The sequence below is a fragment of the Anguilla rostrata genome, chromosome 6 (assembly GCF_018555375.3).
Source record: "Anguilla rostrata isolate EN2019 chromosome 6, ASM1855537v3, whole genome shotgun sequence".
NCBI classification, from domain to species: Eukaryota; Metazoa; Chordata; class Actinopteri; order Anguilliformes; family Anguillidae; genus Anguilla; species Anguilla rostrata.
The window spans coordinates 36,248,082-36,351,836 of record NC_057938.1 but is presented as its reverse complement, the minus strand read 5'-3'; the positions used below and the strand labels follow the sequence as shown (position 1 = coordinate 36,351,836).

General features: G+C 43.8%; 3 protein-coding genes across 9 annotated transcripts; 2 read left to right on the top strand and 1 right to left on the bottom strand.

Annotated features, from left to right (window-relative positions):
* Positions 1–33,733: 33,733 nt before the first annotated feature.
* LOC135257040 (transcription factor IIIB 90 kDa subunit-like) lies at positions 33,734–90,652 on the bottom strand. Of its 5 annotated transcripts, none has more exons than XM_064339424.1 (19): positions 90,175–90,652; positions 89,376–89,587; positions 72,772–72,852; positions 69,189–69,362; positions 66,905–66,936; positions 64,608–64,680; positions 55,944–56,093; positions 54,394–54,487; positions 52,801–52,927; positions 52,537–52,573; positions 50,982–51,074; positions 47,798–48,034; positions 45,340–45,401; positions 44,292–44,373; positions 44,104–44,159; positions 42,784–43,055; positions 36,793–36,844; positions 35,515–35,764; positions 33,734–35,371 (listed from the first exon to the last, which is right to left on the bottom strand). In XM_064339424.1, the coding sequence occupies exons 2-19, from the start codon at positions 89,557–89,559 to the stop codon at positions 35,331–35,333; spliced, it is 2,097 nt and encodes a 698-aa protein (XP_064195494.1). In that variant the 5' UTR covers positions 89,560–89,587; positions 90,175–90,652; the 3' UTR covers positions 33,734–35,330. The 5 variants fall into 5 exon arrangements, with proteins under 5 accessions (XP_064195494.1, XP_064195496.1, XP_064195495.1 ...); XM_064339426.1 differs by having other exon boundaries at positions 35,515–35,704; positions 90,175–90,650; XM_064339425.1 differs by having other exon boundaries at positions 90,179–90,191.
* On the top strand, positions 59,408–63,231 carry LOC135257042 (BTB/POZ domain-containing protein 6-B-like). Of its 3 annotated transcripts, none has more exons than XM_064339430.1 (5): positions 59,408–59,590; positions 61,111–61,405; positions 61,548–61,638; positions 61,739–61,857; positions 62,143–63,231. In XM_064339430.1, the coding sequence occupies exons 2-5, from the start codon at positions 61,200–61,202 to the stop codon at positions 63,173–63,175; spliced, it is 1,449 nt and encodes a 482-aa protein (XP_064195500.1). In that variant the 5' UTR covers positions 59,408–59,590; positions 61,111–61,199; the 3' UTR covers positions 63,176–63,231. The 3 variants fall into 3 exon arrangements, with proteins under 3 accessions (XP_064195500.1, XP_064195501.1, XP_064195499.1); XM_064339431.1 differs by lacking the exon at positions 59,408–59,590 and adding an exon at positions 60,407–60,651; XM_064339429.1 differs by lacking the exon at positions 59,408–59,590 and having other exon boundaries at positions 60,658–61,405.
* LOC135257039 (uncharacterized) lies at positions 75,548–87,363 on the top strand. Its single transcript, XM_064339423.1, has 20 exons — positions 75,548–75,702; positions 75,983–76,041; positions 76,409–76,498; positions 77,557–77,684; positions 77,764–77,907; positions 78,531–78,605; positions 79,533–79,700; positions 80,223–80,319; positions 81,032–81,261; positions 81,656–81,806; positions 82,118–82,326; positions 82,430–82,547; positions 82,643–82,848; positions 83,408–83,525; positions 84,518–84,687; positions 85,170–85,267; positions 85,488–85,609; positions 85,705–87,075; positions 87,146–87,190; positions 87,261–87,363. Exons 1-19 carry the CDS (start codon positions 75,674–75,676, stop codon positions 87,160–87,162), a joined length of 3,600 nt encoding a protein of 1,199 aa, XP_064195493.1. The 5' UTR covers positions 75,548–75,673; the 3' UTR covers positions 87,163–87,190; positions 87,261–87,363.
* Positions 90,653–103,755: the final 13,103 nt, after the last annotated feature.

Here is a 103,755-nt window from a genome sequence, read left to right as displayed (position 1 = left end):
GACAGCCTGATATGAATGGTCATGTCGTTATAGCAATAACAGAATGGCCCCGCCCCCTGCTTCTCCCTCAGCCAGTCCAGGTCAATAATAGTTTCTCTAAATGAAACCCTGCTGGCAGCTGACTACCAGGTCTGGAGCCATTTTTCCTGTCTCTGAGACGGCCACCTACCGCTGCCCCCCATCGGCATCCGCACTCTGGGAGGAAATGGCGGGGGCCATTTTCTTGTTGCCCTCTTCCAGGACGAAAACATACAGGACAGACATGCAGCCAGCCTCCGTCTCACAAATCATCACCGGATGACCGGAAAGACAGGGCATAACGTGGTATGGGAGCCAAGTATCTAATAGCGTTGCAACTCATTTGGATCTCGTGAACTAGCTGACCTGCCATACCAGGTGGAAAAGATGGCCCTCTGTCCCTGGGCCGGTACCCACAATCCATCAGTAACCACAAAGCCACTGAACCGGCGCATAGCATAAACTGTAGAAGGAGTCAGTGAAGGTTTTTTATACAACTTCTACTCATTTCATCTGTCTCTGTGACCTGGGGAATAAAAGGAGTGCCACGTGCGCCAGAGACAACAGGTCCCCCATTCTGACCGATAAGCGACAGCGAGCCGGGGAGGACAGATCTCCGAACGGCGCTCGCGCGGACGGTAATGGAAGCGGCGAGCGGCTAATGAGAGCGGCCCCGCGGAGCGACGGAGTTCAGAGATACCGGCGAGCCTCTCGGAGATAAGCGGCGCCCCGCGAGGCGCTGGGAAACGACGCGCCTCGGATCGGGACGAACGGCGGGACGGGGAGATCAAAGGCACGGGGAACAGCGGGAGAGTAATTACCGTCCGATTCCCCGTTAATCCTGCTCCTGTGTTAAAAAAAGACGTCAGCAGCAACTGCCGATGATTAACTTTGGATTGCGAGTTGAGGGTATTATGGAGATGTCGCGCAGTTACAGCGTTCTGGAGATTAGCTCTGCCCTTGACAAATTAGGTGAGATATCAGCCTGGACAGTATAATTGCGGTCTAGTGGTTAGGGCAATTGGCTGTGGATCTATGGGCAATGTGCCTGTTGTTGTATCCTTGACTTTAACAAAATTATAGGGCTGTTTAAACGTGCTAATGAGCAGCATGTGATTCTATCAGCAAGCACTGATATATAAACAGAAATGTGCGTGTTGGTGTGTGTGTGTGTTAGTGTAAGCATGCAAGAGAATATGTTTGTGTTTGTGTGTGTGTTAGTTCAAGTGTGCAAGAGAATATGTTTGTGTGTTGTGTGTGTGTGTGTGTGTGTTGGTGTAAGTGTGCAAGAGAATGTGTGTGTGTGTGTGTGCAGTGTAAGTATGCAAGAAAATATGTGTGTGTGTGTTAGTGTGAGTGTTGCAAGAGAATAAGGATGTGGTGTATGTGCTTAATCTCTGTGATTGTATTTTATGAGTATGCGGGTGTGTGTGTGAGAGAGTACATATGTGCTTAGTTATTAATATTCCGTTCAGTTCCCCATTGCAGCAGCGCTACAGTAAATGTCAGCGTGCACATACTGCACTGCATAGAGGACAGAGAGGACATAGGGGATGCGTCTCTGTGTGATGCATGATGGGACACAATGTTCAGGCTCAATAACAGGACCCTGGGCTGTGTACTGCCACCTCCTGGGGGGGTGGGGCTTATTATAAATGGCTTTAATTACAAAGCTTGGCAAAGCATCAGAGTGTGAGGAGAAAGATCTGTCCACTTGCAGTGCGGTGGGGAACAGAGGATCGGGCTTTGGGTGGGGTCTCCAAAGCAGCATCTGCAGCAAGCAGCCGGTTGGTGGCCCTGTGTACGATATGACTCCTGCATATCCCTTATTAAGAGGCTGCAGCCTGGAGATAAACCTGCCACTGAAACACTAACGCTCCACAGAGGAAAGATAGACCAGCATTGTCAGAACTGCAGTGATAAAACCTGCGTGCTGCATACCACCTATTGAGAGTACAAACATACAAACACACACACGCATGTACAGTACAGTATGTACACACACACACACAAACACACAAAATATGTATACCAATTCTACAGTACATTATAAACACACACGCATGCTTGCACACATACACCCACTCATGAACTCACACATGTATGGATACACTCTTCAAGAAACCAACACAAACGCACATATGCAAACACACACATACATGTACCCCCCTAATACACACAACCACACGTGCACACACACACACACACACACACGTACATGGTCACGCACCCACACACGTACATGCACACACACACACACATACACACAGATCTCAAAGTGGTCTTAAGTGGACAACAGTTGTTATTATTTATTACCATCTACTGCATGCATTACCATTATGTTCTCTTCTTTTGTTGATGAATACATTGTGCTTTAATACCACATTTTCATTCTGGTGCTGAAGGGAACATTTCCAGCTCATAGCTGTTCTTCATCACTACCCACTCTGCTGAGGTTTGCCAATGCTAAACAATAATCAACTTCTTTTCACATGTAAGCAATGGCCAAAAGAAAGAGCTCTATATTCGAGCTACATACTACCTTTGTTAGGTATATTTGTGTAAAACCAGGCAGGGTAAATATGGTTTGCTGGATTTATGACAGAAAAATATGAAAGAAAATTTTATCTCAAAGGTCTATGCCATGTATGATGACCAAATTTTTTCTTCTCCTTCATCTGCAAGCAGGTCAAGAGGCCATGATAAGGGTTGGAATTAGGGTTATGATTACAGTTATGCCTGTGCGATGAGCTCCACCCTGCAGCCATACCTCGCTCAACACAAATCTTGGGCTCTCCACCGGTTTATGCCCTCCATGAGTGTGGCAGTAATGCAGAATTTCTAGCTCACCTGCTGTCAAAACTCGACAATGTGCCAGAGAGTGGAACTATCCGCATCGTGGGTGTTAACGTTCACGAATGTATCCACTGATGTCCTATGTATATGCACAGTAAAATGTCCAGTGTTAAATCAACTCTTACAGAGTCAGACTTGTGTAAGCTCTGTTAGAGTTGAATTAGCAGTGGGTATTTTACTATTGATCAAACCAAAACTATGTTTTATGTGAAATATTTGCATTTGCCAAAAGCACATTTTGACAACTGCTAGTCCTGTATATGTATATGTCCCTGTATGTCTACTGTACTTCAAACATACATGTACTCACCACTGGGCAGACTGCTTAAGATTCAAACCTTCTCTCAAAGAGCCTCAGTGTGAGGGGAGTAGGTCTTTAAAGCAGGAAGGAAGGAGGGGTAAGATAAGAGAAACAGTGGGAAAGAAGGATGCAGTCCATTTTGAAAGTACATAAAACACTTCAGCAACTCGCTGTAAAATGTTGCACTGAGGGTGACTCACCATCACTCTGACATCATCCCCTGCATCAGCTACAGCTGCCTTCCAGCAAGCCAAACCTCTGGTCTGCATTGGAGTTTAGGTGGAGGAACAGATTCATCTTCAGGCAGATTTACTTTGGGTCCTTTCCTTCATATAAAACTATAAGGTGTGTTGCCATGGAGACATCACTCCTGCGTCAATCAATCCCATCCGCTCAGCTGAGCCTGATCGGGGTTCACAGGCTTTTTCGTGCACAATTCTCTGCAGGTTATGCAACCTGGTGGAGACTCTGTCTGGAACAGAGTGACACAGTTCTCTTTCTCTCTTCCTGTAACTGCAGCTGACCCTTTTGCCTGTGCTTGACAATGGAGTGGTCCCTCCGAAGGTTGGGCCAAAGACCTTTCATGGCCAAAATGTAACTCTGAACTGATTGTCTCATTGAGACGACTCAGAACGGATTCAGCCCCTGCATCAGCTTCAGAAAGGGGATTCAGCTTTTGCCTGTGGTGCATGGGTGAGCTTCACAGTCCCGAATCTGACTGTGGCAGGGCGGACAACGGCCGATAAATACTCAGGGCAACACGCAGTTGGTAATGCACCTCCCAGGGTATGGAAGGGTTCGGTAGGCTTGTGGTCCCCTTTCATTGCTCTCTATCTACCCCGCTAATCTATCAGGCGCCTACATGCTAAAGCCACATATGAAAGGTCTTCCTCTGACTCCACTCTATGCAATCTTAGTTGTAGTCTGCGGTGTGAAAACCACCGCTTGTTTTTGGAGGAGAACCATGGATGTCTACGGCATCCCGAGTGGGGTTTGCACATGTACGTGGCTGCAGTTGCAGGTACTTGGCCATTCTAAATTAGGGTGGAAATTGAACATGCTCACCCCCATGTTGGGTGTTTTTTATAAAAAATATAAAATAAAGAATGTCAAATTGCTTCAAAATGTCAATTTTAAATGCGCAACCTGTTCTATTATGCAACAAGTGAAAGAATAAATAAATAAATAAATAAAGCAAGTTGTTTGCAACAGGTGCGAACTGTGAGAAGCAGGGACAGAAGTTTAAGTAAAAGAAGAAGTTCAGTCCCCTACATTTTGTTGTTAAATTTAATCACCATCACCATCTGTGCCTTCTTCCTTCATGGATAGACATTGATATTTGAAAATCTGCCCATAAGAAGGTACATTAATCTTGGGATCAACAGAATTTGTAATGATTTACAAATAGCGTCTGGCCTTCTGTGTTAAACCAGTAAACATTGTTTCAGCTATAACTCATTGATCCAAAGACATTTGGATATTTTGCTCCTATACCATTGTGCCATTTTGAATGAGTGACAGTGCTCATCATTGCCTGGAATAGAATCAAGTGGGAGGCTTTCTGCTTCCAGACTGCAAATTCACTTTGGGTCACAAATTCTCACTGCTTCAGAAATGAAATCAGGAAAATGAGCTGTCTTGGCTGTATCTTTTTCAATTGATCAGGGTTGCAATATCCTGTGAACCTTTCTGTACCTTCTTTGAATCAATTAATATACTGGTTAACATGCTGAGAATGTATTGTTCTGTCTGCACTGTGAACCGTGCCAGTACTCAGTGTGAATTTGTCAGCGGCATGAGTTCATTGTCGGTTTCATGAATTTTGTCTTCCCAACTCTCAAACCGGAGCCTTGAATATAATCAGCCTGAAAATCGGCTTCGAATGCATTCGAACATTTCACAATGCCTTCTGCCACAAAGGAGGAATTCATGGTGCGTGGATAAAATGTTTTTATCAAGACTCTGACCCCCTTGTGTAGCTTGGCAGTATAGCTCTTCAAAACAAAAACTGAGTGGAGATTAGGCAATGATGACAGTGATGGAAGCACAGTTGTTAACCAAGACAGTAAAATAGCTTTATTTGAAGCTATCGAACAGCTAACAAGAATTTGTGATCTGGAACAGAAAAGCACAGTTTTGTAGCATCATTCAAAAGTAACATTGATAAAGGCAGAATTTCAGTTAGTATGATTCAAAAATTGTTCTTGCAAAAAATCCTAAATATAATTAAATATGGGTATTCTTAATACATATAAAGTGTTGGTATATTGGCGACCGGGGGGCTGGGGAGGGGGGGTGAGGGTCGGCGGGAAGGGGGGGGGGGTGCGGGGGGGCGGTGGAGAGGGTGCTGGCTGGTGTGGGCTCAAGGAATTTCGTGTTATGCATTCAAACGACAAAGCGCTTCTCATCACATTAATACCGTTAATTAAATCAACCGGCAGTAAACTACTTTGGAGAAATTCAACTCGTCGCTACACAAAACACTGCACAAAAAAATTATTCACTGCAGTCATTTTGGTGTCACCCCCTCTGATGGTGTCACCCGGTGCGGTCCACCCCCAGCCCCTAGTGATGCCTCTGTTGAGAGCCCAGATGGTCACATGCTCTGGATCCGCAGTGCAAACCATGACTGGCCCATGAGTGGGCACCAAAAGTCTGGGCTACCAGGTCATTGTCCAAACAAGCACAAAACCGTCCAGACCCACGGCGCACCTGTACAAAGTGTGATGAGTAAAACTTGGCTAACTATATAGCTAGCTAGCTATGGCATGTCCTCACCTCTGTAACATTATTTTTTTGTGTCCATACATCTGTATCGGTGTTACGCGCTAACTAGGTTAACTAAAGTAAGCGAAACGCTAACATGTTAGTGTTAGCTAAAGTAACGTTAGGCGACCACAATTTGCCACGCATATCATTTGATCAAAAATGATTTAAAATTAAACAAAAAGGAAAAAAAATAACATAACACTATATTTGCACACGACCAGGTGCTTAGGGTGGTGTCATATTCCTTGGTCATTATGTGAACATGAAGTGCAATCATCAGATGCAATGACTCCCCTGAGATTGCTGCCATTACAGATCCACCAACATGTTAAGCAGCGGGCAACAGACAATGTTGGTTGAAGGCTTCCTTTGGCTGTCTCCATACGTTGGAAAAAGATCTTTGATTTTATGGAGTTGTTTTGCATCTCCACACACATACACACACACACACACACACACACACACACACATGCACACACACCCATACAAACACTGTATATAAATGCAGAAATATTACATCAACATGCAGCTATTGAAACAAATGCTGCCTAAAAGACAGATAGAGTTTTACACACAGTAACAGGCAACAATCTGTCATGAAGATTTTGTTTACGGAGGAGCAGATCATCTTTCCTAGCCCGTATTTTTCCATCAGGCAGTTGCGTATGAGTGAATGTGTGGGAAAAATAAACATCAAACCTTTCAGTTTTTTATTTTTTTCACACACCAATGCTTAGAGTTATTCCTAAGCACCAGCTGTGATGTGCTTGTTTGCTTGAATGTTCTTTTCTTTTCTGCATCCTCCTGGATGGGAAATGTAGAAAAAAAACACAGTGATAGAAATCAATTCAGTACAGTAATTATCCAGGAAAAAACATTCCCTCAAGAAAAAAATGTCATACATTTGTTTCTAATTTACGGAAGACAAAGCAGTTTACAGATCTGGGGTCTTCCTTTGGTCATCCAGTCTAGGGGTCTAGGGCTAGGAGTATCACCTGATTATATTATCAGGCCTTCCTGGGGTTGCTCGGGATAGGTAAGAGAATAATACATCCACCTGTACTGACACTGACACTAATATCTGGTTCCCCCACTGATTTGTACTGCTTTCCTCACTCTCCGCATACACAAGAACAGATAATAAGTAGCGGATGATGGGAAATATCTGTTGTAGGGTGTTGTAAGGTCTCTCCTACTGAACTATAACATGGAAATGATGAAAGCTGTCATAACAGTTACACTTTTCGACATGCAGGTAAATCTCTCTTGATCAAAAGTAATGAATGCATTATTTTTTCATAAGTTTCAGCCGAGTTAAATAAATGAATTCTTTGGCAGATTAAAGGAGATAGAGACATGCAAATGTATTAGTTCATCATGATCATTCTGTGTCTGTTCATGAAAATCTTTATATATTTATCTCATTTCATATTCTTAGGTATAAATACATGAGAGAGAGACAGAGAGAGAGTGTGTGTGTGTGTGTGTGTGTCTTTATGTGATTGCGTATGTATTTTTGTGTTAATGTTCATGTGCTTGTCCAGAGAGATGAGGCAACCAAACAATTTTACAGTACAGTTTTCCATAGTGTGATCTCCCCTTGACTAACATTCAATCTGAATATTTCTCTTAATAGGGCTATCCATTCTGGAATGTGCCTCCTGTTCATATGTCACAGACCCATCCATCTCCTTGATTTCCATGGAATGCCCGGGAGCTGGGAGCACTGCCAACAGGATGGCGTGATAAGGCAGAGGAAGCAAAGACTTGATGGAGATTTTTTCTGGAACAATTCCTCTCCAGGAATTCTTGGAGAATATCATGGAAGTAACAGCATTTATAAGAGTGTGAAAAAAGGGTGTGAAATACTTATGCGTTGATGTTATTTTAAATGGCAGAATGGCCGATGGATACTGTCAATATGTGCTATGTTTTGATAAACAGAAAGTGGGGAAATGGCTTATCAATGCACAAAGTGTAAAACTCTCACCATTTCATTAATGAGGAGATCATTTTGAAGTTGTAACTGTAATGGTTTGGAGAGGAAGGATATGACCGCACGCAAACAAATATTCAGAATATAAGAGGGGCTCTTTAAGTTGAACGGGGGGAGTGTTCAACCACTAGGTCTCGCGAGAGACAGGGAAAGGAAATAAACAAACAAAAAAGAAGTAAGATAAATGAACAGAAAATTCAACCTCACTCTGAGGTAAGGTAAGAAAGAAGCAAAACAAAGGAGGCTGACTGATAGTGGTGTGAATCAAGTCACCAGAAACAGTATAACAGCTAACTCAAACTTTGCTGTAAACTATACCAACTTACCAACTTACCTTCCCCTCCCTTCCCTTCCCTTCCCTTCCCTTCCCTTCCCTTCCCTTCCCTTCCCTTCCCTTCCCTTCCCTTCCCTTCCCTTCCCTTCCCTTCCCTTTCATGCTAAGCACCTTACCGGCTCTTTGCGCAATGAGAATTAGACGCAAAAGCAACAAGCTGTTCTTAGAGGGGAGTTATATAGAATGAAACCAGATGGAACTAATTGACCGTAATTAGGACTCCACCAATAAGCTCAGTAGTAGGTACAATGCTGCACAGGTATCAACTGATTGATTGTAATTAGGACTCCACCAACAAGCACCGTAGCAGGAAGAATGCTGCACATGCATCAACTGACTACTCGTGCACGTTTGCTGAATAGCTCTCGAAATGAGTAGCCGAGTAGCCTGGATAGCACAAAGGAATACGAAACCATGACAATAACCATTTATAATATGAGTGATGGCTGCCTGAGTCAACCAGAAGTGGATGTATCTTGATTAGCAAACTGATTTACAGATTTTGTGAACACACACAGTTGAGGGACAACCCACCAGAGTAGTTAGCTATATCTTGACCATGTAATTAGGGTAAATACCAAAAACAACTAAATTAATTCCCCAATTAAAGATAAGTTAAGTGGCTTTTACAATAAGAATTATCCTTGGGACAATCCACACATGCGTCTATGATACCTTTCCTGTGTCTGACTTTGAATGTTCCTAAGCAACTAGGCAGAGTTGAAGGTGTGACTCAGCACTTCCTCTTTGAGATGAGTGGTGCTGGCCTTTTCCATGCCACAGAGTTCCCAGGAGGTGGTACTGTATTACCTCCGACTACTATTCAGCCACACGCTCTGTAGTGAAGTTTTAAAGCATTGGGTACATTCACCACAGCCTTGGCTGTAGGACAAGAGAGTGGGACCTGCACATTGACAGCAGAGTGCCTCTATTTGCAGTGACCTCCAGAATTATTCACATCCTTAATAAAGATGAATAAAAAAGGCTGTATAAAATAAAGAGAAATACGCAAATACATAATGAAATATATTGAATGCTCAACATTTGGGAAAATATACTTATATAAGTATATATATATATTCTTATATATATTTGATTGTATAGTACAATTTGTCAGAGAGAAAGATTTAATTCAACAAGCAAAATTTTTTCCATAAAGACCTGTGTTTTCAGTACTTTTCACCCCCGCCCATTGCAAGAATAATAATGCTTTGGTGAATGGTGAATAGTATAGTCTACAATGAAAAGAGAGTTTTTGACACTGGTAAACATATTGAGTGGATCTTTGACCATTCTGCCACACAGAATCATGCAAGATTCAGCAGATCCTTCAATCTGTCCTAGTGGACTACACTCTTCAATTCAAACCACAAGTTGTTGATGGTTGAAGTCTGGAAACTGAGTTGACCACAGCAAAACAGTAATTCTGTGGTGAGGTTGCCATGTTTTGAGTAGTTTGCCTGTACCTCCCAATATTGTTCTAGGAATGTTGATTAATCATCAAAACCAAAAAAGTTCTCTGAAGGTTGAGTTTATCTCAATCTCAATATGAGTACAGAACACCAACTGCAGTTACCAAGACAGTCAGTTGAATATGCCTACCGTACATAATTTCAAATAAACAACCCACACAACCCAAACCCAATTTATCCAAGAACAAACCAACCTTAAATTCATCATTCCACTGTGTTTGTAAACAAATGCCTCCAGTTTATCAACTTAGTTTTTAAAAAGTAAGCATTTCTGTCTTGGGAACCAAATGAGAGGTGTTCTCAATTTACCATTCTCTGCATGTTCCGTTCATAGTTTTTCCCAGTGGAGGTTCTCCTTAAATTTCATTGTATGCTGATCTAGTTTTCAGGCAGTGGAACCAGGTGTTTGAGGAAGTTTAATTTACATCTCTCCAGGACATTCAGGTTACAAGTCAGTAAATTCCATTTCGGCAGCACTGAGATTGATGTTTTTGATGTTTCTGAATAGTGATTACGACACTACAGTGGGATAAGATTTATATTTTTGTGAAAAGCCATGTACACTGAAAGTTCATTCGCTCATCATTCGACCATTTTTCAAAAACATAAGAAAAGTAATACCTGAACGGGGGTAGATCCATAGATGCACCCATGCCACATTTTGTATGAACTGTTAGATTTTTATTTGTGAAGAAGCATTCATTGAAAAAAAATTAAACAGCAGAATATTTACCCACATGTTGTGAGTCATGTTGTGAGGCAAATTTATTCCTCATGAGAGGGATCTGTGTGCTATATTTTGTGCCTCTGGGGCAAAGGAAGCACAGGGACTAGCCTTGTGATATATTCTTGTCACCTAGCACAGGTGGCTGAGATTCTATTCCCATCATTCTCATGCAATAACTGACAAACACTGCAGATTATAGGTTATGTATTATGTTCACAAACATTTCCTGATTCAGAATAGAATGCAAAACTTACTGTAATGAAACCAATATGAAAACAAACACATTAGATCGAAGTCAGAGAAAATCTTATTCCAGATGTGTGAAATGGATTAGTGTAAACATGTATGATGATGCTGTTGCATATCCACACAACTTGTCAAATTGTGTTCCTTATAATGTGTGATCGAAATAAACTATATTCATTCATTAATTAATTAATTCATTCAAACAATTACACTCCATCACAACATCAGCGGATGAATGTGTTCTGGGAAACATTTAAATAAAGAAACTGTCATGGCATGTAAATCAAGACTGTAAAAGCTAAAACATTGGGATCTGTGGGAAATAGATCTATTCTACTGATTCAAATGAACTATTCTATGACTGTATATTTCAGGGTGGCTTCACATGACTTCTGAAAATATGCAGTGTATGAATATAAGTTGTCAGGCCGTGCTGTGAGAATTCTCTTTCACCAACCAATCAAATTCAGTCAATCAAAGCTGTAGCCACTTACAGCGCTCGATTCTCAACTACATATTTTTAGCTACTTGGGTGTTACTTGTATCAAGTGTGACGTTTTAAATGAATTCTCACATTTTTCATTAATACAGCCGGATATTTACTGAACAGATCTTGCTTACAACAGGCAGCCAGGGAAAGTGCAATTACGTGTAATCATATTCTGTTGTGACCAGTTATAAATAAATTATAGGGATTCAATAAACTACACGTGCAATGTTTACATTTTTAGTTAAAGGCAGAAAAACAAGGAAAATTATGTATTATAAGCTCATATATCAACTGGAGATGTTTCTTACGGTGTTGGGTATTGAGGGTGCTGTGTCTTCACTCAGAGGGAATTACAAATAGGGTGGTGAAGTTTGATGGATAATAAATCAAATTAGAGACGGGTTGTTTCTTGTGTGTTTTTTACTCTTTTGTGTTTGTATCTGAAGTACTGTTCATTGGACATCTCACTCTAGATAGATAGATAGACAGACAGACAGACAGGTAGACCTTTGCTTTATTAATCCCCTTAGAGGAAATCTTTTATTGTTTGCTGCATTGATAAACAGAGGGAATTTTGGCAGATGTAACCTGTTACTGTATTATTTTGCTTATCATTGTAAAAAGTATGATTTGGTGAAACTGGAGTACCTCCCAGCCAGTACTTTCACTACAACCTTGAGTGAGTCTTTGAGTGGCCCTGTGATGTCACAGCAGGAGGGTCTGCATGTTTACTCCCTCTGTGGAAATATCCTGATGCTCCCCTGCCCTGTACAAATGTGCTGATACAGACAACAACTGCATTAATATTTCATATCATCATCCCCACAAACACTCCTGCCTCCTCAGGGTTCTCCCTCTCTGTCTCTCTCTCGCTCTTGCGTGAACTCAATTCTCGCAATTATAATATTATTATTATTATTATTATTACTACTATCCATGTTTCCAGAAATGCATCAGCCACTACAATCCATAAAGAGAGAGAGAGAGAGAGAGAGAGAGAGAGAGAGAGAGAGAGAGATGACTCATTTTTCCACATAAGTCTTCCATTCTGAAATGACAATGTGATGAAATTAGAATTTGAAAACAGCATCCCATGTTTTGATATCTGCTTGAAAGAGAACTGGGTAATTGGGGGCAAGGGGGCTTATCAAAAGAAGACTTATGATGATAACTGAGTGCGCAACTAATGCAGTAGCAGTGGAAGGTGGAGGAATGTCAAACATGAGCTCATGAGAGAGGGGCATAATTAGGCAGTAAGAATACAGCACTAGCGACAGAGGGGAGTGTGGATGGAGTCCTGATTTGGCAGAGTCTGTCCTTATACACACACACCACTAATTTAACAGAAATAACTGGATTATTATTCAGAAATCAAAATCAAAATGCTAATCTAGTTTTAAAATGATTCTACATTGGATTCTGAGGGCTAGCCAGACCAACATGCCTCAGATTTTTGGATTTTTCAGCAAGCACAAGAACTGGAAATCAGAATCTGTGAACAATGGATGGGAAAATGAGTCTTTGTTAGCCTCATAATGGGTTGAACTAGCGTGCGTGATGACAATCACTGACTTGTATAGACCAATCAAAAGACTTCCTCAGCACAGCAAGCACAATGAAAGTTTCATGTTACACACTGATAACATGGTGGCCACCCTCTTTGAGAACCTCAGCAGTGGCGGATCAAACAGGAAATTGTTACACAATAGAAAGAGGAAGACATGGGTGTGGAGCTTCCTTGGCTTATCAAAAACTAGCTCACATAAACAACTCAAAGGATAGCTCCCAAACTGTACTTGCATACCGTGGACCTGATGGAGAATGTCAGGATCTTCAGCTCTTAGGCTTAAGTAGGCAGTATACTTCGTACGAAGTAAAACTTTTTGAGCAAAATGAAGTAATCAGAACAACTGACGAACAAAAAGACGCGGTGTTGTGTGTTTGAACGGTGCAGTGTGCGACGGCCTCCAGGGAGAACTTTTCGAAATGTTCTTTCTTGATCTCCAACCTCCCCCTCTCAGCTATTGGTCCAAATATCACAGTTGGTTACGTCACGGTTGAGAGTTCAGAGGGCTGAATTCACATGCTAACCTACGGAGAGTCAACGCCAATCTCTCTTCTGTAGAGATGGGAAGTCTGTGAGTTCCCGCATGTTTCATGAATGGTGCTACTCATTTCAGCAAGTCATCAAAACGCCTAGCACACATTCGGAAATAAGAGAAAGTGGACCCCCTCGTCTAAACTTGCATTTGCCAAATGTACAGGCAAAACTCTCCATTCTCCGTCCTACTCTGATTTGGAGTGCAAACGTACCATCTTCTTCGCCTTTTTTCTTCTTTTGCATAGCTAGATAAACTAAAGCCATTTAAAAAATTTTGTTTTGTGTTGTGATCTCGCGTAGCCCTTCTCTTTATACATTGATGGCATAGCCACGAGACGGAGGTCTGGTTGAGATTCTAGCCCCGGTTAATAGCTGCCTCGTAATTATTCGTAATTATTCACGCCCCAGCGGCGTGGAGTGACTTTAAACGGTACAGTGTTCTCACTGACTATACCGACAACAGTGTTCGTGGACATGTTCGCCGGTGGTTCTCAATCCTGAAGTTCTTTCTTCTTACTGAGTATACTGCCAGCTTTACAGACTGGCTGCGAGAAATGGATAAGGTTCTTCTGAACTAAAAATGAGCAACCGCACTGCAATATGGCCCATGTCCCCTAAACCCAGTTCCCTCTCATGCCTGAACCACTTTGAGGGAGATGAACCCTGTTAAATTCATTGCTACAGACACCCACAGGGTACACACAGAAGCACATGCAGACATTCTCTCATAAATACACATGCACACGCACACACTTACTCCCGCACACACACACACTCACACCAACACGTACAGGCATACACACACACACACACACACACACACACACACACAGATGCTGCCGCTTAGCCCCTTGTGTGTTAATGCACCAGGGGGCAGCAGCACCTTTGACTCCCTGTCATTTTCACTCATCACTCCTTCAAGCCCTGGTGTATGTTACAGCCAGGAGATTCCCCTTCAGTGGCTGTGCAAAGAACACTGGATTAACTGTGTCTCTCTTCCATTCTCTCTCTCTATTCAACTGCAGTTTGTTTCACTGGCATGACATTCAATATGTATATGCTTCTGGTGCCAAAGCACATGGTGAAAGAATGAAATACTGAAATTATAAATAACATGAGCTAATAAATGACAAATCACACTATAATAATTGTAGAATTACAGTATAATGAAATGAAGAAAGTGAACACATATATTAGATTGGTTTTAATTTTGTTTTTGCATCACTAGCTCACTGCATGAAAAGATCAATTTTCGGATCATTGAATGACTGCAGACTTCACTAATTCTCAGCCATTTCTGGGGATATACAGCCTGTGAAGTTCCCATTCGTATGTGTCAAAGATTGACGGGAATGGACAAAAGGCAGCCGGGGGCAGAGGGGGGGTGGCGGAAGGGTGGGGGGGGGGGGCTGAGAACAAAGGACTGAGACTGCAGACCCATGCCATTGAACAAGGTGAAACCACGTCCTGTCTGGAATTTACTCACGGAAGCTGTCACAGCATTGGATGAAACAACAAACTTTAAAAAGAAAAATCGCTTGTGATTGGCAGATAGATGGAGCATTAGGTTGTTTGATTGGTTATGCAGGCTTATGATAAATCCCTCCCCAGGGGTTTTATGGTAAACCCCTCCCTTGCTATTAATTTCTCTATTGTATATAGATATATAATATCAGTTATGATTTGGTATTTATATAATATGAAATATGATTTTTATATTTATATATACATCCTTGTCATAAAGAAATACCAAAATGATTAAAATAAAAGCAATTCTATTGAAAAAATGAAAAATCAGTCAGTCAAACAAACATTAAACAATGAGGTAAATGCAACAACAACACAACATACACTTAAGGCTGTTTTACACTTTTTTTATACTTCTGCGTAGTCTGCATAGTTCACGTAGTTTGCGTTGTGTGCGGCACTCGCGACTGGCTACGTAATTAGATTTTGTTACTGACCGGCGTATGTGGGCACTGGTTGCCAACTACGCGCTATTAATTTAATTTTAATAGCTAACTACGCGCTTTTTACATGTACTACGCAGAAGTATAAAACAGCCTTTAGGCAGTAGGCATATGCACAGTGGACTGAGGCATAAACTCCAGTTTAAAATGTCTTGTGGCTCCCTCTGGGTCGTAACAAATAGGTGGCTTCCTGTCTGAAAATGTATCAGTGTGCACATGCTGATGATGTGTGGCGTTGTACTTTGGCTGAGCATCCAGTCTACTCTGGAGCTCAGCACACAAATCAGTCCATTCCTGGCTCCGAAATGCTGGAGGCTTCACTTTCCACAGACAGCCCCTCAAAGAAGCCGTCCTCTTCATCAGACATCATGTCCACTGTAATACCCCTCCCGAAGTCCAACTCCTGGGCCGTCAGTGCTGCCCGTCTTGCATCCAACAACTGCAAACATATATATGCACAATCAGAACTGTGCACAATACACACTTTAGTGTAACTGAAAAGTCAATTAATATTGCCAAACCAAAAATCTTACCCTCGCACGCCGTTTCCTCTTGGCCTCCTCCACATTCGCCCCATGTTTTCCCCTAGCAATCTGTTCCAATGCCAGCAATCGACTCTCGATTCCATCAAGTCTCTGGTCCACCCGCTCACCTTGCTCTGTCACCAACTGTGCAGTCTGTGCTGCTTGCCTGGAGAGCCCACTGATAGCAGTCAAAATCTGTTTACTAATGTTAAAACTGCTATCTGAGGGACTTGCTGGTATCCCGCGGGGTGTTTCATGAGCCACTCCACTACTTTGCTTCGCCTCCAGGGATCCGAATCGCAGGCCTCGTCCACATCCGTACATCATGTTAAAAATTCAAGCAGCAAAAATGTTCGAGAAATACATTTTGTGCCTCTGCTCCTTTGTTTATATAGTCGTATTTTGCGGGATTTTGCCTGTACCGTCATCTTGCATGTCATTGGCCGAGCGCCTGAACGTGATGACACAAATATCTTCATCGGTGACATTGCTGGAGGAGCAAAGGAGGAGCAAAGCATACATCTTTTCCTTGAGTCCAGTGAGTCTGATGCAATGGAAGGTGAACAAACCAATATTTTTTGGTAAGCAAAAAATGGAAATGAGTTGTTTCCAGTTCGTACACTTTGGTATAAATGCAAAGTTGTGACAGTTTTCTTCCCTCATGACCATTTAACATAACAAAAATAAGTTACATAAATATATGTTTTACCAGTGTGAAAATGTAATGAACTATGCTTGCATGTTACATAGAATGAATATGCGAATGAGGAAAATGAAAAGAGGGAAAGCCTGGCAGAGGAGCAGAGTGAAGGCCATTACAGGCCATCTGGATGATGAAGAGGGACAACCTCCGTGAAGTCGGCACCCCATGTGATCAGAACATGAATACAAATATTGTCATTCGTTTGTGCCGATTTGTGCCGTAAAAACCATAATTTGTGCCGGTATGGTTTTTGATATAATTCACATTATATTTTATGAGCTGTGATGTCACTTTCCACCCCAGGTAACTCCAAATCGCTCCAAAGTAGTCTCGGTCGTTTGTTCTACGTTTGTACTCATTTGTGCCGTTGAAAGAAACAAATGTGTTATTTTTATTCTTTAGATATTAAACATTACTTTTTTCACCATCATTGTCCAAAACACTCCAAAGTAGTCTCGTTCATTTTTGCTGTATTGTTATGTTTACATTACATTACATTACGTTACATTACAGGCATTTGGCAGACGCTCTTATCCAGTGTGACGTACATCAAAGTGTATAACCATAACCAGGAACAAGTGTGTCGAAAACCCTAGAGAGAAGTATCGTTCCAATTGCAGGGAACAACCGCATAGTTTGACCTAGACACTGTAGGTTACACTGATTAACACTAACACAAACAAGAACAGCAACAACGCAGTCTATGCAAAAATACAAGGAGTAGTTAAGACATTAACCATTAACTAAGTCAACTACGAAACAGCTACCTGGTTACAACCCTAAGCTTACAGCCAATTTAGAGATTACAGGGAGGTAAGGAGGGATGGGGAGAGGTGCAGCCTGAAGAGGTGAGTCTTCAGTTGTCGCTTGAAGTGGGTCAGGGTCTCAGCTGTTCTGATCTCCACGGGGAGGTCATTCCACCATCGTGGAGCCAGAACAGACAGGAAACGTGATCGGGAAGCGCAAGTGCGAAGAGGGGGAGGTGCCAGGCGTCCTGAGGTAGCGGAACGGTGGGGACTGGCTGGCAAGTAGGATTTGAAGATCTTGTGGAGGTATGCTGGGGCTGATCCCTTGACTGCTTGGTATGCTAGGACCAATGTTTTAAATTTGATGCAAGCCATAACAGGCAGCCATCGGAGGGTAGTGAGGAGGGGAGTGACGTGGGAGTGTCTGGGGAGGTTGAAGGCCAGACGAGCTGCAGCATTCTGAATGAGTTGCAGGGGTCTGATGGCAGATGCCTGTAGTCCAGCTAGAAGAGAGTTGTAGTAGTCCAGGCGGAATAGTACCATTGCTTGGACCAGGAGCTGGGTTGAGTAGGTGGTGAGAAAGGGGCGGATCCTCCGGATGTTGTACAGGAAAAATCTGAATGCCCGGCTTACCGCTGCAATGTTCTTGGAGAGGGACAACCTGTTGTCCATCACTACTCCGAGATTCTTGGCACAGGGTGATGATGTAACTAAGGTGTCCCCTAGGGAAATGGAAACATCAAGGAGGGGAGAGGTTAGAACAGGAATGAAGATTAGCTCTATCTTTCCCGAGTTGAGCTTCAGGTGGTGATTGTCCATCCAGCTCTGGATGTCCCTCAGGCAAGCGGAGATGCGGGCCGGGACCTGTGTGTCCGATGGGGAGAAGGAGAGAAAGAGTTGTGTGTCGTCGGCATAACAGTGATAGGACAAGCCACGGGCAGAGATTACAGGGCCAAGGGATCTGATGTATAAGGAGAAAAGAAGGGGACTGAGGACTGAGCCCTGGGGAACTCCCATGGCGAGGGGACGAGGCGGCGATACTTTACCAGCCCAGGCAGGAACGATTGAAGAGGTAGGACTCAATCCAGTCAAGGACTGTGCCACAGATCCCTGTTGCTGCCAAGGAGGACAGGAGAATGGAGTGCTCCACAGTATCGAAAGCAGCGGAGAGGTCTAGCAGAATCAGGACAGAGGAGAGGGAGGCTGCTCGTGCGGCATGAAGTGACTCACTGACCGAGAGGAGTGCAGTCTCTGTCGAGTGGCCAGGCCTGAAGCGGGACTGGTGGCGGTCGAGCAGGTTATTCTGAGAGAAGAAAGCAGAGAGTTGGTTAGATGCCGCTCGTTCAAGCGTTTTGGATAGAAAAGGAAGGAGAGATATTGGGCGGTAGTTCTGGATGACTGAGGGGTCTAGTGTGGGCTTCTTCAGCAGTGTATTTAGATATGAAGCCTTTTATTATTAGCCATGACGTCATCTTCCACCCTAACAAGCTCCGAATTATATATATATATATATATATATATATATACTCACCGGCCACTTCATTAGGTGACAGGAGTGGCACCCGGTGTGGTCTTCTGCTGCTGTAGCCCATCTGCTTCAAGGTTTGACGTGGTGTGCCTTCAGAGATGCTCTTCTGCATACCTCGGTTTTAACGACTGGTTATTTGAGTTACTGTTGCCTTTCTGTCAGCTTGAACCAGTCTGGCCATTCTCCTCTGACCTTTGCCATCAACAAGGCATTTTCGCCCAGCGAACTGCCGCTCACTGGATATTTTCTCTTTTTCGGACCATTTTCTGTAAACCCTAGAGATGGTTGTGCATGAAAATCCCAGTAGATCAGCAGTTTCTGAAATACTCAAACCAGCCGGTCTGGCACCAACAACCATGCCACGTTATATAAATATGGTGTTAACTACTAGCTCTACCATTCAGATAGGCTTTGCCAGCTATAGCTAACTTGATGACATGCAAAGTTTGAGGTAAAAAAAAAAACATTTAAAGGAGACAAAAGACATTTCTAGAAATAGACGAGAATTTACTTGTATGAATAGAATGATTTTATACAACTTGGATAAGTAATGTATCATCATTTGGAGCAATATGCTTTTGTGTGTGTTTATCTATGTATACCCACTATTCAAATATGTATCCCTCCAGAAAAATAACAATTTCCTTAAGGGGGGCTTTTAGCTATTCTATTTGGCATTTTTTGAATTGATTAAATGTAGAGGCAGCAAAGAGGAAAACTTGTCTGGAGGAAATAAAAGGAATTACCCTTTAGTTAGATCAGCTACCCCAGCTCTCCTCTAATGCAAACATTGTCCTTCACACCCAGTCTCTGCCTTGTTTGAATTTGTATAGCCAACAGTGTGGTCATTTACATATGAAAGGCTTCCCTACAGAACTGAATTGGTGGGGGTGGCAATTGAAGTTTTCGACCATGGATAACTGCCAGGCATTCCAAGTCAACAGCAATCAACAACAATTCACGGAAGTTTTCAGATTTAAGGGAAAATTTCTGTGAACCCGTCGTTAACCTCAACTGCCACAGGAATACACAGTGCTGATTACTGTCGATTATCTCTCTTTTCATGCAGTAGAGATCTGTAATTGGGGGTCTCTATTTCTTGGGGGGGTGGTGCAGGGTGTATCCTATCATATATGAGCAGACTGTGTGCTGCATTGGAGGGCCATCTACCAGTACGTTTTTCTGCGCAATATCCCTGTTGATGAGGGGACCTTAAATCACACACTCAAACAGGTTTTCTCAATCACTGATTCACTAAAACTGGTTCTCTGAGCAAAAAATCCCAAACCATTAAATCTGCTACCAAAAGAAAGACTATTTTCTCAAAACTATAACTGTTATTCACCTGTTGTCATACATGTTTCAGATATGTTGAACCCTTTGTACAAAACACTACACACAAATATGTTTATGAAGCAAAGTACCATATGCTCATTTGGGAAGAACTGGCATTCATTACAAGTCATCAAAACCTGAACTCAATTTGCACACAATTCTCTAGAAGCAAAATTGTTACCACACCAATCAGAACCTCAGGATGAATAAAAAGAGCCAGAGGTGAGTTAATATGGTTTGGAACAATGGACCCAAATGATGCTGAAAGACCTGAATTAAGAGGAAAAGTACAACTGAGAGGAGGCAGAAGAGGAAGAGGAAGGGCAAGGAGAACATTTGTATCTGATGAGACCCGTGCTACTGTAGTTGACCATGTCCTTGGACTGACAAATTGCACAGCTGGCTCACTGACAATCCTAGAGTCCACGATCTGTTTCTTATGCCCTTTTCCCTGTTCCTAAACCCCATCAAGGAGTGTTTCACAGCATGGCAGTGGAAGGTATATGAAAAAAATCCATATGAGCGGGCAGACGTTCTCCAGGCAATGGATGAGGTTTGTGGGGACATTGCCTTGGAGTCTTGCCAGAGGTGGATAAGGCAAACCAAGGGGCACTACCCCTACCACCAGGACAGGGCTAACATTGCATGTGATTTAGGTTAAAACCTCTGGCCTGACCCAGCCCTGAGGCAGAATGCTGTAAATGTGAATTTGTCTTTCATTAACAATGTGTATTAGCCTTTATTTTAGTTCAATAGTTTGGAATTATTTTTTCTTTAATTAAATTTTTGCTTGTTTCCAAGACTTTTCTTGTCTGTTGGAAAATTTGAATACATTTTTGAACTTCGACATTGCATGCTGTTTTACTGTAACATTTGCACATTTACATAATATATGTAGATTATAATAACATGTTGTTGCAAAAGATGGTTACTGATTCATTAACAGCTTTTGCAGTACTGTTTTCGATTTATCTCAACAGTGTGTAATGTATATTCAGTAATGTCTTTCAGTAATGAGTTATCTGAAGGCTTTGAAGAAAGATGTATTTAGATAGAAGAAGATTAGATGTTTTTGAGTAAAGTGTTTAATTTTGTCTTAGAAGTCTTAAAGGTTTGGTCAAAACAGTGTGAATTGTGTGTATGTGTGTGTGTGTGTGTGTTTATAATTTTTGGAATATGGAGTATCATCTCAGGAAAGGTGTGTAAGCAGTTGTGAAAAACTGTGTGTACTGTAATACATCTATTTGTGTGCCTTTCATTTTCTGTTCAGGCTTTGCTAAGGTAAAGACAAAAAACCCCTGAGGCTGGGTAAAAGGGGACACTTAGGAACCTCTGTGGAAGGATGAGACTTTTCTTCTCCAGCACCAAGAATGTCAGAGTCTCATGGGCATGAAATAACATTTCTGGTCAGAATGAGATAACGTTTTCAGTGTTATCTTGCTATCACAAAATGCCTGGTGTACACACGAGAGAGAGTTTCTGGTGCTCTCTTGTGTGCACAAGATAACATTTTCAATTCTTTTGTAAAAAAAAAGTAATCGTGTCACTTCAGGGGCTGTAACAGATCTTTGCTTTTTTGGCATATGTATGCTACTCGCTTATGGGTTAAAGTTTTATTCCTCTTGGGAGAGAGTGCCCCAATCCACAACGAACAACAGTGGAGAATCTAGAACAGGCCAGAGTGAAGGGAGAACATGCTTTAATGAGCCTCTAAAGTGATTGTACAGAACAAGGCTTGACGGACCTGATCAAGCCAACCACCAACCCTCAGTAAAATAATCCATTCTAATATCTTAACCCAATAGACACAAGTAAAATTCCTGCAGACTTCAGACAATTTCAAAAGAAACACCTATTTTCGTCAATATTTACAACTAAATATTTTTTTATTTGGTTGCATGTTTTTGGCTAGTACCATGTTTCAATGAAAATGCAGTTAAGTATTTCAAATGTGTATTTGACCCAGACTTGCCAGTCATTGAGTTCACATTTCATCCCGTTATGGGGTTTGTGAAGCCTCACTCTGATCAGCATTGGCACTCTGAGGCAGGGTAGCACATGGAGAGAGCCACCCTGTGGGAGTAGGAGTGGGAGTCATGCGTGTTGCTTTTGTAGAAGGAATATGGCTTTTGTCTTGGAGTTTATGCTCAGTGGGAGGCCCAGTCGCTGCCGTTGTCCCTTGGAGCAAACAGACATTAAGCAGTACCGATTTTATAGTTTTGGGGGAGGGGGAGGGGGGAGCACCATATTTTTTTAGCTCTTGCTTATTCATCTCTGCCCATGGCTTCACCGTTATCAAAATGAAGACGGGCACTAATTAAGACAGCTGGGTCGTTCGTCTCTCCGTTTCTTCCCAAGGGGGCCTTTTCAATGATATATCACGGCATATTAAAAAGCGCAGGAGCGGCAATGGGAATTCACAAGAGAGACCGTCTCTTCTAATGCCAGTAATAATGATAATGAGGCCTGTCTGGGATAGACTCAAGGTATTTCTGGGTGACATCATCAATCAGACTGCTGTCTAGTGATGAGGGCCCAAGGAGGTCCTGGGACAGGTGGAAGGGTCAAGCAGTTCCCATCTCACCCCCTTTATTTGGGTCCATGTGTGTCAGGGCTACTTTCAAAAATAGATCACAAATCCACACCGTACTTCCTAATTTGACATTGTTCCCTCTCTCTCCCTCGCTCTTTCTCTTCCCTTTTTTCTTCTTCTGTCTCATGTTCTTCCTCCTCTCTTTTCCTGTTTTTTCCCCTGTCTTCACCCACTTCTCTTTCTTGCTACAGACAGTCTTCATCTGGGCTCAGCTATGTACTAATTGCCTCAAAGTTACCTGAATTGTCCCTGTAGATGCAAATTAATATTTAAAGGCCTGTTTGGTTGTTGACTTTTGGTCAATGCTCAGGCTATTCAGTTGGCTTGTGGGTAGCCTCTTCAGTTTTATATGTATGCATATTACTATCGTAGTAATATGATATAGTTTTTTATGCACAAGATGAAAAATCCCAGAATAAGACCTAGCAAAAACAGACAATTCTTCTTCTTCTCTTAAAACTGTGCATGTGCCCCCACATTCTGAGAGGAGAGGAAGAAAGATCAAAACAAGCTGTGGGTCTTTAACTATGTTTCATTCAGAGGGCATTATGTGTGAGTGATTTTCCTGCTGGTTATGTAGGGGTATTGCAGTTTGGGACGCATATGCGTCCAAGCCTGTGGTGAACTTTGCATTAGCTTTATGAACAATTTGATAGGAATTATCAATTAAAGGTGTGAAGAATTAATTGCCAGACGCAAGGTGTTTTGAATAAAAAACAGGATGCGATGTTCTATGTCAAATTAGTAAAAAGTAACCATGGCTGTTCTTACATTATTGGAAGACATTGAAAACCGTGAAGGGAGAGAGTTTTCAGAGACCGGAATGACTTTTTTGCGCAAAAACTTTTCTCTTTTGGTCCGTGGTTAGTCCTGACTAAACCCTCATTTGTGCTAGCATTATATAAGGGGAAATCGCTGATTGTAAGCCACGTTCAAGTGCCGTCAATTTTAAGTTAATTTGAGATTTATAGATCACAGGTGCGTAAGTTACAAATGGGCTTCTTAGAACCTGCATAAGCAAGGCTTTTTATGCTCAGTATCTTTCATGAATCGAACGTAAGCACACCGTCGGAAATGATCTTAAGACTAAGTTCAAGTATAGACCTAAGAACATTTTTATAAATGAGGCCCCAGGGCTGTGACATCCACCACTGACTGTACTGATGGTTGCATGGTCACAGGGCCACCTGACAAGGTGTGTGTTTGCACGTGTGTGTGTGTGTGTGTAGTGCAGGAAGTACAAATTGTCTGAGGTCAATCCCTCAGTATGGTGTGTGTTCAGTTCTCAGGCTAATTTCAGTAGTTCTTAGCACTGGCCCAAGATCAGGCAATGGACTTGGTTTGACCTCTAGCGATGCTGTATCACCCTGTATTGTCATTCCTCTTTAACCATGGGGGGGGAGTGGACAAGAAGTCTACCCACAAACTGATAATTATGCTTGTAAGACATTCACCCACATAATCGTGACCCGGCATCTAAAGGAACTGAGAACACCCTCTGTCAGAGAGACTTCTTACGATTTACTGAGGAATTAAACATAGCCTGTGACAGGCTAACAAGCATTTCAACTAATATCCGTGAGGAGGTGTGACATTACAGCGGAATCTGCCAGTGCATCGTGGGAGAACAAGAACAGCCGTCTCGTGTTTAAATAAGAGATTGAGGAGTAGTGTTTCAATCCAGCACAGTGACTCAACTGGCAGGGCTTTTGTTGAGAATCCCTTTGAATTTCAGGAAATCAGGGGACTGTGAGGATTTATAAAATGTCCTTTTTTTCATGGTTTCAGCACGTCACTGCAGAGGCTTCCAAATTTGTCTATTAGAGTCATGCAGGGCGGGGACATATGTTTGTGTGTGGGTGTGCATAATGTGCATAATTTTGAGACCATTCTGTTTTGTTTTGTTCTGCCACCTACATTGGTCAAATCTCAAATATATCTCTGAGACACTGAAGCAACCTACATCAAAAAAGTCACTGGCTTTCTCCTCCATGGTGTCACCTGACCAGATGGGAAAAAAAGGTGATTTAATTGGAGTTGGAGAAGAAAGCTCTTCAATCCACCTGTCCCCTCAAAATAATGCTGCTCACAGTGTTAAAGTTTGTGCCCATGGCACAAAACTATAGCGAACACTGGAGCTAAGCCTTATTTTTATCTGTATCCCTGACTGTTCTCACTGTTCAATTATTTCACTTAACTTATTCACTGGGTATAAGCATGTTTGTGCATGTCTGTGTGTGCGTGCATGCATGCATTTGTGTGTGTGTGTGTGTGTGTATGCGGGACCAATGTAGGAGTTGGGTAGGAAGGGGGATCTTTTAGGTCACTGACATCATACATCCATCTTCCAGTTCTACTTAATTTACTCGCAACAACCTTAACAACAGAGTAATCTCTTCGGCAAGATTCTTCATGAAAAGGAGGTATGAACCCCACAAACCCTCAGAGCACCTGCCTGTTGTGGCAGTTGAGGAGGTAATGGACGCCTTGCAAAGATGAGAAGGCTAAACTTAGTAATTTGAGTTCAGAAAGTTTTTTTTCTTACTATTCCAATTCTGCAATAAAATAGAGTGAAAACAGCTGTTTTGTTAAAGCAAACCATTCCCAGGAGGTTTATATAATATGTGGACTTCTGGAGACACGGGCTGTTTGGTTTTGTAACAATAGGTGCAGACCCTTCAGATAAACCATGTGTGCACGCTGTGGCAGAGCCATAGCCATATCCCCCCATACCACACCCCCCCCCCCCCATAAGGATCCTGAGCCATAAAATATGGGCACATGCAAGCTATGTCTACGCGTACACTACGTCTGACAAAAGGGACTAATGACTACCAGGCCCCGTTTCGGAACTGACAATGAATTTTAAGATAATCTTTATGAGGGGACGAAGGGCAGGGACTGCAGTTTTGTTTAATCTCCCTCCCCATAAGGTCTATGCCAAGAACTTGCACTGGGCCAGTGCTTACAATATCCTGCTCAGTCACAGCAATGTCCCACACTGCCGTGTACAGAAGTCTCAGGTTCCCTAGTCTTTCTTGGCCATAGTTGCATGGAAATTTCATGGTTCATAAAACACTCATCACCTATCAGGGAGAAGATTTCAAGAAATAAGTTGGGATGCCAATTGAGTTTCTGCCACTTAGCTTCAGTAATGTGTCATGCTGATTGACAGGCTTGTCACTGACCCATAGAATCCAAGAATCTCAGTCTTATATGTAGTCATCATCAGCTGTAGAGGTCATTGACTTCAGATGTCTTATTTAGCCTATCAGGCCTTTGAGATTACTGAGCTCACCAGGGCTCTCTTTGTTCTTAATGATGTTCCAAGCAGTTGATTTTGGTAAGCGTAAGGATTAGCCTATGTCTCATAATGGGTTCCTTGACATTCATTGGCAGAACTCTGGTCCTCATGTTGACAAGGCAATAAAAAGTCTTGATACTAAAAAAAGTCTAGATACTACAAACCGTGAAACCAAGGTGCATATTAATACCCTTCTATAAAAGCTGCACGTGAAGCACATGAAAGTCTTTGTCCCCAACATTATTGAGCTCACTGAATGGGGAAGACATGGTGAAGCGGTTTAGTTATTGAACAACCAAAATGTTACTGGGGGATCTAAGCATGATTGAAGTGTGACTTTGACCGTGGCATGATTGTTGGTGCCAGGCGTGGTGGTTCCAGCATCTCAGGAACAGCTGCCCTCCTGTGTTTTTCATGCGCAACAATCCAGTGACCGGTAGTTTTGTGGTCTAAAACACCTTGTTAATGAGAGAGGTCAGAGGACAACGGGCAGACTCGTTCAAGCTAACAGAAAGGCCACAAATTCTCAAATGACAGCTGTTAAACAATCATGCAATGACTACTGTGGACTAAACAAGATCATCATAAAGAATCAGTACTCACTCCCTGTGATGTCATGAGCTTTCGAGCAGCTCACAGTGCCATCGTCTTTACCAAGCTGGACCTTCGCAATGCCTACAACCTGGTCTATTTACAATAGGGGCCGACTGAAAGACAGCAATCAGCAACTCAACCAGCTACTATGAGTACCATGTGATCAAATCTGGCCTCACCAATTTTCCATACACTGGTAAATGATGTACTCAGTGACATGATTGACTGTTTTGTTTTCGTCTACCTCGATGACATCTTTAACTTTTTGAGTTCCCCAAACAACACGTTCAGCATGTCAGTTGCAAAGACTGCTACAAAATCACCTTTATGTCAAGCTGGAGAGTTGTGAGTTTCACATCTCTAAAGCAGACATACAGGCACCGTTGACTCCTGTTGCCACATTGACCTGCAGAGCATTTCAGCACATTGGACAGCACCAGTGGGACCAGAAGCCACTTCAGCACCCCAGCTCCACACTCAAATCTGGACAGCTCTGCAAGGGCTAATTATTGAATCAGGCAGCCAATTATCTGAGGGTCAGAAAGACAGCTGAAGCCCGTTCAGATAATTAGCTGCCTCACTACAGAAAGCCTTCAGTTTCTCAGACTAGCAGTTCTTTTCACCAAAACAAATTCACTCTTTCTCCACTGCAGACAGTGAAGCCAACTTATCCCCTACCAGCCCCATCCCACCTCCCCTGCCCGCCTCACCCAATTACAACTGCTGGTTGCCTCTTCTGTGCCATGTCTCCATGGTCTTGTGTTACACATGAAACAACTTTTTGAGGAGCAATTAATGGAGATGGTCCTTCCCACAAATCCCCCAAATCCTTCCCACATATCCCCTGAATCCTACCCTTTCATCCCCTGAATCCTTCACTCGCATCCTCTGAATCACTTATTGGAGATCTTGCCATCAGGAAGAAGACTGAGGTCTCTATCCTTTAAAACAAAAAGCACAACAGCTAATATCTGTTTGCCTCATCAGTGACACAAATTTACTAATGTTTAATAGAATTTTCAGATTTAGTGGGCTCTAAAATGTATATATATTCCCTAATTTTAAGTAATTTATGCAAGTACTATGAAATTTATGTATGGGCATTCTTACTACAATTTTCTTAATAGAATTTCTCATTTCTAATTTTTAATAACCATAATGTAATTTGGGAATCTAAATTAAATTTCTGTCATTTTATTACTTAATGTAATTTATGTAAATTGTTTTTTAATTTCTGTCGGCTAAGTTCCCCCTGGGAAAAATAAAGTTATTCTATCCTATATCTTTTTGGAATAAAATATTACTTCCTAAAGAAAATCTTTTTGTTTAACAAGTAATATTTTAGCATAAAAAATTTCAAAAGAAAAATAGCATTTTCCCAGTTTTTTGGCATAGACTATAACTTGTTACCTGCATTATTTAACAGCCTTTTTTTGCTCATTTGAATAAAGATGGGTTCAGTAACTTGTGACACAGCTGTTTTGCTGAAGGTATCTGTTCCCATCCTAAAATGTATCATAGAGGCAATGATACAAATTCACCTCCCTCACACTGGAACGATTGCTTTTGGACGTACCGCCCGACAGCAAGTGCGTGTGTTAAATGTTGAGCAGGTCCGAGGCTTTTCCTCCAGCCTCAGCCTTAATTAGGCAAGAAGACACTGACGGGTGGAGAGGAGGAACCCGAGACTGCTGTCTGACAGTGTATTCCACGGTGACCGTCAGGAAGTCACATGCTTCACGGGTAAGCAACTCCCTCAGGTATAAGTGGCAAAGCACACGTTCAGTGGGATAATTAACAGGGCTTCGCCATTTAACTGAAACTGAAGTGGAGTATACAAGAGAATCTGGGAAGACTATCTCAAACTTAATGGTTACAGGGCCACTTTATTTAGTCTTTCTGTGTCATTCTGAGGGCGTGTTTCAGCGTGGGAGCACCTTTTGTCAACACACTTGCAGAATACTGTCTTTATCTTGAGTGGGAGTACAAAAAAAAACAGTTCAAAATACAAGCATTACACAGCGCTGCCAACTAACTTTTTTGGTTGGACTTTGGATTTTCATTTTGGGTTTACCCTTGGAATCAAGTTTATGTGCTGTATGTTGCTCAGAGGTGTTGGAACTCTATCACACCAGAAATTTGAACCTAAGACTTCCAGGTACAATGTACTGACCACACAGTAATGGTAGACTTAAGGTAAAATATGTAGTCCATTTACCCCATGCTATCTGACCCCTGCTTGCCCACTTCAATTCCACTGGTATCACTGTAGTCTATGTACTGTATCAATGATCCAAGAAGCAGTACTTTAGTTGGGGACAACTAAATAGTTGGGGGGATCTCATTGAAACAATTTTTTTGAAAGTGAAACTTCTCACAGAATGCTAATAAAATGCCACAAAATGATGTCAGTGTGACACGGCAGAGGTAAAGACCCAGATTACTGGCTGACTTCTCCAGGCAGGGTGCTGCTGTTGTAGCCTTGAGTAAAGTACCCTATTTGTGCCTGAAATCAAAGAACCCGAAGCTGTTTCAGTGGATGATGTGAACAATATACAATATGTCCTGTATGACTACCTCCAAGCTTATTTCCAGTAAGAGAAACAACAGTACTGATCACATTGCCAAAATGCCAACAAATATATTATTTACCAGGCTTTTGGAGTCAAACAGGGTGCTTCCCTGAAACTGTGATTAAACACTACAACGCTGGTGTTTAATCACAGGCGAACCTTGGAACCTTCTAACTGCTAATTGTCCCTTTCGGGAGCTTGAAGGGTAATATGTGCACAATCTACGTACCAGTCAAATACTGCTGAATAGTCACAACAGTAACAGAAACCAGACCTGATCCGGGAGGAGCCCTCAGCTCGCTTTTTATTAAGATTCAAAATGAGCTTAAAAATGAGGCTGAATTGATTTCTCAGAAAAAGCCATTTCCATTTGGACTGTAAAGAAAGAAAGGTCCATGATTACTAACCATGGGCCTGATTTACTAAGACCTTTAGCATGTGACAAAACCTTTTAGCGCATGCAAAATGAATAACCAATCATTGGTTATGATGCTTGTTTTGCACCAATCAATGGATGCTTTGTTAGTTTTGCATGTGCTGAAAGGTTTTGCACATGATAAAGGGCTTAGCAAATCTGGCCCCAAATGTGGATGTGGATTAATGTACAGTCATGGAGAAAATAACACAACAACAATGTCATATATAATGCTGTTTTTGGCACTGGATAGTAGTAGCAATGCAGTTCAATCCTTTGCACTATGGAGCACAGTATGGTTGAGATGTTAAGGCTGGGGTTCACTTCTATTTTTTTCATCCCCCTAAAGTGTCCCAACACTGATCGAGGACCACCAGCTCGAAGAACTGTCTGAACAACTTTACCTAACAGGCTGGACAGCACTGGCTATTTAACAAACTAGTACATGGAAGCATATCTAAAATGGGACACTGTATAGCCTACAGTGGATTTATTTCAGTGCAATGTACAATAAAATATATACTGTACATTATATATACATTATGGTGATTACCAATGACATAATAACAGTATTACTGCTATTGCTGACGCAGCCTTGAAGAAATACCTGAATTACTTCAATAATAGCTGTATAAACACACAATGGGAACTGAGAACAAGACATCAGGGAGTGCATTAGGCATAAGAGCAGGGGGGCTCTGCCAAGCGCTTTTGTTGAAAAATGGGCGGCTACTGCACATCCCACGCCTTAATAGTCAATAAGCGATGGCAGTAAGGGGGCGTTAAGCTGCATTAAAAAAAACTCACACGATCTGCCCACACAAGTTAAAAGAGTCTCTGCAGAATTTCCGAATGCAAACCCATAATAAAAAAAAAACAGAAAAGGATTCAAGATTAATGGTTGCCTTGACAGCAAGCGGCAGAGCGAGATCCACGAACAGCGGCCGGCCCTCGTTTCCGTGACGAGCGCGGCTCTGTTTCGACACGTGCGATTCGCATCCGCTTGCGAGGCGCTCCGCGGCGTTCTTCCTGCGCGAGTCGCGCCCTCCAAAAGAGACTCCGCCCAGAACAAATACACGGCGTGGATGCGACAGACCGGTCCAGGTCGCTGGAACGAGACAGGAGGAAAGTACATTTCCATACCCGTCGTCTAAAGCAGGAGTCTAATTAGCATGCGGGCGCGCGACGCGGCGCTGGGTCTCAGCCGCCTCCGCGCGCTCCGCCTCCCTCCGAGCGATTTGCCGATGACCGATAGCGAGCGCTGAAGGTTGGCGCCCGGCCTTCAGGAGCCGCTTCTGAGGCGCTCGATCATCGCGCCGCGTTTGTCGCTCTTTATAAAGCCCGCCTCCGCGCCACGGTGCCCGGCAGCGCCGGCGGCAGTGAATAACCGCTACCCCACCCCCCCCCGTCCCCCCTCCCCTCCCCTCCCCTCCCCTCCTCCCCCCACGGCCACCCCCCCTCCGCCGTCCTCCCGGGCAGAGCAGAGCAAAGAGCTTAACGAGCTGCAGAGTGCCCAGATCATAAGCGCGCCGAGAGCCGTCCGTTCGCCTTTTAGCGTCGAGCGCTCGCGGCGGCGGCTCGCAGAGGCGGTTTGTCATTAACGCGACGCCCCTCCCGCGCTGGCCTCCGGGCGCCGCGGCAACCTCGCAGGGCTTGGAGGGCGTACTCGCGAGCGGCGAGCGGCTTCTGTAATTCTGTCGAGGTCAGCCCCGCGCTGTAATCTCTGAGACGAGCGCTCTCCTTACGTGAGAGCTACGCCGTGCGCTCCACGGATCGCCGCCCGTCATTTAGCAGAGGCGCTACGAGTCGCCGCTGCGGTGAAACGAGAGCTGAGGAGTCCGAGGCACCTGTGGCACTGGGGCTGCTGTGTGACCTCTGACCTCTGGCCTGCAGCGTGATCCATGACCTTTGACCATGGAGCACTGGAGCTGGGTCTGCTGTACGACCCCTGACACTGTAACCTGTCTAAATACGCCTCTGTGCCCCATCCACGAGGCTGAGGCAGGGAACATGGATTTGGGGGTGCGAATTGGGGGGGGGGGGGGGCATGCTAGCAGACCACAGCCTTCGCATCTCCTATAAATCTGGCCTCAGGGGATTTTTCGAGTTTCTTTAGCCACTTGCCCTTATGGCTTTGCATTGACTTCAGTTTTGAACCACAAGTGCTTCAAACCCTATATTGCTCTAGAGATGATAATCCCCCTCCTGCCACCTGACCCCCCCTTCCCCGCATCCAGACAAGTTTGCATAATTCCTTCACTAATATAAATAATGACTGAAGCTGGTTCCTGGTATTTAGAATTTTCAAAATTTGGCCAATGTTCAGGGTTCGGCAGATTGTACATACCCCAAAGATGGCCCTTTCGAAGCCTCAAAGTTCAGGAGCAATGATTGAGTCAAAATGTCTGGCATCACCCTTTAAACTGAATTTTATTGTCAGGAACCAGCTGAATGAGTGCAGCGAGTTCTAACGCAGCTCCCTCACAACCCAGGACACAGAGGAACAATAATGGATTGCATTTATATAATGTCTTTTCTGTCACTCTCTAAAAGTGCATTACAGCAAAGGGGTGAAGCTCATCTCAACCACCACCTACGTGTAACACCCACCTGGGTGAGACATGGCAGCCATTTTGTGCCAGAACACTAATCACGTATCAGCTGATCATGATCTACTACACAGTCTCATCGAATGAAAAACAACATGCTGGGGGTGGCTCGGGGCTTTACACAATGTGTGCATTGTGAAGTCGGGATCAACTTTTCTGTTGCACTGCACTACTTTTTTGAACAGGTGTGGTGTCAGTGTTCTATTTCCCACGAGGGACACCAGAGAATCACTCAATTTGTCACGCAAGACCAGAAAGACCAGTCATACCAGCCAACTGTATCTCAGCGCACACGTTAACCGTGTACTCACTGGCGAGTCTTAAAAGCTATTCGTGCAACTTTCACAGATACAAATATTACAGAAAGCACAAGTATGATGCACAATATTACACACGTGAAAGGCAACAGCTGATATGTTTGGAAATATTACAGCAGGTCCTCCAGCTTATGTGAGAAATAGATTTCTGGCGTTTGGGATTGCGGATATTATGAAGCGTACCCTCGATTGACAAGACTGTGCTCTCATAAGACTGCGGCAGAGGAGTCCTCCCCCCGCCCCCGCCCTTGCAGAGGACCCGCTGCTGCAGCATGCCGGGGGTTTGGGACAAGGCAGCGACCGGTGGACACTGCACTCGGGACCAGAGCCCCCAGCAACGGGCGGCCGCGTCACTGAAACGCCTCCGGCCGTACGTCCCCCCCGGGTACCCGCCCCGCCCCCTCCGGATGACGGACGCCTCTCTCTCCCCGTCTCCCGCGGCGGCGATTATGTCATCATTTTTGTGACGGGCTGTTTGCGGTGTCACGCCGCTCCTTGAACGGGGAGATCCGCGAGTGCTCAGAAACGGGTTTTCTTCCGACGTTGTGAAAGAATAACGAGAGATGTTGTTTTACCGCTTTCTCCTGCGATGTTTTATTTTCTTTTAAGGGGAGGTTAGCCCTACCCGGGGAACTTTATCACGTAAGAATCTGCAGGATAATCTTCGGAGGGTGACAGCAGTTGTCCATCATGCGCCTCTCTCTCTCTCTCTCTCTTTATTTCTGGGAGCCGCCCTCACAGTTCACTTCCACAGTGCTCCCATTTTATCCCTAATGTTTGCACTTCATCAAAACGAATCACTCCAATGAAGCAGCAAAACAAACGACCAGAAACCGGCTGTGTTTGTGTGTGTATGAAAACGAGTGTGACCCTGTATGTGTGAGAGAGAGAGAGATAAAGATACAGACATACATGCAGTATCCCATAACCCCCACAAAAAAGCTCAACAATATTCATTTCAAAGGTGCAATAAAAAAACCCGCAACAAAATTGCATTGTGGGGCTAAAATCACTCCCTTATTTCCCATCAAACCCAGGAAAGCAGTGAGAGAGCGTAAAGAATACAATTCCCAAAAACGTGCAATGGAGGGCCCTCGCTAATAAACAGGAAGCGGACGAAATGCAGGGGATACCCAGGCCAGTGGGCGGAGCGGCCTACTCCCATCGAGATATACAAGAACACACGCAAAGAAAGACACACCCCAACGAGACTGCTTGGAATGGAACTTTACTAAAAATGCCATTGGCGGACGTCGCCGACAGCAGGCTGGCCGCCCAATCGGAACGGAAGGAATGGGCTGGTGTGCGGCCAATCCCGCTGCACAGTCAAAGCGCGGGGTCATTAAAATATGTACAATCATGCATTCGTTCATCGTCTTAAAAACCAGATTGTTTAAAACAGAGGAGAATGCTCCTGCTGAGATAAGGAAACGGATAAAATGCCCATTGAAATTTTGGAATGTTCCAGAAGAAACTAAACACACAAATACAAAAAACATACAATCCTAAAACAGTACAGCCAAAGATATTAACATGTACATTAGTATATACAGGATACTTGTTTTGCTAAACAAACCTTTTTTTGTAGTCCTTCAGTCTGTACACATTGAAATACATACCCGATGCCAAAAGATTTACATACAGGATGTCTCACTTCTGTAGTTAAATAGGAAATAGAAGAATATGGGGAAAAAAACCACACAAATCCATTAAAGCTAAGAGAGCTAGCTATGTTCTGGAGCTTAAAGGCATATGAATCGTGCAGAAACCAGGATTAAACAGATGCCCTGTTATTGGTCAGACTTCATGATTTAAAGCTCTGTTTCGAGCAGCTACACTACTTTGGGAATTAATTTGCTGGATGCCTTTGGAGCTGCCGTTGATATTGTGTGCGTTCGGGGGTTTACAGCAATGGATCTTAAACTGTAGTCCTGGACGGCTGCAGTGTCTGCAGGTTGACATCATTTAATTCCAATCAGCAGCTAATTGATGCTGTGGATGCAAGGTGTGTTGAGAGAGAGACAGAGAGAGAGAGAGAGAGAGCGAGAGAATCCTACTGTAATTATCTACAGAAAAGCCACAGAAAAGCACTTAAGTTGTTGCACACAATGAAAACCACCAGTCACTCCAAAGTCCTCCAGGATTTGAGTTTCAGATCCCTGGTCTAGAGTCTTACCCGTAAGGCGTGCCAATTGCACTTCACATACAGAACTAATGAGTTAGCAGTCTAGTGATGCAATAGGGCTGTACACCTTGTCTTGAAAGGTGGGAGGGTGGCCAAAGGCCTACTTCCAGCTAAAGCCATACCTATCCTAGAAAAGTAGATGTGGTGAACAAAGAACAATCTAGTGACAAGTCAAAAATACAATCTCAGCCTCACCATAGGGTGAGCAAATCAGCTTATAATTCCCCCTTCCCCTTCCTGTTCACAGGCACCTTGAACAGCCCTGGAGAAGAGCTCACTAATGTCCGTCTGGGCTGTGAATGAGACCACCAGGGCGTGGTCAGCGCTGACACTTTCACACAGCGGCTGTAGGGAGTGTTCACAGTGACTGCTCAGAGAACTCTAATGAGCCGGCTAGCGGCACGGCTGTTATAACTGGTCTCTTTGAAGCCCGTGTCATCCAGAAGCTGGTGTTGATTGGTATGGTTAGACCCCTCCCCCGAGCTGCTCCGCCCCTTCACAGGCCTCTTCCCTGGGCTCACTGAGCCTCCCGTCTCCTCCAGCAGTGACTCCCGCTCCCTGAGGACCAGGGGGGAAGCCAGGTCAGTGCGTCGCAGAGGGCCGGTACAGGGACACGGCCGACCGCTACAGCCCCTCCTCTTCCTCGTCCACTTCATGCCCGTAATCTGAGAGCGGGAGGGAGACAGAGATGTCAATGTCACTGTACCGTGTGTGCATGCGCATGCGTTTGTGTGCGTATGCATGTGCGCGCATGCGCGTGTGTATGTGTGCGCGTGTGTATTGCGTGTGTGTGATTTTCCCCACTTACCGTTGTTCCCCAGTAGCTCCATGGCGCTGACACAGGGCTCCTCAGCCTCCTCTTCCTCCTCCTCTGCCTCCTCCTCGTACACCACCGGCCCGGTCTCCACCACCACTGTTACCGAGGGGCCAGCGGGCACAGGCACAGGCACGGGTGCGGGCTCGGGAGCGGGCGTGGGCGGGGGGCTGGCGAGGGCGGCCTGGCGGAGCAGATGGCGGCGGGGCGTGAGATGGCGGTTTTGTATGCCCCCCGTACGCCCCTGCGAGCACAGACACAGGCCGGCTTCCTTCCAACCCCTCTGCTGGCTGACCTCTGACCTCTGCACTGGCTGCTTGGTAACCTCAACCCCTGCTCAAAGGGGCTGCGTCCGAGTCAGCCTCCTAACTACTGTGTCCTCAAAATATGTAATGTCTACTAAGCATACTGCGTACTGTCTAGCGATTACTTTCTACTATGTGATGGGAAGTACATGAAAAATATCCTCCATTCCACGTACTGTGGAAGTGTCGTAAGACATTCTGCCCAAGCACCACCACGCACACGTGTCACTGGTGTTGTTGAAGGAAAACGTCAGCAAAGCTGTGCCTCAATTATACAGCAAAGCTGCTTGTCATATTTATGGGACCAAAATGGTTGTTTACTTCCTGAATAGTCAGCGAAACCCCGGAAATAAGTACCCCAGGTATTTTAAGTACACTACATTTAGAGAAAATTTCACCTACTTAACAACTTTTTCATCCAGAGTACACAAGTATACTCAATAGTAGGCAAGTGCGCTGATTTGGACACGGCCCAGGACACTGGTTCAGTGCATTATTCATTTACCATTTGTATGCTGTGAATGAACTGAGCAGCACAACACAAGCAGGGCACAAATTCAGTAATTATCACTAAGTACTTAGTACAGATAATGCTCACAGCCACCGTTTATGGGCATTACACTGATAGAACAAGCTGCAGAGGTAGAATACACCTAACTCATGACTCCCACTCAAAATTCTGTTGCATAACCTGTGTTTCCAGACACCATTAGCACTATCAGGAAATTGCTCTCTGGTTATAAAAAGCAGAACATCCATCAAGCTTTCCAGACTTTAATTGCTGCTGGTAATTTCACGTTTCTCTAGGACCCCCTCTCTCATTAATTGTTTTTGTAATGCCTGGTGACTTTTATGATTGCTGTTATTATTTTATGTTTCTCAGTACAGTATGCCATGCATTAAATACCTAATATTTACAGCTCTAATCATACATGTTGGACATTAAGGTATTGTGACTGGGTCTCACCTGTTCCACAGCGAGCTTCTTATTGGCTTGGGCGGATATCAATGGGCGGAGTCTGAAAGAGAATGGGCGGAGCACTAATCATCTGAGGTGTCAGGGAGAGAGAACATCACTTCATGGGTCTTGCAGCTCACAGCCAGTTCTGTCTTTTGAATGAAGAGTGTGATCCCAATGTCAAAACAACTTATGCACCCCAGTCTAAATATCAGAAATACATTTAGTTCAAGACCATGTTTTGCAGGCAAAAAAAGGCCCTGCAACTCCTGAAGCACTCGGCCGACATTTCCAACAGGTCGCCAGTTGACGAGTAACATGACTTTCCATTTTAACCATTTGAAGAGCAGGGTGTTTGGAATGTTTTTTCAAAATTCAAAAGTCAGTGTTCTAGAACTCCATGACTTTCAGTTACTGGTAGTGATAGCTACTTCAGCACAGAATGTCCAGGTAAGAACATTCTAATCACATATTTGTGATCTCACACCTCAAAGTGTTAAACGTTAATTAGTTCTAAAAATATACACTGAAGCGTTCAGAAAATGAACTGAGCGACACTCGTGATCTGGTGGTCGTATGGTAAAGCTGCCCGACCGCTTGGGCCTCCAGTGGTGATGAAGATGAGGGGATTCATGAGTGCTCTGAAGGACAGACCAGCTGTGTACTGTAAATCAACTACGTGAATCTTCCTCACCAGCCAAGCACCCTCACTGCATAAAATGAGAGTCACTGACAACATGAAAACATCCAGACGCTGGTGAAGGTCAGTGGCTGAAACATCCGTTGTTTGGTCGTTTGCAGTTTTGAGCCTTATGGACAAGAAATACATTAATAAATTAAATCTCTGCTGAAGCCTCCTATATTTTTTCTATTTGTCTTTCACATTTTTCCACTTGTTTGATCACATTACATCGACGCACCTGGTTTCTGCTTCAGATCTAAGTGGGTAAAGACAATGGCGCAGACTTTCTCTACAGGGTAACATGAAAGCTGACAACACGAATAAACTGTTTCAAGTTTCAAGGTCTCGCCTCCTGTCGCTGGTGTATGGCACATTAACACACGCATCATGCACACACACACACACACACACACGCGCGCTCACACGCATAAATGCACGGACGCATGCGCTCACGCGGGCTCACAGACGCGGTCGCAATACTCAGGGAGCGTCTAACCATCGGCCATCACAGAGGACTCTCTTTCAGTGCCTTTCAGAAAAAAAAGTCTTTTAATTACTCTACTAGGGAGGGCTTCGCATGCACAACTCCCTCCACAGAAATTTGCCAGAGCTCATTAGACAACGCATCCACCATCCGCCAATCGCCATCTGCCGCCGCCAAAGTCCTTCGCGCCGGGATACGAACGGCTTCCCGCGCCGCGCCAATTACCGCCGCCGACGCCGCCGCGGGCCCCGCCGAAGATGGAATCATCTCGGAGGCGTGTCTCCGTGAAACCGGCGGCCCAGCGCCGGACCGGCGGGGCGTGACTAATGCGCTCGCTGGCTAATGGGGCGGGAAAGATGGAGACCAGCGCTCCACGTACCCTTTCTGAAGGACGCTAGCGCCACTGCCGCTAACGCAGATACGGACCGCGGTGAGAAAGAAAACCTGTGAGATCCACATTTTGAGCTGGGTTTGAATGGTGCTGCGTTTGGGTGTCGAGGCCCCCAGGGCCGACGCCCAAGTCCAACGGCCTTTTTCTTCAGAGGCTTCCCTCTCTCCCCCCTACATTACCCCTACACCATAGAACAAGGGCTGTAAAGCTTTAAAGAATTTAATTGCAAACAAACTCACATTGCCTAAAAAATCAGCTACACAAATGGGTTGTAGATGGCAGGCATTTATACATGCATTAAGGCATGTATACTCTTTGAAGGTCTTCCAAATTTGGTCAGAAAAGGTGGCATTTAGACATGAGTGCAATGCAGTACAGTGACAGATACAAATACATCTTACAACCCCCCCCCCCCACACACACAGACCGTATACACATGCACTCACACACACTCTTCTCACCCCATACCAGACCTTGGCACCAGTACTCACAGAAGCCCATTCAGAGTGTCCTGGACACTGGTGCTTGCCCTGGATACACACTGACCAACCAAAGCCAGGCACAAACAGTAACACAAACAAACGGGCACAAAATTACACAACACTGACACAAAATTACCAAACCCTGTCACAATCACACCAAACACCGGCGCAAACAGAATCAAATACAGACACCACTAAATACTGACATAAAATCGCCTGAAACTGGTAAATATCTACCAGATGCTGACAGAAGCGTACAAAACGTAAACCGTTACTTTTGTTATTTCTTTACCAGTCCTCTTGAAAAACTTAAATTTAATAGGGGGAAACACTGGTTTCCTATGCTTCGCTATGGTGCTCCAGGAAACTAATGGCCCATCACTCATTTCTGAGGTGATGCGTATGAAGCATGGAGGTATATGCATACGCAGGGGAAAGCTACGGCGAAGGTCCCCTACAGTGACAGGCTAGAGCAGGAGACCATCCTATGAGGCGTAACCGCGACCGTCTTACTCAAACGGGCAGCTCGGCCGCGGCTGAGGGGAGATAGCTGCCGCGCGGCGTGAAAACGGCTCCGTCTCCCAGAAGCCCCCGGGGCTACGATGTCACACACCGGAGCCCTGATGTGAAGTGACGTGCAGCCTATCACACAGACATTTACTGCAAGGAAGGAAGGGGGTTGGGGCGTTGTGCCCCTGTGATTCAGAGGGGAGGGAACTGACGGCTGGATACATATCGACCCTGGAGCGAGAAACGACACGCAGCCGCGGGGGGGGGGGGGGGACGGTTACCGCGACGCGCCGAGGATGGTAAATGGACTGCATTTATATAGCGCTTTTATCCAAAGAGCTTTACAATTGATGCCTCTCATTCGCCCATTCATTCACACACACGCATTCACACACCAACGGTGAAAGGCTGCCATGCAAGGTACCAATCAGCTCGTTGGGAGCAATTATGGGTTAGGCGTCTTGCTCAGGGACACTTCGACACGGCCAGGGCGGGCGATCGAACCAGCAACCCTCCGACTGCCAGACAACCACACCCGTGCTGCAGGGTCCAGGCGGCTGAAGGGGCCCAGCCTGAGTTAGCATGGAGCGGCGGGGAGGTGGGAGGTGACCAAGTGGGCCACACGCTCGAAATAAGTCAATGAAAAAGCTAGCGGAACTAGCGTAAGCCAGCTTGTCATCTATCACATACTACAAGCAGGAGAGATCCAGGGTGTGAGCTCCTCCCAAGACACACATTCCCTGCAACCAGGGCTTAGTCTTCCTGCACTAAAACACAGAATGTAACCGGGGAAAACCCGAAGGATAATAGATGAAAGATTAGCAAAAGCGTCACTGAATAATTTGTACCGCATCCTCTTATCACAGCAAATTTTCCTATGGTTAACTGCTCCTTCCAAAAGACATAATGAAAATACTTAACTACAAACTGCTATGCTTGTTTACTGATATGAATAATCAGAATGGTAATATGAAAATGAGATAATACTCAGTATATTGAGAGCGTAATTAATCAGGATGAAGGCAGGGTAAAACAAAGGAAGCTATGGCATGGTATTTATGTGAGCCCACGGCAAGCAGGTGGTGCAGGAGCTGGGGGCTCGTAACACTAATGGAGCTGTTACACAGCAGCAGAAGAGAGAGGCACACAGCCCGAACCTGAACAAGGCAACACACACTATACCACACGTACGCACTTTATGTATCACACACACAGACACACAAACACACACATTATGTATCACACAAACACACGCGCACACACACACACACGTATCACACACACACTACACCACACACGCACGAGCGCACACACACACACACACACTCACACACACATGCACATACGCACACAGGTTTGACAGCTTGTTCCAGACCAGCTGAGTATTAAAAACCTGCTCTTTTCTGGAAACTGGGATGTACACTGGAATTCCTTAGAACACTCTCTTTGTTAGAATGTACAGAGTCCAGAAAGGCAGAACAGTCCAGAAGGGAGAAAGAGGAACACAAAGAAGGGTGGAGGAGGGGCATTTTTTGCTTTTGGAGGGCTGCTTTACCACCTGTACTGATAGGAGGGAACACAGCGTGTTGACCGTGTGGGGGTTTCAGACAGCTGCAGGCCAGTGATCATACAACCTTGCAAAGCTCAGGAGAAGTAACCACGTGACCCTATAAGGGCCAAGAGTGATTCTTTTCACCGAAAACCAGCTTGTTCGCTTTTTTGGTACCAAATTACATGCAATAAAGCTACTATGCAAATGAGACCTGCTAACGATGCTGAAATTGGCTGCAATTAGCAGGTTCGCTAATTACGCAAAACTATTCAAAAACTATTCCTAATGAACGGGCATGGCAAGCCTTTAGCTGGCTAGCACCTGTTTTTCCATTGAGAACGTAATCGTCCTAATTCCCGCCGGTCCGTTAGCGAAAGCGCGAACCCTTTGAATGCGGATGGCGTCCTGGCGGCGCGCGGTACTGCTTTGGTCGCCAGCCGCGCGGCGGTAAATCGATGGCGCCGCACGGCTCTGGCTCTCTACGGGGAGATAAGGGCAGCGAGGAGCTCTAATGGGGAGTTAAATGGAGAGGAAGGCAACTCGCAGCGTGCGCTTCCCCACATCACAGGGACAGAGCCCCCGCTGCACACACCCCGCCCCCCCTCCCTCCACGCACCTCTGATGATGCAGCAGCCTGTCCCGCAGATTGGGAATGGGGAGGGACTCCCCTGGGACAGGCGGGCGGGCGGGCGCTGAGTGTCGGTTAGCCGCGGTAAAAAGTGCCGATCGTCTCCGAAGGAGCGGGGGTGGAAACGCCGCATCCATGAGACCCCCCCCTCCCTCTCCCCCCCGGCCCCAAAGCTGCAAGGAACACTTAATCCCGATAAAGCCCTTTCCCAGAAGCCTCTGCTCAGCGGGAGCCAGAGCCTGATAGCACTGCGGAGCGGCTAGCTGCCGCACACCCTCGGCTGTGGGAAACAGGTTTTTCCTATAGCAGCAGTCTCCCAATATTATCCCTTCTTTCCTTGCCTGGGGTTGTTCCACAGCCTGTCTGGCCTACTCTTGAGCCCCCCAAGATTCATAAAACACTCTCCAATATCACCGCCCTTCTCTAAAAACAGCATCCTCCAAGCCCCGCCTGGTTTCTTTGACCTCCCACCAGTGAACAGTCGTGCTCAGTGGACACAGTGTAGTATAATGGACAAGGAGCTGTCTTTATAACCTAAAGCCTGCAGGTTCGAATTCCAGACACTGCGGTTGCACCCTTGAGCAAGGTACTTAACCTGCGTTGCTTTGGTATGTACCCCGCTGTGTAAGTCAGTGGTTCCCAAACGCAGTCCTGGTGCACCACTGCGTGTGCTGGTTTTTGTTTCAACCACAACCACAAAAGCTGCTCGTTTTCTTTAATTAGGCGCTTTTCATGTTCAGAGGGATTACTTACCCTCTTAAGCCACATTGTGTCAGAAATAGCTATGCATGCCATGAAGAATTTCATTTCCGTGTTCAAATTTTGTGCTATGTTCAAATTATGGGATTGCAACTGTGGTTGGAAGAAAAAGCCAGCATACACAGGGGTGCCCCAGGACCCAGGACCAAAAAAACATTTGCTAAATGCCTGTAATGTAATACAATGTGTATACATTATGATTCTTATTCAAGTCAAGTGGATACTATGATTCTTAACCAAGTCTCCATATTAATCAGTATTGTACAGAGTATTTACATCAAGTGTGTCCAGTCTTACCAGAAAAGAGCCGGCGTGGGTGAAGTGTGGGTTTTTGTTGCAGCCCAGCACTATGACACCTGACTAATTAACTAATCATGGTCTTCAATCAAGACCTCAATAAGTAGAATCAGGTGCGTTAGGGCTGGGCTAAAACAAGAACCCGCACCCTCGCCGGCCTTTTTGGATAACACTGGAAACCCCCCTGATTTACGTCGTCCGGGCCCCGCGCCCACCTCTTGGCCATGCTGCTGACGTGGGCGGCCAGGCTGCGGTTGGTGCTGGTCCGTTTCCTGCGGCCGGGGAGCCGCTTGCCCCCCGCGGCCCTGGGGGCGGGGCTGGCGCCGCTGACCCCGCCCCCGCCGCCGCCGCTGCCCTTGCTGTTGAGGTCGCGGAGCACGTCGTAGTTGATCTTGCTGGAGATCTTCTTCTGCTCCAGCATCTTCTCGATGGCCTCGCCCGCCGTGCTGGCGTGGATCGGCTCCCTCCTCCGACCCGACTTCTTGGGCTGGGCGGGGTGGGGGGAGACGGGGGTCAGCTCGGCCACAAAGTTTCAGTCGATCATGCCTCCCCCAAACCCACTTACGCTGTAGGATTCCTGACAATATCCCAGGCATACTGTACACATAGCAGATCTTCATCATGAATTATACTAGTATGAACATTCTTGGATGTTATTCCTCTTAAATTAAACATTGTTATTCAAGGTGTTTTTTGTTCTCCATCCATTTTGATAAGGTGACCAAATCTAAGCATATGAACCATGAACTTTATCACTTCATGAGAGCCATGGGGGTCAAAGTGACCATGAGTTTAGACTGAACCCTGCGTGTAAAGGTAACCGTGTCAGCAGAGTGGACTGTGTGGTCTCTGTTTTGTCAATGCAGCTCATTTGACCAATGGCAGGAGAGCCAGCTGCGTCAGTACCGAATGTGTAATTAGTCAGACAACTGACAGAATATAAGAGTCACACCCCTAAACACCTACACAAATGTCACCAAATGCAATCACTTTCCAAGACCTTGTACTGTTACTCAAGACAAAGAGAAACACATTATCCATCACAACGGGATTGTTTTCTGAATGACATGGCCCACTGTATCCGTATCTGGCCTCGAACCCTCCTCGTCACCACTGAATATTCGGCTGCCTAATCCATCCAGTAAAAAAGCAGCATGTAGAAGAGATTCGGCCAATGACACGGGCCCAGAGGGGGGCAACCCGGCTTCAAAGAGTAAAAAGACTGACCATGTATTTGCTCCAACAACATGCACTAAACCAGCTGATTACAATAATTAGTTCTCCTATCATGCTGAAGAGTTATGCTAATTAGAATCAGCTGGTTTAGTGCATGGTGGTGGAGCAAATACATGGTCAGGCTTTTTACTCCTTGAAGCTGGGTTACCCACCTCTGCACGGGCCCAAAGAATTACAGAGAGGATGGGTGAGTGTGAAGCCTTATGCCTACGAGATATGCTTAGGCTAAGAGAGAGGAGCTGTGTGTCTGTAGTCGAGGAGCGACTGAGAGCCTTCACAGACCCTGAGCGGGATTGTACCTTCTGTTCCTTGTAGATTCCCAGCTCCTTTTCTTTTGCTATCCTTTCTTCCTTCTCTGCAGAGAACGGGGGCAGACAGGTTCAAACGCTCTGTGACTTTTAAAAAATGAACAGAAAGCCAGGGGGGGGGAACCAAAGGCATAAATATGCAACGTGTTCGCTGTGGGAAACGGCCGGACGCTCTTTACCTCTCTGTTCTTTCAGATATTCCTCGTTCTGCTTCATCCACAGCTCGGTCTTAATCTTCACCTCTTTGTCGTTCAGAATATACTGCGGCGAGAGAACACACGAGGCGTCGCCTCATTACCGTCTCAATGCCTGGGCGTACATCACTCGAGCTCGGGGACACCGGAACGCTCGGTGATGAGGACAGCTATTTTGCCCGCTGTATAGAGCAGTGGTTCTCAAGCTCGGTCCTCGGGGACCCCTGTGTGTGCTGGTATTCCCTCTAACCACGACCGCAATCTCAGAATTTTAGCAAGCCGTTAATCGCGCTATTCATGTTTTAAGGGATTATTTACCCTCTTAAGCCACATTACGTCAGAAACAGCTATGCATGCCATGAAGAATAAAAGTCCCATGTTCACGTTGCGCTATACTGCAAACATAAAGAGAATTAAAAATTTAACTCTCTCCAGGGCCGGCCCCAGGCATAAACACTCTATGCGGTTGTTTAGGGCCACAGCCGCCAGGGGGGGCCACACGAACAGTAGAGGGGGCCACATGATATGGAGCTGTGGCCGGCCCTAACTCTCTCCATATTAAAGACTCACATGAATAAAAAAACTAGCTCCTAATGATAGTGAGCCAAACCTGCATTGTTCCAACACAGCTATTTCTGAAATACTGTAATGTGGTTAAAGAGGGCAAATAATTCCACAAAATGAGAAAAGCGTAATTAAGAAATATTAACGGCTCGTTGAAAACTCCATAATGCTGGCTGAAGTGATGAGAAACAAGCCACAGGAACTCAATTAGGATTGGGATTAGGGTCATTCATATTCCCCACACGTACACCTCCTCTATTTGACTGTTTTTATTCATTTTGGGAGGCAGGCTCTTCCCAGAAAGAGGAAATTAAATGATGTAGGATTGTGGTCAATTTGGATTTAGTTGTATTTTTGATATATTGACAAACTATTAAGAGCTTGTGTAGATGACTATAATGTTTTTTGTAACTGTATTACTATTGTATTAGCATGACACAGTTGTTTCCCACTGAAAGTGTAGACTCACCCTCTCGATCTCCTCTTCATCGATGCCATCCAGGTTCAGCTCTCCATTTTCAGGATTTTCTTCTATGAAATAAAATGGGAAGAGATTACTGTGTCAGTGAACCCTGACTCTTTTTTCCCCCAGAAACACTGGGTGTGGCACAGGCATTTCTTCCAGGCAGGCAGGCGGTTTACCTGTGGAACACAATCTTTCAAACTTGTCTGGCATGTAGGCTATTTAAGGACATAAAATGTGAATGAAGCTTACTTCACATGTATCTTTACATAAAAGCTAGACCTGTAAATCCCAGCAGTGCACCATCGTCATTATCGTCACCATAATGGGCAGCTGGGCAAGTGCACAGATTCCTCAGAGGGAGGACCTCTTTTTGAGCAGCGCCCATCTCTTTAAAGGAGCAACCACTCATGGCGTGTGGACCCCAAAGGGCTGGTGGAGCAGCTGTCTGATTACATCATCGCAAGGTCAGGTGACCCCAGACTCCCCACCCCCAGCTCCTGGTACCGATCGGGCAAGATTTACCCGCCTTAGTTTAATTCATAATTCATGCCATATTCATGATTTATTCCCATCCATTGTGAATGAATCGCACCCAGAGGGCCAATTCAACTCTTCTGTGACCTGCGTCAGATCCAGGTGGTCTCTGCTCTCCGAGGCAGGCCCCAATCCAAGCGAGACGCGTTCCCTGGGAGCACTCTCAGTTCGGAGTGAGCCTAGGAATCAGTGGAAAGTCAAAGCAGGCTAATGGCTAGCTAGTCCTACTAAAGGCGGATCTGAGACGGATGCCACGGCGATGAGACAGGCCTGCCATTACGACTGGGCATTCCAAATTGAGATTAAATCTGGGAAAAAACAAGGATAGGTTGAACAAGGATAAATTCTTTGGTCCCAAAACCATATCTCACGTGAAAACAACCATGAAACTCTGTCTAAGCATGCGCAATTTGCGATAAGGGTTCTGGCCAACGTTTCAGGCAAGCTTAGACCCTGGGGCTGCAATGGGGCAAAGATATTTTTGTTTCTTAGTTTTTTTTTTGCCATATGATGACAGTTTCCCGTCCTGGATTGAACCACCTCAAAGCCTCAAGGTGCTATCAGGGCAGCTGAAAAAAGCAGTGTGATGAAAGATAACACCTTCCGATTTAATTATGATTAGACCTTGTCACATGCTATTTAAGGAATCAGCTTTTGAAAGAAAAATAAACAAAGACTGTTAGATTTCAAAGTTTTCCTTAGGGTATTGACACATAGGGATCATATAAGTGTGAGCTGTTTCAAACAGAGAAACAGATCTTTTTTTTAAACAAGCGTCAGGTGAAGACGGGTCACTGGAAAAGACACTCCCGAATCACTCTCAGTCTCCAGGGAAACACGTCTAGAACTGATGCTGGGACAACAAGTAGGATAAGCCTAGGCGCCAGAAACCCCTAAAATATGCTGCTCTGAAACACGTCAGATCGTCTGGGAGAGCCCCACCCACTTTGGTCTGTGCTGACTGCATATCCCTGTCACACGCACCCTGTCACAGTGCAAACATACAATACACATGTGTATTCACACACGAGCACGCACATACACACACACACACGCGCGCACACACACACCAGAGAGGAGGCAGTGCTGATACCCGCACTGTTTATAAGGAGAGGGAAGGCCAGTGATAGTTTGTACAATAACCCGACCCCTATCCATGGTGCAAAATGTCTGACATGCCCATAAGCTACATGTCCTTTAGACTTCTATGGGAATGCCCAGAACAGTGGTTTTCCAGCAAGAAGAGCAAATGTTAAAGGTCACCATGAGTGTGTGCATGAGTGTGTCCCAGCTGTATGATCAGAAACTCACAGATGCTTAAACAAAAACCTTTCCCACGCATGAATAAATCCTTCAAAAATAGGGGCTTTCTTTCAGTGGACATGGCAATTAATATGCGATTACTCAGACCACACGCATCCTTAGGGAGCCTAAAATTATCCTTCAAGTTCTATGGAGTGGGTGGGAAGTACAAAGCACAAGGCTGACTTTAGAATGCTTGGAACAATCAATCAAACCATACGGATTCGTTTCCATACAGAAACAGCATTATTTATCTGCTCAGCATATGCCCCGTTCTGGCCAGAATCACATTTAGCGCACAGTAGCATGATGTCTGTTCAATAATTAAACCTGTAAAAAAAAGTCAACCAAAACACAGACTGTAAAGAAATTGACGTTTAATTATTGCGTTAGGTGGCGCAAATCTAATTTTTCCCCCCATGTCATGCCAATCTCCACTTCCTCTGTAAAGACACATTAGCTTAAGACAGGACAGAACGTTCTACGGTCTGTACATAAGTCTGTATTCAGTATCTGTAACTGCCACCCTGTATAATCCATAGCCAATGTGCACTGTAGACGTTTGTTCTGTACTGTATGCTCTGTGCCCTTTTGCCATGTCTGGATGAGCTGCGCAACATCTCACCGTCCTCCTTCTCCCGATCGATGCACTCCCGGAGAGTCTCCGTGAGACCCAGGCTGGCGGCAGTTGGCAGGGGGCCCAGCAGGGGGAGCTCTTTGGGCAGCGGTGGTTCCGAGGTCGCCTCCTCTGCTTTCCCCGGGAGCACCGTGCTGAGGAACTCCCGGTTGAGGTGTTTTGCCGCAGCCTCCAGCTCCTCGTCCTCCTGCTCCTCGTCGGCGAGGTCGTCGTGGCAGTCTGGGGCTGAGGCGAGAAGGACAACGCGGGTCAGAGCCTCCCGGGAGGCGCTTCCATAGCAACGGCTACCAAGGGAAGCACAACTGGACTCAACTGGACAAGGACCTCAACTGAGGAAAAGGGGCACTTATTTTTAAAAACCGAAGCCTTTAATAGAAATTTTGGCCAATGGAGATTGGCCAATGGCCATTATTTCAGACACGCAAAGCACTTTGGGTAGATGACGTAAAATGGTTGCACTGGAAGTTAACTCAGTTGCGGTTATTAGTAGTGAAAAATATCAATACAATGCCACAGAATTTGTGTGTGATGTGATACACAGCATATCTGTGAATACGTTGGATTCAATAGCTAAACCTCTTAGTATATCAGCATGTATTATCATCCAGATGTAAACATCAATAAGATCTCAAGCAATTAAATGAGGTGTGCTTTGTTAGGCTTGGAATGAAAAGCTACAGAATGGTAGATCTCCAGGAACAGACCTGGATACCACTGATATAGATAATGGTTGTTCAGGCCTGATAGTTGATATGTACATTTTAAGAAGCAGCTCCAGTTTCAGTTGGAAACCAACATGGCGCAATTTGATTTTGTTACATGGAAAATATTATGCCTGAAGGTGATTACGGGGGCGACATAGGGACTATGGGGCGACATAGCTCAGGAGGTAAGACCGATTGTCTGGCAGTCGGAGGGTTACCGGTTCAAACCCCGCCCTGGAAGTGTCGAAGTGTCCTTGAGCAAGACACCTAACCCCTAACTGCTCTGGCGAATGAGAGGCATCAATTGTAAAGCGCTTTGGATAAAAGCGCTATATAAATGCAGTCCATTTACCATTTACCATTACAATTATTTGTATACAAATATTACCTGTTGTTAGAAGCAGAAGTAAACTACCATGTTTTTAGAGGTATTCAGTAGCAAAGCTAGATTACCCCCTGACATTATTTGGTTTGGTTTCTTGATAAAGAGGCTAAAACCATGAATATTTTTCTAAGAGTGTAACAATGTAACTGTACACAGGAACGTTTCTGCCTTCCTGACCACGGGACTGACCCCCACAGTCACATTCTCCATTAACTTTTTAGACATAAAAACTCACCAAAACCCTAACAACTTTGGGCTCTGGGGGCTCTAAGGGTTACACTAGGGTGTTAGTTGTTAAAATCTCTGGATTCAGAACACATTTTACTCCTGAGAGCATTCAACAAAAATATTACAGGGTATAAAAACTGGTGATAAAAAGAAAGAGAATGAAATCCCCCCTCATATTTCCTAAGATAACACGTTCAATTTTAAGACTCCACTATTTTCCCCACTGGTTTGCTCAACCTTTATTTTAAGATGGGGGATCAGTATTAACATCAGTCAATACACTTCCAGTTTTTCTCCATATTGGCAAATTTTTAAAAAAAGTTTTTTTTTTTTTAACATTAATATTCTGTCCAGAACCCCCTCGCTGTGCTGATGTGATTGTAAATGGCACCAAGCTGGACACAATTTGACGGACTGATTGCTTGAATGATTTGCGCGCGCGGAACCCAAAGGAGACATTTACGGTCGAAAGGACAACGCGAAAAGCGAGCGGTTCTCCAGGTGACATTTGACAGCGGCTTAATTTCGCCCGTTACCGCGAGTGATTAAACGCCTCGTCAAAACTGACCCGCAATCAGCCGGGCCTTCGCGAGAAACCTTTCGGCGTGCGGCAGCCGAAGCCTGCACAACTTCCGCAGTCGAGAGAAATCAGAATGATCGTTCAACAGAGACGATCCGGAAGCACGCGATATCGCTCTTTCTACCAAGCCGTTTCCAGTGGTTATCTCAGAAACCAGCCAACTGAAGTTAGAGATAAGTGCAAGTGCTCTGAACTAAACTTCTCTGGCAAAAGTTCCTATGTTTAATTTTCTGTTTATTTAAAAGTACCAAAGAACTAAAAGCAAAACTAAAATATGGTCCACTAAAGATAATAGTTCTGATCCTGTTTTTCAGGATGGACAAGCTTGATGATTTTATTCCATGACCAGTGGAACCTGATTCCTATTACTTGGTTTTACTTTAGTTATGTTGAATGTGATTGGTAGCATTTCCTTTGTGTACTTCACATTAAAGAAACATAACATTGTTTTAATTGTGACAAAGCGACTGAAGATTGGCGTAAAATCAATCCCATTTGTACTGCCATTGCTAAAACAATTTCACATGAATTGCACAAAGGCTGAATTATTGGACATAGTAAGACCTGCAATTTTGATGCTAATTGGAGATCGTTACTTAAAATGGCAGGCTTATTTATTGTGCAAAACTAGAAAACATGTTCAGGTGATCAAACAAAGGCAATTACTCTGTAATTCGCTGCTGCCGTCTGTCTGTTATTACAAAAAAAAGTTAATCTCAAGGTCCAAAATTCACACTGTATTTTCATACCCCAATACAGTGGTACTAGGTATTTTCATACTCTCGTACAGTGGTAACCAACACTGCTCCTGGAGATCTAACATCCTGTAGGTTTTCATTCCAACCCTAATTTGGCACACCCGATTCTACTAATTAGCAGCTGAGTGAGATCTCTAGCTGTTGAATGAAACGTGCTTTGTTAGGGTTGGAGTGAACACCTACAGGAGGGTAGATCTCCAAGAACAGGGTTGGTTACCACTGCTCTAGTATGATCTGAGTAAACAACAGTAAATTAATACTCCATAGGTGGTGAATCTACATCCAGCCTATCATCAATCTCAAGCTCTTGACAGAGATGTATGGCTATGTATAGAGGTACGGTCCTAACCCTAACCCTAACTACAACCAACCAATGTAACAATGACCTTAGCATCTGCGTGATAAAAAGGTAGCTATTTTGCGCAATACCAATCATAATAAGGAATACTCCGTTTCACCACTGTTATAAAATACAAGTCACCGTCACATCCATGAAAGACACACATGCAGGCTGTACCTTCTCTGGCATACGCCGCGTAGATCCCCCTCAGTTTGGGCCGGCTGTTCTCCAGCTCCGTCTCAATCTCATCCTGGTAACAGCTGATCTCACCTGCGGCCAAAGCAAAACACAACATATGTGTGCTTCAAAAATATACAAAACAGTGAGCTCCATAATGCTTGGGGCATTTTTTTTTTCTTGATTTGAGTCTGCACTCCACAAATCTTGATTTCTAATCAAACAATGACCACGTGGTTAAGGTGCAGATTCTCAAACTTTGTTAAAGGGCACTTTCATACATTTTGGTTTCACCATGTAGAAATTATAGCATGTTTTATACAGTATGTAGCCCCTCCCCATTTCTGTACACTTCAGAGTTCATTCTGCTGCTACTGTCACCTGTGACAGTCATACCGTACATGCCCAAACCATAACCATAACCATGTTTCACAAATGAGGGGGGGGGGGTGCTTTGGATGTTGGACAGTTCCTTTTGGCTTCCACAATTTTCTCTTGCCATCACTCTGATACAAGTGAATCTTGGTCTCATGTCCACAAGACCTTTTTTCCAGAACTCTGCAGGCTCTTTTAGGTACTTAAACTGTAACCTGGTCATCCTGTTTTTGCAGCTAACTAGTGGTTTCCATCTTGCACTGTAGCCTCTGCAGTCCTGTTTGCGATGTATTCTATGGACAGCACAGACTGACACATCCCTGCCTGCCTCCTGAAGAGTGTTTCTGATCTGTTGGACAGATCCCAAGCATTATAGTGCCCAGAAATGGGGGGACTGTGTATAAAAAGCGGTGAAATATAAAACCGTGGAGTACAGAGACAAATCAAGACAAAATATGTCTTTGTACCAAACATTATGGAGCTCACTGTATATCTATCATGACATTTACAATAAATGTTGAAAATGTTCACAAAAAAGAAAATAACAAACATATTGTCTGATTCATACGTTCTGTATTCAGATATAAAAAATGTACTTCATTTTATGTGATTTTAGATTTTTTGAAAACACCAATTTTTTCACTATATGCCGGTGCGCTGCAATAAAATGCTGTTCTTCAGGATAATTGTTGAGAGCCTTGTTAGCACCGTGATTGCTCTTAATGTAAATTGTTAAGAACTGTATACACTACAATTACTGACTAAAGCAAGTGTTTTATTTTTGTTAATTTATTGTATAGCAGGATGTTGAGATTCCTACTCTCTTCTGTTCATGCCATATGAATTCCATATATATGCCATTACAGTTTGTACATTGTTTAGGTTTTCCATATTAACTAACATTTAAAAAATAAACAATGAAAGTCTAACAGCTAAAGACTCAGCAGTAATAATTGAGAATGTAAACGTGAATTTGAAATCCAGTAGTTCTTACAGAAAACCTTTTCTCATACAGATACTTATTTAAAAATTACCCGTATTTATTCAGAATGTGATTTTTTAAACATAGCCTTCGTGTATAAGTGCTTTAAGGTGAAAACTTCACTCAAGTATTTGAGTGTGATTTCATGAGTAGTCTTGACTAGTATGTACAGCCCCCGAAGATTTATAAAAAGATTACCTTGAACTTCATCAAGCTTGGCCAATTCTTGCTCAAGCTAAAGAGAAAGGAAAAAAGTCAATATAAAATTACAGAGGAAGGGACACAAGCATTGTTTCATCACCCATGAAATTGCCGACACCCACTGTGATGTTTGCTGTTTTGCTTATTGAGAGCCAACATGAAAATATTCAGTTAGAGTTGGACTGATTAGACGAGCGCGGTTCTCCCGACCTCCTGTTGTGGTCAGATAGCGGTGTGAGACGCCTGAACCCAGTGGCCCACCTGCTGCAGCTTCTGCTTCTTCTGCCCAGCGGTAAACGCTGGCGGGTCACATTCCTGCTCAAGGTCTACTTTCATGAACTCATCGATGGTCAGCTGACTGGTGGGCGTGTCTTCAAACTCTGTCAACCTGCCCAATGATAGTGAATGGGGAAGGAGTCAGGTGTGTACGGTGGGATGTCTTGCACCATAATACATTTTGCCTTCTGCCTCTTGGGGTCTAGAGCTCTTAAAATGAAAATGGGTTTGTCATCCATTTTGCGGTTTCCTCAATTATCAACCTGACAATTCTTTTCGAAATGGAAGCACTTCTTTCTATATAAAAACACTGTGCACTTCAAATAAACACTGCACTTCATATTAAAACAGTGTTTTCTGTAAAAATACATTGTGCAGTTCACACAACTACACTGTGCACTTCATTTAAAAAACACTGCTTGATCTCAGTTAAATCATTGCCCTGTGAATAAATATTCTGTGCACACACAAAAGCACCGTGCACCCTACACAGAAACACTGTGTGCTCTAATTAAAGCGCCAGCGCTAACTTCCAGAATTGAGCCCCTCATTTGTACGCTGCCGCTTGTGCTATACGCCCCTTTGAAACTGCATGGATCGTTTTGGTCGCGGTCTGACTGTAACACCCCCGCTACCGATGCGGAGACACTTGGCGAAATCTGACGCCGCTGCCGAGGGCGGACTCTTCAGCCACCAGAGAGATGGAAGCCCGCTGCGTTGGCGGCCGTGGCGGGATGGCCTGAGTCTTGACCGGGAGCCGCGAAAAAGGGAGATTTTAGGGGGGGTAGATCTGACTGGTTCTGTCCCTCGCTAGAGACCATGCAGCCCGGACACTGGAATAACCCGCTGCTTTAATATCAGGCTGCATTTCAGGGTATTGCAAGTCACTGACCTTTACATCGAGTGAATCAGTGGAAGAGGGCACACAGAATGGGACAGAATAACCAGATTCTTTTAATATTACTGAATCTTCAAATATAGGACAACCTAAAACATAACCAAAATTTGATGTGTGCTAACTGGAAAATGTTATTTAGGAGCACATCTGCTAATTGGGATAAATGAGCGTGCTCCTACGTACAATGTGTGCTCATTGGAAAATAATTTTAGTGCAAAGCCTGGATAAGCACTTGATAAAGTGACTGAATGCAGTGGCCAAGCTTTACTCCAGGAGAGCACAGGGTCTGCTGGTTTCCATATGTATCCAGCTCTAAACTGATCAAATAAGGCAGCTCAGCAAACAGATAACCCACCTCACCTGGGCCCAGTTACACAAAGCAGGATTACCGAGTTAGCAGGATAAAACCCTGAGTAAAACCCAAAACCCTCCCAGATATGAAACATGGACTGAAGTAAAAAGAGCTGTTCCACATATAACTCCGCCCAGTTATCCAGCTAACACAGTAATCCTGCTTCGTGAAATACCACCCTGGTGTCTGGGATCTGAAGGTGAAAACAAAAACCAGGAGACACCGTGGTTCTCCAGGGCCAGGGGTGAGGACCACCCTACATGCACCAACAGAAGGTGTACAGTTTTAGGCCGGGGTTACGCCCCACCCACTGCTGGGGCAGACTCACCTCTTCCTTAGCGTGGCCTCGCACACCTTCACCACGCCGATGACGTCCTTCACCGTGCGGCGGAAATCGTGCATGCGGGCGGCGACCAGTAAGGCTGAGGACGCGCGGAACAGGAGACAGAACTTTACAGGACGTCATTCCGTCTTAATAGGGGGTCTTCGTAGCTACTCCCTCCAACATCCAAAACACCACCACAAATAGACCAGACCGCTAACCTAGCATGAGATAATATTTCACTTCGACTTCACTTCCATTTCTATGGTATTTCTATTCTTTTATTTATATGCTCCATGACATTCAAAAGCCTTCCACATCTTTCTGGAAGCCACATTCAAAAGAGTTTTGTGTTAGGAACTATGAACAGGGCATATTACTCATGTGAAAAGAGTCTATAACTTACACAGAGTATGGAGGAGCATTCAGCTAAATTGTGTGGGAGTGTTACATCTTATAATCTGGTGAACATTCTTTGTGATGGGTAACAATAGGTAGTGTGAAAAAAATCAAACTATTTTTTGCCAAGGGCAGCCATTGACTGTTCCGCGTTTGAAGAAGCAAGTCATTATTCATCACTGTGTCTCTCTCTTATGTACCTGTGATTGTCTCCAGATCTTCCTCTCTCTCTGACATACTTAGGCAATGATAAAACAAGCACAGCTGTCATGACCAATGACTTCCTCTTGACTGTGTTTAATTCTCTGTAATCTTGTGTTTGGCTGATTGACTCAAGCTTCTTTGTTAATGAGCAGGTGTTACCGTACTGTAGGTCCAAGTTTACGGCTACCCAAGGGGGCTTTTGGGTTTGCTCGCAAACATGCCCCCATCCCCCCACGACGTCACCCCGAAAATATCCACTTCGCAATGGAGTGACCTCATCTAAACTTCTCCCCTCTTCTCTTCTCTAAAGGCTATAAATGATTAATGATGAATAATTAATTATTCAGATATTGCAGCGAGGATACTGCTGAAAACTGAAACCAAGGGCTAAACCGCACTCAGGAAGTTCATCATTCTTATCCTGGTCCAACAGCTTCCGCAAAATCTGTGGCAGCTTGAATTCTCTGCATTGGACTCACTCACCTATCTACTGTAAAAAACTGCATTCTTTGACAGCGTGAGACTGCTATAGCTACACTACAACTGTAAATTAAAACAAATATAACTTACCCAATATCAACTGTACATCTAGAAATGTTGGAATGGTTTTACTTATTTTTTTCTTTTTACATGGCTGATGAAAACTTACTTTTTACCACAAATTATCTTCCATTTTCAATATAATACAGGCTTAGGGTGGTGTGAAATCAGCTGAATGACTGCAGTTATTCTTTATGTTGTATCACTGCATTACTGTGGCTCACAACTGAAGTCACTCATGGTGATCACATGGTATCACTGGCTATTCCAGGCAGTAATACATGGATGCCAATAAATGTTACAGATAATTAATTTATCCTCATATTACTGACTGTGAGAAGGGAGGCCACACCCTCTACACCAGCCATGCTAGTTTAAGCCGGGGGAGAGCACATTTGGCGACAGAGGCGTACCCGCCCCGCACAGCCCAGACGGCCGACGGCCCGTGTGCATCCAGTCCCTCTTCATCCTCTGCAGCAGCCGCAGCGCTGTCATGGAGACCTCATGGTTCTTCTCCCCAAACTCCAGCATGTGGGCAAAGCGGGGTATGTAGAGGCAAGGGTCTGGAGAGAGGGCAAAGTAAGGGCAGTGGGTCAAAACCATGGAGCAGAGGACCCCACAACTCTCAAAACCAGACTCAGGACTGCCGAGAGAAATTCCAGGGGGCGGGACAAAATTACATGATTGTATTATTCCCTTCCTGTACTTTCATTTCGACCCCAGGCTCTGTAGCAGTATAAAACGGAAAATATACAACTTTTATTTTTTTATCTCTGATTTTTTGTGGGTTACTCTGGTGGCACACATAAATGACGTCATAACCTTTCAACATAACATGAGGGTTAAACATATAAAGAATATACAATGATGCAAGCACTCATTTTCAGACGTTTCTGTCCCTACATCTTGGACAGGAAGTGCTTCACTTTAATCCAGGGGTACTGAAGTCAAATCCTGGAGGGCCCCAGTAAGTAATTGGTGAGTTTCTGCATTTACAGTAAGTGCTTAACAAGTGTTTCATTGGCTAAGAGTTGACACTCCTTAGTGGCCAACCCTGTTCTGGAGAGAACAGTTACCCTGTGTGGACTTCAGAATATAAACAGAAACACAGACTTATATGCAAATACGACACTGTGACAGAAGGTGCCTGAAAGAGCTCTAGATAATTTTGTGAACCAAGCTTGTGGATGTTCCATGAAGGGTCAAGTGTAACCTTGCTTTAATTCTGCTTCTTAATTTGCATGATTTTTTTTTTTACTCTTTTCATTTTCTTTTCACAAACAATAAATAACAAATAAAAATGAGTAGATGTGTCTGTGCCTCACACTGCATTACATTTCTAAAAAATGTGCAAGAAAATACATAGGTTTAATTAATTAGCTGAACCAATTATGCCAGAAATATAGATTGGAACAAAAACCAACATAGACGCAGACCTTCAGAGAAGTGGTCAACTTGACAGATCTGAGTCAGGGCAGGTATTATACAGAAAACCTTTAAAGAGAGTCTCTCTTTGAAATAGCACATCTAGTGTACATAACAGTTTTAGGGAATCAGACAGAGTGGCATTCAGGAATTTTCTCTTGCTTCGGCAATATTCTTACCACTGAGTATTTTTCATCTCTGTAACCAATTAATTGAGTTGTTTTTTTCCCCTCTTTTTTTAAATACTGAGACTGTGTTCAATGTGAACATCATAAGTATGTGGCCACGAAGGCATGAAACCACAATCACTCAGGGACAGGTTTGCACACTGTTGGCCACAGCCAATTTAAACCATACTGCTGCCCCAGAAAAAGAATTAGACCGGCATCTCAAACAGGCAGCCAGCAACAAGAGTCCAGCAGATGACAGGCTGCTACACAGCCTTCGATACAGCCCCTTCCAAAATGTTCTTTCACGAGACACATTATCCAATTAGTGTAGCTAATTGTGATATAAATACTCCATTGCCTGGCACTCTCGTGCCCCGCATCCTCTCGTGTGCAACACGCAGCTTCAATCCAGTTTGGCAGATTTCAGCTGCATATGCTGTTTGCCACCTACATTACATTTTTAGCGGAAGACTGACGATTGATGATGATTCCAAAGACTTCACTGTACTTGGGTGTCCCCTTAATTCATTAGAGGAAAAGGAGGGAACCAACATATTTTAAAGTTCAAGTAGACTGCATCATAAACCGCAGGTCCTCAATAATAATAATAATAATAATAATAATAATAATAACAATAATAAAGGATTTTTGTAATATGAAAAACAACATAAAGTAAACTATTTGGAGCTATTACTATTTTACTCCTGCCAGTATTCATTGAGCTTGCAATATCACCTGATAACATGTGTTGATGGACAAGTCATTAAGGGGCCTCCTAACCACCATCTGCACCTTCCCTATAATAGACAATACCACCACTGCTAAAAAAAAAACTATGGTTTAGTCAAATGTTTTAACATACACTACATGGCCAAAGGTATGTGGACACTTGACATCCAAAATCTCATCCAAAATTATCGGCATTAATATGGAGTTGGTCCACTCTTTTCTGCTATAACAACCTCAACTCTTCTGGGAAGGCTTTACTAGGCTTTACTATACTAGATGTTTGAGCATTGCTGCAGGGATTTGCTTCCATTCAGCCAGAAGGACATTAGTGAGGACGGGCACTAATTGGGTGACATGGCCTGGCTTGGTTTCCAATTGATCCCAAAGGTGTTGGATGAGGTTGAGGTCAGGGCTCTATGTAGGCCAGTCAAGTTCTTCCTCACCATTCTTGACAAAACCATTTCTATATAGCCCTCGCTGTGTGCCCAGGGGAATTGTCATGCTGAAACAGGAAAGGGCTTTCCCCCAAACTGTTGGGGAAGCACAGAATCGTCTAGAATGTGATGAATGCTGTAGTATTAAGATTTTCATTTACTTGAACGAAGGCAATGAAAGTCTTAGCCCAAGCAATGAAAAACAGCCCCAGACATGGGATGTCCACATACTTTTGGTTACATAGTGTGATATAGTATATAACCCCAATATTAAAAATATCTTATATACGATAGTGTAGTATAATGGGTAAGGAGTTGGTCTTATAACCTAAAGGTCATATGTTCGATTCCCTGGTAGGACACTATTGTTGTACCCTTGAGCAAGATACTTAACCTGCATAGTATACATCCAGCTGTACAAATGGATGCAATGTAAATGATATGTAAAAAAACAGTTGTGTAAGTCGCTCTGGATAAGAACATCTGCTAAATACACGTATTGTAGCGGGCGACATAGCTCAGGAGGTAAGAGTGGCTGTCTGGCAGTCGGAGGGTTGCCGGTTCGATCCCCGCCCTGGGCGTGTCAAAGTGTCCCTGAGCAAGACACCTAACCCCTAACTGCTCTGGTGAATGAGAGGCATCAATTGTAAAGTGCTTTGGATAAAAGTGCTATATAAATGCAGTCCATTTACCATGCACTGTAATGTAATACACTACACTTAAAACATGATAGCCTCTCCATACAATACAGACTAATATGTGATGGTCCACACACAATCTGGACAGAAACTATACTGATGTACCCTTCTTGAATAGTTTTTCCTTTGATGTGTTGTACCTTTTAATGAACAAGTGGACGTGTTTCCCTATTGTCGTTTTTCTCCGCCTTCCCCACAAGCCGTTCACGAGCAGCGTGGTATTTGGACAATGTAAATATAAATCTTTTCGATCGTTGGGAAAGTATTTCGATTTGATGGTGACGAAATTATAAGAGGAATACTTTGTCCTTTAATAGTTCATCGCATGATGATGGGCTAACATTTATCTGACTGTAGCCTACTTTCAGTAACATTAAAACGCTACCAGCGGACTGTCCAACACATCTCAGATCCATTCCGATCTGAGGCACCGGAGCCCTCTGTTGGAAAGCAGGAAGACCGGTCTAGTAACAGGATACTGTGTTAGCCCAACCCCCTCCATTCCCAGTCTCCGGATTTAATATGGCTTCTGGCTCCGATGACGCTACAAGAGACAAAACTTGACTGCTTTTTCAGATAATAGGACACCACTTAACTCAATAAGGTAACACCTTACATACTATGCTCCTCCAACTTAGTGTCTCTATTTGCAATAAAATACCGATAAAAAACAGCATGGCATACATTTAATTCGACTGCTCAACTGCACGGGAGCGAGGGACGCGTCTAGCTAGCTAGGCTACGTGTGAGATGCGATCTATTATGTTATGTATGCTACTTCATTTTGTTTGTAATGCATGCTACGTTGCCGATCTGGTAAATAGTCACACATTCTGCTGATATTTAAAAGGAAACACGGGACCAATAAGACAATATAGGCCGACGCGTCATTTAGTTAATTAAGATACTTAGCATTGGCGTCTTAATAAAGGCACCTTTCCACAACGTTAGTTGTTTTCTTCCAGAAACCCAGCTAGCTAACGTTGGCTAATTATAAACGGCCAGTCGAGACAACAGCTTCCGTCCCAGACCCGTGCTTACAAAGCAGTAAAGTACACTGCAACGTTTCCCGTCCTGTGTTATTTGACGTGGCTCAAACAGTATATCATAGAGTGGTGTATAAAGATATGAACCTGTTCCGTGACATTGTTTATTGTGAATTGAATCATGTTTCATTATTCTCAAATAAACTTCCCTCTGGTCGTTCTTCCCAGAAGCAGCGTTACGTTTTGCACAGATTTCCGTGGAGATTTCGTTTCCCCCCTCAGTACCATGAACAACCAAAAAACCCTGTAAATGCAATTTTTTGTTTGTGTAACCGTACTTGAAACACTCCATTGCTGGAGGTTGTATGTACATTTTGGCCTCCCTGGGGTCGGCAATATTTTCGTCGTATTTGTGATTATTAAGAGAAGGACGGCCTAGCTGGGGGAGGCGCCTCGGGCTGCGACGTCAAAAGCATCTGATTTGGTGACAGCGAAATGGGCGTGCATGTCTTCTACAAAAAAGTAAAGTACTAGGCAGTCGTCACAGAAGGAACGAAAACGATGCACGTTAGTTACTGGAGTACCCACATAGTATTCGGAGGACCACAGTCCGGTCCCTCTTACGCCTAATTTTTAAATTATTAGTAAAGCCCGCGTCGCAGGCTCACGATTGCATTCGGTACAAATTAATCGCTGTCATATTCTGATGTTCCGCAAAGACAGCATTTATTTTTTAGAACCACGCGTATTGAAATCGACATTGTTGTATGGAATACACTAGCACTTTTAAACAGGATGACATGAGAAAGAAAAAATATATATTCGTTTGGTGGCTGGGATAATTCTGATGGACGCATACCATTGATGCCGGCTTTTAAATTGTCCCGGGTTTGGTAAATGGTTGCCTGTCGTAGGATGCTGCTGGGGCTCGCCTTTCAGTGCGCACGCGACATTATGTAACGGGAATCGCAGTCGTTTTCAAACCTGCATTTACTTGGAGCTGATACTGAATCTATCATCATCCTTAACGTTTCTCTTCCAAAGCTGCTTCCTCTGTTCTATTTGCTGATGCCCACAGCTGCAGATTGCCTGTATGGGCGGATCATGAGGTGTTTGACTTTTTTCCTTCTGCTTCCAGAAAACTTGAAAAAGGCTAAAAAGAGTGGGAGACACTCCGGCAAGCTGCCAGTATGTTATGAGATCGTGACTTTAGCCTTGGAGAAGAAAATGGCCGCAGAACTATACCCTGTCAGTACACAGACTAATATCCCGAATAGCAACGGTATTGTAGTGACGGCTGCCAGCAAGAAGAGCATCGTCCAAGTCACCCAGACGATAACCACTGTTACTGCCGCCACGACTCAACAGAATATCAAAAACAACAACGTCGAGACTACTAGCTGGCAGACTTCTCACCCAACACTGCGAGAGAGGTAGAATTCTTCTTAGCTAGTAATTTGCCCATTTGTTGTTGTTAATTTTGAGCATAATTTTCAGGATGTTGCCTCTACCTGTGCACACCACATCCTGAATGAATGCCATGATAATAATAGTTTTAACTTGTCTCATTTCCAGGAATGCTTTAATGTTTAACAACGAACTCATGGCCGATGTTCATTTTATTGTGGGTCCTCCAGGCGAATCACAAAAAGTACCTGCCCACAAGGTAAGCTAAACTGCTGTTTGCTTTTAATCCACTGTGTCTGTGGGGGGGAAAAAAACACCAGCTGCCATTGAGCTGATGTAATTTCTCATCTTTTTTTCAGTATGTTTTGGCGGTTGGCAGTTCTGTTTTTGGTGCAATGTTTTATGGAGACCTTGCAGAGGGAGAGTCAGAAATTCACATCCCGGATGTGGAGCCTGCTGCTTTTTTAATTCTGCTAAAGTAAGTCCCCTGTCCAGGTTGGTAACTGTTGCATTGGCAATCAGTAATAGGTTATTATGAATTTACTGTTACCAAATCAAAAAGCCTTGCAATACATTTTTCTACAAGGGTTTCTGACTGCAACTGGACTTGGAGGCCTACCAAAACATGTCCTTTACTAAGATGGTGTTAGTAATCAAGATTGTTCACTGCAAGTTGTCAAAAAGACCCATAAAGTAGTCATAGCCAGAATGACCAATGCTTGTTTTCTGTTTTCATGTTCAAATGCTTGTCCCCTCCCCCCAGATACATGTACAGCGATGAGATAGAACTGGAAGCAGACACAGTGTTGGCCACTTTGTACGCCGCCAAGAAGTACATTGTACCGGCCCTGGCAAAGGCGTGCGTTAACTTCCTGGAGACGAGCCTGGAGGCGAAGAACGCCTGCGTGCTGCTGTCCCAGAGCCGGTTGTTCGAGGAACCCGAGCTCACCCAGCGCTGCTGGGAGGTGATCGACGCCCAGGCGGAGCTGGCCCTGCTGTCCGAGGGCTTCTGCGAGATCGACCGGCCCACGCTCGAGATCATCCTGACGCGGGAGACCCTCAACATCAAGGAGGCGGTGGTGTTCGAGGCCGTGCTCAGCTGGGCGGTGGCCGAGTGCAAGAGGAGGGGCCTGGCGCCCTCCTCCCGGAACAAGAGGAGCGTGCTGGGCAAGGCGCTCTACCTGGTCCGCGTCCCCTCCATGACGCTGCAGGAGTTCGCCGACGGGGCGGCCCAGTCGGACATCCTGACGCTGGAGGAGACGCACAAGATCTTCCTGTGGTACACGGCGGCCAGCAAGCCGGAGCTGGGCTTCCCGCTGAGCCGGCGGAAGGGCCTGTCGCCGCAGCGCTGCCACCGCTTCCAGTCCTCGGCCTACCGCAGCAACCAGTGGCGGTACCGGGGCCGCTGCGACAGCATCCAGTTCGCGGTGGACCGGCGCATCTTCATCGCCGGGCTGGGCCTGTACGGGTCGAGCGGCGGGAAGGCGGAATACAGTGTCTGCATCGAGCTCAAGCGGCAGGGGGCCGTCCTTGCGCAGAACCTGACCAAGTTCGTCTCGGACGGGTCCAGCAGCACCTTCTCGGTGTGGTTCGAGCACCCGGTCCAGGTGGAGCAGGACACTTTCTACACCGTCAGCGCCGTCCTGGACGGGAACGAGCTCAGCTACTTTGGGCAGGAGGGCATGACGGAGGTGCAGTGCGGGAAGGTGACCTTTCAGTTCCAGTGCTCCTCGGACAGCACCAACGGGACCGGGGTGCAGGGGGGACAGATCCCCGAACTGGTCTTCTACGCGTGAGATTGCACGCGGGGCATTTTGAGCGCACCCCCGTCACTGCTGTCATGGAAACTTGGGGGGAAAAAAACCCAAACAAGACGCTGTCTTCTTAGCAGTGAGGAGGCTACGTAAAACACTCAAAATGCCTGCTAAATGTTTGACAGACTTGACGCGAAGGAATGCTTTACCGCTGTATTTATTTGAAAATAAACTAATCTGAGTTAATTACCGAGGCAACAGCATGCCACCCCGTGTAAAAATGAAAGGGCTGTACTGCACTTCCTGCGGGTAACGCCCATTACTGCTTTGTGATCTGTACATATGTGATGACGGTTCCTTTTCGGCCTGAGGCCAGTGGACAGATTTGGTGTTCTGTGTTTGGGGGGGCAGCTCGCCAACCCGCAAACCATAAAAAAGGTTTTTATGTGACCCGCGTGCTTATCGCTCGTTATTCTCAGATGCGTGGCTGTAGGAAGCGGCCAGGGGGGGGGAATGGGCGGGGGAATGGGCGGGGGGATCCGCATGCTGTCGTCTGACACTGCGGCTAGCGATCAGAGGGACGGTACTCGTGGGGCGGCTTCTGCGCCGTAGCGGTGGGAGCAACCGAGCCGATTACAGATCGCTGACGAGGCGTTTGAATGCAGGGGGGGTCCTGATCAATTATGCATCGAGATAGCAGACAAGTAAACCTGGTTAGAGCATGGAAATGCCACTCGGCAGCCGTCTAAATTGAACATAAATGGTGCAGAGGACAGTCTCATCAGCAGTGAATTAAGACTTTTTACGGATTTATGCTCTGAGTCATAGCTGGGTGGTATTTCCTTGGCCTCATTTTAACTTGCACAGTAAGAAACCCTTTCTTTGAAGATAGTAAGCAATGATTAGGCTATCTGATGAGTCCTATAGTTAGTTATAAATATATAGCATTTTAAAGTGATACAGCACCCTCTAGGTACACCAGAGAGCTACTGTTCAGTGCAGCTTGATAGGGTTTACCTTCCTCTGACAGCGAATTATTCTCACCTTTCCCACCAACAGCTCAATGTCCTACTTGTAATTTTCTCGTAGGTCTTTAGGTTATTTGTCCAAGCAGCCCAGAGAAAATGCCATGTTATGCTAACTGATCTTCTTTGTTAGACCTTGTCTGGAAGAGTGTGTGGTTCTGGAATATTTTAGACCTGGACTCTGAACCCTGGCTTGTGAAAGCTGCAGGGGATGTTGGTTTTTTTGTCACTTGGCACTTAATGGATTACACAGTTAACACAACTGGTTCTTTTGTTGGAACTGGTTACTGACTTCAAGGCATTACATTACAGGCATTTGGCAGACGCTCTTATCCAGAGCCAAGGCAAAAAACAAAACCCAGCAGGTTCTGTTCCTCTGTATGACCTGGGTTGGGGACCCCCTCAGTATTTGTTAGTATGTGCAGAGGCAGCAGGCGGGAGGAGATTACCTATGGCAGGGGCGTTGATGCACAGCTCTCTGGCCAGTAGGAGGAAGGTTCTGCCCAGGATGTAGACATTCACCTGCGGAGGGGAGTGCACGTTAGGGGGTAGAACCCAGGGCTGGACTGGGATTTGGGATCTGTGCCAAAAAACCAGAAGGGCACATGGGGTCTTTGAGCTCCAAAATAAATAGGGATCATCTATTTCAGGATGAAGGTGGCACTTTCAAAGTGCCACTCACAAACTCGACTGCTGAGGGTGCTGTGTGTTTCGTCACGCCCTTTCACTGACCCAGTGTGACCCCGGGGTGGGAGTCTGACCTGGAAGCAGAGGTGTCACGCCCTGGTCAACCCTTCTGTAAGGGGGGTGAATTGGGGCCACGACCTTTTGGCGCAGAAGGATTCTAATTTGCTGGTACCGGCAGAGGCAGGCAATGCTGCGGCTACCCTAACATGGCGGCCGTGCGTCGGGCCTGCCCCGCCTCGGCCGGCTGCCGTCCACCTCGCGCCGGCAACCCTGCGCTCGACCGCCGTAACGGCAAGGCCTGCCGCTGACTTCAGCCAGCAGGGTCGCCAGGCAACTACCTGTTTAAAAACCACATAACGTGAAACCAGGACTCTACGCTAACATTTCTGCCAAGGAGCACATGTGCTCGTAAGTAAAAAAAATTTAGGAGCGCACCAATGCATCCCAATTTATTATTTTTCCAGTTGGCACACATCACTTTTCATGAGCAAACGCTCCCAAAATGGGAGCGCTGTAGAGCCTGGAAAATGGCTACTGTGCTTATTGACTTTTGGCTGCTCTGCCCTTGAGCGCACCGCTATCTCTGTTTAGAGCAAGGCCGTCGCCTGGATGTGCTGCCCACGGCTGCAGCGCGGTGTGTAAGAGAGCGTTACGGAGGGTGAAGGCTGGGTGTGGCCCTGTTTCCAGAGGGTTCACGGGAGATTTATGACCTTGGTAAAGCGTGGGTCCGAGAACTGCGCGCGTATGGGGGGGGGGGCTGCTCCAAGGACAGCTGGGGGTGCAAAATAAGATCCAAGCTCCACACCAGCTGTCTCACTGAGGTATTCCTCTGCTAAGTTATGCTGGATAAAACTGCAGACAAGCGTAGAATTAATTTAGTGTCCTTATTGCTGTCCTCACATTAGCTCGCTGTAAAAGGAAAATCAGGCTTTGTGGAACCAGTATATCATGTTACAGGTGTAGAGTGTCTATTTTAATTTATTTTAACGCATCTGAAGTGAAGCCATGCCAAACATTTGTCCCTGTTTATGTGAAATTCTTGAAAATAGAGGGTGCAGTTCTTATTCTGTTCTCTTGTTATACAAGCCGTGGAGTCAGCAGCGTCTCTGAACACATTACCTCAAAGTGTCATGCTCCATATGTCCTGTTTTCTTACACGCAAGAGTGTAATGTAAGAATGTCCTTAGCTTGCATTCACTTGTGCTGCCAAAGGAACACAAGCGAATCCAGAGTAAGAATGTTCAGACTTCTGATCATGTTCCCACTGCAGCAGCCCCGGGCACAGATCTTAGAATCAACAGTGATAGCCATGGACAAAATACCGCGTTCATATCGAGGGATGTATCTTGATAAAAGGAGAATGCTGGAACACTCTTTGTCAGTAAAACAAAGGCTTAAACTATAACTGATCAGCTCACAATGGAACTGGGGATCTAGTTAATACTTGCTTTTCGCAGTGTGCTAGGCTTTGAACAGACCGCAGAAACTTAATTTCACTCTGGTTGTGAACAACATTTTGTACCTAAATTGCACAACAGACATGGGGAGACCACACCTTTGGAATTAATTAAGTAACCAAAGGGATGACGAAACAGAAGAACTACATACAGGTGGTGCGAGAGTGAGGCTTCACGAACCATGAGTGATTCTTTTCTTCACTGGCATTTTGCAGGCGATCCTTAAGAGACTTGCGATGCAAACAGGTGCAAAGACCAAGTGCAGCAATTCCCCTGAGGGGGAAAGTGCAGTCCCAAGAGGCAGCGAGTGCTAGAAGTGCGGACTCATTTGACGATTTTTGGCAAGTGTCGACTACTCTACGGAAACATTAAACTAAGTTTCCAAACGAGCACACAACTACCCTAATGAGCATTAAACTACATAAAACAAACAACATCAAGGAATCGAGGACTCTTAAATCCACTTAATTTGGAATTTAAGCTAGGTAAATAAGAAAACGAGGGTCGGGGTGATTGCTCAGAATTTCTGAATGCAGTATCTCAATTGGGGGAAAGGCAGCTTCTGAATGTGTTGGCGAGCTTTATGGCTAAAGGCAACTTACCTGCAAGAGATCACTCAGGTCCAGGAGCATATCTACTAGCTGGTTAAGGGGAAAACAACAGGTGAAATTGTGAGGCGCTGACTATGGGCTCAACGGTGTGCATCTGTTCCTGTTTCAGTCTCACGTGATATTAATAATCCCTGTTATGTGCATACTCCTTTAAGTGTGCCATTTAATGTCCTGAGGACATGCAGGAGGTCTTTAGCACACAGCACTAGCTCACCCTCACAAGTAGCTACTGCTACTATGTGCACTTGTGAAATCTACATAACATGTGTATGACAAAATATATGAATTACTGATGCGTATTATTCATAAACTGTAATGCATATTTTATAATTATGTAGTTTTACTATGGGATGCATATACTGTAAGCAGCAATAATGTTTAAGAATATCTGGTTAATTTCTGAATCACAGAAATAGTTTATTCATATTTATAAGATGCACCTTAATTGTTGAGGGTGGAGAGGCATGAGAGAATGAGAGAATGAGATCTCAGGACTGAAGCTGGCGTTGGAGTGTGAGCCTGTGAGGACTCTTCAACCCCAAAGTCCAATCAAAATTATCACACAAAATCCTTGTCATTTCATTGGACTTAATGGTGACTCAAAAACTATAAAATAACAAGAATACTAAAAAGTGCAGCACTGTTAGGGTTGTCAGATTTGAGTAGGGGCCAATGACAAGATTTGGGATTTTAAAAGGAGGTGTGGGAGACAAATTGTGAGAATTATGGATGTCAATTAACCCGGGGTTGATTGAGTTTTTTTTTTTTTGGGGGGGGGAAGGGGGGGATTAATTCAGGCATCTGGAAACACTGAGTGTAGTTGTTCCCATGGTACTCTGGGCCCTGCTGTGCTGTTTAATTTGCCTGCCGTGGAGCCTGGCATGGAGACTGATGATGTAACCCTTTGCTGTGTTGTGGTGTAGAAAGTAAATGGGTACTGAACAGGCACTGACTTTATTGCCTGTGCCCTCTAGTGCCTTCACTGGGGATTGCTAATGCAGGAGCTACTTTCTCAGTCAGTTGGGGAGTAAGTCAGTGTGGTTGGGCGTGAATGGCTCCTAGGCCTTCTTTCTCCAGCAGCAGCCAATAGAAATACAGATTTTTTTTTGGCCTGGGTTTCTACTGTAGAATTAGTTAGGCTCTCGTCCCCCACGATTAGTGCACCCATTCCATCAGCCGCTGTCACGTACAGAGGGACTCATCCACGTGCTGCCATAAGGGATTTATACCTCTTCATCACCACGTATTGGAATAACCACCACCATAAATGTGAGCCGGATTAAACTGCAGACAACGGGTATTAAAAGTAACTGCGACGATGAGGGTATTAATAAAAGCCTGTGAATCACTCCGTCTTAAGCCCTCATTGCGGCAGACTCGTTTATCCCGAGAGCCGCGTGAGTGTGGTGCGGTGACGGCAACGGCAGACTGCTCTGCCAGAGCCGGATGATTCCGCCCCAGCTCGACCTGAGAGACCAGGGTTCTGGTGCAATTATTGTGACTTTCCTGCTCAGAGTGGAACCTTCACCCTGGGTGACTTGGCATGCCTGGCATTAAAAACACCCCAAGAACCTGAGCACTGTTTGAGCGCTCGCGGGTAATTTTATTAATAAAATTCATCGCCGCGCTTCGAACAGCGGAGGTCAGCGTCGGCGAAGGCGACCGGCGGCTGAAACGTGGCCGCGAATCCCATTAAGGGGGATCGCTCTCCGTGCGCTACTGTGAAGCAGTGTGGCCGTCTCTTCTTCTCTGTGCTTCTGCTCTTCTCCCTCAGTGGTGGTGAAGGTCGATGGCACGTGGGAACACTTCATCCGACTGGCGGCAGTTCCGTTTCTCCCCCTTGCCTAGGCGCGCCTCTACTTCTGCTGGGCTGACTTACCTGAGGATCTTGCGGCATGGTGCACCCTGGTGACTGTGACGCAAGTTCCATTGTTTTTTCCATGACTACATATTTTGAAGGCATTACTTAATATGAGAAAGCTTTATATTCTGGATTAAACATTGAAACAGTCTGAATTTTAATATATATAAGTACTGCGTGACAGTGTGTATGGTTCAATGTTTAATCCAGAATATAAAGCATTATTTCATATGAGAAAGCTTTACATTCTGGATTAAACATTGAAACAGTCTGGATTTAAATATATGTCAGTACCGCGTGACAGTGTGCACAGTTCACAACATGGCTCACTCTGGTATATGTGTCTGTGTTGGCTGCACTTGGAACGATCGTGTCACGTCGCCGTGGCAGCACGTGGGGGGGGCGTAAGGATACGAGGCGTGCCCTCCGTCCGGCAGACCAGGTAAAGGCAGGCGGCGATCACGTGGGCCATCTTCCGGCCCCGTGTCAGGTGCTTGCTCACTGCCATCTTGAAGAAGTTGAAAGCCGTGTCCAGGCAGTGCTGGTTCAGCTGCAGCTGGTTGCCCAGGTTATGGATCTGCCGTTTCCCTGGAGACAGGCACACGCTGAGATAAGCGATTTCGCACACCTGGGCGTTTCGAGCGGTGCGGGGAGAACGTTCCGTCCTCTGACAAGGATTCAAAATTTGAACGGACAGACAGCTGTGGCCTGACCATGTGAAGCGGAACCATGAAGCCTTCACACACACACACACACACAGGATCTCTCTTGTAAATCACGCCGCATTGCTCACTGTCCACTAGCTCCAATTTCTTAAGTGAGGCACTTTTTTTACGCACTCTCCAAAAAGCAAAATGTGTGAAAAGTACACATCCAACCCATAAGGAATACATTTTCCCAACATGTGTCACTAGTGTGTGTGTCAGCAATCTGTGTCCAAATATACAGTGACACAGTGATTACTGCTACGCTCATGTACTTTTGCAAATGTTCTAAAAGATTCTGTAAGATGGCAGTCCGTAAAACATTCCATAACACATAACTGAAATGCATAAGACTTCACACTTTTAACACTCAGCTGTCATTTTAATGGTGACTGCCACTATAGTTCATCATTCAGAGTGCCTGTCTCTGTTTTCTCCAGCAGAAAGCTGTCCTGGTTGTGTAATGCACTTACAACTACATACAAATACATATTTTATATATAAAAGAACTGTTTTATCAATGGTGGCAGTGTAATGTAATGGTTAGAGAACTTGTTTTAAGTTGTAGTTACAAATCTTAAGTAGGGCACTGCCATTGCATTCCTAAGCAATTCCTGTGTGTTACTCTGGAAACTATTTTTATTTCAATCCCTTTATTTAACCATATATTCCAACTGAAAGTTACTTCTCACCTGCGGTTACAACATATAAATGAGGGAATCTGATAAGCAAATAAGAATTGCAGTCATTTTTAGTTATTGACCTGTCATGCTTAACGCGTTTCCTCAGGGCTGAGGGCAAAGCACAAAAGCCGAACTCCGTGAAGCATGGTCTGGCTTTTAGCAACACCAAAATTGCCCCTCAGAAAAAAGCTCTTAAGAGGGTAATCCCTCAGGTTTGCAACCGTTAGTGTGGCCTTGCGTTTCAAATGGCCACCGGTGTTTAATCTCGTCATGATTTCTGGGGGGGATTATGCAGCCCGCTGCGTTACATAACTGGGTTGGCGGTAGGGGGATCCCAGAGAGCACGGCCTTGGGTCCCTCCTCTCCTCAGACTCTGGATGGTAATGGCCGACAGTGGCTGCTTTGCTTGCACTGAACCGGTAAGTCCCAGCTGTATAACACGAATGCAGGGCGTCGGCCATGTTAAAGGGCAGTAACACCGCTCTGCGACTCTCGGGTTGGATGGAGGGCCTCCTCCTGGAAGAGGTGCTGGGAGGGTTCATGTCCCTGTCCAATGATAGTGCTGTAGAAGACAGCTGGATCATTGATGAATTACTAATGAGGATGGTGTGGCTCCTGGGGCCCTGGCCCTTGTTTGGATCAAGGCATACCCAGATCAAGGAATACCCACACAGCCCATCAGATGGTCTCTAGCATGCCCTGGCCACCATTAGCACTGGCATGTTCAGGTTTCGATATAAGAAGCGTCGGTACTTAAAATCCCACTTATTTATCTAGGTGAAGCACCTGACAACTCATATGTCTATGGTTTTTATACAGTCTATGGATGGTCTGGTTTAAGTGCCGTTAATCTTTGAAACATTTTATTTCTGGCAGTGTCACAATGTGGGCAAGCACCAAGACAAACCATCTATTGAAATGACGGCAATAAAATCACTTCACTGCCATCAATAAAGTGAAGTCGTCTTCTTGTTCTTTTTGAGGATGGCTGTTCAGTGATTAAAAGAGAGAACAGAGAACAATCACAGTTCAAAGTTTGCAACTACCTTGGAAGCTCCTGAAAAGCTGGTCAGAGACAGAGAATAGAGAATGACATCATCTCTTAATTCCAGCCCAAAACAATACAAACGTACCTGTGTTCCTTCGAGAGCCAGACAGACTGTGTACATTTTAGCAGCTCGTGCATGCATGAATTTTTTTATTTGCATATATAGGCTATATATGTATTTGTGATGTATTTTCACTTACGCATGCACACCAATGGCTGACTCCAGGAAGTTGTTGCTCCTATTACCAGCCCACGTCCTACTAATTAACTATTCAGTGGCATGGAGGTGACTAGGGTCAAGCCCTGTTTGGATATTTGACACTGACTAGCTGGTGGGGGTGTAGGGCGAGAGTGGTTTGAAACAGGTGCTTCATGCAGCAGAAACCAGGAAGCACTCCAAGCAACCCTGGTCCTGGTGAGCTGCAGGGTCTTCTGTTATTTGTAATTGCTCAGAACGTGGGATAACTGATATACAATTGAAGTAAATAAGTTGGTTCCTCAGTTCTCACACCTCACCAGGGTTCTTGGGTCTATATTGGCTTTAATGCGAAGAAAAGGCTTGGCAGACTATATTGTAAGCATTGTCTTGGATCTATATTGGCTTTAAGGTGAAGATTAGGCTTAGCAGACTCTTCAGGTCAAAATCAGGACCAGGGTCGAAAGCCCAACCAGGCACACAAAACCCCTATTATTAAATCAAACCAGCCTTCACAATCAGCCATGCTTCTTCCTTCATCAAGGGTTTTACGATACAATTTTCAAGGACTATTCATAGAGTTTAGACTAGTATCCATAACTGTATAATAATATCATTAGTAGACTAGTTTTCAAGGACCTTATTTGTAGTTCAACAGTCAAAAAAACAAGTAAAAAAAAGTTGAGTGGAAATATTTGGTGTTGGTTCTCCATGGACTGCTGTCACCCAGGTTACGTGATCACATGCGTCCCGCTGCAGTGGGAAACTGGCTCTCGGAACCTGCCAATCGTTTTGGTCATGCTGTTCCACACGCTGCTTTTGCAGGTCCCAACAGGGCCTAGCTATCTGCAGCTGGCATCGCCCCGCCGTGACGGGGATTGTGGGTAACTGCTGCAGCCTTATCCCCAGCACTGTGAAGATGCCAAAATCACAACGGGGTTTCCAGACCGCCTGAGAAGTCATTTCTTACAAATTCAAGGCTCAGCACATGTACACACAGACAGACATATGCACTGACTACATGTGAATTTCACACTACAGCTTTCAATTTTGAAGTTTCCACTGTCAAAAATAAATAAATGACCCTCCTGGAATTCAATTTACAGAATTTAACCTGTACCTGCTTTGAAATATTAGTCCATTATTCATTTTCTTATTATGTGCTTCTATGCATGGCAATACACACATTATATTTTACATTTTATCTACTCCATAATCCTGGATATTTATGAAAGCAATTCTTTCCCCATAAATGTGAGGTATGAAATGTTCTGAAAGTGTAGAACGCCATCCTGCGACGGCTTTGTGAGGTCACAGCTTGGACCGATGCGGGTGTGGTCGCTCAGTGCCAATGGGAAGCACTCACCGTTCTGCAGCGTCTGGGCCCGGGACTCCTTTCCCAAGCTGGTGTGGAACCCACTCCCCAAGGCTGGGGCCTTCCCTGTACCTGTAGAAGTACGGTATGGAAGAGATCATTTACATTGCAATGCATTTCGGTATACCACGCTACATCAGAGCATATCACATCACAACATATTACATCACACTGCATCACAATACCTCATTATAGGGTATACCTCATCAGATACCCTGGTGGAGGCATGTAATGTTGACACACTGGTACCACCATTACCCATGGCAACTTGCATGCATATACAATATAACATTATTAAGCACTTCATTATCCATTTACATACATTCACCAGTGCAGTTCAGATAGAGTAGCTTGCTCAATGGCTACCTTTACAGGTACTGAACCCACAACCTTCTGGTAGTAAGTCAAGGTGCTCAACTTGAAAATTTTATCCTGCCAATGAACACAACTCAACTGCCTGTCTACAGCTATAACATTGCATGTTTCCCTTCCCCAAAGGAGCAGCCAATGGGCACAGCTGGGCGTCTCCCACAGGAGTTGGCCAATAAGAACAGCCACACTGGCACACAATATCATAACCTGTGTGTTTTAACTCAGACAAGTCAGACACCCTGGAATCTATGAGGACCAGAACTTGACACAAATGAATATTCCAAACTTTCTCAGCCCATGGTCCACTTAAGCAAACACATTTTCATGTTTCTAACGACATATATTCAAAAATTGAATTCAAATGTTTTTTGAACATGCTATAACAACTGCATGCTCCCTGCAATGAGTACAGTACAGACGCAATATTTGGGTTAGTGTCAATGTCAATGAAAAGCATGTCAATAACAGCAAGTCCTGTTTCATATAACATCTCTTGACCTATCTCAACTCCTTCCACAACCCACCAGTAGATCCCAACCCGATTTATTAGCTACTGATAAAAATTACCCAACGGTATAGGCACAATGAAACATTAAAATTCAGGAATTACAAAGGGAATTTGCACCACCTGGTGAACAAAAAGATGAACCACAATTCAAGACCATACAATCCCTACTTAGCAGTAATGAACATGCATGTAATACTTGTCTACCCCCTGCTGGTTAGTCAGAAACACTGCAAAGCACAAGAACTGAGTTTGACCAGTGGTTTCCTAACCCCTCTTCAGGTATTCCTAGCTTGATTCACTAATCAAGCCCTTCATTGGAACACATCAAATATCTGGATCCTGGCTGGCGGTATGGAGAGGTTTGGGAACCATTGAGACTGTTCACTTCTGCCTTTGGTGAGCCATGGGGTGTGCATGGGATTATGCTATCACTCAGCAATCAATGAATCAATTAAGCAGTTGATTACAGTTAACTTACCTCACCTGTTTTTTGGGACTGACTTGATTTCAAATTATTATGTGGAAACACAGACCTGCAACCCTGCAGCTCTCCAAGGCCAGGAGTGAAACCAATCTAATCCCTAAGGCAGGGCTGTCGAACCCTTTTCCTGGAGATCTACAGTCCTGTAGCTTTTCACTCCAACCCTAACAAAACACACTTCATTCAACAGCTAGAGATCACATTAAGTAGCTTAATTAGTAGAGTCAGGGGTACCAAATTAGGGTTGGAATGAAAACCTACAGGATGGCAGTTCTCCAGGAACAGGGTTAGGCCTAGATCAGGGGTGTCCAATCCTGTCAGAAAAGGGCCAGTGTGAGTGCAGGTTTATGTTTTAGCCCAGGACTAGGACACCTGATTCAACAAATGAATTAAACATGGTCTTCAATCACAACCTTAATAAGTAGACTCTGATGTCTTAGCGCTAAGGCTGAAACAAAAACCTGCACCCACAAACCGGCCCTTTTTGGATTGGGCACCCACTTAGATAACCAAATCTGGAGCTCAAGGCAATAGTACTTTTGGTTTTCATTCAAATCAGGGGTTCATTTACACCTGGGACACCAGGTGAGTGGACTTCCTGGTCAATCAGTGACATTAATCAATCAACTAACTATCAGGTAAGAAAGAAAACAAGCAGTACAAAAAAAAACCCCAGTATGTACGCTTTAAGGCAGGGGTGCGCAACAAGGGCCAATCTGTTTTAGGATTTAGTGCCAACTTGGGAACTTAATTATTTAATTAGCTCAATTATATTTTGATCTGACATTTGTATAAGCACCAGCTACAGCAGCATAAAGCAAGATTTTACTGAGCTCAAGTACACGACTGAACCAGTGTAGTTTGTAGAGCTGTCAGAAAACAAAAACGAAGGAAATCGACTGGAACTAAAACCAGCGTGCAAACCGGCCCTCCAGGACTGGAGTTGTACACCCCGGCCTATGGGCTTCACTCAGGTGTAACCATTTAGCAGTGGCTTTGCTAAGTTGGTAGGACACTACAGAGAACAAAATGACACAGGATATGTATTTTCAACCAATTAGCCCCTATTGCTTTGGTAACAAAACAGTCTGCATTATCACCAGACTTCTGGGACCCAGCAACTGGCAGATAATTAGCACCAAGAGGAATAAGGGATACAATTTCTTATCCAATCATCCACTTAAATCAATCAATGAGGAAAGAGGACTGGGCAAAGATCAGACATTCGCAGATCAAATAACTCTTACTGCAAACGGAAATCAAACTAAATGTTTCATTTTGTGCAGGTTAATATTTCATGGGGTCACGGAGCATGAAGTAGGCTTATTCTGCCATGATTAAATATTTTCTGTCCACAGTTTCCATGGTTTTCTGCCATCCCTAATTGGTCCATTGTCATTTGTGAAATGACTATAGTTCTAGCCAATAAGGACAGGGATTTTTAAAATCAGGTGTTTCCTGGCCTGCTGTTCTCAATTCCCCAGTTTGTTGTCTGTTAGATTCTGTGCCTAGCTTGTGGATACGATAGCAGAATGCCTGTGAATTTAAATTTTCATGTAGGGTGAGTTAAACTCCATTGCCATGGTCCAAATTTAATTGGTTGGAATATTGTTTTAATCTTTTAATGTGTAAGATCACAACTAAGTGATTCAAATGTTCTCACCTGAACATTCTAATGCTGATGTAGCTCAATACTGACAAATGAAAGCAATGGAGTTCTAGAACCCAACAACATAGAATTTTGAAAAAACAAGGGTTAAATTTCATGTGCGTACTGGGAATTTCCACTAGGCAGTCCACAGAAAAGTGTCCTGATTTTCAACTTTTCTTTTGTCCTGCAGAGTTCTGTTGCTAAGCTCCCTGTTACTTCCCCTTGTAGATTATGCTACTGCTCAGAGAGGTAGGTGTTGAAGTATTTTGTGCCTCACGTATGCAAGCTTTTATTGCATTCCAAGTACATATTGGTCAATAAATTTCAAGTTATATGATTATTATTATTTAAATAAATACTGCACTTCATGTACAATGGGGAAATTTAGCCTGCATATGCAGCTTTTTTCAAAAGGAATAAAAACATTAGGATATTAAGGAATTTATTGAGCTATAGATCAGCCATGACCGCTTTTATTTTCATTGTTAAACAAGCAGACTCCTATATGGAAAAACTCGAGACCATCCCACATATCCTGGAAGGTCCAGCCTCCTTCAGTGGCCTACTGTTGAGGCTAACCTTGTCATTCCATTCCCCCTACCACCCTTCTTTTCAGGAGCCGTTGTGTCAGAGTGTCGGGATCGATACTTGCTGATTTCTGTAGACCAGAAGATTAGGACCAAACCGCTCCGCGTCGAGGCTATAGGTGAGCTTTTGCCTCGGCTCCGTGTCAGTCATTGTGGCACGTGACACTGGCCCAGCCTTGACCACGAGAATCCCCCGTATGGGAATTTCAGGTGCTTTCATATGGCAGATGTTACAGACTACCCAAATTCAAGCTTCAATTTGTCAGTAATGCCTAAACCATTATAAATACAATGAACTGTCCTTTTATATTCAGGATTATTGGTTTTTATGAATTCCTACTGCAGATTTCTCTGACTTGAGCTATATTTTACCATGCATTTCATTTTATTTATTCATCAGTACTATAACTCATAGCAGGGTTTTGAAACCCTGGTTCTGGAGAGTTGCATGGTCAGCTGGTTTTTGTTTTCACCTACATTTCAGCAACCAATTCAGTATCTGGAGACCCAGGGGCCTGTATCACTAAACAGGATTACTGTGTTAGCTGGATAACTGCAATGAGTAAAACCTGAAACGGCTCTTTTTTTTACTTCAGTCCATAAGTGTTACTCAGCAGTGGATTGACCAAATAAAACTACCAGACCCTGTGAGGATAGGACCAGGGTTGCAGACTCCTTTTTATAAACCTTTCAGAGACCCTTGATAGAACTGTATGCGTGTTATTGGTTCTGATTGTGTTCTTGCAATCAATGTACATGACCTGTCATTTTGTTACACTTATCTGCACAGTTGTTACTGAGTACTTTGGCTGCTTAATAAACTGCTGCCAGGGATAAAGATTTTATGAATTTACTGACTGATCGAAACCGGCTGGTCATACATTGAAATCCCACGTGAGATGGTGTCACTTTATGCTCGGACTAAAGACCCATGCTGAGCTTACACTCTATTTTTTACTAGCCTCAGATCATGGATTCCTTCACACTAATCCAGCTAGCAACTAATTTAGCAAATAGCCTTGCTAGTGCAATGACCATGACACTAAACCATCTGATTAGCATGTGTGTGCTAATCAGATGGTGTGCTAAAGGTCTGGGTATGTATAGTAAATGTGAGCGCGTGCATCAGTGTAAGCACGTGCCACACTTTGAATTTTACGAAACCTTGTGTCCCCAGATGCTACTGGCGTTTATCCAATTGATGGGAAGTATGCGGCGACATGTGGTTACACACACAGCGCATTCAGCATGGACGGCTACATCGCGCTCCGAGCCTCTTACTACTCCTGCCACACAGAGAACCAGGTGACATGCAGTTCCTGGAGAAAAAAAACAAAAACCCTGAGCTAGTATTGGTGAATGTGACACGCTCTCTTTTCCCCAGAACGACCAGCTATTCACCTTCAAGTTCAATATCATGTCCACTGACGACCTGGGCAAAGAGGCCGTCCACCACGTGGCCAAAACCTGCTCTCTCCCCCTGCCCTGGTCAGATAGGGAGGTCACCTGCGAGGAGAACTACATGGAGGTACTGTGGGTGTGTCCGCTGACTGGGGAGGAACGTTGAAGGTTATGCGAGTATTGCTGTAGTGCGCCATTCCAAATAATGTGAAGGATGTTGATGGGAAGGGCCTAAAGCAGAGGTGTCAAACTGCAGCCCTGGAGGGCCATGGTGTCTGCTGGTTTTTCGGTATGTTTCATTGTGAATGATTGGCTAAAGGCTCCACACACGTTGTTCTCAAGGCCTGAATTGGCTGCTGATTGAAAGCCACACAAAACCACAAATACCTGTACCCGCCCCATGTGAAAATAGTATGCTGAAGTTTACCTGAAGTATACAATTTTTTTTACTTGAACTAATTGCACTTCAAGTATTCTTATCAAGTAGGCTTGATACACAATTTATTCAAATGGGGCTGTAGCCTTTCAGGACTGGAGTTTCACACCCCTGGTCCAAATCTTTCATTTGGACATCCGCATTGGGAAGAAATGCAGGTAAGGAAGCAATGTTCCCATGTGCTCTGAATTGCTATTTATAATTGCTATGAAGACAGGATGGCAATTTCACCTAAACATGAAAGCTCTGTGCATTACATGGCAGTATGTTATTGTAAATGCACCTCTCTACTCACTGACTGTCCTGTGTTCTAGGTAACAGTATGGAGAGATGCGCACTGCACACCCAATGGGCCCTCCAAAAATGCATGGGACTCAACTCTTTCTGCAGTAAGTCACAAGCCAATTTAACCCCATTTAGTAATGAGAGAAGCTAGGTTTTTGAATCTTAAACAATTCAAAACTGTTTCAAAGTTCCATCCTGATATTACACCATGATAAAATATGATTAACCTTCTCTGGTCATCGTCAACTGACTGGTGCATCGTGTGAAGTAGGACTGCGACTAAATAAAACATCAACATATATCAACATAATCCTGGATAAAATATAAGATGGAAAAAATAGCTAATCTCAAATGTTCTTTCAATATGCTGTAGAGAGCATCTAGGGACAACTACAGAAAATAGAACTCTAGAAAACCTACACCCCTACAATTAGCAGTTGCAACTGGTACCCTGGTGAAGTGGTCTGATTAAACCTAGTGAGTAGTAAACAGCATGTCATGTGTAAGAGTCCCAAAACTCTTGGGGTTTTTTTTTTTTTTTTTTTACATTTCTCTTCCTTCCTTAGAACTTGATCATGAGTGCCCTCAAAACTTCGTTTTATTGGGCAGTGATATTACACCCATTAATTTTTAAGTAGGCCAATGTGTGAGACAGTTCTAAGACTGGATAGGGACATGTGAGTAACAAGTTGTTCAGATGCGGGACTGTACATATGTAGGATAAAATAACTTGCTGTGTATTCTAAACCTTCTACAGACATTCATAACCACTGACTAATCATTCAACTCTACACTAGTTGTACACACAGGACTTTTGCAAATGTTTGGCCACTTACAAAGAGACATGTTTTTAAAAGTTGCCCTAAAACAAAAGCCTGCACCCACACTGGTTCTTCTTAAGTTAGGAGATGCCTGATTATGTGCTAATACAAACCGCTCCAGAAGAAAGCAGGGAAAGTTGCTGAGGTGCTGTGCTCCATAGATAGCTATATTTTACTGAGATGCATCAAAGTTCTGCTCTTTCCCTCCAGGCCCAAGCATCTATGGTCTCTGGGTGGCATCTAATGTTCCTAGAGGATGGACAGGAAAGGACCATGTCCGTTGCTGATGCCCATGCACTCGGGTATGGGGTGGGCGCTACTGCGAACCGGGTTGTGTTCCGCTCGGCCTACCTGCAGCGTCACTCTAACATTTCGAAGGCAAGTACAGCTATGGTGCCTTTATTTATTTATTTTTTTTATTGTATTATGATTATAATTGTGTGAATATTGGTTAACATGTGACACTTGCATCAAAATGCTAATGACTGAGTTTAATGAAAGCGTGATGTGTTTGAATGTCTAATGCTGTGTGGTCACAAAATGGAACACTACAACCTGAACACGACTGGTCTCCATAATCGGTAGTTTTGTGCAACTTGATGAAACTGATTTTTAATAATGCATATAATAAAAAGGGACTCAAGAGCATTTACAACTTTCAATGATGTTCATTTACACTTCACTGAAATTGTTTTTGCATTAATCTAATTCAAAGAATTTGTTCTGTGCCAAATAAGTGCACTGTATTATAGAAAGTGGAAGTATTTGAACATAAATACCGTAGAAGTGATTTACTTTTATCTCAGTTGATGGCCCTCACAAAGCTGATTTTATGAATGCTAATCGTATTCATGCTCCTAAGAACTATTCTCCCAGATTACAACTTTGTGTCCCTTTCAGGTTGATGATATATCAGTGGTGGAGATCCACACAACTATGTTCTTCAGGCAGAAATGGATGGTAAAAATGGTGGATATATCTGCTGCCTGCACAATAAGTAAGTGCTCTTCCTGTAGTTCGGCCATCCTAAATGCTCCTTAACTCATCTGGTCTGCTTGATGCTGTACACTGAGCCACTAGCAGAATTTGCTCCTCCAGTTTTGCCAAGCTCAAGACTGAAGCAGGGAAGAGCCTTGACTTACTATGGTGCTTGGAAAGCTTTGAAATGAACAGCCTTATATGACTAAATTCAAAGCCAAGTTATCAAATTTACTTGCCTAACATGCAGCATGTTCAAATTTAACTGTATGCATTGTACCTCTATTGTCTTGTTTTACATGCCTGTCTTCATTTTATTATGTTTACATTTATTTTATCAACTGCTGGAACTAGTCCTCACCTATTTTAGATTGGCCTCAATTGTTAGAGGTTTCAGTGTTGGCGGTTTTAATGTCCTTGTGTTTTTTTGTAAAAGGGGGAGAAATGGTATGGCACAGCAACAGAGGGAAGTACCATGGTTAGTGGACTAGAGTCAGTGGCCATACCTGGGAACACTAAGCTAGCAACTTCCCATTTCTGCTAGCTTAGTTTCCCAGGTATGGCCACTGGCATTACTCCACTAACCATTGTACTTAACTTCTGAATTGCAAATTACCCACTTGTAATAATGGATAATGTGTAAAATGCTGGCTCTAAAAATTCAGGTAAGGTAAACACAGAATACTGAAATGAAGCATTGGTTGACGTTCATGCTGCCACTGGTTTTGCAGATCCCAGTGATTTTGATGCTGAGACACTGAGGGTATTCTGGGAGATTCCAACGGTCATGACGCCGCTAGTATATGATCGCTCGGAGTTTGTGAGCAAGCAGGTTAGCCTGGGTGTGGAGGGCATGCTTCTAGATGAGAACACATGGAAAGCGAGGGGCTACTCGATGGACATCAGAGGGCCGACGACACATTTGAGCATCCCCTTTGGTGCAGAAGGAGGCTACAGAAGGGTAAGACTGTCCAATACTCCTGATTCTGATGACATGTCTTAAGCCAGTGGTGCTCAGTGTTGTTGGAGGGAGCCGTTGTCTATGATGGCTTTTGCTTGAATTTGAATTGAGTGACCAATTTATGCTCAAGAAACCAGGTGAGGTGACAGAATATGTTTAACCGGCTCTTGTAAAGGATGAATTAGGCACTAAGTAACAATCCCAGTAGACTCCACTGCTTTTCATGACCAAGGTTGGTCACCCCTGCTCTTGACATTGGGTTTATCCCTTACAGTATAGATGCTGATAAATACTTAAAATGGTCTTGAAATGAGAGAAGTCCTGTTCAAAAACTGCACTAAAGTGATGCCACTGCACAAAATTAACCAAGGGATTTTGGTTACTTTTTTGCCAGAGCCATGTCCTTAACAATACCTATAACGATTTCTACATCATCTACCTCTACTATGAGCATCTTTTCATGGATGGTGTCCTTGAAACTAGGCATCGTATACCCAGGGCATGTTCAACTCCACTACTGCCCCAGTATCCTTTCACAATTGACCGTAAGTGTCCTTTTTAATAACCAGTTCCATAAACAGGGATGACTGTTTCACAGATGAACATTTAGTGTGTGTAAAATTTTAAGTATAGAATGCCCACCGCCACCCCAAAAAACTATCAACATAAATCTGTTAGTGCTAATGAACTGAAATATACACACTAGATCATTCATCCTACATAATGCTACAAATTCTTCTCAGTGAAGAATACTGCACTTATTGAATTATGTAGTGTGTGTCTCATAATTCCATTCACCTTGTCACCTGATGAATCAAATCAGTATGTGCTGACACCAAACCATATTTTACTACAGAAACTGTCCTTGGAGAATTTGTATTCACTGTGTACCTGGGCAATTTCCCTTCGGATGTGGAACTGGTTGCAGTGAGACTCAATACAGAGACCTTCTCGGTATCCGAAGCGTTTCAGAGTGGTTACACCATCTCAGAGATCCCTCACCTTAACGGAACCCATGCCTATATTATCAAGGTCCCTTTCGAAGACCGCATTGTCCCTAGGATGGTATGCATTTACTTGAATGAGTGATCAGGCTAGAAGTTTTTGAAGAATCAATTTATATCAACCACTTGTTTGCACAATGATGATCAGGTTTCATTTTCAACAGTACCTGGGAGAAGGATTGCTGCAGTACTCACTGGACATAAATTACACTCTGAACATCATTCCCCAGCAAGAACCTTACTATCACCTTGCTTCTGTTGTGGCTCTCATTAAGGATGCCTGTAAGATTCCTCAACTCTTATTCTGAGCACAGTTGTGATACCTGCTTTTAAATTCAACTGATGTATTGACGCTTGCCAATTGCCATATCCTCCAGTTCCACCAGACTTCACAGCAGTCTGCACAGAAAGGAGCATAATCTTCAAGGTGGCTCATCAAAACCTGGGATATGTGTGGGAGGTCACTATTGGGAATTACCCACTGACACCTCAGTTGGCAGCAAAGCGTGGCTACATCCTGCAGAACAACAGCCAGAGCTTGACCCTGGAGGTGCCAGTCTTCAGAATTGGCTACATATATGAGGTAAGGGTAGGGCTGTGAAGTTGTCTTTAGCAAGCTTCTGAACCTAAGCCAAAGACCCACTGGACAAATGGGAGTACATGGTTTCTTTGACACACCTTTATTAAAATTTAACATGATGCACTTGGAATGTAAAAGGCCCAAAATGATTTTACATACAGTACACTAGCCAGTCCTGTAGTTCGTGATTAGCTGAAGGGGAATAATCCTAGCTAACACAATGTCCTCACAACGTTACTGATGGAAAAATGACTTCTTTATGCAATTATTGTATGTCTCTGAGTAAAAGCGTCTGCCAAATAAATGTACTGTAATGTTACTGAATTGTTTTGCCAGTGTTCTAACATTGACACTACATGGCAGCAATATTGAGAATATTTTGTCAGCTGGGATGTGTGTTTTCACACATTTTGCAATCCATCTCCAGCTCTCCAGAACCATCATCAATGCCCCTGACCCACATTTCATTGGGAGAGAAATATGATACTCCCTCTGTCAACTGTGTTGTATTGTAGTGCAGGTGCCTAATTATGCCAGCCCTAAATCTTCCATTTCTGTCTAGGAGATTACCCTGAACCATTTCTTTGGCACCTTTGAAGTTCTCACAAGGGATGCTAAGACGTTGGACATCCAAAAGTCGACTGCTAAGCGCTGCCTCTTCAACACTCATGAACTCATAGGTAATTTCTAAAGATCATAAGAAGTCCTGAGGGTTGTTTTAATCGCCAATTCCCTCCTCTCAGCATTAAAAGGGCACTAGTCTCTAAACTTGTTAAACAATCATCCCATTCTGGAACATAAACCTCAAATTATCATCTATATACCTCTAGCAGAGCTTGTAAGCATGTGAACTGAAGTAAATGTGTACTGGATATCACACCATACAATTTTGGACAGACAATGTGAAAGAAATATTTACATACTTTCTTGTGTTCAAAAGTGTACTGCTTGGCTAAATTAATCATCTGGCTGAAAGAACCTTAGTTTAGTCGGCTGTTAGGATTGAGTTCAGCTGAAGTATAAAGATTCTAATATTTACATTTAACCATCAAATGTGTGTGCATTTACTCATTTGAGTTACGGTAGTTGGTGAACTTGTGGAAATTGAAGTGTAAACCATGACCACTGGAGACATTCACTAATAGATATCCTATGCATTTTTACTGCTGCATTGCTTTATTTGTTGTGGGGGAGCTGGGAGTACAAAAAATTGCTGGATATATTATGTGAAAGAAATTAGTGTCAAATAAGGCTTTTAGCCATCACTTGGCAGAGGATGTTTTGGTGTGGTCTACATTGCATTTTGTCCAAAAGAATTTGTCAATTGGGTCACAGTGAACCAGCTGAATATTGTTGTACTCTTATTTTCTAATTGTTTGAAGGCTTTGCAATGATTGGAGTTGCATCAATGGTTCACTTAGGCTCTTCCTTTTAACTGCATCATATTTGGGCTGATAACTGATTGTGCACTTGTGCTATTTAACTTAATATTGGCAGGTTAACATACCTACGCTGACATCTTGAGGGTTGAAATACATGCCTCGGTTTACATTGAGGCATTGTTTCTATGGGCCTGAGTAATATTCTAAGCAATATGTAGAACTGGTATAGTTCATAGTTTTAAAACTGGTATCAAAGTTTGGATGATGAAAGGGGGCTCTTGCCATTTTAGTGTGTTCTACCGATGGAGTGATGACGGTGGTGGCCAGCCTTGCAGCAGCCATTCCACCTGTGGCACCAAGCAGCACCACTCTCCTGGACAAGAACTGCAAGCCTTGGGAAGTTAACACCAACCGAGTTCTCTTTGTATTTGGTGTGAATACATGTGGCACCAGAGTGCTGGTACGTCAATTTTATTTTTATTTTTTAGAAACATGACTGAGGATGAACATTGTTGAATGCAGCATTGTATCAAGTCTGTTTTCCAAAGTACCTCTAACTCAACTTTTGCTGTACCACAAGTTTAGAGAAACATGATTGCACTGTAACTTTGGAGTTTCAAAATCAGCTGAGTCGCAGAAAATCTGTTTTGTGTTATTGCTGTTCAGAACAACAACGAACCAAAATCAACTGGCAATGCATCAATGGGTTTAGGTAATGCACAATTTTATAATCCTATAGGTGACGTTTCAATTATCTTCAATAGGATGAGTTGAGCACATTGCGAACAAGACTTGTTCTACTTGCAAAAAAAATACCAAAAGTGTTAATAACCAACTCATGGTAAACTGAACGCAACTCAGGAATATTCTGCCTAGTTCCAATTTAGCTTCTGACAGGGTGAGGTTTTTTCTCCCCAAACCAAAGCTTGCTTTGTCTTTCAGGCTGACGATCGCTACATAGTCTATGAAAATGAGATCGTCTCTCACCGGCAGTTTGAACCAGAGGAGGCACCCAAGATCACCAGGGACTCTGTATTCAGGTAGTTAATATTCACCCTGAATGGGTTTTGAGTTGCCTGATGTGTGAATGATGGTGGATATTGGCTGAACTCTCAGTAACTGGCCCCTTCCAGCAATGAAGAGTCTATTTTTGGAAAAATTATTAAAGTAGAAGGGGGGAAAAAAAAAAAAAAAAAAACTAGTGGCCCCATGTTAAGATGTTTAGATCATATGCTGATCATGTGCATTCTTCTCATATAGGCTTACAGTACAGTGCTTCTATGAAGTCAACTCGACCAACAGACTGTTTGTGGATAAGATGTTCAAGTCTGAGACACCTGGCTTTGGCTCCATTAAAGTGGAGGGGAGTTCACCCAAAGAATGTAAGAACATAACCCTAGGCAAGCTTTAAAAAGACATACCATTTATTCACTGTACGAGTGTAGCTGAAGACATGCACTTTTATGTTCTCTTGTAGATGGAAAGGTGCATGAATCCACCCCCATCCACTCTGACACAGCTTCCTATCTCTCTAGTAGTTATAGTGCTTCCCACAGTGGTAGTGGAGTTTACCAGAGTGGAAGTCGCCCAAATGGTTATTCAGCTTCTCGAGTTTACACTGCTAATGTGGTTGCTGAGAACCACAGTGGTAGCCGTTCTCAACAAGCCCCAAACAATGTCCAACCAAGTCTCAATAGAACTCCTGGAGTTAAAAATGTCCCAGGTCACTATGGCACTAGTGAGGGCAGCAGTACTACTCAACGTGTCTCTAGTCAATACATAGCTCCTCAAACAGGAACCACCAAACGTGAACCCAGCAGCATTCATTCAACTGCAACCTCTAGTCCCTATAGCTCTGATCAAAGCAGAAGCCATCCAAACAGGCATTCAGCTTCCCAAGTTCATTTTAACAATGTGGTTCCTAGCACCCAAACAGCCACTAATGGTGTCCAACCAAACCTTAGTAGTTATGGAGCAGCTGGCATTCAAAATATCCCCAGTCACTATGGCAATAGTGAAGGCGGCAGTACTAATCAACATGTCTCTAGTCACTACATAGCCCCTCGCACAAGAAACGGCCAACGTTATCCCAGCAGCATCTATTCAACCTCAACTTCTAAACCCTACAAGACTGATCTGAACAAAAGGCATCCAAACTGGTATTCAGCTTCCCAAATTCATTCTACCAATGTGGTTCAAAGCACCCAATCAACTTCTAACCGTGTCCAACCAACCCTCAGTAGCTCTGGAACTGTTAGCATTCAAACTGCTTCTGGTCACCATAGCAAGGGCAGCAGCACTACCAAACACGTCTTTAGTCGCTATACAGCTCCCAATGCAGGAACTACACAATATGGACTCGGCAGCATCCATTCAACCTCTAGTCCCTATGGCGCTGCGCAGATTGAAAACCCTCTACACGGGTATTCCGCTTCCCAAGGTCATGTTAATAATGTAGTTTCCAACACTCAAGAAGGCAGCCGCACTGGACATGTCCTCAGAATTGGCTATGGAGTTGGAAGCACATTTGTCCCTGGTCACAATAGCGACAACAGCGTTATCCAGCATGAAAGCACCCAGCATACCTCTAGCAATGACCAATCTGTTCCTGCCCAAAATGGACTTACTCAAAGCACAAGTGCTCTCAGCAGCCAAGAACGTCCACAGGACAGCAGATACTACTCCAGTGGCATGGAGGCTGTCTCCAGTCTCAGTGGAGGAATCTCAGTTTCTTCCAAGGTCAACTGTACTTCCAAGAGTTCAAAAGCTGGACCAAGCAAATTTATACAGGTTCAAAGAGATTCTCGTCATGGTTATAGAACACATGCACAGCGAGCCATCAAGAGAGGTAATGGTGCAACCCCAACATCATAGAATCTCCGAGATATTTCACAAATAACCAACATACTATTTCACAGGTCAAGATGACTCCTGAGTGGAAAATGTGCCCTCATACTTTTAAGGTAAACCCCAAGTGGACATCGCTGCACTGACTTCAGTCTTGTTTCTAACTGTGGTTCTTTGCTCCCCAAGGTTACAGTATTTCAACCTGAAATTTGTCCCTCTGGCTCTGGAACTGTGAAAGTGGTTAACCTTAAATGCTTGAATAAATTTGCGATCTCCATTCACAAATTAAGTCAATGGTTCAAATTTATTTTGTTGATGGGACTGGGCTGATTCTAATTATGGAATGCAAGCAATACCATGTTTTTCCATAGTATTCTGAAAATGTCTTGTAATAGCAAGCAACTTTCCAATTACCTTTTTAATGTTGCATGACTTGCCTCTTAAAAGGTAAGCCTTCAGTGCTGAAGTATTTTTATTTATGAATTGCTCTATACAGTACACATGCAATATAGTTGTGCATTTGAAGGAAATGGTTTTGACCATCAAAATATACACAATCTGCTTTATCCAAAGGATGGTTACACATGCATCCAAATTTGGTGATGCGTGTATAACCAAAATATTAGTACATCAATTTGCACACTACTCTTGCTCTCCTGTCTAATTCAGTTTAATTGTGCACATGCATGACAACATTTCATTCCACAACAGATATGGAAACCAGAACTATGGCATGTCCTTGTCTTCATTTGTGACTAAACGTATCCCAGGGAATACAAAACATTTGCCCTATACACTATAAATGAAAAGGCCTAGTGGTTTCTGCTTGGTATTCCCTGTGTTCATATTCTGGAAGGTTCACATTTAAAATGTAATTACTGTAGCCATTCACTGGGAGGGTTTTCTCTCCATGGTTTTTTTTTTTTTTTGACATTTCAGTTTTGTTGTATGTTTGCACCCACACAGTTTGTGTGAAGGATATTAAATATGTCAGAGAAGCCTTGGACTTGCTAGATTTACAATTACTGCTATTGGGCATTTTGGGGGTTTGTGGACCAAGCAAGAAAATGCCTTAAAGTAATTTGAAGAAAAACACTTCAGAAGCTCAAAAGTAGCCTGTATAGTGATTATGTGTATATTACCTGAGTATTAAAAAAATGACTTGATATTTTTGGTATGGATCATGCAACTTCAGACTGCTGTGCATAAGTAGCAGCACAATACAAACAACTTGTTTATCGCTTTGAATAATAATAACCCCTCTAAATATGTGGTTGAAACTAACACTGTTGATCCTGGTCCCTCCAGGACTGCGTTTGGGAACCAGTGTGATAATGTATTTGTCCTAGAAATTGTGGCTGGGGTTTAACTACTGTAAATCCACCCTTGTCTGCATATAGGGGATCACAAATCTTGCTCTCCTGCAAAGGAATCTTAACTTGGTAAAAGTAGGATGAATTGGGTTCTTCAAGTCTAGTACAGAGTTGACCAACCTATTCCTGAATCTACCGCCCTGTACGTTTTAATTTCAATGCAAATTTGGCACACCTGATTCTTCTAATTAGCAAGATCTCTAGCTGTTGAATGACGTGTACTTTGTTATGGTTGGAATAAAAACCTACAGGACAGCAGATCTCTAAGAACAGGGTTGGGCAGCCCTGGTTTACTATATGAATCAGATGAGTTTTGGACAACACATTTGTTCTACGAATTGTGGCTGGTTTTTATCCCCTGATTTGGTAAAGGTGCCACCTTTGCCTGATTTTTCAGTCAGGATGAGAAGTTCCAGGATATCTCACTTACTGCTCCACACTCAAGTGACCTCAAATGATTAGCTCCCTTGACATTAGCAAAACAAGCCTGTACACAAGCAGTAAGCTATAGCGTATGGTCAAAAATGCATTTGCATTTTTGTTGAGACCAAAATTGTTTTAGTACTAATCTGACCACAACACCTGGTTCCACTCAAAGTTCAGTATTGGAAACTTCAATGAAACAGGGTGCTAGTGAGATGAGAGCAAAAAAAAAATGCTTTTTGGCCAGGCACATCAGTGGTAGGTGTGGCATCTAATGAAGAATGCTTCATTTGAAGGACGTCATTCCTATAGGGCGAGAGGGTGGTGGATCTTCAATGTCATGGGGCTGTAAGATCGTTACGTACAGCCTTCTGATTAATTAACCAAACGGTACACCATAGGGAGGTCATCTGATCTTGAAAATGTAGCCAGGAATCGTGTTGACTGTGGGTTAGAATTAAAGGCATTTACCAACATTTTATCGGCGAGTTGTTCTGTTGCTCACCATCTGAAGAGACGAACTGTCCCACGGCTGAGGATCCGCCCCCACTGTTCTCCACGAATTGCACCTCTGATACTATGATGTTGTCCTCTAACACGGAACCGCAGCCCATGCAAACTGCACTGCCCCGGGCCTGGTCGATGTCTATATCCGTGCCGCCGCAGCTCTTGCACTGACGAGAGCTCATGGTGACAGTTTAGTTACTTCAGGCCGCGCTGCAAGTCATCATAAAGGGAAAGGAGAGGGGCCGGTGTTACTAAGTGCATTCAGCAAAAATTATAATAAGTGAAAATTGGCATGTCTGTCGAACATCTGTTCCCTTTGTCGCGCAATAGTCTACCTCGGTGGCATTCAGATATGGACTGTTTGTACGTGACGAATAGAAACTGGTTACACGTGAAATGTGTTCTTTTTTCAATGAGAACTTCGACCGTTACCCTACCCACGACGTCTTGTCAAGTAGTTATTTAAGTTATCAAGGGTTTTTACATGTCTGGTGGTGACAGGATAGTCCTGCTTGCAATTAAACTTGAAGCAGGATGACACCAGTTCGGGCAACTGTTATTTACCGAGTTTGGTTAACCTTATCCAAGACACGGAAACAACCGGCAGTTAGACTAGACTAAGCATTTCACTGTGTTGAATCTAGCCTAATCGCCGTTTGTTCAGCGGTTGCTACTTTGCTATTTAGCGAAATATATTCTTAAGACTTTACGATAGTCATTTAGGCAACAACGATTGATTGATTTTGCAATACTGTGAAGCCCTCATAATGGCTTGCGAGGGTAAACTTATCTATTACTTACTGAAAGAGTGAGACCCTTCAGGGTAAGAAAGGCCAAAACAACTTTGTTTAGCCGCTATGAAGCGGCTATGGTCGCGTAGCTCCAGGAATAAACTCCCTGGGTCTGTTCCGCTTCTCTTGGGCTTTTGGGCATATATAGATTATGCCATTTAAAATCGGGTTTCTGTTTTTCCTTATTGGTGATACCGTATGCACTGGTATATAGTATACAATTCAGATACGATACCGTTAATATTTTTAATACAATGCCTCATCTCTCCTCGAATTTCGAACAGAACTGGATGAAGCCAAAGACATCGATTGAATAGGGGGACGCTTTGAAACGTATTTATTATCGGTGAGTCAATTAATAAACTGGTGAAGTCGTACAGGGTATAATACATATAAATCAAGTAAACATTGAGTGTTGTACTCTAATATAACTCCATATGGTTGAGTTTCAAATCTGCTTGGTAAACACTTCACAATCGCCCCCTATTTTGACCGGCGCGTTTGGTAGGTAGTCTAACTACGATTCTGAAATCAGCTGACCGGGGTTTGAAAACACAGGAAGTGTACATGGCTGGTGCAACTGCACAGACTGCTGTACCTGCACAGCCTACTAGGGTAAATATCCAGTTCCGTCACCATTGTGGCATACAGACCTCTTTGGATAGAACCAAGCGGCCAAAACCAGACTTCGTTTTTGAAGCTCATTTCCTGGTTGCTCACTAGCGCCACTACGGTTGGCTCCAGTATAGGTGTTTTCATATCCGGTTTCCATGTAAGTGCGGTCAAAATACAAAGTCAATAATTTTTTCTCATGAGAACAAATAGTCACAATATGTGTATTTTATTCGTCTTATGACTGTCCTTGGGTCGATTTCATTATTTATTGTGTCATTTGTGCACTGTTATAATATTTGTTATGGACCAATGAGGTAGGCCTACAGTTTGCGTCACTTCCTGATTACTGCAGAGGACTAAGCTACAGAAGGGGCTACAGTCTATGGTCACTGGGGTGGGAGGTGGCGCGGCTCCGACCACGGTCCACCTGTGCGAATTCAGAAAATGCAGGCATCCCATTTCGTAGTGATTTCATTATGGCGTGTGCTATTTACAGCTGCACTAGACGACCATAAAATAATCATCCTCTGAAGTTTTTAGCCTACTTAACTAAATAATTAGTTTTCAGAAAGCGTAATCAGCTTGGTAGTCCAGTAGCCTATGCTAAAACAGTTCGCAACTACCAAGCCATGTGACTAGCTAGCTAACCCGAACTGGCAAATATTCAATCTGTCAAACGTGTTTGACGGCTTGTCAGTCGTGTACATTCCGTAAATGTCTACCTGGGCCATGCTTCACGCATGTGACAAAGCTACTATAATCCCGATTTTGGGATAAACACTGCAAAATTTTCATTTTCACGAAGCGAATTAAGAGTCTTAAGGTTTATTTGCTGGACAACATACAACACACGATAAAATCACACACACAGAATTTACCATCTTTGAAATTAACCATCTTTGTAAGACTGGCATTTAGAAAGGAACATGTTTTTAGCATTTAAGAGACCGACAAAAGCATTTAAGACAGTGGTTCTCAGAATCGGTCCTGGGGGCTCCTTGCGTAGCTATATTGGCTTTTCTCCATTGGTTTTGATGATCTACAAGAAAAAAAATTGCCTAATAATAATTAGAAATTCAATGTACATTATTTTTGTCTTCATGCACCAGGTGGAAAACTTGCTGTACAAAGTGCGTGGTCATATTTACACGCCCGCAGATCAGTTATTAAAATACTTGGTAGATTTGTTAATCACCGCTGACAGTGTTAATTTTTATTCGGTAGAAAGTCACTTGCGAACGATCGCTCAGCTAGCGTCACCCAGCAAGTGTACACCACAAACGGCGATGGAGTTGTAGCAGTTACTGGCTCATTAACTGACTGTGGCGAAAACCTACGACGATAACTTGCTCGGTTAATAGCAGGTCTACCAGACAGTTATATGAAAATTAGCCTAGTCAAATCACCAGTAGCCTACACATTGATTGACCATCAGTGTAGTCGATGTTCTTCCCCTGTAGTTCATATTGCTAATGCGTGAGCTAACCACGGATAGCCTACCTAGCTCACTGGCAAGCTGATATGCTAGATAAGCATATTCGTTTTGCTATGAAACATAAATTGAAGATAACGGAACATTAATGTCATACATATAACGTGATTACATGACACAGTACAGTCACGGATGGAAATTAAACTCCGTAAACATTTGATAATATATTTTAAAACATAACGGCAGACAGTCAGCTAGCCTCAAGTTCGTTCTGCAATCGTTCGTTCAGGTTGATGGGCTTTTCCGCAGCGGACTGTCAATCACATTGTAAAATCACAGAGCCGCTTAACTCTATGGTTTTGGCTCCAAATCGACAACATGGCCACGCCCGCCATTGAGTTTCAAAACGTGTTTTAGAGACCCACGGAGAGTCAATGGATGACGTCACAGTAGCTTTGTCCATATTTTTTACAGTCTCGGATAGAGGATAGAACGCTGTGACTTATTGTGCACTTTTTAAGAAACCGTTTTGCGCCTGGATCAAGGGGCAACAACTCGCCTCTATGAGTGAAGTCTTATACCCCATTGGCTACTGCGTGAACTGCAACGCCTGGTTGCAAAAAGAAATTGAAACCCCGCCCACCCAATCACCCAATGTTAAATCAATGGGGAAAGCCTGAAAAGAGGCCAATTTTCTCTGAGGAAATATAAAGTCAATACATCTTTTACACAAGAAATGATGGCTTAACTAGTTAATCCCATCCCTTGTAATGTCTCCACTGGGTCTGATTTTTTTTTTTAAATAATTCCGCCAAAATTCCCAAATCTGGGTTAATTTCAGTGCATACAATGCGGCTTGTCCTACTACCGTATGGCCATATAAGGATTTCCCAATCCTCGCAGCCAGACAGAACTTCAGCGGCAGGTGTGATGCTGTGTCGTTTTATTCCGATTAGCTAGCTACACGATCTCACCATTTTAAGTCCAAGGTCCAAAATGTTGTGTGCTGCGTTCAACTCTTTATACAATCTATGGTTCTGACCTGACACCCTGTCTACCCATGCCCCGCACGGCACAGGCATGTCCAGAAACAGTCAGCAGAGAACTTAGTTAGCGTTAAATAACTATCTTTAAAAAGTTCTGTTGGGATTTTGTGTTGCGCGTTCAATGGCAGGGTAGGCGTTTAGAAACGAAACATCGCTGCCTCCATAACTCTATAGACAACTACTACGTTTCAAAATGCTTCTGGATGGAAGAACAAATTCCAGAAAAGTCAAAAGGTTTGTTTTTATCAGGAGAGCTAGATAAATCAATTTCAGTAGTCGCTACTTGTGTGCTAGCTATTTAGAACATGCATATCTAATGTTACGATATGTGCCAATACAAAATATGCATAGGTTGGAATTCAGAGGATTCTGTTCCCGTCCTGGTCCAGTCAGAATGTGCTGATGTTCGGGACTCTGCTCTTTGTCACCCTCCTTGGTATAACTGAAACCTGAATTGAAACCAGCAGGGTGTCAATCACCCTCAGCATCAGTCTCTCCAGTGCCCACACTGAGTGAATCCTCAGCTGCTCTTGTTCTGCTGGAATTGGTTTCTACCCCAACCCCTCTGGATTCCACAAGTGAGCTAATTTGCAGGTGCCTTCCTCAAAGAAATGGCTCTGTAGGGTAGCTGAGTACAACTCATTGAGCTGTATCAAGGCGTTACCAAACAGTGGCTCCTCCAAGACCCGCCTGCCAGAAACCATCCTTCAATCACAGGAAACTTGCAGCAGTCTCTGGGTTTTCAGCGCTGAACCATAGAAACTTGGGAAATGAAATTAATTAAAATAGTCCAGCTGCAGCTTGAAAAAACTGCAGGTCTAGCTCCATGCCCTCTCAACAGGGCCTTTTCAGTAAACCAAGCAACCATTTATTTGATTGGATATTTACAGACAAAAGAGACAAAAATTAAATAGCTATTGAGAGCTAAGAGATTACAGATTTGAATATAACAAGTTTGTATTGTTAAGATTTTATAAATATATATTTATTTATCAACACATCATGAAGTGGGCTTATCTGGAACACCCATGGACTTAAAGGGTACGTTTTGACATATTTTTACAAATTAAACACGAAAAACATTAGAGATTGGTACAAATGAATTATTGACACTTCAAATGAGAGATTAGACTTTCATTTTAACTAAAATGTTCTTACTTGGGGCACTATATATTAAAAATGTCTGAAAAGCGGATTTGGTGGGCTTAATAGGGACGTTTACCCTAAATGTTCAATGGGGAGAATTATTGACCATTTGTGATGATTTAATCAGCAAGAAAATGTAGAAGGAAAAATGCAAAATCCCCTAAATGTGGGGCTTAATTGTATGAACATGTGGAATTGTTTGTGAATTCTGTCTGTTTAGCTCAGAAGGTGTCGCTAATCTCCAGAAGTTTTCTTTCTGTCAGAATAGTTAGGCTAATGCCTTTCGAATTTCTGACCCAGGACCCAGGTCTGCAAGATCCAATGCTTGTTTAATTCATTTTAGCAGCAAGTCCCACATCCTTTAATAACTTAATAGTTCTTAATAGTCTTAATAGTTCACAAAGTTACAAAAAAAATGTATGATCATTACCAACAATGGAAATTTTATATTTAACATACTTTCACAGACAAAACCACTGTATTACTCGATATTTGAAGAACGGGGTGCTGGAAGTAGGCCTACTCTTCCTTCACACTGCTGCTGAAGAAGAAAAGCACATCAGTGCTCATCCAGACACTCATCTGTGTTTCACTGCGATTAAAGGGGTCTGTATGTCTAAACTTGAATGATAATTACATTGCTCCCTGAAATAACAAATACCAGTCTTTTACTGCTCGGAAGTATAGAGCTGCCTGTTCTGTAAGGAAACAAGGAGACGTCTCCGGTCTCCGGACACCATTAATGCTACACAGACGCACCTGATGAGGATCACGTCTGATCATGGCTGTAGTAACAGTCCTGTTTATACCGTGGAACAGGACCCACAGTTCCCTGACCCGCAGGTGTGGAATGAATCCTGGTGGACCTCGAAGGGGTGGACAGGCATCTGCACGTGACACCCCGTGGGAAATAAGGGCGTGTCTTTTCAGGAGAAACTGCACAGCTTTTAGATACGGTTGTAATTTTTCATTTGTGCTATGAAAAGCCATGTTAGCCTGGAATAAATAATGGCCAACAGGAACACGACATGCTAAACTGACTGCGCAATTCATCTGCTGAACTGCAGAGGGATAGCTGGAATTGTGGGAGAATAGAGAGTTGCTCTAATAAAAAGGAAAGGCAGAAACAGCAAGTGTGTGAATGTGTGTGTGCACGGGGCCTGTGTGTGTTATAGTGCTTTACCTCTGCCATGCCGAAATTTAAACAGCGATGAAGAGACTTGAGCTGCTTAGTTTCTGTTTGGCACCGACACGTGGATACGTCACAGTCTGCCTCAACGTTATATTATCCATCCCACGAGGACATTGGGTTCATGGTCCTGGAGGTGGTCTTCACCGAGGCAGAGTAGTGCATTCTCTGGCCCATCAGTGCAAATCTGGAGCAAAAGTAAAGTTGGTGGCAAACTAAAGATCTTGTTCCAATATATATCTGGTCCATATCTGATCCCCATGCATCCAAACACCATGTTACACTGATGGAACAGCATGTTTACTTATCTGATTCACAAAATAATTTCTGACAAAGACACATCACCTGTTGTGGGTGGTGCTACAGTAATTCTAATCATGATAAGAGCCCAACCGATATATCAGTTTGGCCGATATATCGGCCATTATTTGACTTTTTTGACGACATCGGGATCGGCAGTTATACAGCCGATGTGTCCCGATTTTTAAATAAGTATAATAAACAAAAAAACATTGATTGTTTATCTGTACTTGTCTGTTCGAACGTTGTAATTGCTATTTACTAGAATTATCCAGTAGAGAGAGCTGTAATACAAGTGTGAACTGCAGTAGCTGACGCGCTACTTCTGTAATAAGACGTTTGTCACTCGTGCCTCATCCAATATTCTCCACTGCAAGACTTGTCTGCACAGATTCGATTGCCGCAATAAAGGTATGTATATTTAGTGAAAGTTTTTAATTAAATACGTTTATACGACCACTATGTTTATCAATCCTCATTAACAAGCGAACGAGCTATCTAACATATTTGGTTCACTTTAACAAGCTAGCTGGCTAGCAAGCCTTCATGAAGTGGCAGTGAGCACAAGCAGCGTAGGATCTACATTTCCAGAGGACATCGCTGTATTCTCAAATAAGTAACCAGCCAAAATAAAATTGTGATTGAATGCATCACGCGTGTTTTTTTAAAATCTGAGATAATGATATTAGCTACTATATGATGCTGTGTCGATAGCCAACGTGTTATTGCAAGCGAGTGTGTCATCTAGGCACGTGTCATCGTAGCAAGCTAACCAGACAGTAAAAACGTCGATAAAACACTTCTAACGTGGATAATCTTAAACCATGTTATCTAGCTTTGTCGTGATAACATGAGAGAAGGACTGCTGTGTTGGAGAAGTGAATCAACCAACAGTTAGCGCGGGTAACCTGCACGAAAGCACATTGTAGTTTTTTTCACGTATTTCATCCAGTCAATTTAATTTCATCTAACGTTACACTTGATTCACTCATTAGCTCCGCAAGATAATGTCTTACTCTTTGAGATCATGTAGTAGAAGTAAAATAAGAAAATATAATTCATTTAACTTACTGAGAATATATCATAAGAAATAATGAGGCTGTGTCAATAGCTAATGCGTTATTGGGAGCGAGTGTGTCATCTAGTCGCGTCAGAGCGCATTGTAGTTATTTTCACCTCCGAATTCTTATGGACAGGGAACCTCGCTAGATAAAGTCCTACTCTTTGAGATCATGTAGTAATAAAATAAGAAAATATAATTAATTTACTGAGAATAGATACAAAGAAATAATAATAACAAATGAATAACAACAATAATTTAAAAAATACATGTTTGAAACTGGAAAACTGATTTTTTAAAATTATTTTTCTATAGATGGCTGGAAAAGAAAGGAGTAAAAGCAAGGTGTGGAGTTATTTTGATTAGAGCCCGACCAATGCCAGATTTTTGGGTCCGATGCCAATCCCGATTTTGCAGAGTCCTAGCCCACCGGTTACCGATGTTTTGACCGATATTTTGTCAAAAAGTGCAACATTTTCCAGTCAATTTGAAAAACTTATATTTTATTAAAGTTTCTATATTTAAGAACATTTAACTTATAAGCAAACAAATAAAAATTAAAATAAACACACAAAGAACTTTTTAGATTAAAAAAAGGAAAAGATGATATTAAATTAAATATATATATTAACCCCATCTTTAAGTGTGTGAAATCAAAATAACTCCAGCTACAGAGTTAAACAAGTGTAACGTTAGATGAAATTAAATTGACTGGATGAAATACGTGAAAAAAACTACAATGCGCTTTCGTGCAGGTTACCCGCGCTAACTGTTGGTTGATTCACTTCTCCAACAGCAATCCTTCTCTCATGTTATCATGACAAAGCTAGATAACGTCTTAAAATGATCCATGTTAGAAGTGTTTTATCTGCGTTTTTACTGTCTGGTTAGCTTGCTACGATTACGCGTGACTAGATGACACTCGCTTGCAATAACGCGTTGGCTATCGACACAGCATCATATAGTAGCTAATATCATTATCTCAGATTAAAAAAACAAATGTGTGATGCATTCAATCACCATTTGATTTTGGCTGGTTATTTATTTGAGAATACAGCGATGTCCTCTGGAAATGTAGATCCTACGCTGCTTATGTGCTCACTGCCACTTCATGAAGGCTTGCTAGCCAGCTAGCTTGTTAAAGTGAACCAAATATGTTAGCTAGCCCGCTCGCTTGATAATGAGGATTGATAAACATAGTGGTCGTATAAACGCATTTAATGAAAAACTTTCACTAAATATACATACCTTTATTGCAGCAATCGAATCTGTGCAGACAAGTCTTTCAGTAGAGAATATTGGATGAGGCACGAGTGACAAACGTCTTATTAGAGAAGTAGCCTAGCGCGTCAGCTGCTGCAGTTCACACTTGTATTAGAGCTCACTCTACTGGATAATTCTAGTAAATAGCAATTACAACGTTCAAACAGACAAGTACAGATAAATAATCATTGTTTTTTTGTTTATTATACTTATTAAAAAATCGGGACACATCGGCGGCATAACTGCCGATCCCGATGTCGTCAAAAAAGTCAAATAATAGCCGATATATCGGCCACACCGATATATCGGTTGGGCTCTAATTTTGATTTCACACACTTAAAGATGGTGTTAATATATATATTTAATTTAATATCATCTTTTAAATTTTTTCTTTGTGTGTTTATTTTTATTTGTTTGCTTATAAATTAAATGTTCTTAAATATAAAAACTTTAATAAAATATAAGTTTTTCAAATTGATTTGAAAATGTTGCACTTTTTGACAAAATATCGGTCAAAACATCGGTAATCGGTGGGCTAGGACTCTCCAAAATCGGGATCGGCATCGGACCCAAAAATCTGGCATCGGTCGGGCTCTAATCATGATGCAATCAGTATATCTAGACAGGAAAACACAATTGGCCCAGTTGGGATTCAGTGATGTATCACCCACCAGGGGTAACCTAATCAGAGGGGAACTGACGCTAGGGCCCCACACCCTGAGTAGTGCAGCATGGGATGGAGATCAGCTGGGTCAGCTGACTGGCTGGACAGAGGGCAGCTGGGTTCCAGGCTCTAGGAAGACCACAAAAAGAACCTGGTTCACACAGTGCACTGACCACACTGCAAATGCACATTCCACGCCCACTGCACAAGGAAATGATGCGGTAGTGCATAATAGGACAGACCTGTGGATTGACAGCCGGAATACGCCCACAGGGAGGAGCAGGCTGTTTCAGCAGATTATCTTCATCTTGATCTGAGGAACAGATGCATTATTAGACCCCACAGAACTACAGCTAGCATCAATACAAACTGCTCTCATATAAACAGCACTACACTGAGGGCTATAGGTCAGCCATTTTGGGGGATCTTTGATACTGATGACGGGTCTCGGTCTGGATATCCATGTGCTTCAGCTCTCTTGGACAGCATTTCTGTGACTAACCTTTCCGTGGGCACCCAGGTTCTTTCCCAGAACCACTGCCTGCTCTTCACACCCCATCTTCCTCTTCACACCAGCCTTCTGGGGCTTTTCTGAGGCTTTTCTGGGGCTGTAAGAGAGAGATTACATTTCTAAGCTATAACTTTTTTAATATAAAGTTTCCAAGAATGCTGTTAAAAGCATTTTTAAAAACAAAACATTCCAAAACTCTTCAAAGGGTATAGAGAAAAAAAAGATTAGAAATTGAAAAAAAGAAGTTTGCATTATTTTTCATTCTCTATATTTTCTATATTTACTTTTCTTTTTCCCCAAAAGCCAAGAGTTACATCAGTATTAGAATGTTCAGCTAAGAACATTCTAATCACACTTACACCAAAACAGGCAAGATACAGAAGGTTGTGCGCTGCTAAGTAACTAAAAGATCAAAGAGTATTTTATACATTGAAAAATGGAAGTAAGTGAAATTTTTTTTAAAGGAGTACCATGGTGATTTTCACACTTTCTCAGTTTTATGTGCTATTTGCACAAGAGGCATTGAAGAAACACAATGAGCAAAGTATTAAATATGTCCGTTCTGTATTTTTGGAGAAATATTCATCGTCCTATTTTCAACCGCTTGAGAAAGTTGTCATTTTTCTACGTCACGAATACAGTAACCACTCCCATTTCCACGCCCCGTAAAGAAATCTGACAGGACACACCGTCCTGCTGTTCAGACAATGCAAATATTTGACTAACGTTAGGTTCACTTAAATTAGCGTGCCTTTAGATTATTTCTGGTTATATTCATTTAGCTAGCTAGCTAACGTTAGCTAGCTAGGAGGTTTGCTTTCATAAGGCAATGTTATCGATAACGTTGGCTTGCTAGTTTGCTTTTATGAGGACGTTATAGTTGTGCTTTTATCTTAACTTGGCTAGCTAGATAGCAAAAATTATAATTGGACATAAGTCAACGTCCTTACCTTAGCTATCTATCGATACTTGATATACTACTAAGCTAGCTAGCTTGTGAAAATTCAGTCTCCCAAAGAGAGCGCGTATCATGGGGGTAGCTATGGTAATGGGGCACGGTCTGTCAATCATAGCTAACTGACAGTTCTCATTACCACACCCAGACGGTTCGGGTGAATTTTTATAGTGGGAAATTTAGGCTTAGAAAAATATGTTTTAAAGTACATTGAAATGACTGAAGAATAAAAAAATGATGCACATTTGTTTTGTTGTTGCCTGAAGACAACTGGGAAGTGTCACGTTCAACCACCAGCGCTGTAACCCAAGCAGGAAGCCTCACCAATTCACATTGCTGCTGATTATGACTCATTAAAAGCCGTAAGTTGTTTTATGTGAATGGAAGTGGGCGGTGAATGCACAGACCACTCCCACATTGATGATGTAGTAGCACATGATAGATCCTACCTGTGAATTGGCAGCTGTAATACGACCACAAAGAGGAACAGGCGGATAGGAACTGTTCACTACTTTGGGTGTGGCTCAGATGGTTATCCCCTGTCGGCTCCAGCATGCTCCTCGCTGCTCATGGCCAAGGCTGCATATGGGGGCCTGGGTACAATGTTCACTCAGCCCCTTTCCTTCATGGCCTTGGCCTTCTCCTCCTGGAGCGTGCAATACCAGAAGCTGAAGCCATTTCGGCAGACTCTCAGCCATCACACAAGCAGCACTACACTGTAGGGCTATAGGTAGACCATTTAGGCTTCAGGGCTCCTCAGTATTGTATTTCTGACTTGTTTGAATGTGTCAGCTTCTATAAAGCCATGCAGAGTCCCAGTCTGGATATCCATGTGTTTCAGCTCTACAGCTGTGCAGTAGAGCCTTATCGCAAACCACTCTGGAGGTGCGAATTCAGTGGCCTGAAACCGAGAGAGGCACACTATGAATGACGAGCTAAGTAACAGCCTCATTTCTTATTTCCCATAGCCCTCATTATCCCAATCCAACTGAAAAACCTACAATGGTAAAATGAGCGAAAAACTTTAGGAGAAACATCAGGTGGCCAAGCTCGTTGTTGAGGATGACTATTTCATGCAAATCTTTTAATTGATTCATTACCTGAAATTAGATTATAGTGCAACAGGTAAACAGTCATGTTATACTCAATTCCAAAAGAGCCCTGTAAAAGGGGTTAAAAGTCTCTTAGAAAGGACTGACAGGGCTTCCTTCCAGGAGTTACACAGAAATGCAATCATGAGACACACAGCTGTTCTAAGCAGTTTTTCAGATTGGGTGGTTCACAGTCACGAGGCCCTGCATCTGCTGGGTCAAGAGGGCTAAGCAGTGGTCTACGCTGCTCCTCGCTGTCGTTCACCAGGTGTGCCAAAACCACTCAGAAGCCCTGATTCTGTAAATGGCAAAACACAAGCAGACAAAAGGAGGGTAAAATCTGTGACATCAAACATACAGCCCCGCCGTTTCCTGCTGACTCAACTCGCCTGAGGACAGCCCTGTAGGGAAGTGGACTCTGCTCAGGCTCTCATGGCCATCGTTCCGGTTAAATGGCAGGTAGCCACAAACGATGGCAAACACTGACCCGAGGGACCACACTGTGGAGGGCCCAGCCTGGTACAGCCCCTCCGCAAACCACTCTGGAGGTGCAAATTCAGTGGCCTAAGGAATAGACGAGAAGAGTGTACATACACCTATGAAAATGAAGCCTATATATTTGTAAACATTTGCTGCATGCAGAATTTTCTAATTATTTTACCTCACTATTATAAGTGCAACAGAACGTCAGTATTTACTCCCCAAGTTCCAAACCCTATAAAACCTGTAAACTGGTCCTCTCACTGACCTGCAAAGGAACTGAGAGGCATGTCCGTCCAGGGAGTTCCACATCCAAAATCAATGAGGATGACACGCAGGGTCTCCGTGTTTATCAGGATGTTGGTTGGTTTCACATCCCGATGGAACACTCCTGCATGCTGGCAGTGCAGGAGGGCGTGAAGCAGCTGGTCTATCACTGCCCCGGCCTGCTGTTCATCCAGGGTGTAGCAGAAATCCACCAGGTCCTTACAGGGGTCAGGCCGCTCTAGCACCATCATGTAGCGGTCTGGGGCATCAAACCACTCGTGGAGCTGCAAGATGTTAGGATGACCCGTGTTCTGATTCACAAGCCCCATTAGCCCCACCTCCCGAGGTGTTCTGACTTCCTGTCAAGGCTGTAGAGAGAGGAAGTCAAGCAGGTTGGCTAGAATGTGCATGAGCTGGGGGTGGTTATAATGAGATAAAGCAAGGCCGGTTATGAGCTGGGTATGTATATAATGAGGTTCAAATGGGCAGCTGGTTATGAGCTGGGTGTGATTATGAGGTTGTAATTGGCAATTAGCTATGAGCTGGGTGTGAATATAATGAGGTTATATTGGGCAATTGTATGAGCTGGATGTGGTTATAATTAAGTTCATATATATTGGGAAGTTGTATGAGCTGGCTGTGGTTTGAGGTTATACTGGACAGTTAGTGTGTGGTAAGGTGTCGCAACAATGATTAATGAGTCTTGATACTGCAGATTATCCATCACAGCACACATTTTGAGGAGATTACAGGACAGCCTGTAGAAGGAAAAACCAGTAATATAAAAAACTTATTAGGTGACAAATGAGTCATTGTGAACATGATAACTGCTAAAGTGTTACTCATTAGAAGCAGGTCTTCTTCTATTTCCGCCGCATATTTTAGGGCTTCCTGAATCCCACGGAAAGAGATCATACAGTCAGGTAACACGATGCAATAAAACACTTTGAGACACATCAGCCTGTTTGCCCGTGAGCTTGATTTTGATGCAGATCTTTTCAGATAATGGAACAGGAAAATAGTATAGTCACAGGTTTTTTAAAAATCAGTACAAAGAGGCCCTTAGTTCAATCTAAAGTGAGTTCTGAGGTCAAGAATTTGGCTACCTTGTTCTAAGCAGGTGGGGTGGAGCCACAGGTGACGCTGGAGCTCTTTTAGCATCACTTGTTCGTTTACCTACAGTGCCAAACACCAGCTCATGAAGTCCTTGACTTCTGTAAATGGCAAAACACAAGCAGACAAAAGGAGGGTAAAATCTGTGACATCAAACATACAGCCCCGCCGTTTCCTGCTGACTCAACTCGCCTGAGGACAGCCCTGTAGGGAAGTGGACTCTGCTCAGGCTCTCATGGCCATCGTTCCGGTTAAATGGCAGGTAGCCACAAACGATGGCAAACACTGACCCCGAGGGACCACACTGTGGAGGGCCCAGCCTGGTACAGCCCCTCCGCAAACCACTCTGGAGGTGCAAATTCAGTGGCGCCTAAGGAATAGACAGAGAAGAGTGTACATACACCTATGAAAATGAAGCCTATATATTTGTAAACATTTGCTGCATGCAGAATTTT

Bases quoted from the DNA above. Each gene is read 5' to 3' on its own strand.
- LOC135257039 (XM_064339423.1), top strand. From the start codon at position 75,674: ATGCCTGTGAATTTAAATTTTCATGTAGG. The intron at 82,548-82,642 runs GTAAGATTCCTC...CATATCCTCCAG, and splicing joins GGCTCTCATTAAGGATGCCT to TTCCACCAGACTTCACAGCA. The intron at 85,268-85,487 runs GTAGTTAATATT...CTTCTCATATAG, and splicing joins ACCAGGGACTCTGTATTCAG to GCTTACAGTACAGTGCTTCT.
- LOC135257042 (XM_064339429.1), top strand. From the start codon at position 61,041: ATGCCCACAGCTGCAGATTGCCTGTATGGGCGGATCATGAGGTGTTTG. The intron at 61,639-61,738 runs GTAAGCTAAACT...TCTTTTTTTCAG, and splicing joins AAAAAGTACCTGCCCACAAG to TATGTTTTGGCGGTTGGCAG. The intron at 61,858-62,142 runs GTAAGTCCCCTG...CCCTCCCCCCAG, and splicing joins GCTTTTTTAATTCTGCTAAA to ATACATGTACAGCGATGAGA.
- LOC135257040 (XM_064339424.1), bottom strand. From the start codon at position 89,559: ATGAGCTCTCGTCAGTGCAAGAGCTGCGGCGGCACGGATATAGACATC. The intron at 52,928-54,393 runs GTGAGTCTGCCC...ATCATTGGGCAG, and splicing joins GAGGCCACGCTAAGGAAGAG to GTTGACAGAGTTTGAAGACA. The intron at 48,035-50,981 runs GTACAGCCTGCA...TTCTCGCCTCAG, and splicing joins CGCGGCGTATGCCAGAGAAG to CCCCAGACTGCCACGACGAC.